Source organism: Eublepharis macularius, chromosome 9 (genome assembly GCF_028583425.1).
Source record: "Eublepharis macularius isolate TG4126 chromosome 9, MPM_Emac_v1.0, whole genome shotgun sequence".
NCBI classification, from domain to species: domain Eukaryota; kingdom Metazoa; phylum Chordata; class Lepidosauria; order Squamata; family Eublepharidae; genus Eublepharis; species Eublepharis macularius.
Window position 1 is genome coordinate 108146618 of NC_072798.1, and position 144179 is coordinate 108290796.

Sequence of the window (144179 nt, forward strand, 5' to 3'; positions counted from 1 at the left end):
ACTACACCGTTTGACACAATAAAGAACAGACTCAAAGAACACTTCTCACCACAGCCATCAGAAATAGCCAGCAGACACGCGTTCTACAACCGCAACCAAGCCCAAGGGGAATCCATAGCGGCATTTGTCACAGCCCTCCGGCAGGCAGCCCGGCAATGCAATTTCCCTGACCTAGAGATGGCACTTCGGGACAGGTTGGTGTGTGGGCTGTGAAATGAAAAACTACAAAGACGACTCTTTGCGAAGAAAGAGCTGACTTTCAAAACAGCGCATGAGGAGGCACTCACTGCTGAAGCAGCAGAACAGTCTGCAAAAGAGGTCCGACAGTCGCACACTTCCCCATCATCCCGCAGGGCCGAACAGGTACATCAGGGGTGTGTAGAGGACCTGTCATCATCAGAGGATGACGAAGAAGAGGTCCTGAGAACTAAGTTCCACGGCAAGCAACCGGGGGGGCCCACAACATTTCAGGGCACCCCTTGCGCAAGCTGTGGAGGACCTCACTGGAGGAAGTCCTGCCGGTTCCGGGAAGCACAATGCCGGAACTGCGGGAAGAGGGGACACATCGCTCGAGCCTGTCGCTCTGCAAAGAACCAAGTCGGATCGCCCAAGTCCAGCCACAAGTCAGCACTGGGCTACAACAAGGCACCCAACCGCAAGAGCGACTGCCATACAGTCACTATACGCCACGCTAATGTAGCCCAGACTAGTGAGTCATCACTGCAAGCATTACGACCTCCAAGCAGCAACAAAATAAAAGTAACCGTGAAAATCCAAAACATGCCATGTGAAATGGAAGTCGACTCAGGGTCCGCGTTATCCATCATCTCGTCACACACCCTCAAGCTGATACGCAGAAGGTCATCCACACCTCATCTTGAATCAGCAAACATGGTGCTGAAAGACTTCCAAGGCCGCCGCGTGCCGATCATGGGCATCGGCACATTCCAAGTAAAGTACAAGGACTTTATTGGGCCACTACGATTAGTGGTAGTTCAAGGCCGCCAACCTAGCTTACTTGGCCTCGACTGGTTCCGCCCTCTCGGCATCCAAATCGCAGGCGTGCAGCGGCTGCATCGTGATGAGGTAGCATCAGTATGCAGAGAGTTCTCAGCAGTCTTCGACGGGGCCCTTGGTAATTACACAGGACCGCCTGTCTCGTTTGACTTAGACCCAGCCGTGGCCCCCATCTGCCTGAAGCCTCGCAGGGTTCCATTTGCGCTCAAGCCAAAGATAGATGAGGAACTGGATCGTCTGATCGAACAGGGGATCCTGGAGCCAGTTTCTCACGCTAAATGGGAAACTCCCATAGTAACCCCACTGAAACCCAATGGAGCGGTCCGAATTTGCGCAGATTATAAATGCACAATCAACAAAGCACTACAGCAACATGCCTACCCAGTACCAGTCGTGAGCCATCTCCTGGCATCGCTTCAAGGGGGAAAGATTTTTGCCAAGCTTGATCTGGCACAGGCTTACCAACAACTACCTGTGGACGAGGTGACAGCAGAAGCCCAAACGATCGTGACACACCGAGGGGCGTTCAAGGTTAAGAGACTACAATTCGGCGTCAACGTCGCCCCAGGAATTTTCCAAGGCATCATGGAAGGACTTCTACGCGGAATTCCAGGCGTCATTCCGTACTTTGATGACGTCCTAATCGCGGGGGAGTCAGAAAGCGCACTTGCAGAGAGGCTTCGCTGTGTCCTTCGCAAACTACAAGACGCCGGCTTAAAGGTAAAGAGAGAGAAATGCCAATTCGCTGCTGAGAGTGTGGAATTCTTGGGATTCCTCATTGACGCAGCCGGTATTCATCCCACATCAGCAAAGGTACGGGCCATTAAAAGTGCACCTCCTCCAGGATCAAAGAAGGAACTACAATCCTTCCTGGGCCTATTAAACTTCTACCACGCATTCTTGCCACATAAGGCCTCAATTGCAGAACCCCTGCACCGCCTTCTAGATTCCTCCACCCCCTGGGGGTGGGGCAGAAGAGAAGCCGCGGCGTTTGAAGCAGTAAAAAAACTACTGTCGTCAGAGAACGTGCTGACACACTTTGATGAGAAAAAACCACTCGTACTCGCCTGCGACGCCTCCCCATATGGTATCAGAGCCGTCTTAAGCCACAGAATGCATACCGGGCATGAAGCACCCATCGCCTACTTTTCAAGAACCTTGTCGGCCGCGGAACGAAACTATGCCCAAATAGACAAGGAAGCTCTGGCAATCATAGCTGGGGTGAAAAAATTCCATGATTACCTCTACGGCCGGAAGTTCCTCATCGCAACCGACCACAAACCACTCCTGGGACTACTCTCTCCAGACAAGCAAACGCCTCAAATCCTTTCGCCCAGAATGCTGCGGTGGACGGTGTTCATGTCTGCCTACTCCTACGACTTACAGCACCGCCCCGGCAAAGCAATGGGACATGCCGACGCCCTGAGCCGCCTGCCACTTGCTGACCAGGGGACCGACCCATCTCCAGCTCATCACATCATGCTGCTGGAAGACTTGCTGAGTCCACCACTTAGAGCCTCCGACGTGGCGTCACACACTGCTAAAGATCGCACCCTCAGCCGCGTTCTCAACTGGGTGTGGAGGGGGTGGCCATCAGGCCAGCTGGCCAAAGAGTTTCGGCCGTTCCTCATTAGGCAGCACGAACTCTCAGTGCACAAGGGCTGTCTGCTATGGGGAAATAGAGTTGTAATTCCCAGCAAACTGAGACAACAAGTGCTGGAGGCATTACACAGCGGACACCCAGGCATAGTCCGCATGAAGGCAATGGCGCGCAGCTATGTTTGGTGGCCAGGCATGGATAGGGCTATCAAGGAATGGGTCCGTACCTGTCAGCCGTGCCAAGAAACACGCCCAGCTCCAGCGCAAGCCCCAGTACATCCTTGGGAGTCAGCGAGAGCACCCTGGTCGAGACTCCACATTGATTTTGCAGGGCCATTTCAGGGACAAACCTTCCTAATAGTTGTGGACTCTTATTCAAAATGGCTAGAAGTTGTTCCCGTCTCCACAATGACTACTGCTGTGGTCATTAGGGCCCTACGTCAGCTGTTTGCAACACACGGTTTGGCTGACATGGTAGTGTCAGATAACGGAACACAATTCACGTCAGCGGAGTTCCGGCAGTTCCTGGCCAACAACGGCATCAGGCAAGTCACGTCTGCTCCGTTTCACCCTTCCACCAATGGGCAGGCAGAACGGATGGTGCGGACAACAAAGGACAGCCTTCGGCGAATCAGCCAAGGAGACTGGCAATCGCGATTGGCTGCGTTCCTGTTACAGCAACACGTCACGCCACATTCTACGACAGGGCGTAGCCCCGCTGAACTACTAATGAACAGGAAGCTCACCGTGACTCTCGACAGGCTGCACCCCGACCTAGCGGATGAGGAAAGGCCCATGCCGGAAGGAGAGGTAAGGACCTTCCAGCCGGGGGATCTCGTATATGCCCGCGACTACAGCGGACGTCTGCCATGGGTGCCTGCGACCGTGGACACCACAACGGGACCAGTGTCATACGCCGTTGTCGCTGCGGATGGCAGGAAACTACGAAGACACGTGGACCAGCTACGACGCAGATGGCCGACCAGGACAATGGGAGCCGAGAGCTTACCAACGCCCAGTGAACAGGATACCATCCCTCCAGAAACGGACAGTGAAGCTGTACCACAGCAGGCACCAACGGTCAGCTCACCGGCTGCAGAGGCAAGTACTACCCCCGAGAACCAAGCGGAACTAAGTAACAGGCTACCAACTGCCCAAACACCGGCTCAATTGCCGGACGAACTTTGTCCCTCACCTCAAGTGACCTTACGAAGGTCCCAGCGGACTCGGATTACTCCCAGCCACCTGAAAGATTATATTTGTTAGGAGGTCAGTTCTGACTTAGGGGGGAGGAGTGTAATGTATTGGTCGAACTGTAGCTGATAGAGAACTCAAGGCTTTGCTATCAGTGGCCACTAAGTACGGGTGGCAGCAAATCAGGAGAGCCAGATAAAGACCAATCACTGAGCTGTAAATAAGTTACAATGTATGTGAGTTATGCAAACGAGGGTATTCTAAAGTACGTGTTCTCATTGGCTATAACTCTTTGGGAGGAAAACTGGTATGTATATATATTGAGGGTTTCTGTCAGTTGTTGTTGTTGTGTGTGGTTATACTGAATAAAGAGCTGTTGGTTTACTTCAAGTCTGAACCCACTATTTAATAAATATGTTGTTTTTATTGTATTTTGTATTTTAATGTTATTATCTGCCCTGAGCCCACTCGTGGGGAGGGCAGAATAGAAATTTGAAACAAACAAACAAACAAACAAACAAACAAACAAACAAACAAACAAACAAACAAACAAACAAACAAACAAACAAGTTTGTTCCATGTTGGTTGGTGCTGGCTCAGAACTGATTCTTTTTTTGTTTTGGTCCTTTGAACACATGTTGGCCACACATGCTCAAACGCACGCTGTTCTTTTCAAGGGGTAGGGTGGGGAAATGAGGCTCTGAGGCAGCTGTTTTTGTGCTTAACCAAAAACAGCATCAACCATTAGTCCCCCTCCTGGACTAAACTATTGATCCACTGAGTTTTTCCTCAAGTACAATAACACACAAATACACAACAATGGACCTGTATAAGGCTAGTGGGTCAGCGGGGCATTCCCAAGCAGAAGAGTGCTCCAACGAGCGCAGTCTGTTAACATTAGAAACAAGCCTGCTTCATGTTGACTTTTTTCTTTTTACCTTTGCATTATGCTGTTGCCTGTTGGTTTCACATTTCCTCGTGCTTTGTTCGGATGAATCCTTCCTTTTGATGCTCAGCATTCTGCTGCAAAATGGGGCATTCTAGCTGCCCATCTTCTCTATGGCCCAAGTGCAGGCAGGCAGGCAGAATGATTGGTTGAATTCCAGCCCCCACCCCCAAACAGGCTTATGCTTTCCCAATAAGTTTTCTTTTTGCTACGGGGGCAGGCAGGATCCCCTTGGGATCTGATCGGTGCTGTTCAGGAAAACGAGCTGCTGCACTGCCAGGTGAGCTCAGTGCCTCCCTGCTGCTATAAGGGATGAACCAAAACACACCAACTTTTGGGTGGGAGGGACTCGTTACAATTTAGTTCCCCATATTTGGTTCAACCTCCCATAAAATACTTCAACAAACTGAACCTTTACTTTAATGATACTGCTCATGCAGCCTATTCCGCTCTCAGCAGTGCCACACTAGAATTAGAATTAAAAGGCAAAATTTTTAATATGTAATCTGTACAGTATTAAACATTTAAAAATTTAATAAGTTTTTTCCTTAACTAATTGGGAGAGAAACTTGGCTACTGCTAAAGTAGTACTAAAATCCACCCCTGCTAAAAGAAGCCTTAAATTATCCTCTATACTTCCTGGGTCCTGGATAAAGGGCTTGATCTAGCTGTCTCTTGCCATGTTTAGAATATTGCATACAATGTTGAAGAGTGTCTATTTGGCCAGAGCCGCATTGGCAGAGTCGCTCAGAGTAGGGAACCTTATTTAAGCATCCCAGCAACTCTCCTGATGGAATGGCATTCACAACAAACTGAACCAGCAAGTTCTGTGTGTATGCTCTGTGTAATTTGGCTCATTTTTTCCATTATACGCACCCCTATGTACAACTCCATTTCCAGAAAGAACTTCTGTTGCTGTAGAAAAAAAAATCACCATGCACAGCACCATAGTGTTGCTCTTAGGTTAACAGAAAACTAGACAAATATTTAAAAAATTACAATTCAGTTTATTTAAAAATTATTTTTTTTACAAAAAGATTCTCGTTTTTTACGCCTGACAAAATTTACTAGCATGGATTATGGCAGGCTGACTGTTGTGGCCTCATGTCACCCTCAGGTGTCTATCTTCTCCTTGATTTAGAATTCCTTGCCCGGCTCCAACTGTCTTTAGCATGCAAATTGAGAGCAGTGTTAGCCTGGAGCAGGGCCTTGACTGGATTTGCGACAAGGCACGGGGTCACCCTCCCTGAAGAGATAAAACAATTGTGCCTCATTCCTTATCTTCAGGGAGGATGTAAGACTGGTTTTGAAAGGCCTTTGGACTGTAGCTCTAAGCTTTTGTTTTAATAATAATAATAATATTTGATTTATATTGCTCTTCAGGACAACTTAATACTTACTCAGAGTGGTTTACAAAGTGTGTTATTATTATGCTAATGACAATCATCCTGTGAGGTGGGTGGGGCTAAGACAGCTCCAAGAACCTGTGATTGACCCAACTATGCAGCTGTTTTCAACTGATTTTTCAGGGGTATTATTGTTATGTGATACTATCATGCTGTGAGTTGTTTCAGTCTTGGAGATACCGGATAAAATCTTTTAAATAAATAACTTTTTTATGAAACAGAAAAAAGGTGATCTTCTTAGGTTATAAAGGGACTGGTTTCATTTGAGAACTACTGTGGTATAGTGGTTAGATCATAGGACTAGGATCAGGGAGGCCCATCTACAAATCCCAAAATAGGTCCCAAAATACACACAGAGCATATGGTTGGGGAAGTCTAATTATAGAGCAAAATGAATTCTGGAGCAAAATTGACATGCTGCTTCCAAAAACAATACCTTAATGGCTTGCCTGGAAGTGGAACCATAAATTGGGAAATGTGTGATATGACTATCTGGGCTGGACTATAGGTAAACACAGTGCTTGATGACCTGGTAAGTGTTGGATAGGAAGGCTATCAGGTTCGCTGAATGGCCTGATTAGGGTAGCTGGGTGAGGGGAAGCAGAGTAGGGCATTGATGAAATTAAGACGGGAGTCTCCTCAGGAGGCCTCCTTATCTCTGCTTCTCTCCGGGGTGTGGGGGCCGTTCAGCCAGTCATACCCCTATGACTCATGTCTTGGTAACTTTCCAGTCTCCAGGCCAGCTGGCTTCCATTCTGCCTGTGGCCAGGCAGTGTCTGGGCCAAGATCGGTGATATCATCCATCCTGCCACAGGACATTTGAACCGTCATCCTATTTTGTCCACTCGTAGAACAGCTAACGTCGTATACGTTATTCAATGTAAATGTGCTTTGATCTATATTGGGAGTACAACTAGATCCCTTAAGATTAGAGTGCAGGAACATCTCTCACGAATTAGATCTGAAGTCCTGGAAGCCCCGTTAGTGGCCCACTTCATGGAAAAACGGCGCCAGGCTAGGGATATGAGAGTGTCCGTGTTGCATGTTGTGGAACCGACACCCCGTGTGGATTGTTCACGCAAGCTGCTGCAGCTTGAAATGGAATATATTTACAGACTTAGAAGCACAATACCTGATGGTTTGAACCATGAGATGGATCTCTCCTGCTTTCTATAGGAATGTGTTATGGAGTCTTGTTTATAATTTTGCATTTTATAACTTTGCATTTTGTTCTCATCTTTGTGTTTGTATGCTGTACCTTTAAGAGCTTGGATTTATAAGCTTACGTTGATTAGGAGGTGGCGCGGCATTGTCCCGTCGAACCACTACAACTGGTATTATAATCTGTGTGGTGAGACCAGTGAGTATGAGGCTTTTTGTCCCATAGAATGTACACATTACGCACTTTGCACCTTAAATTAGTAATAATCATACAGAGATAGTTGTTTATTTTTGAATAGTATTTCTTTTGTGCTATCCTCCCTTTTGTTGTTGTTGCTCTTCGAGCGGGAGGAGACGCCCCTGGTTAGCTAGTTTCCCAGTGTCTGGGACTCGGCAAGGGGTTTATGATATTTCATATCCATAAACTGCCCTTTTAGTATGAGGGAGGGGTCTGACTGTGCTACAGTATTGCAAATTAGAGTGTCAGGAAGCTAGCTATAATACATGTTGTAATTAGCTTGACAGAGCAGAGGTGCAAAGTACAGAAAATTATCATCTGTAATGTGAGAAAAATCTTCTGACCTGATTCAACCATTGTTCCAGATTTGCAAATAAACTCAATTTCAGCAATGTTGTGTTGTCATTTTCCTTTGAAGTATCTTTGCTTGAGAACTGCGACTCTTAAGACACTGATGGAATGTCCTGAGAGATTAAGTTTTTGAATGTTACATTTTTTTATAGTAGATTCATGTTCATTCATGCTTTTGCTCTATAGAAAATTGAAGGGCATTGCTGATTCTTGATGGAATATGTAATGTTGGAAGATGAACTAGTGAATGAGCCTGAGATGGTATAACGGGTATTGTAAGGTCCAGCAATTGGAGTGAGTATGGGTTCAGAGCTAGTATCTTGGTTTATTGCAGGCCTTGGTCCCTGAGATTGTGTCCATGCTGGGAAGAGCATTGTTGCGAGCGAGGAGTTTTTAAAGGTGTGTGTGTGGGGGGGGGGGGCTCTGTGGGTAAGAAAAAGTTTGCCTCCCAATGCCGGTGAGAGAGCAGTACTATTGTCCCGTTCGTTAATGATATGTTGAACTGGTTTGAGCTGGGAACTATATGTGACTACCGGTTGTGTTTTGTTGTTGTTTTGTTTGGGCGTATCTTGCAGCAGGTCATCCCTTAGTATCATTCTGGCTTTCTTGATCTGTTTTCTTACTATATTCAGTAGGTATTGTAATTCTAGAAATCTCTGTTGTAAATCACTTCATTCAGCTTCACAGGTCCCTACAGAGAGGCTAACAGAAGGCATGAACTGGTCTCTAAAGCAAACTAATAGAGGCGAGAATGTGTAGGGAGAGGAGGGGGCTGCTTAATGGCAGGCTGGATGCCAGATCCCCGATGGGAAAACACAAGCACCTCCTTGTGGTTCTTGTAAATTGTGGGCTTCCAACCAGCAGAGCTTCTTTACATCTTAATCAAGGGCCACGTGCCCTCAGTCGACACTTGGTGATTTTAGGGGGCTTGATTTTCCGTTGTTCAGAAAAGGCTAAACACACCAGCCTCCCAAGAGCTACAAAACCCTATTGTATCCATTTTCATTTAATGTTCTGACTCCTGATCATATTGTATGCTTGCTCCGTGAATGTTCCAACTGTTGATTATATTGTATTCACTTGCAGTATGCAATCCGCCTCAGCGAGAAAGGTGGACTGTAAATAAATAACAACAGTTGGCACTCTGCCATATGAGGGAACTTGGGCTTTTGAACCTTCCAACCAGATGGTGCCGTGGGGACCTGAATCCAGAACTTCTCAAGCATGGCTTCACATGCCATCTGAGCGACCTCCCTTCCAGGCTGCTGAAAAGTTGCAGGCCTGGTCTGCAGTGGAAATACACTCTGCTGGGGGAGATGGGGGAGCAGAACGGTCTCTTTACAGAGTGGGGAAATTCCGAGTGAGCTGCTGCTCTGGAGAGCCACTGGCAGCCCCAGCCAGGTGGCCACATTGCAGGGCTGCTCAGCTTGGACGAGGGTTGCTGCTCTCCCCCTTCACTATCTTCACACACAGTTGCTGGCTCTTAGTTGTCTAGCTACTTTGGGTCCCCACTGGGGATAAAAGTTATGGTAGAAATAATTCTTTAAAAAAGTGTGCTGCTTCCATTCGCTTTGCCATGCCATATTACGCCCTGACTTGAGAAGCAGAAGTATGAGCAAACGGACTATAATAGTTTTGGGATGTTTGTAGGATCCTCAGCCCCACAATGGGTCTGGTTGTATGTCTTAGAGAATACCTGTCACGTCCAGCATCAGCTGGTATTTGGAGAGGTGGCCATTGGTGGAAGGAAAGGAAGCAACAGACTGGTACTTCGTACTTAGGCAAGCAAGAAAAAACCGGGTTCAATATTGCCTGGCTCTGGCCACTTTAAAGCAAAAAGTACTTGGACCTGTACTTGGAATTATAATAACCCAGCTTTGACCCAGGCAAATATTGGAAATGGAGGCTGGGAAAATTATTTTTGACATTCACTGGTGGGTGGAAGTATTCTGATTGGATGGGCATTGCCCTGCCTGGTTGTTTCATTTTCCGGAGTAGCAGGAGGCTCAGGAAAGGGAGGAGAGGGAATAATTCAGGATCCCTGTTATCTGTGGATGGTCGGAATGTCTCCGGCTGGAAGGGTTTCTGCCAAACAAGGTTTTCCCAGCTGGCATTCTGCAATCGGCATTCCCACTTTCTGTCAATCTTTGTGCCATCTCATTGCCTTGGGATGGTTTCTCATCCTATGGAACCACTGAGGTGGATCCAACCATCCTCCAAGGAGACTTACTCCAGCCCAAAGAGTCTTCAACTTCAGCGGCTCTTCCTCCAATTGGAGGAAGGCTTCAAACTTTGCCCAGTGGAGTGGTAGGAATGGGTAAGATTAGGGTGGCCAGCCCTCCTATCTTAAACGTGGAGACGGGGGGGGGTTTGCTTTGCAGGCTTGGGGCCCTGGTTCGTCTATGTCTGGGGCTGATTTGGCCCCTCCGAGACTCCACAGCTTCTGTTTTTCAAACGGAAGTGCATCATTGGGGCCGTGGGGAAGCAGGCACCGTTTCGTCACTAGCTACGGTGGCTCCTGGCATGCCTCCTGCTCTCCCACCCCTGGCCAGGTGAGTGGGGGGCAGGGGCAAAAGATGGAGGGGCTGGCAAGGCTGTGCCATTTAGGAGGGACCACCCAGAAGCCCTTCTCATTGGTCCAGGAGCCTGTGATAGGGGAGGTTTCCTCCGCAATGGGGGCCCTCTAGCTGACTGTCGATCGTGGGCAGGAGCATAAGGGTGGAGGCGGCCACTCTTGCACGTTAGGCCTGAGCTGCTATGGGCTTTTAAGGGTTTGAAAAAAGCACTTTGATTAAAATCTAGAAACTGACTGGAAACAGCTTACCAACTTTGGGTTGGGAAATTCCTGAAGATTTGGGGATGGAGCCTGGGGAGGGCAGAGTTTGAGCAGAGGAGGGTATAATGCCACAGAGTATACCCTCCAAGATGCTGTCATTTCCTCCTGGGTAAATGGTCTCTGCTGTCTGGAGATCAGTTGTAATTCTGGGAGGTCTCCAGGTCGCACCTGGAGGTTGGTCTCCATACACTGGAAGCCTGTGACATGGGTATAAAATTAGTTTAATATGCCTTTTGAGACAAGACCCACTCAACATATTGGCTACTACATTTTGAACGAACTGAAATTTCCTGATGGTCGTCAGTGGCCGAAGTCTGATGCAGAGAACGTCATCGTAGTTGCACCGGGAGGGGACCAGCGCACGTCCACTTCCTCCTGGTGGACCAGCCAAAGCTGCTGAAAAGAGTTTTGTGCCCCCTCTGTAAGGTGCTTATCCAGAGGCAGGGAAGGCTCCACGATGATGTGTGGACTGCAAGCCTGCCACTGATATCCAGCCAACAGGATTTGGGGTTCATCAAGCGGCTGTCAAACAAGCTGGTGTCCCAGTGACGCCTCTCCTTAGAAAGCAACAGCTCTGCAGAAGGGCGGGGGGAAGAAGGGCATCTGGACACAGGGAGAGTGTCAGGATGTCAGGTTAGCTAGCCAGAGTAACGCCATCTTGGAGTTGTTGTTTCTCAGTGTTTAACCTTTCTAAAGATTTCCAGTGTTTCTCTCCTGCAGGTTCAGCTTCTTTCCCAGACGGTTGTTATCTACCCGGACTAGACAGTGACCTTGGGACTCCTGCTCCTTCCCAGGCCTCCGCAGACGAGCTGCAAGTGGGGAGGCAGGGAAGGGATGTTTGATGTATTGCTACTTCTAACTAACACGTCATTCTCAACAAAGCTTTTGTTCAGCCAGAAGCTATCCTGCTTCTGGAATACTCATGGACACCTGTACTCTGAATATAATCTTTCGATAAAACCTTTGAGCCAAGAAACCTTGAAGTTCTTGTAATCAAGGGGTGGGAGATGAAATCAAAGTAACTGGACTTTCATGATCTGACAGAGAGGAGCTGCTCCAGCCATCAGCTGGGGCCCAATCCTCCCTTCCCTTCGTATCAGCACTCCTTTCTGAATGCTGGCTGTGCCACTTTCAACAAATGCTTTTGCAAGCAAGAACTGCCCAAAGCCTGACAGAATGCACAGCCAACACCCCCTGTCAACAGCAGTGGGACGCAGTGGGAGCAGCAAGCAGGAAATCTTTGAAGAATTGACTTCAAAGGGAAACAGGAGGGAAGAAACAATGTCTAATCTTCATACAAATGCGCTCTGAGGTCCCCGAAGCTCAGAGCCTTCCCAGATTTTAAAATTAATTATCATTTGCCAGTAGCAAGCTTTTATTCACAGGTAACTGGCACAGCACAGCCCTTTAGGTGTAAAATTCACGAAACTGTATTAAACTGATTAAAGCAGAGTTAATCAGCAGATTTCCCTTTGGTAGTCCCCCCCACCCCACTTCAAACGTTTGATGTCGAATCCTTTGAATCATTTATATGCAGGGGAACAGGCCCAGTTCCCCCAAATTCAAATGCTTAAAGGGATACGTTGGCAAAACTGCAAAATGTAACAGAAACTGCTCTTGCCGTGCGACTTCACTTTTTTGAGTATGTAAGCCAAGGCAGGAGCAGGCATCCCTCTATAAATACAGAGCTAACACTTTCTGATGTAAATCAGGGTCTCAGCAGTAATCGATGTCTCTAGAGGATCGAGCCTCAAATTATTACTCAGTTCCATCACTCTATAATGTCTGTTTCAGGCATCCTGATTGACAATACAAGCAGAGTCACAGAGATTAATAAATAAGTCATTTACAAAGTGCTTTCAGTCACCGCTGTGGGTGTCCATAAAACATTCTGTACAACATCCCAGACGAACCTGTTTATAAAATCAGCAGAAGCAAGAAATGGACTCTTTCTACATTCGGATTGCAGGGAAAGAGCTGCACTTTTAAAAAATGAAACAGTACAAATAGAGAAATAGCATGTCAGGCAGAAGTGTTCTAGCATGCTAGTTTTCCATAGCCAAGGAGGAGTTTTTTGGCAGGGCAGGGAACTTGCATTTCGACATACAGCGACCACAGCCTCCCTAACACCCTGGAAGGGTAAAATCTAGGAAAATCTGGATTCTGTTAATCACATCAGTCCCATTACTTTCCCATTCCTCTAGATTTACTCATGAGCAGGGATTTTTTTCTAGGAAAAGAGGTGGTGGATCTCAGTGGGTTGCCCTCGGAGAAAATGGTCACATGGCTGGTGGCCCCGCCCCCCTGATCTCCAGACAGAGGGGAGTTGAGATTGCCCTCCGTGCCGCTCGGCAGCACAGAGGGCGATCTAAACTCCCCTCTGTCTGGAGATCAGGGGGCGGGGCCACCAGCCATGTGACCATTTTCAAGAGGAGCCGGAACTCCGTTCCACCGCGTTCCCTCTGAAAAAAAAGCCCTGCTCATGAGACTAGTGCAAGTAAAGTCAAGAGGACTGCGATCAGCCTGCCCTGAACAACATGCAGCACTGGAAAATCAGGTCATGCCCGTGTAGTGCGATAAGACAAGTCATTTCTGATCTTGTGCTGATTTTGTGTTTCTCCAGTCGCTCCGGGCTTATGTCTACAGGGAGATGTTTTTCCAAGGCTCTGCAGATAGTTAAGTTCCTCACTTGTTTTGTAGGTCAATGGGACTCAGTAAAATTGCCATGACATTAAGAATTACTCTTGGAGATGTCATTGTTAAAGGCATTTTGTAATCTTACTCAAACCTACAGATCTGGTTTAATTCTGCTAAACTGTAGAAACGGACTCATTCAGGAAGCATCCTGGGAACAGACTCCATAATCTTGTTACACTGGCATAGACCTATGGAGCTCATACTCCATATTTGCCCTACTTATTTTATTTATGAGAATATTCTTCTTAGCTTTTCGTTTAAAAGTCCTCTAAAATGACTTACTGCAAAACTCAAACACACAATAGGAACAAAATGAGCAAACCAGTAGTCATAAAACAAATGCAAAATCCTCAGCCCTACCAACCAAAACTAAACCCCACGTGTCAGGACTTGCCAAGTAAATCCCCAAGCACTTCACTGCATTACCTCTGTCAGGATCAGAATGCTCTTTTGTATACCTGTGCTTAACCGACTCCATATTTAATCCTTTCAGTGTTCAGTGCTTTCTTCCCCAGGTGCAGAGGTTCCCAGGCAGCTATCTCACAGACCAGCATTGTTTTGGCTACCGACGTTCCACCAAGAACCGGCCTTGGGGAAGCTTTCGCTTTTGCCGCTTCAAAGGGAATATTATGAGAACTGTGGGGGGAGGATGGGTCAGCTATGATATTTAATATGTATCTCTTGCTTTGCCTGGCATTGGTAACAAAGCCTATGTACCAACCTGGATATTGCATTCAGGCCAGTGGACTATAATAATCTTTTTCTTCATTAAATGCTTTTTGGAAACAATGGACTTTTGTCTAATTGCAGAAGGCAGACTGGAGTAAGGATTTTATCTAGCCACAGTTCTGACATTTTGTTACCAATCCTCTTTCCAATGCCTCAACCGGATCAAACGGACTCCAAAGCTGTCCCACCCCGGGACCCTTTGTTCGACCCGTATGTCTCTCCCGGTCCTCGAGGCTCGGAATCTTCTCAAGTTGTGCCAAGGAGACAAGGATCCACGGTTACAACCATTTTTACCCTCGCTCCCAGTACGGAGAGAACGAGGCCCAGCGCATCAGCCGTTCCATTGTTCAGCGTGCCGACCCCGACGCAGTGGGGCGCCTGGCCCAGAGAGATGAGGGAGCGGAGGATCAGCGCGATGTTTACCCAAATACAGTTGGATAGCCGGCGTAGCCTGGGATCTATACCGGAGCAAGCTGAGGGCCGTCCATGGCTGTTCTGGAACCGGACGGCCGAGTGAACGGAAGGGGATACTTCCCAACGAAGTGCTCTGAGCTGGGACTATGCCGAAGTCACCCCGAGAGCGGGGGAACCAGATGTTGGAGAGCATCAATGGGTACAGCTCCAAAGTAGAACCATTGCCATTGATTCGGGGATTTCAGCAATCACTGGATTAACCAAAGGTGTGCTTGCTGCGCGGTCGCAGGAGGAACAAGGGGTAGAAGCACCCCTGCCGTGGCAACAGACGCTGAGCACGGACCACCCGACAACCCCTCCAACTACTGGGGATACGGGGGATCCGCAGCAGTCCACAGACAGAGTACAGAGGTTGGAGAACAGACTACAGAATATGGAAGAGAGTCTAGCCAACGCTGTACATCTGCTTTCAGTTTTAGTGGCGGGAGACAGAGATAGGGCCCCGCCAACGGGCCTGTCTGGCATTAGCCAGAGTCTGGCTAACTTGCAAGACCAGATATGGCCGCAGCAACCATCGGAAACGGGTGAAGTGATTGGAGCCACTGGAGGGGGATCCCTCCTGACGGGAGAAGTTGGTGAACCGTGTCCGGGGGACCGGTACCCAGACCAGCCTGCAACCACGGATACCAGCAGCAGCGAGGAAATGGAGGAGGAGGAGGAAGAACCGCCAATCAGACCGGCTTCCTCTATAATTCCTCCACCAACCACCCAAGCGAGTCAGCCCACTACACCGACGGTGGTTCCCGGAACTTTGCCGGCCCAACCACGCGGGCCGATTTCCCCTATAATTTACCCACCGACAACCCAAGCAAGTCAACCAATTACTCCGCGGGTGGTTCAAGGAACGCAGACGTCGCCGAGGGGACCTCGCCCCACCCGACCAGCGCCAACCCGACCGACGCCGCGCCAGCCTACACCGAGGGGACCCCTACCGTCTCCGGGGTCGATACCGCTAACGGGGCCAGTGGCCCCTCCGCCCCTACAACCTCTGCACCCGCAGCCAACGCCAAGGCAACCGGTCCCCCAACCTCAACCGTATTCCCACCCGCGCCAGCCACCGCTGCAACTGGGGCCAATGGACGTTTATCCCATGCCAGACCAAACCCCCAGACAGGATTTACCCATGGGATGGGTCAAACTGGACGCTACTTTCGATGGAGACCCTTCCAAATTGGGATTTTTCCTGGTACAAGTGGTGCAATTTTTTAATTGTTGGGGACACCTGTTTGGAAGCGAAGCCAGCCAGATAGAGCATCTGGGATCGCGTCTCCAAGGTAAAGCTGTGGACTGGTACGTGGGACTATATAATGTGGGGGGCCCCGAGTTAGAAACTCTCCAAGGGTTGGTGGATGCTATTCGGGCGCAATATGAAGATCCCTTGGAGGAAACTCGGGCTAGAACAGAGTTGCAAGCAATTAGACAAGGCAGCATGTCGGCTAGAGACTATGCCACACAATTCCGACAGCTCGCTGCCAAATGTCCGAGGTGTGAGGAGTCCACTAAGATCATCTTGTATAAACAAGGATTAAATCCAAAATTACTTGACCGAGCGCTCATGCAAGACAATCCACCTACACTGTTAGGATGGATACAGTTGACTTGCGAAGTCGAAAATCGGCTCCTGGAAGTTCGTCTAGCGGAACAACATCAGCAACCCCCGAGCCAAAGACGCTCCTCCACACCTTTGTCTCTGAGAGGGAGCAGGGGAACTGGGTATGCCACCCGGGGAGCGCGAGATGCTAGATGGCAACAGGGATTGTGCTTACAGTGCGGCCAGGGTGGCCATTTCGCAGCGCAATGCCCATATCGGCCTGTGCAAAGACCTCCGCTCCAACTACGATGTCCAGCTCCCCTAACCAGCCCAGCGCTGCCGTGCCCTTCTCCGGTACCCAGAGCTGCCCCGAGGAGTAGGGGAGCTCCCAGAAAAAGTTTCCCAGAGAGAGGACTGGAGTTGGAGGAGATCACCGAAGATGATCAAACAGCCCTGGTTGGGGAAGGAAATCCCGAGAGCCCGGAGTCGGGAAACGAAATGGATCTGTCGTAAAAGGACCCAAACGGCAGATCACACGTAAGTCTGGTCCGGTGTTAAACCGACCCCCGGGGTCCATACTGTTCATTCCTGTAACGTTAGTAAATGCTGACAAGAAGATGCACATCTGTGTGCAAGCCCTTATTGATTCGGGCTGCTCTAGAGACATTATTGCACCTACCTTAGTTAATGGACTGGTACTCCCAGTGAAAGATTTGGATATACCGGTCATTTTTGAACAAATGGATGGCACTAACATGAATCCGGTTACCACAGAGACTGCTCCGATCATAACCGGCATGGGATCACATTGGGAAATCAGATCCTTTGTCATTAGTGCCACAGCTAAATATCCCCTGATACTGGGAAGCCGATGGTTGTGTGATCACAACCCCCACATCGATTGGGCAGAAGGGAGTATTACTTTCACCCATGAATCTTGCAAAAATCATCGTTGGGATCAAAACTGGGGAAGAAATCCCACTATGTCTGATTCAGCTCTACTCACCCAAGAAGAGATTAACCAAATACCTGAACAATATAGGGCATTCACTCAAGCCTTCACAGAAGAAGAGGCCAATACGCTCCCTCCGCATAGGAGGACAGACTGTGCCGTGGAAATTTTACCAGGGGCTTCACTGCCAAAGGGTCGGTTATACCCTATGAGCCCCAACGAAAGAGACGAACTTCGGAAGTTCATTGATCTCAATTTGCAAAGGGGGTTCATCCGCCCAGCTAATAGTCCCCATGCAGCCCCAGTTCTGTTCGTGAAAAAGAAGGATGGGGGCTTGAGACTGTGTACTGATTTTCGGGGACTGAATGCTGTGTCCGCTAGCAACGCCTACCCCATTCCACTCATCAAAGATCTACTCAACGTCGTGGCCCAAGGTAAGATCTTTACTAAATTGGATTTAAAAGATGCTTACTTCCATGTCCGTATCCGAGAAGGGGATGAATGGAAAACCGCGTTTAATACCCCACTCGGACAATATGAATATTTAGTAATGCCTTTCGGCTTGACTGGCGCCCCGTCGGTTTTCATGTCCATGATCAATGAAGTCCTACATGAATTTCTGTATCAGGGGGTAGTGGTGTATCTTGATGATGTGTTGATTTACTCACAAACGGAGGAGGAACATGTGGAACTTGTGCAAAAGGTCCTAACTACACTCATGAATAACAAACTGCCTATTAAACTTTCAAAATGTGAGTTCCACAAAACAAAACTCACTTATCTGGGCTATTGTATATCGTCAGAGGGCTTGAAAATGGACCCAGAAAAAATACAAGCTGTATTAAATTGGCAAGTCCCCTCCACCAGAAAAGAATTGCAGTCGTTTTTAGGGTTTGCCAATTTCTATAGAGAATTCATTGCTAATTTCGCCCAGACCACGCTCCCCTTAACTGAACTGTTAAAAACGAAAGACAAGGGGGAGCAAGCAAAAAAACCTGGTGCAAAGCTCTCATGGACACCCGAATGCGAGGCAGCATTCAATCAATTAAAAGAGCAATTTGTCTCAGAACCCGTACTACAACACCCCGATGAAAACCGCCCCTTTATAGTACAGGTCGATGCCAGCGATATGGCAATTGGGGGTGTGTTATTGCAGCGAGGAGAGGACGGAAATCTCAAACCTTGCGCCTTCCTTTCTAGAAAGTTTTCTGAGGCAGAGAGAAATTGGAATGTGTGGGAAAAGGAAGACTTCGCTGTTAAAGCGGCGCTCACAAATTGGAGACATTGGCTAGAAGGAGCCCGACATCCGTTCGAAGTCTGGACGGATCACAAAAAGGCCCTGCGTAGTCCTCGCAGACTAAACGCCAAGCAATTGCGGTGGGCGGAATTCTTCTCGAAGTTCAATTTTACCTTAAACTTCCTACCAGGCAAAACTAACTTCCTCGCTGACGCTCTATCACGCATGCCCCAACATAAAAGCAAAAGGGAGGAGACAGTCGACACGGTGTTTTCGCCTACGCAATTAGGGGGTGTGATGACTACGCGCAGCCGCGCTAAGCCCTCCCCATCACCCGATCAGGGGTGGAGAGAAAAGCTGAAAGCCGAGGTGGAGAAGGAGGGGGGGGAGGCGCCCAAAGACAAACTGCAACAATCCGCCACGGGGGAATGGCTTTGGGGAGACCGTTTTTATGTGCCTAAATGTCTAAGAAAGGATGTTTTACAACGATGTCACGATGCCCCCACAGCGGGACACTACGGTTACTTAAAAACGCTCCACTTGGTGCAACGCCAATTTTGGTGGCCAGGCATGCGCAAGGACATTTCCCAATACGTAGCCTCTTGCCCCATCTGTCTCAGCGCCAAATCCCGAAAGGGCAAACCTCCGAGGCTTTTGCAACCCTTAGAAACGCCAAGTCGACCATGGGAGATTATTTCTATGGACTTTATTATGGACCTCCCTCCCTCTAAGGGACATAATTGTATTTTGGTCGTGGTCGATTTGTTTTCCAAGCAAGCACACTTTATACCGTGCACCACCATTCCCTCCGCTAGAAAACTAGCTGATATTTTTATGAAAAACATTGTGAAAATACATTCTTTTCCATCCAAGGTGATTTCGGATCGCGGCGGGCAATTCGTTGCCAACTTCTGGCGGGAGCTTTTGCAACTACTGGGAATTGAACAAGGGCTCAGTTCAAGCCATCACCCAGAAACAGACGGACAATCCGAAAAAAACTAACCAGATATTAGAACAATTTCTAAGATGCTACATCAACTTCCAACAAGACAATTGGGTTGATTTGCTCCCGTTAGCAGAGTTCTCCTATAATAACAGTGTACACGCGTCTACAGGAGAAACTCCTTTCAAAGTAGTTTATGGCTTCCACTTCAAGCCGTTCCCGTTTGAAGCGCTCCCCCCTCCAACTACAGCTTCTCAGGACGTCACCGAGTGGTGGGGGGAAGCAGCTCAACAATGGACTCAAATCAAAAAACACCTCGACAAAGCCAAGCAGGACTACAAGAAATACGCAGACCGCCACCGTGCGGCGGAATGGGATTTACAACCTGGCGATCTTGTCTATCTGTCTACAAAAAACCTAAAATTATCTCAAACCAGCAGGAAACTAGCTTTAAAGTTTTTAGGACCTTTCCCAGTGCGTAAAGTAATCAACAAAGTGACTGTTGCTTTAGATTTGCCAAAGAACCTACGCTACGTACATGATACTTTCCATGTCAGCCTCCTAAAAAAGGCTCCAACAGATAACCAGTGGCACATCAAAGGCCCCCCTATTCCAACGTTAATTGATGACCAGACCCACTACGAAGTACAACAAATACTGGACTCTAAAATTAAACGAAACCAGCTGTTTTACCTAATTAGGTGGAAGGACTTTGATTCTGGGTTTGATGAGTGGGTCAGTGCTGTACATGTCCATGCCCCTAGACTGGTGAAAGCGTTCCACTCTCGCTATCCACATAAACCGGGGAGGGATTTCTTAGGGGGGGCAGAATGTCAGGATCAGAATGCTCTTTTCTATACTTATGCTTAACCGACTCCATATTGAATCCTTTCAGTGTGCAGTGCTTTCTTCCCCAGGTGCAGAGGTTCCCAGGCAGCTATCTCACAGACCAGCATTGTTTTGGCTACCGACGTTCCACCAGGAACCGGCCTTGGGGAAGCTTTCGCTTTTGCCGCTTCAAAGGGAATATTTTGAGAACTGTGGGGGGAGGATGGGTCAGCTATGATATTTAATATGTATCTCTTGCTTTGCCTGGCATTGGTAACAAAGCCTATGTACCAACCTGGATATTGCATTCAGGCCAGTGGACTATAATAATCTTTTTCTTCATTAAATGCTTTTTGGAAACAATGGACTTTTGTCTAATTGCAGAAGGCAGACTGGAGTAAGGATTTTATCTAGCCACAGTTCTGACAACCTCAAGGTATGAGTTCAAGGTACTTTATTGATGAGATATACCAGTATCAAGATATTTAGACAGGAGCACTGGCAGAAATGACACAGGGTGGCAAAGCAAGTTTAATTATAGGAGAACGTTCCTTCCCTGGGAAGGAAAATCCATTAGGGTTTGGGCACAAAGGGTCTAGGATCTCAGAGAGGTGGGGGAAGGGGGAAGGATGAGCTCATCCCAGTCCTTTTGGGAGGGTGACAAAGCTCCGAGTGGAACTTCAAGGCCACGTTCTCAAGGCGGCTGGGAAATAGTAACTAGACACCTGCAAGATAAGCAGCTAGCAGCCAAGCAAGCAAACACGTTCCCTTTGCATATTCTCAGAAGTTCAGAACAACACACAGTAAGACAGACATGATAGGTCTATATCAAGACAAACATGGCAGATATGCTAAGGTGTACCTGACAGCGTGTCAACTCCTCCCCTGCATTTCAGGCTAGTTCCTTTCAACCATGGGTACGTGCTCAGTGACTCAGCGTTTGGTGGTCAGGCCCTTCATTCAGCAAATTCCAGCTGATCTAGAGATTTGGTGGCAGAGACCAGAACCAGGAACCCTGGTGGCCCGAGACCATGGAGGAAAAAGGCATGATTTGCAGGAACCACTGGCAGGCAGGCAGGAAGCTAGCTCACCAGTAAACACGATTGTCTCCTAGCTCGTCAGTGCAAAAAAATGACTAAGTCCCCCTGCGTTTTTAAAGTCATAAAATAACTGGGTTCTATACAGAGATCCTAACGGAAGACACGTACTGTCTGGAAAATCAGCACTTCCGTTCATAAGTATATGCATGGTTTTTTTTTTCTTTAGGGAATACTTCCTTGTACTGCAAGTCATGAGATCAAAACACATCTCTTTGGGCTCACTTGTGAAGTTAACAAGGCAGCAAGGCCACAGGTGGCTGGTTTTGCATTTCCTCTGGAAACAGAAATGTTGATCTTCAAGAACGTTTGTTTGATTAAAGAAAGTTGATGCAGCTTGTGGGAAATTGTTTTGTGGGGGAATGGAATCTCTTGCGTTTCTCCATGTTCCTTGCTTTCATCTTCCCTCCTGCAGAGTATGATGAACACCCCACCAAAAATAACCAGCAGGAATAAAGGGCCAGGCGAGGCAGATCTTGCCATAAACAGTAGCTCAGAGGATTCTGAGCTGGGAAACAGGAAGACCGCTGGCCGGGGAGAACCTGGGTTCTGCAGTGTTCTCAATGTCACAATTTTAAAGCCTAACTGGGGATTTCGAGGCACTTGTGCTGTTGAGACTGACCACAGCAAGGTTTTGTATTAGTTTAGTTCTAGGCCTTTGGGGGCATAGGGAACTATTCCTCAAGAACAGCCATATTTCTTTCCCATTCCCAGACTCCTGCTATAAGTCACTCAGTGGACCTACACTGTGGGCATGTTGGCCAAAAAATGGAAATCACCTCTTTTTGTGAAGAGTGGCATTTCAGTGAAACAAGCCGTTGCAATAAGAACGTTTTTTAAAATGTGGTTTTTGGGTTTTTTTGCAATGTAATGTTGATTAAATCAAAGAAGCGTTACAGGTTGCTATTACCTCTTTCCCTCCCATACTGAAACCCAGCTGCACGCCACCTTGCCTCCACACAAATCTGTCCTTGAAGAGAAATAAAAATGTCACGGGAGACACATTGGAAGACACAGCAACTTACGTTGCTGCCACAAGGACCCCTTCCAGCCTTTTGGTTGCGCTTTCTGTCTTGCTGCTTAGTACCAGATAGACCCAGATAGGGCACAAACCAGTCACAGCCTTCCCTCTTCTCCTCGCAAGGAAACATAGCCCAGGATTACTGTCATGCTGGGCATAGGGGAGGTTGGGATTGCTTGCTTGGGAGCAATCGTGCCTCTCACCCCAAGTCTAGGCAACCGACACATGAAGACGTCTAACAGCCTATTTAAGATCTGTGAGGGACTGAGCGGCGGGGGGCGGTGGGGGGGGGGGCTTCTACAGTCTTCTGCTAGTTTTCTCTTGGAGCTGCTCAAGCTGTGGTTGCTTTTTTTTTTTTGAAGAACTTAGTAATTGCCATTGTCCCACCACACCCCAGTTCCAACCCAGCCCCCAATGCCCTCCTGAACAGAATAAGAATGCACAATGGGGTTGGGGAAGTGGCTTCAGTAATAGAGGTGGGCACAAATTGCAATATGAATTAAAAAACCCACATGAACCGGGCTGGTTCATGGTTCATGAAAACGTGGTTCGTGGGGCAGCGTTTTCCACGAACTCCACAACTTTTTGGCCAGGTTTCTCAGAGACGTGAGCGGTTTGTCAAGCCAGACAGGCTGGTGCCGCTCAGTTGATTGCCTGGGCAATGTAGGTCCAGAATGTCTGCAAACCTTTCGTTGCTGTGGAAACCCCAATCTTAGCCCACCTAACCTTTATAGGCAGGTCTCCCTTCCAACTGTGCAGCTCCCATTCTGTTACATGGGAGCCAAGAGCAGGGGGGAGATGGGCCTTCTGTAGCCATGGGAACACCAATCTCTTCCCTCCAAACCCTGTTAGACAGGTCTGACTGCCAACCAGAGAGCACCTGTTCTGCTCTATGTGACCCTTTGTTATATAAGGCACAGCTCTCTGCCTCGTGCTTTCAGTTTCAGTAGACAGTGGGAGAGCAAGGACTGTTGCTGGGATTGGAGGGAGAGAGAGGGAGAGTGGAGGTGAGCTTGGCTGCTGCTGCTGGCTGGAGAGACTGACAAGCCTTTGCAGCTTCAGTCTTGGCATTGCTGGAAAGGGTGCCTTCTTTCCTCCATCCCACCCCACCCCATCCCAGTCCCAGGGCCACTGCCTGGCTCGGGGCTGGAGCCTAGCTTGACTGAGGCCTACCTTTTTTTTCTGGGATTTTCTTTCTTTCTCCTTATTCTTTCTGGGTTTAACTATTATCTATTTTGTGCACCTGTCCTGCCTGCTCAGGTCAGGTCACTCTGTGTAGTGGGGTAGGGCTCTTACCCCCCATCTCAGGGCCACCGTCTGGCTCTGTGGCAAAGCTAAGGGGGCACCTCGGCTGAGGGCTCACATTGTTCTTTCTTTTTGATTTACTTACCATCTCTTTATTTCGTGCACCTGTCCTGCCTGCTCGGGTCAGGTCTCTCTCTGTGGCAGGGTAGGGTTCTACCCGCCCGCCCCCCCCCGTCTCAGGGCCACCATCTGGCTCTGGGACCAAGCTAAGTGGGCACCTCGGCTGAGGGCTCACGTTGTTCTTTCTTGTTGATTTGCTTACCATCTTTTTATTTTGTACACCTGTCCTGCCTGCTCAGGTCAGGTCACTCTGTGTGGCTGGGTAGGGCTCTACCCGCCCCCTGTCTCAGGGCCACCGTCTGGCTCTGGGGCAAAGCTAAGGGGGCACCTCGGCTAAGGGCTCATGTTTTTCTTTCTTTTTGATTTGTTTAACATCTCTATTTTGTGCACTTGTCCTGCCTGCTCAGGTCAGATCTCTCTGCGTGGCAGGGTAGGGCTTTACCCCCCACCCCTGTCTCAGGGCCACCATCTGGCTCTGGGGTCAAGCTAAGTGGGCACCTCAGCTGAGGGCTCACATTTTTCTTTCTTTTTGATTTGCTTAACATCTCTATTTTGTGCACCTGTCCTGTCTGCTCAGGTCAGGTCACTGTGTGTGTGGCAGGGTAGGGCTCTACCTCCCTCCCCGTCTCAGGGCCACTGCTAGGCTCTGGGGCCAAACTAAGCAGGCACATCTTGAGGAGGGCTCACACTCAGTCTTCTTTTGTTTCCCAGTTATTCTTGTTTTGCAGCACTATGAGGCTTAGCATGGGGGCCAAGGGTGGTTGTGGGGGGAAATGCAAAAGTTGTCCTGCTTGCCCATTGACCAGCAATTCAAGGGGGGGGGAGACTCGGTGGCACCAGATACTCCTAGTCAAGAAGATCCAGCTGTGGGGGCTGTGGAGGAGGCAAAAGAGGTCTTACCACTGGGAAAAGAGGATCCCCTAAAACTGTTTGAGGATGAGGATGAGGAAGGATCTCAGGAGGAATGGCGGAGATTTAGAGAAACCTCCAGCCCTCCCCCCTGCATCAAAAACACTTGGGGGTGTTCCTGCCTGCAGTCCACCCCTTACTCCGTCTTCCTGGCCCAGCTCCACACCGCAGCTGGTAATCGTAAATTCTCCTCAAGACCCAGCTCCCAATCCCCATTTCAATCTCTCAATCTGGCGGCACTTTCAGACAGTTCCCAATGATCCCTGTGTGGCACAGTGCCGCTCCTGTGATGGCCTGGTGTTGGGGCTGTGACCCTAAGCACCTGTCATCCACGGCCATGCACAAGTATCTGCAGAGGCACCACCCAAGCCTGTTGCCTGTTGCCTCTGGCCTCGCCCCACAAAACGTCAGGTGGGGGGACAAAGAGTACTTCAAGTTCTGTGTGCAAGTTGCCCCTATCCATGGGACTTGGTCTCTCACCCCACCCCCCAATGGGGGAAAGGTGTTCCATCGGTGCCACCATGGCCAGCAGGCACGTGATGTCAGCAGCCACCTCTTCTGGAGTGGGCGGGGGGGGGGGAAAGAAACATTACTGTGTGTGTGTTCTGTGTTGTCCACCCCCTGGCAGCCCTGAAAGAGGAATCCTTTGAGGGCTGTGTTTGCCTGCTGTCAATAAGCTGCACCTGCTCATGATGGGATGCACACCATGAAGGGTGGTGGGACTTAGAACAGCCTCCCCCCCAAGGAGGGGGAGGCATCCTTCTCATCTGCCATGGCTGCCTGTTGAGTGATGGTTGTGTCCACCACTGCTCAGCACGAGGGACAGTGTTACACATGTAGCTGTGCAGGACTATGGGAGGGTCCGCTATCATGGTGCTTGGTGTAGCCCTCACCCCCCAACCTGGGGGGAATGGGTTCCATTATTGTTGCCATGGCTAGCAGGGGAATGATGTCCACAGGGACAAGCAACAATTCAGCTGTACTGCCAGCGGTCTCAGTGCAGGGGAGCAGACATAGTCTGTTCCTCTCCGACGGGGGGAAAGGGTTCCATCCTTGCCACCACGACCAGCAGATGGGTGATGTCTGTGGCTGCATCCTTCTACAGTCCTGAATGGGACCTGCTGACTCCTCTGCTCTGGGGGGAAGGGGTTCCATCCTTGCTGCCATGGCTGGCAGGTGGGTGATATCTGTGGCTGCATCTTGCTACGGTCCTGAAAGGGACCCACGGTCTCCTCTGCACCAGGAGGAAGAGGTTCTGTCCTTGCCGCCATGGCCGGCAGATGGGTGATGTCTGTGGCCACCACATCCTATCCCCCTTGGACTTAGAATGGCCTCCCCCCGACGTGGGGAAGGCATCTGTGACTGCCACCTCAACTCAGCGGTGTCTTTTGCCTGTAGAATCAAAACTACGTTCTCAAATAAGTAGTTCAATGTAGTTCAACAGAAACCTTTCAAAAACAAAATCCAACAGGAAGCTGCTGAAATGGAATTCATATGTAAGTTTGACTCAGTCAGGCTGGGATTGAATAGAGACTATGAATGGTTATCTCATTATCAGAAGTAACTGACTTCCTTAACAGAAGCAAACTGATCTCCATATCAGAAGCTACTGTTTGCATCTACTCCTCCCTCCCCTCTCCACCTATATATCTGACCAGTTTCTTCTTGCCCTCCATGCATCTGACGAAGAGAACTGTGATTCTCAAAAGCTTATGCTACAATAAAGTTGGTTAGTCTTAAAGGTGCTACTGGACTCATTTTGATTTTGCTACTGCAGACTAACACAGCTAACTCCTCTGCATATACTCAGATAATGTAATAATATGTCATAATGTGAGAATATGCAACAATGTGCATATTCTCCCTGTGAGTTTGGGCTCTCTGAGTCTGAAGGGGGCTGTTCTGGGTCCCCACAAACCACAAACCACAAACCACGAACCGGTTCATGAACCAGGTCAAGTTTCTCAAAGTTCATGGTTCGTGAAACTGTACGAACCTTGAACCTCGCAGTTCATTTTTTTCAGTTCGTGCCCATGTCTATTCAGTAGAGAGAAAGGACACACAAAGACAGCACAGGAGGACATATCACTCTCCTCTGAATGCTCACAGGTACTCCAAAGGTACAAACATCTCTACTCCACATTGCAAATGCAATGTGCCTCACACAGCTAACCAAAGGAAGGAGGTTTCATGCCTCCAACACAGACTGCTGCAAACTTTTCTCTCCCCCCAGCAACATATCCTCAGCGAGTGTTCTAGCTCAGCAGGATCTTCTGCACAGGAAGCAGAGGGAAAGAGTCCACAATTCAGAAGCAAAGGTGGTGGAGGTTGGAGATACACTGGCTAAACATCACTATTATATCATGACATGGAACCCCATAGGTAAGTGAGGCAAACCAGTGTCAGAGTCTGTGGTTCTAGAGAAATGCAACCTGAGTAACGCCATACTTATTTCTGTAGTCTTCCCCTCTCTCTAGGCCTGTGGGATGCCAGGAGCCGTTTCCATGGGAGAGGATACTGCATCTTATCTGTTCTCTTCTCTGCCGACCTTGGCTGGCCAGCGGAGAGGCAAGAAGGGAAAAACCCACGGGAAACTGAAAAGACTGCCTGCACATCCTTACCTATCCCGTCCAAACTGCCTGCACATCCTTACCTATCCCGTTGGAGGAATTTATACATTGAAGGAGTCCGATGAATTGAAAGAACGCAGAGAATATACTTAAAGGACCTTTTTACCTTCAGAGTCTTTTATTGTACCCGGCAGATATTACAAATGTTGCACCAATTATATCTGTAGAGTTTATTCTGTTGGATTCTCTGATATTTATGCAGTTGTATAAGAATGTATTTGTATAATAATTGAATGGTTATAGTAGCACTTGCACTTTAAAAATTTTCACTTTGTTATACAAAATACGTGGTGGACCGTGAGTCTTTTCAGTTTCCCGTGGGTTTTTCCCTTCTTGCCTCTCCGCTGGTCAGTTACGGGAACGGCCATTGTTGTTTTCGCTTGGACCTTGGCTGGCCAGCATTCCCACCGAGAAGTTTCCTGCTATGTGAACTCTGCAGGGAGGCTGGGCTCTGAGGGTTTGATGTGTAACAACTTTCGTTCTGTATCTCATTCCTAACAAAGCTTTGCTCAGCCAGGATCTGCTTGGTCCTGGAATGTGGACACCTGGGCCTGAATGCTGTCTTTCTAATAAAGCCTTTTGAAATCAAAAAGACCTTGTCTTCTTGCAGAAGAGAGGAAGGCAGACTCAAGCCAACTGGAATGCCATAGTCTGACATTTTGTTAGGAATCCTTTCTTATTTCCCTGACGCCTCACCCAGGGAGGATGGATACCAAGGACGACTTGATTGATCTGTCTGAACTTGGCCTGGAGGATGGGGGACATCCCGATCAGTCTCTAACGTTACCCGACAGTGGATCCGAGACTGTGCCTGATCCTAGTGCTAACGTCGTTCCTACCCCCGGAGTGGAGAGTGTTCCTGAGAGTGGGACGGAGCCCGTGCCTGACAGAAGGGGGGAACCGACCTGGCTACAGAAGGCGCCCGGCCGAAAGTGCGCGGAGTTGCCGGGGAGAACCATTTGATTTAGCTGCTGACACAGCGGCAGTGGGGCTCCCGGCCTTGAGAGGCTAGGGAAAGGCGAGCGGGACCATGTTTTCCCGGTCGATGATAGACGTCAGACGAACCATCAGGTCGACGGAGCCAGAGGGCCCGAGAGTCGTATGGGATTTGACCAGGTCCGCCCGCATGCCGGATGAAACGTGAGTCAGCACCCAACCTTGGTATAGGTGGGACAGAGAGTCTGATCGTCTGTAAGAGTGGGACCCCCGGGGGGAAACCCAAGATACCCAGGACTGGGAGACTACTCGACACGAGCTCATGAGTTGGGACTACACGGATGTGTCCACATTCCAGGACCTGGAAGCACAGCCATTATTCTGGATGAACCCCCACCAGCCCACCTGTCTGGTTCTGGCAGTGACGTCCCCACAGCACTCCACTGCACACACTCCAGGGTATGAGTTAAAGTAAGTTTATTAGAGATCTATCAGTATCAGCAAACACAGACAAGGTCATTGGCAGAAGTGATGTATGGGAGTCTGGAGGGGTCAGTTATAGGGAAAGTTCCCGCCGTTGATATAAGGATGGTTGAGATTCTAGTGCGAAGGGATCAGGAGGGGGAGGAAGGGCTGGCAAGGCAGGAGGGAGAGGGACTGGAGGAGAGAAGCAAGAATGAAATCATTTTCAGTTCCCAGGCTCGCCCAGCCTTCAAGGATGCTCTCTCAGGCGGCTGAGAAAACGAAAGCAGACGCCACCATGGGCACCTGCAAGATAAGGAACGTCCAGCCAAGCAGACTATCAATAGGCAACTTCATGTACTCTCAGAGGATCATTACCCAGCACCGAACACAGAAAATAGTCATGGCAGATATGTAGACAGGCATATATGACACCACCCCAGCCATTGCCACTGCCAGCCAGACTTGTGCAACATCTTTTTCCTGGCAGGATCAGAACTCTACAGAGAAGCCCAAACAGAAACTGCAGACCGTATTTCAAGGCAGTTGCTTAGATAGGATGAGTGAATATTGGCTTAATTATGACACCACCTCCACAACAGGTAAATCCCCAAAGTGAAGGAAACACCAAGGGAGAGGGGGGGGGAGTTTTAGGAACTGGTATAGCCTCTTGAATGGGGCCCACTAACCGCGTACTGGCCCCACATGTACTCCGTTATAATCACTGGACATGATTCTTTGCTTTCCTTGGGTTTCTTTGACTCTTCCTATGCACAAAGGGGAGGGGAATAGAGAACAAGGGTTGCTGGGATAATTGGTGGCAGTAAAGGAACCTGACAGGAAGAAAATTGATTGCTGTTGCTAGAGGAGAGTTCTGCGGATACCACGGACAGCCAAAAAGACAAATACGTGGGCGCTAGATCAAATCCAGCCTGAATTCTCCCTAGAAGCTAAAATGACAAAACTGAGGCTATTGTGCTTTGGTCACATCATGGGAAGACAAGATTCTCTAGAAAAGTCAATAATGCTAGGAAAAGTAGAAGGCTGTAGGAAAAGAGGAAGACCCAAAATAAGATGGCTGGACTCAATAAAAGAAGCCACGTCCTCCAGTTTGCAGGATCTGAGCAAGTCTGTTAATGCTAGGACGTTTTGGAGGCCTTTCATTCATAGGGTTGCCATGTCTCTCTCTGTCTCTGTCTCTGTCTCTCTCTCTCACACACACACAGAGGGCATCATGCCAATATTATCAGCATACCAGCCTGGCTGGCCTTAGGATTGGGCTTGTTGGGTTTCCTGCTTTAGATTTAGATGAGTATGTGTAAGGACACCCGGGAGCCACTTTGGTGTAGTGGTTAAGAGTGGCAGGACTCTGATCTGTAGAACCAAGTTTGATTCCCGACTCCTCCGCTTGAAGCCATCTGGGTGACTTTGGGTCAGTCACAGCTCTCTGGAGCTCTCTCAGCTTCACCCACCTCACAAGGTGATTGTTATGAGGATAATAATAACATACTTTGTAAACCGTTCTGAGTGGGTGTTAAACTTTTGTCGGGTATCATATACCCATTATAATAAACAAGGAGTGACATAATTAAGGTCAGAGAGCAGAGAGCATCTCAGAGAGAGATAATGAAATTTACTGCTGTCATTCTACCTCCTCCTTCCCCTCAGCAGTTTATTGGACTGGCAGGACCAAGAACAAGATGTCTAATTGTTACTGGAAGGAAGCAGATAGGCCAACCGAATTATTCAAAGAGGCTTTGTGCTCCGATAGGAGGGAAGTATTGTAGGGAGGGGGGTCTCAAATGCTTCGCTAACGAGTTAGGGACCATAGACTTCACCACTATGTTGCAACTTTGTATTGGATCCTTGCTAATGCTATGTCTTTGTAAAACCCTATGACATTGTTTATGAAAATGTTCTTGGCACTGTATGGAAATGTCCTAATTTCACACTATGTAATCCGCCTTGAGTCTCTGTGAGAAAGGCAGACTATAAATGAACAAACAAACAAACCTGTAACACATTGGGAGAAGCTGCAGTGATCTAAATGGTGCTTTTCACTGCAGGGCAGTTGAAAAAATCAGAAGCAAACTACTTTAAAAAATACTGTGCCTGAAATTAGGAAAACTCGAACTCCTTCATATGCTCTGAGCTACTGAAATTCTACCCCAGAGCAATGCAAACGTTGTGTTTACAAAAATCCAGTTATAGGTCCTATAGAGTTCAATTTGCATACGCACGCTTAGCACTACTTATTCTGCTTCTGTTATTCCTGGCAAGTCACTAGAGCCTTGCTCCCTGCAAACACTTTCTCTCCTCTGCCTGTTGTTGCATCCTTAAGCACAAGAAACATGCTTTGTAAAATGAAGTTAAGATTCTCAGGAGTCTGAATTCTATACCACTCCAGAGCAATTTTGTCTCTTGCTCAGTGTAATTATGCAAGAATATACAGAGACCTTCTTAAGAGCCGGATAGAAAAAGAACGGAGGTAGATCCTAACAAGTCAGAAATCAGCTGATTTACGTTGAGGAGATGATCTGTGAACCAGAGCACAATGGGGGTTAACTGACCTGCAGTGTAATCCTAAACACTCTTCTAAATTCATTGATTGTTTAGGATTGTCCTGTAAATTACATGCAGTTGCATAGTCTACAAATGCAAAGATCTTGCACTTGGAAGATCCCCACATAGACTTTTGGTTCTCCTCTCTGGCTTAGAGATAAAGAAGGAAGAGGGTCCTAAATTTCAGCAAGGACTCGCCACCAGTATAAAGTCCTGGAACCTGTCTTCAATAAGCATAGCCTTTGAACATGCAAAGATATTATAAAGAAACAGATCATCTAGGCATGCTCAGATTGTTTCCTCTTACCACCAATCAGCCAAATGCTAACCACAAACATTTGGGAGTAGTGGTAAGGAACTCCCATGCAGAAAGCTAACTGCCAAGCAGCTTGAGGTCCAGGCTCTCCTGTCTTTGAAGCGGAGGGACAAACTAGATGTGACAGCCTCCTCATGTCTGCCCCAGGGACATCCAGTTGCACCTGCAGAGCAGAAGGATGAGGAGTTCTCCCCGACCTGCCCCTTCCCAAGGGCAGAAGTGCCCCTCTCCACGTGGCTGTTTCAGCACTTGAGAAGCCAAAACAAAAGCACCTCAGCTCGCTCGGTGATATTTGTCAATCACTTCAAATGGCAGTGGTGTCTCCATGGAGTGCAAGAGGGACACCGTCATGTTTACTTTGGCCCAGAGCCTTAGAAGGGCAGAAGCAGGGGACAGAGCCATAGGAGTGTGCGTGGTTCGAAGCTTGCGGGTGGGCAGAATACTGGTGCTGTAGAAGGCAGGATAAGTGGAAATGTAGGACAGGTGACCAAACAGATCAATTTTAAATAGCCATTTCATTGTTGAAATATTGGTTCTCACAAACTGTTGCAACAACAGAGTTCCCCCAAGCACATATATTTATTTTTAGAAAACCTTCCAGGAACAAACTCTGATCTTTGACATATTTTTGGCTCCCATCTCAGGTTGTTGGCCCCGTTGCTGCCAAAAAGCATCCACAAAGATTCAGGATGCAATGGCAGGAGCAGGATGCTTTGTTGAGTTTCTAGGTAAGATCCTCCAACCTTACTCCTGCCTGGGGGTGAGGGAAAGGCATTCGAGCCCACCTTGGATGCTGCCCCACCTCCCTGTGCCTCACAGTGGGGCTTGGATGTGGCTGAGCGGGCGCCCCTCTGCAGCCCTCCCAAGTGAGTGAAGTGGGGGCTGTCCTGATGCCATGGCTGCAAAGCAGGTGAGTGCCCGGCCCACCTGAGCTGCGGCTTGGCCAGCATCTCAGCTGAGCTGGGGCTGGGTGCTCCCCTGCTCTGCAGCCCTCCCGGGCGAGCGAAGCAGATGGCCCGACGCCGCACGGCTCAGCTGGGCCAGGCAATCTCCTGCTCTGCAGCCCTCCCAGGTGAGCGGAGTGGGGGTTGGCCTGACGCTGCGTGGCTCAGCTGGGCTGGGCACTCTCCTGCTCTGCAGCCCGCCCGGGTGAGTGGAGCAGGGGTTGGCTCAATGCTGTGCTGCTCAGCTGGGCCAGGCACTCTCCTGCTCTGCAGCCCTCCCGGGTGAGTGGAGCAGGGGTTGGCTCAATGCTGTGCTGCTCAGCTGGGCCGAGCACTCTCCTGCTTTGCAGTCCTCCCGGGTGAGTGGAGCAGGGGTTGTCCTGGCACCATAACTGTGAAACAGGTGAGTGCCCAGGCCAGCTGATCCACTGCTTAGTCTGTGGCTCAGCTGAGCCAGGGCTGGGCACGTGTTTGCTCCATGTCCCCCCCCCCCCCCGTATTGTGCAGAGCATGGGGCCCATTAGGCATGGTGCGCCTTCCTCCACAGCCCTCCAGGGCTGGGTCGGGAAGTGGAAGTGCACCCACCTGCTCCCCCCTGGCTGGGCAGGGTGTGGGGGCTGACACTGTGGAGGGGAGCCATGGCCTTGCTGAGGCAAGCGGGTGCCTGCCCCGCAGCCCCCCATGGGTGAGATGACAGGCTGGCATATTGTTGCGGGGGGAGACGCAGGCTGCGGCCCGACAAGACCGGTAGATGCCCACCTCCCACGTCGGGGTTGCTGGCCTGCCAAGCCCCGTTACTGCGCATGCTCAAATTTTTTTGGAAAATCTGGTGACATGCACTGTGAAGCCCCAAAAGCCTAAAACTGAATGGAGGCTTCCAAGCGGGTCTGAAAGGAATCACAAGATGCCAAATCAAAACTGCCATGGACAGCGTGAAAAGAGCAGGTGCAAAGCCAAAACCACTGTGATTGCCACGACTGCTCAGAAATAGTGCTTTAAACCGTAAGTGCGAAAGGGGCCTAGGACTGACAAGGTGTGGTCTGGAAATCTGGAATTACAACTGATCTCTTGACTGCTGCAATCGGTTCTTTCGGAGAAAATGGCTGCTCTGGAGGGCGGGCTTCAGTGCATTATGCCCATTGAGGCCCCTCTTCTCCCTAAACCCCCCTGGGTTTCAACCCTGAATCTCCAGGAATTTCCCAACCCAGAGCTGGCAACCCTAAGCAGGGCTTCTGCCTGGGAAGTAAAGATCCCATGTTGCTTTATGTGCCTGCAAGAAAAAGCTTCATCTGTTTGCTAGTGACACACAGCAGCCCTGCAAAAGAAAGCAAGTCGGCAACTGCAGTACAGGAGTGAGGCTGGATGGTATCGACCCTTGCTTAAAATTGTATGCCCAGGAGCGGCAGTGCCACACTTCTCTGGCCCTATATCAGACCAAGCAGAGATAAGCAAAGGGTCCCTCCTCTGTCCCTTGTAATAGTCGTTTATATTTTTATCAACGGGATCAGATCTCTACTTTTCACTTTGATTTGCAAGTTCTTTTGTACCATGCACACATGCAGTTAGGTTTCTCTGTGCATTTTATACAATAATAAAGAATAAAATCTGAAACCCCTCCCTACAAGGGTTGTCCACCACCTTATCTTGTCGAGATGCATCTGCTGCTATTGATTGCTGCCATCTGAGTGTATATTTTTATATGAGAAGTTTTTTTAAAAATCTATTATGGTTTTAATTGTATAAATTAATTTTAATGTGTTTTTAAAATGTTGTAATCCTCCCTGAGCCCTTCATGGGGAGGGCAGAATAGAAAACCAAAGAAAACAAACAAACAAATAATGTATAATGCTGATTTATAAATGCATTAATAAAGCAGAGAATTGGGGGCAAGGAAACAGAAAGTGACAGAAAAATAAAGAAATCTACGAATGGGGGAGGCAAACTTGAAACAGGAATTTGGAAGATGGACGAGTAGGGGCCCGAATGTCATCCTCCCTCTCCAAGAACCCCACATGGTGTGGCTACCAGAACAAGAGAGGAGCTTCCCTCTTTCTGAAGCTATTTCTTTTGGCTTTCATTAGGCTACTTTGGCATCTCCATAAATTACATGGATTCCTAGACCCCTAAGATGGGCAATCAGTATTTCAGCTAGAATTGTCAACTCTGGGTTGGAAAATTCTGGGAGATTTGTGGGTGGAGCCTGGGAAGGGTGGGGTTTGGAGAGGGGAGGGAGTTAAGCATTATTACCATAGAAGCTCCCCCCACCCCCGTTTCAAAACAGCCATTTTCACCAGGGGATCTGATTTCAAGTCTGGAGATCAGTTGTAATTCCAGAAAGGCTCCAGGCCACAAAAGTGATGTCAAATCTTTGCTAGGAAGGAAAGGGAGAGAAAGACATGGAAAGGGAGGGAGGGAAAGACATAGAAAGAAAGAAGGAAGGAAGGAAGGGGGGAGGGAAAGACATGGAAAGAAAGAAGGGATGAAGGAAGGGATAAAAGAAAGAAATCTGAAAAGGAGGGATATTAAAATGTGTGTGTGGTGAGAGAAGAAAAGAGAATAGAAAAGGCTTGGAAGGGAAGCCAGGGAGGGAAGCATTGGGATCGCTTGTCTTTCTACTCTTAAATGAAATACACAGTGAGGGTTGGGGTGGGGGGAGAAAAGGAAGGGCTGAACATGAAAAGCAATCTGAAAAGGGGAAGATGTTAAAATGCATGTGTGGTGGGAGAAGAAAAGAGAATAGAAAAGGCTTGGAAATGGGAGAAGAAGATCAAAAGGTATAGTTAGTGGGGATATAAAAATTGAGGAGAGCAACACAAGAATCACAGTTCCCCCCCTGAGCAGGGTGACACTGATCCAAACGCTGCCGTCTCTTGCCTGAGAACTGGCTACAAGTCTGAGGAGGTTTTGCATGAGAAATATTTCTCCTTGTACTCCTCTCCTCTAAGCCAAGGGTTTAACTTTCCCCTTTTAAGCCATAGTTATAATTTTTTTTAAAAAAAGAAGTTTTAAGCCGTGGTTTTAAAGATTTGATTTATGCTTTTAAAACCGAGTTTCCACCTTCACGGTCAGTTAAAAAGCTGATTAACGACCTGCTGGGATGTTATCTCAAGCAGGCTGGAAAATTTTAAAAGCTCTATGAGTTAATACTATTACCTTACTCACACGGACTGCTGCTGTCATAGCTATCTTAGAACAATTTTCTATTTTTTATATTTTTACTGATATATATAAGTAAAATATTTTTTTAATTACAAATTTTTACTCAACATATAAGACTAATTTAGTCAAATTTTTGTCCTTTCCTGGCACTGCCATTGCCTTACTACTTCATATTATATTATTTTATTATTTTATATAAATCTGTACTTGGTACTGAACTCTAGCTTATATTTATATTTAACTCTAGCTAAATATTATACTCCTCCTTAACGCTAGGAGCAGGATTAAATGCAGATACCCCCTGAAGAAGGAATGCAACATGTAGCAAAACAGAGCAGGCTAGAGGATTTTTTGGGGGATAGAAACAAGAAACTGTTTCGATGTTTTGGATATTTCTGAAAAGGAGTTACAGCAAGATAGTGATCAATGTTAGCAGAGTGTAAATAGAGCAGAGAAGTTATGCTGTGCTGGTTAAAGAGGCAAAAAGTTTATTTAAGAAATACATACTTGAGAGTGAAGGAGGAGAGATAGAGATAGAGTCCTTGCTATCTGACTACATCTTGTAGAAGAAGTGGAAAAAGGCAGGAGAGAGAAGAAGCAGGATATTGCCCTGTTTAGCCCAACAGGAGACAAGAGAAGGAAATAACCCCCAGGAAACAAGAGAGATGCTGCTCTCACTGTCCTAACTAAGTGATCCTTGCTGCCCCCTGCATGGAAGGCTCATCTTCCCTTCTTGCTGCTGCAGTACACTAGACATTGCAATTTCCAACACCCCTTCTCAATGTCTAGTGCACGAAGTCCACAAAGTTCAGTCTTTCACATAGACTTTGAAACTTCTCTTTGGCGAGTGGCTTGGTGAGAACGTCTGCTATTATTTCTTCTGTGGGACAGTACTGTAGCTCAACAAGCCCTTCTTCTTGCATGTTTCTCACAATGTGACTATGTCAATATGCTTGGTTCTTGAACCAATTCTTTCTGTATTTGCAAGTTTTATGCATGATTGATTATCTTCAAAGAGTTGTATAGGTTTGGGTTCATTTATCCCAAAGTCTTCTAACAGGTGTAGAATCCACTTGAGTTTTTGGCATCCTTCTACTGCTGATATGTATTCAGCCTCTGTAGTTGATGCCGCTACAAGGTCTTGTTTTCTGCTTGTCCAACTGATTGCTCCTCCACTGTAGAAGAACACTTGTCCACTGGTAGACTTTCTGTCTGTAGTGTCTTCTGCCCAGTCTGTATCCATGTATCCCACTAGTCTGGGATTGTCGCTTGCTGGTAACTTGAGTTTCAGTTGTGCAATTCCTCTTAGGTATCTTGCCAGTCTTTTGACTGCATTCCAGTCATTCACACTTGGTGATGCACTTTTTCTGCGCAGTATTCCAACTGCTGCTGATATGTAAGGTCTGGTTACTGTACTCAGGGCTCATTTTGAGGGGGAATGTGCAGGAACGCAGTTCTGGTAGTTCTCCAAAGAGGTCACATGTCAGGTGGCCCCACCCACCTGATTTTCCGCGATTTGGGACCTCTTTCAGCCTGGATTGGGCCCAGAATAGATAGGATCGGGTCCAAAACAGCCAGGATTGGTCCCAAAATGGCCAGGATCGGGCCTCTGACAGATAGTGGATCACTCTCCTGCTCAGCAGCGGCCCAATTCTGACCATTTTGGGCCCCTTTATGGCCATTTTCAGCCCCTTTTTGCCATTTTGGGCCCAATTTCGGCCCTGAATGGCCAAGATTGGGTCCAAAACAGCCAGGATAGGTGATGTCAGGGGGTGTGGCATATGCAAATCAGTTATGCTAATGACACACTTCCAGTGGTGGAAAGGGGCGTGACATATGCTAATGAGTTATGCTAATGAATTCCTGCAGCTCTTTTTCTACGAAATGACCCCTGACTGTACTTATGTAGAGCAGTTTTCCAATCGCTTCTCCGTACACTTTGATGTTTCTCAGAGGTTCATTGCTTCCATCTTGCTTCAGGAAATCTGTTTCCATTGGAGTACATGTTGGTCTTCCATCTTTCATATCCATGTAGTCTAAGAAGTCCACGATCTTTTGCTTTTGATTGAGAAGATAGCTTCCATCTTCCTCTCGCTCTATTTGGATGCTGAGGTAAAAGCTGACATTTCCAAGACGCTTTACCTCAACCTCTTGGTTCAGATGCTGAATTATTTCATCACAATCTTGTTGATTTTCATAACAAAGGAGAAGATCATCAACATAAATTAGAATAAAAGTCCATTTGTTGTCTTTCTTTCTTGAGTACAGGCAGTGTTCTGCCCCGCCTTGCTTGAATCCTTCTTTGATGAGCATTTGGTTCAGTTTCTGGTTCCAGGCCCTTGCAGCCTGTTTCAGTCCATAAATGCTCTTCTGCAGTTTGCATAATAGTCCTCTGTCTTTGGACTGTTCAAATCCAGGAGGCTGTGTCATATACCCATCTTCTTTCAGCTCTCCATGTAGAAAAACAGTCTTCTCATCAAGATGTTCCACATGCATCTGTGGCTGCTATGCTCAGTAGTGTTCTTACTGAACTGTGTTTCACTACTGGTGCAAAGGTTTCATCATAGTCTTCTCCATACTTCTGGGAATATCCCTTTGCAACTAGTCTTGCTTTGTACTTCTGTACTTCTCCATCTGCATCAAGTTTGGTTTTGAAGATCCATTTGCATCCTACCGTCCTCTTTCCAGGTGGTAGTTCTGTGAGAATCCATATATTGTTCTGGATCAGGGAGTCAATTTCTTCTTTTGCAGCTTTTGTCCATTTCTCTGCTTCTCTTGCTGGCATTCCTTCTATGTCTTCCTAGCTAGAAGGTTCTGGTACAGCTTCTGTTTTTGCTAGGTAGGAAAATTTCCTTGGTGGAACTCCTTTGTTTGTTCTGGCTGAGCGTCTGACACTTGGCTCTGCTTCCCCTTCTCTTTCTGTGGGCTCTGCAGGTGTCTCCTGTGCATCAGTCAGGTCCCAGAGTTCCACAATCTCTGGCTGCTGTGCTGCATCAGCTTCTCTTGGTGTAGATTCTGAGGTGTCTGGCTTGCTTGCCTTCTCTCTTTCATCAATATATATCATGTTGTGAATCTTCACCGTGTCTGTCTCTGGTTTAAGGATTCGGTATCCTTTGCATCCCAGTGCATATCCAACAAATATGCCTTCTTCTGTTCTGAGATCCATCTTAGACCTCCTTTCCTTTGGAACATTTGATCCAAACACTCTCAGATGCCTTCCATTGGGCTTGCGGTTGTACCACAGTTCAAATGGTGTGCTGCTTGCACCCTTTGTAGGCAGCATGTTCTGCAGATAGGCAGCAGTATTTTTTTTGAAATTTTTTTATTTTTTTGTTACTTACATTAACTAACAATACAAAGGGAAAGAAGGGGGCAGGGGAAGGAAAGAAAAAAAACAGCAACATATAACAACACTACACTACAAATAATGTTTTCCCTTCATACTGCCATTATTAAAAAATTAAAACTTTGTAATAATGTAAAACATTATTAAAATTAAAACTTTGTAAGATATTGATGGAGTGGTTGGCCTTGCAAAATACAGATTACAATCCAAATTAAGTCTTCCTCCCCCCCCCCCCGGGCCTCGGACACAGTTCTCTCTGAGCAGCTGCAACCGCAGTGCTCGTTCCCTCCCCCCCCTTTCAGGCTTCAAATCCTTTTCTTCTTGCTTGGTGTCTTGCTGAAATTCTTGGTTTTTGTCATCAAAATCCCTTAGTTGATCTTCTGATGTTATTTTATAAGCTTGATCTTTGTAACTAAACCAGATACCTTCCGGAAATAGCCATTTATACTTTATTCCACGTTCCCTCAGAAGAGCTGCAAACCTTTTATACTTAAATCTTCTTTTCCGAACTAGGAATGGAAAGTCCTTCAGTATCTTAACCTTATTACCCAGAAAGTCCAGATCCGCATTGTATGAGTTATATAGGATAGTGTCTCGGATCCTCTTAAATGAAAAATCGATGATGATCTCGCGAGGCAGCTGACGCTTCGTTGCATATTTTGAAGAAGCCCGACGGACTTCCAAAATGGCGCTTTTTACCTCTTCTTTAGTTGCCCTCGCGGGTGTCGCCAGTAGTTCCGAGGCCAAATCCCTTAAATCCTCATTTTCCTCCTCTTTCACGTTCTGGAGGCGCAAAATTGTCTGTGTTCGTTCCATTTGTAGCCCGATCAGCTGGTTCTCCACCAGCTTTAACTCTTTGTTCATTGCCCTCATGAGTGACGCATTTTCCCAAGCAGACTTCTCTGCCCCCCCGCTACTTCCTTAATGGTTTTCACTTCGCTCTCAATTAAGCCCACCCTTTGATCTGTTTCATTCAGCTTGTCAACAAAGGGCTTTATGACTTCGATAACCGACCTCTTCACCAAGTCCTCGAGCGACTCTCCTTTCTCCTGCAGGGCAGCCGAGATTGACTTGCCCAAAGCGGGACTCTGCTTTTTCGCCGCCATTTTAGGGGGGGGGACCGCCAACCAAGTTCTGAAACTCAGCGTGGGGGAAGAAACCTGAGCCTTCTTAGCTTCAGATCCCACCACTCCTTCGCGTGTGCTTGTAATAACAGAAGGGATTCGCTTACTTACAGGCTTCTGCCTAGTTCTGCTCTTTGCCGTTTTCCATGGCCCAGCAGCAGTCGAGGTGCCGTGCATGTCTGCTGGCCTCCATAGGAACAAACAGGCAATTTACCCCCTGCATCGATTTCAGGGGGCTCTTCCCGCCGCGTTCCAGACCCTGCCTCCCTCACTGGGAGTCCTGGGGGCTAATCTTCGCAGATCAGCCGCCCGGTCAGGCTGCTCGGGCGCTTCCTCCTGGACCTGTGGAGAGGAGCGTCCGACATGGCCAAGAAAACGAAACCAAATCCAGATAGGCAGCAGTGTTGACAGCTTCTCCCCAATATTTTTGAGGTAGCTCTGCTTCTTGGAGCATACTTCTGCACATTTCTGTGAGAGAACGATTTTTCCTCTCTGATATCCCATTGAGTTTGGGCATGTAGGGCACGGTCAGATGATGCTCTATTCCTTCAGCTGCCAGGAAGCTTGTCATCTCCTTCCCCACAAACTCGCCTCCATTGTCTGTGTGGATAGCCATTGGTTTTCTCTGGAATCTGTTCTCACCATTGCTAGGTACAGCTTGAATTTTTCCAGTAGTTGGCTCTTCTCTCTGAGCAGATAAGTTACAGTAAATCTTGAAAAATCATCAGTAAAAGTCAGAATGTACTTACTTCCACTAGGTGTTACTGTTCCCATTGGTCCACAGACATCGCTGTGAATTAACTCTAGTGGTCTTGTGGTTTGCTTCTCACTCTGCTTGGTGAAAGAAGGTCTGGTGCCTTTGGCTTGAATACAGCAAACAATTTCTCTGTATCAGGACATTTTCTCATTTGCAAATCATTAGTCAGATTCTGCCTTTCAAGCTGATATATATAATTCATGTTAGCATGTCCAAGCCTTCTATGTAAAAGCTGAGAAAAGTTCTTATGATTGCATCCTTTAACTAGATTCGCTCCCCTTTCAGAGCAATCAAGCATATACAGTCCTTCCTTTAATGTGCCTTGTGCAATCAATTTACCGTCATTGCTAATAAAACATTTCTCTCCTCTGAACACAGTATCTATCCCCTTCTGAGCCATTGCTAGAATTGATAGGAGATTGCTCTTCATTTCGGGTACATAAAGACAATCAACAATCTGCACTTCTCTAACTTGGCTACTAGGTAGTACAATGCACTGTTAAATGGCCTTGACCCTTAGCGATCATGGCTTGCCCGTTCGCTACTTAGAGCGTTTCATGATGTAGATTCAATTCATCAAATGACTCTTTATCTTTACATAAATGATTTCATGCACCACTGTCCAAGGCCCATTGAAGTACACTTTCATCTTTTGGGATAACAATTAGACAGTTCTTGTTTGATCTGCCATCATTAGGTCGGCTATTAGCATTAGGTGAGGAGGCTTTATCTGCATTCCTAAATCCCTTTGTCTCTTTCTCTGCTGCTAGTTCTTTGTGATTCAAATAGTCGGCAGTTTCTTTTAGCATGGCCCCTCTTCCCACAGAAGCTGCAGGAGAAATCACTTCTTGAGCTAACTTTCAGGGTATGTTCATTGGACTGATTCTTATCAAACTGTTTACTAAGTCTTTCCTCTTCTAATTTTGCAAGCACATAATTCAGGCTTAAATTTTCCTGCATTTCCAAAGCATGGATGACATTAGCATAGGATTGAGGAAGGCTACTTAACAAGATTATTGATAAATCTTCATCCTGTATCTCCTTCACAAGACTTCTTAATTTCTGTGATAATTCCATAAAATTAGGAATGTGCTCTCTTAGGCCTTGATGAGGCTGCATCTGAATTCTGTATAACTGTTTAATAAGCAGCACTTTTGTTTTAACTGATTCTTGCTTATTCATATCACAAGAGCTTCCCACATTTCCAGAAGTTTGCATATGAATGGCTCTTAACAGCTGTTTATCACTTAAAGCATTAATGATAATGGATCTTGCCTTATTGTCATTCCGGGTCCATGCTGCTTGCTTTTGAGCATCATCTGCAGACTTGGGGTTTTCCTCTGCGTCCCACACTTCTAGTTCCACAAGTCAAGCTTTGATCCTTTCTGACCATATCTGGTCATTCTCATCACTTAAGCGGTCAACATAGAACCCCTGCTGTGCTCCCCAGGAGTTGGCCATCTTTCTTCTATTTTCTGCCATGCTACACTTTTGCCTGTGGCTATTTGAGCTCCGGCAGAGTTAATTGCTTCTCTAATTATAGCACACGTGAGCCTGGGCCCTTGACCCTGTTAGTAGAGTGTAAATACAGCAGAGAAGTTACACTGTGCTGATTAAAGAGGCAAAAAGTTTATTTAAGAAATACATACTTGAGAGTGAAGGACGAGAGATAGAGTCCTTGCTATCTGAATACATCTTGTAGAAGAAGTGAAAAAAGGCAGGTGAGAGAAGAAGCAGGATATTGCCCTGTTTAGCCCAACAGGAGACAAGAGAAGGAAATGACTCCTATTCCAGGACACTAAAATACTTGACAACACTTTCAACCACTTTGTCAAACTGCACAGGGAAGCCATTGAAATTCATAAGCATAAGAACAATTTCAACAGGAAAGAAGAGACTTTAAGAATGAACAGAGCATGGTTTCCAGTCCTGAAAAACACCAGGCTAACAAAACACAACCCGACAATAGCCCTGCAGAGAAGATTAGCACATCAAGCACCAATCCATATACAAAAGAACCTCCTCAGGATACAGTGAAGCCTCCCTCCATTAGCATTCCACACCCTGGGAAACTCTTACAGGATGACTCAGCTCAACCCCACCCCTCCTGAGCAGATATAAATGACCTGCCAACATCTTTTCCACACTGTGACACTGAGAGATCTCTGTCTTTTGGTGCTACACCTCTGAAGATGCCAGCCACAGCTGCTGGCGAAACGTCAGGAACTACAATGCCAAGACCACGGCTATACAGCCTGGAAAATCCACAACAACCATTGTTCTCCGGCCGTGAAAGCCTTCAACAATAAACTGAGGACTACTTAGCGTTATCGGAGCTAAAGGTTTAGCCGTCCATGGCCAACACCCACCGGAACTGGAACCGTGCCTGCATAGATGGGAACCTAGCTAAAAGGGGAGGGGGTTTAGAGTAGAGTGGGTTGTGCTTGAAGGGTTTATTATGCCTAGTGCGGGGGGAGAATTATTCCTGAAAAAAATGCCTGCGGTGCTGTACTGTTACAATCTCAATAAAGCTTTTAACTCCTGTACCTATGGATCCATGCAGTGAAGTTACTGAGAGCTAAGCTGGCAGTCTTTGACATCAGGTAAATGAGCAGCGGAGTGGCAAGTTTAAACTTGCCGTGCTGCCACTGCCTCCTCTTCAACCGATGCAGGGGAGACGGGGGAGTTCCTCCATCTCCCCAGCATCGAGTGAATGAGCGGTGGCACAACAAGTTTAAACTTGCCCTGTCGCCGCTGCTGCTTCTTCACCCAATGCAAGGGAGACAGGAGAGTTCCTCCGTATCCCCAGCATCGAGTGAATGAGCAGCGGGGTGGTAGGGAAACCTACATTTTTCTAGCAGCTTGCAAGTGGCGAGAAAAGTGTAGGAGGTTTAACTTCCTTCCCCGCTGCTGATTTCACCCGATGGGATGGGGAGGAGGGAACCCCCTCTGACCCCCTCCCATTGGGTGAAAACAGTGGTGGGGAGGGAAGTTTGATACTTTTCTTGCTGTTTGCAAATGCTAGAAAAGTGTTACGCCTGAAGCTTCCCAAAGTGATACAAATCACTTCAGAATGCCTTGCTTCTGGATTTCCGAATCTGCTGGGGCCGATTCAGAATTCCTGAATCTTTACAAATAGGGCCCAATTCGGGTAAAATACCCAGTTCGGAAACCCGAACCACACACCCCTATAAAGGATATTAGGGAATCCTAGGTTGACATAGATGCTGTAGAATCAGTTGCACTTATTAAGGAGGACCTATACTCTAATAGAGGACCAGATTTTAAAAGTTGCGGAGTTGCTGGGAAAGGGTCGAATTCCCTAGAGAGGAAGGAACACAGATATTTACAACCATCAAGGAGGACTAATCAAAAACAAGCTTAATAGCCTGCTCCATAGGGCTGTTCGTCTGCAGGGTAATAGATTCCAAAATTAGTTTTGTATTGCTGTTCTGACGGGCTATATGGGTTTAGAGAAGTCAAATCCTGATGGATATTCGGATTCGGTAGGCAAGAAGCTATAACAGCAGCAACTTAACGGACAAATATTTGTCCCTTAAGGTCTGTTCTGGCGCATCGTGGCTCGTGAGATTTCCCCTGCTATTACGCAGGTTAAGCAACAATATGGTATTCTCCTCAATTTTGGTGAGTATGAATTGAAGGCTCCTACATATAAAGTCCATTGACTCCGCAACTAAAACGAGTAATTCCACTGTGGTATCAGTTGTCATATCAGTATTCTTGCCAGGTTGTGCAGGTACTGTAGCCTCCGTTTGGTTATTTAAGTCTGTTGCTGTATCATCAGAGGGGGTGCTGGCAGCCAGATCTACTGAAGTATCAGCAATATCTGCCCAAGGTTGGTACTGATTTGAGGTTGGGATTTGAAGGATATGTTGTGGCTCTTGATCAGTTAGTGATAATTTTTAGTTGTTTTGACACGGGGGGGCCCCTTCCTCTGCATCTTTCCTGCATTTGTATGACCTCATACAAGCTCAAACCCATCCAACGTATCATCAGTGACCTACAACCCATCCTGGAAAATGATACCTCTCTCTCAGAATCCCTGGGTGGAAGACCTCTCCTTGCCTACAGACAGCCCCCCAACCTTGAACGACTTCTCACTTACAATCATGAATCGGCTAGCAGAGTCACCAGCACAGGTACTAGGACCTGCAACAGACCCAGATGCCAGCTCTGCCCTTATATCTACCCAGGGAATACAATTACAGGACCCAATGGCATCAACTACACTGTCTCTGGCTCTTACAGCTGCTCATCCTCCAATGTGATATATGTCCTCATGTGCCAACAATGTCTATCTGCTCTGTACATTGGACAAACCAGCCAACCTCTACGCAAAAGAATAAATGGACACAAATCTGACATTAGAAATGGCAACATCCAGAAACCAGTGGGAGAACACTTCAATCTACCAGGACATTCCATCAAAGACTTAAAGGTCACTGTAGTTCAACAGAAACCTTTCAAAAACAAAATCCAACAGGAAGCTGCTGAATTGGAATTCATATGTAAATTTGACTCTGTCAAGCTGGGACTGAATAGGGACTATGAATGGTTATCTCATTATCAAAAGTAACTGATTTCCTTTACAGACGCAAACTGATCTCCATATCAGAAGGAGCTGTTTGCATCTACTCCGCCCTCCCCTCTCCTCCTCTATATCTGACCAGTTTCTTCTTGCCCTCCATGCATCTGACGAAGAGAACTGTGATTCTCGAAAGCTTATGCTACAATAAAGTTGGTTAGTCTTAAAGGTGCTACTGGAACCTTTTTGATTTTGCTACTACAGACTAACACGGCTAACTCCTCTGGATCTAGCAATAAGAACAGCTAAAAGAACTTATCGTAACAGAACTGAGAAGCTGTGCATCTCCTCCTCCATTTCCAACGCTCCCAGGTCCTTACATTCCAGTAAATAACATTACACATTAAGCCCTTATTTCTAACAAGTCTGGTAGCCGTGTTAGTCTGTCTGTAGCAGTAGAAAACTGCAAGAGTCAAGTAGCACCTATAAGACTAGCAAAATGTATGGTTAGTTATGAGCCAGGTAAGGATGGCAGGCACCTCTTAAGAGACTTCGCTTCAGGAATAAAAGTTCTTTATTGATAAGATGCCTGAAACATACACTTACGCCATCCTTGCTAGGACTGGTGGCTACAGCAAGCAGAAATAGCTTCCTTGTGGCTACTCCTAATCCCCCCTTTCTCCTAACAGTTCTCTAACTCTGCAAGTAGGAAAACAGGCTGTGTGATTCATGGACTTCTCAAGGTCAGGCAGGCTCCCAGACTCAGGAGAGATTATAACAGGAACAAACACTTCCTGTCCTCAATTTCCAACTCCGGGTTCAAATAACAGAATCACCCCAACAGCATCAGCTTCGGCTGCCTGGCTCCAGCTGAATATGACAGGTGATCCTGAGCACCTGACATTCTGACCCCTGAAGATCAATCCCTCCCCCCCCCCCCGGTCTCTCTGGGTATTTTTTATGGAAAGCTTGAACCAATGTTTTGGCTCTCACATCTGTAGACTTAACCCATTCAGCCTGGCTTTTTGAAAAATGCTTCCATTGAATTAGGTAGTACAGCACCCCCCTCTTCCATTTGGAGTCCAAACTGAGCTCAACCTCCTTATTGGGCTGTCTATAAAAATAGGAGGCGGGGCCATGGGGTCAGGGTGCCACTTGTCAGGTCCAGGGTCATTCTTGAGGAGGCTGAAATGGAAAACTGGGTCACCTGCCTCATATTTTTTGGCAAGTTTAGTTCAACAGTAACATCATTAATCATATGGTTTACTCTGAAAGAACCCAGACACCTCCACCCTAGTTTTTTGCTGGGTTGTGCTCCTTTCAGATTCTTTGTAGATATGTAAATACTGTCCTCCACCTTCAGATCCCAAGGGGGTGAACTTTGAGAAGGACTCCGCCCACCGGAGCTGCTTTGCCTCCCTCTTGCGGGGTGATCTGAGTGCTTCTAGATTTTTATGATTGGTCCAAATTTCAAACAGTATTTTTGCTCCTTCCAGCCAATGTTGCCAAGTGGATAGGGCTAATTTAATGGCTGCTCCTTCATTGTCCCAAACTGACCAGTGTCTTTTGGTCTCTGAAAACTTTTTGGATACATAAGCGCAGGAGTGTAGCTCTCCACTAGAGCCCTCCTGCAAAATCACCCCCACACACATACACACTGCTACATCACTTGTGTCTACTTGCACTATGAACTTGTTTTCATCTGGGGGACATAACACAGGTTCAGAGGTGAACAGAGTTTTTAACCTTTCAAATGCCTGCTGGAATTCATTGGTCCACTCCAGCTTAGCACCTAGTTTTATTCCGTCTGGTCCTTTCCCTCTCGTCCGTTAAAGGCAGTGCAGTTGGTGCAAAGTTTTTAATGAAAGGTCTGTAAAAATTTGCAAAGCCCAGTAACTGTTGTAATTGCCATCTTGTTTTAGGAGCCTCCCATCCTAACACATCTCTGACTTTAGCGGGGTCCATCCCAAGCCCTTCCTTGGATACTCTGTAGCCCAGAAAGTCCAGCTCAGTTTTATGAAATTCACACTTTGACAATTTTGCATACAGTTTCAGGCATGGGAGGGGGGTGGCACCGCATTGGGAGTTCCACACATGTTTCTGGCAACCTTCAGCAGGGAAACATAATTGCCCCGTCTTCCATTGTATGTATAGGTCATGATCATACAGCCATCTGACTCCTAAAACTGCTGGAATTTTTGAAGTTGGGCTTACTACAAAAGTTCTTTCCTCTCAATGACTCCCCGTTCCAACTTGGGTCAGTTCAGTCTCATAGGTGCAGGGAGCCCCTTTCATAGGAGAGTCATCCATTTGCTCAAATCTAATAGGCTCAGTTAATTTCACAAGATCCAGTCCCAGACCTATGACTAGGGCTGGGGCAATTAAGTCCCTGCTGCACCCTGAATTGATCAAATCTTTCACCCTAATATGCATCCCCTTCTAGGGTATACTATTGAGATGGGGAGGGAAAAAAGGTTCCCTTTTCTCTCACCATGCTTGGCACCAACTCCTCTTTGACATGCTGACAGGTGCCTGTCATAGCAGGTCTGTTCTGTTTCCTGCCCGCTCTCCTTCCTCGCTACTGGAGGGAGATCCCTCTTCCCGTCTCTTGGGTGCTTCTCCCATCCCGGCCACCACTGCTTTCCCATGCACTTGGGATGCTGCTCCACCCGGTCTGAAACCAGTTTGGGGTGCTGCTCCTCCCCACCTCAGCCTCCCAGCCAGGCAGCTCCGGGGTCCCAACTTTCTCTCAGATGGATTTTTCCTCTCCCCCTGGCATTCTGTGGCGAAGTGGCCTGCCTTGCCACACTTTAGGCACAAACCTTCATTTCTCCTCCTCCTCTCCATCTCACCCAACGGGATCGGTCCTCTTGTGCGAGACTTGTCTTCTCTTCTGCTCTCGTCAGCTCCCTGTTGTTGGCTGGCTTGGTGTTGTAGGTGAAATAGCTTTACGACCGCTCTGTTTTCAATCTCACATGCCAATTGTATCCACCCCAGCAGGGTATGTGGATCATCTTGCACCATGTCTTTGGCCACTAAGTCTGGATTTAAGCCAGCATGGAAGAATTCCCCCTTCACTGACTCAGTCCAATCTTGAACTTTGACAGCGCACGCTCTGAACTCGGCTGCAGACTTGTGCACAGTGCGCTTCCCCTGCCGCATGCACTTCAGTTTTGTTCTTTCTCTTCCCATCGAGGGGATTTTCGTACTGCGTCCACATTGCATGCGTGAAGCCTCTCACACTCTGCAGCTCAGGGGCTTGAGTTGTGTAGAGGGTTACATACCATTTGGCTGCATCTTCCCCCAAGTGGGAGCCAAGGTAGCTCACCTGACTGGCTTCATCAGGGAAGGTGTGGCGCCATTCTCTCAAAAAATCTGCTACTTGCACTAGGAAGTACCCCGACTCCTCTGGGTCCCCTTCAAAGCAAGCTTCTAGTTTCCATAGCCCCCATGGCGGCTGCAGCGGAGGTCCAGGGATCAGCCCAGCCAGGACTCCTGCTGGGCACACGGGTTGAGCCGGTGGGCCTGCCAGCACTAGGGCTCCTTGCGCGTCTGGGGAAGAAATGAGCGTCTGGCCTTGTGGCACTTGGGCAGCTTGACCCAGCTGGCTGCCTTGGCCTCCCAGGGGACCGAGTTGGAAGGCCATCTGCATCATCTGTTGGATATTCTCCATGAAAGCATACAGGTGGGTGATATTTCCCATGAACATACACACGTTGTTCCTCAGCTTTCCCATCATAACCCAACGCTCAGCCACTCCATCAAGGGAGGTTGCTCCCTTTCCCCCTGGTCCCTCTCCTCCATCGGAGGAATCTTCCGAGGACTCTTCCTCCTCAGACTCTGGCTTGTCCGCGGGGTCTTCAAAGCTTTCCTCAATCGATGCCATGTCTCCAGCCTATGTTCCCATGTTGGGCCCATGCTCTTTGGTTGAGTTTTAAGTCTTCCCTCGGTCAGCTCTGCCACACCAGTCCCCTTGCCTCCTTTAGCTGCCATGGCTCACAGCTAGGAGTCTATGGTGAGTTAGGTCTTAGGGTTAAAGAATGCAGTCCTAGCAATCTGTAAGGATTCCAGGCACTTTTCAATAGACTTCCCTTCAGGAGTAAAAGTTCCTTATTGATAAGATGCCAGTATCACACACTTATGCCATACTTGCTAGGACTGGCAGCTACAGACAAGTATCAAGCAGAAATAGGGTCCCCAAGGCTACTCCTAATTCCCCCCTTTCTCCTAACAGTCCTCTAACTCTGCAAGTAGGAGAACAGGCTGTGTGATTCATGGACTTCTCAAGGTCAGGCAGGCTCCCAGATTCGGGAGAGATTACAATAGGAACAAAACCTCCTGTTCTCAGTTTCCCACCCCAGGTTCAAATAACATAAGCACCCCAACAGCATAAGCTTTGGCTGCCTGGCTCCAGCTGCAGGGGGTATTGAATATGACAGGTGATCCTGAGCACCTGACAGGTCACAGCGCATAGACTCACATTCTAGCTGTATCTGTGAGTTGCGTGCCATGAAAGCTCATACCCTACCACAAATTTTGTTAGTCTTATAGATTCTACTGGACTCTTGCTCTTTTCTATTGTTTCTAACACGTAAGTGTTCACAGTAATTTGGGATGTCATTTGCTCCATATATGTTTTACAAACAATTAGCAAACAGTATTAGGAATTGGTAGGTGGTGGAATGCAAATGAAACACCCTACATTTCTGAATCTTGTGGTGTTATTTAGCAAAGTGCCCACTTGAGGTGAAGAGTCCAACCCCCCCTCCCCCACCCCCACAAGCTATTGTTGCAATCTGGAAGGCCTATGAAATCAAGGGACTCTTCTGACATTTTTGGGTTTACAGGCTTATTTTTTTTAATAGCAGTGCTGCCTAGGGGCTGCCTCCTTCTCTGACTGTCCTGCAGTTATTTCACAGCAGTGCCGCATGTACAAATAAAGCAGCTGCTGCGACATGCAGAAAAAATAAATGGGAAATGCTTCACTAGGTTAAATTCTGCATGTCGTCATGATACAGTTGAGGGCACAGGATTAGAGACAGGAAACAAATGGTAACAACCACAATTCCTTTGTTGTTTCTTCACTCTGTTGTGCATCTCACTGCTCCTAAATTCCGTTTGTGCTGCTAGAATTACTAATATTAGTTCCAAAATCGAAGCAGGTGGGGTTGCAGCAGCTGTCATTTCCCTCACTTCATCTGCATCTCCTCTGTCCTTTATAATACTGATAATCCAAGTGCGTCGATGAATTAGAATAAAAAACCAACCGAATGTATTGTAAATACAATGGCACTCCAGTTTTTTGATGGTTCCTGATGCACATGTGCAGACCTGTGCGTACACAGAAACACAGAGAGGGAGAATTTTTCCCGATACAACCTAGTGTTTGTACAGAAACACATGCTCGTCTATAAAATACTGCCCCCAAAGGATCTTGATACAGTCATTCTATAGCTGTATCAAGATTGCCTTTTTTACAGTGTGTAGTGCTGGGCTCCAATCTGGGACGTGCAGTTTCAAATCCACACTCTGCAATGGCCCCTTGCTGGGTGACATTGGGCCAGTTACAGCCTTTCAGCCTAACCTGCTTCGCAGGGTTGTTGTGAGGATCAAATAGAAGTGAGGAAAGTAATGTAAATGCTTTGGTTCCCTACTGGGGAGACAGATGAGTTACAATTAAGTAAATAAACATGTTACCAAATCATATGTGCACACTGGTAATGTAGAGAGGGGGAAGGATATGGAGGGGATCAAAACTATGGCAGACTGCCCATGCCCAATGATCTACACAAAATGCAAAAATAAAATGTGGAACTCTGGAGTATCCACTTTGGAAACAGTATCACATTTCTCCAAAAATCTGTACCTAATTCTTGATAATACATGATTGAAGAAACTCTTTCAATCCATTCCACTTTTACCACATGTGCTTACTACGAACAGTTCTTTAAACGAGGCAAAATCAAAGGCTGATGCATGTCTGTTCTCTGACTACATGCCACGTGAATGACATCATAGAATGAACACCGCAGAAAGGACTTTCCTCCAGGAAAATAATTTCATGATGCTGAGAAGAAAGAAATTAGAAGAGGGATGCTACATGTGCAGCGAGGGTGCAGAACGTGCAGCGAGGATGCAAGGATTCCATAAGAAGCAGGGATTTATTTCTGCCATACACCAGTGATGCAATGTTTAATGGAGGCTATGAATCATGAGTTTCCTGTGGTTTTTAAGTGTGGGTGTGAAAGAAAAATCACGTGATCTGTCCTGGACAGGATGCTTTCCACTTCAAGCCTCAAGAAAGGACCTGTGGGGTAGATGAGTATCTATCGCATCCATGTAGGGTAGTATTTGCTAGGGGTGTGCAACCCCAAAAGATTCAGCGACAAGCCGCTTCAGGTTCAGGTATTTAAGCTGATTTGGGATTATTAGGGAAGATTCGGTCATTGTTTCCAATAGGAAATGCTGCTCCCGGCTATCTGGGGGCCTGAGGGGTCATTTTCTTCTCCAATAACCCCAAATTTGCAGGAGACCCTCTCCCAACCCTCCTCTCATGGTCACCCAAGTTTCGGGGAGATTGGACTTCAGAGGGACCATGTTATGGCCCCCACAAAGAAGGTCTCCCCAGCCGCTGCCTGTCTCCGTTGTTTCCTATGGCAAAAACTGGGCGGAAGGTTCTCAGGAGGCTGGGGGTGGCACTTTGCATGCAAAATGCAGCAAACCTGCAGGGGACCCTCTCAGAACTCTCCTCCCGTGGCCACCCAAGTTTCAGGGAGATTGGACTTTGGGGTCCATGTTATGCCCCCCAAATAACGTCTGCCCAGCTGCATTATTCCCTATGAGGACTAACTTCACACCAGAGAATCACAATAAGAAAAAAACTGATTAAAATACACAAGAAAATATGAAGCAGGTGAGTGAGCAACTAGAAGTGAACTAATGAACAACCTGGAGCCTATGAAGGGTGAGAACACAAGGGCTGTGGGCTCCTGGCCTGTGGCTCACAGCAGGATGTTTGATGAATGGGCTATTTCAGTGGACATGGGGGAGACGGGGGTGAGATTTTTCAAAGATGCCCAGTATCTGGCAGGAATTCTCTCTGCCTATCTAATTTCTGTATCATCTGGAGAGGTGACAATGCCGGGCCCCTCTTTCCATCACCTTTTTTCTATACTAGATCAGTGAGGCACAAAACTGCATGACTCTCCAGGATGTTACAGAAAGAGGAAATTGATCTGGCTTGCACAACAGAGACATGGTTAGAAATATATGATGTAGTGTGTCTGTCCCAATTAACATTTGTTCACTGCCCAGAGCCCCTGAGGATGGGCGGTTTACAAATCAAAATAACAACAACAACAACAACAACAACAAGAACTCTGCCTGGTTATGCAGTCCTCCACCAACCTCACACAGGTGGCTGGGCAGGAAGGGCTGTCATTATCCTCCTTGCGTCCTTCAACCTCTGCAGGTTCCTGGTACAAACTGCAGGCAGCATTGACTGTATGCTTCTTTTGTTGGGGGCTAAGGATAGATTATGCCTTCTCCTTGTTTATCGGCCATCTAGTTCCTCATTGGGCACCCTCTTGTGACAGAGGTGCTCTCGGATTCAGTGCTGGAGACACGTGGACTGAGATCCTGCAGGGGCAACACTCATGCCCAGGATTTTATAGTCTCTGGGCCTCTCTCAAACAATGATGGGCCCAGCACATTAAAGAGGCTACACCTTAGAATTAAGTTTTTCCACCAAGTCTTTGAAGGGGGAGCCTGTTGCAGGGTTGGAGATTCAACCTGAACCATTATCTACTGAAGGCAAGGGTGAATTTGGCACTGACACCCCACAAAGGAGTGGGGCAGTTAAAATGATCTGCCCAGTGAAAAGCATAGATCTTTGTGGATTCCAATACTAGAGAATCACAATAAGAAAAAATTGATTAAAAATACACAACAAAACCATATGAAGCAAGTGAGTGAGCAACTAGAAGTGAACTAATGAACAACCTCCCTCAGTGCAGCCAAACTGATGAAAGGGGGTCAACTTCACTCCAGAGAATCATCCATTGAATTCAACCCAAACCAAACTGAACCATGTGTTGAAAACTAGTGGGCTGTTCTAGGAGGCTGGGGGTACCATTTTGCAAGGAAAATGCTCCATACTTGCAGGGAACCTATGCCTACCTGCCCTCTGGAGATTGCCCAAGCATCAGGAAAATTGGACTTTGAGGGGCCATGTAATGGTTCCCCAAAGAAGGCTGACCATCACCCATGCCACCCCACTTTCTATTGTGGGAAAATCCAGACTCCTACAATAGAAACACATGGAATGTGGCATCTATGGCCACAGGCAGAAACCCCTCAATAAACCCCCCAACAGCCCAACAAAACCAAACTCCTCAAAATCCCCCAGCACCCACAGAACTGGCTAGCCAGCCACCCTCCATGCTTCCCTATGGGGCCAACCATCACAACAGAGATTCACATACACACACACACAAATCAATTTTTAAAAATATATTTCTTGGTAACAGCAATAAATTAAAAACATCACATCACTGTTAAATCACAATGTACAGTCCTAGATTAAATCAACCCCCACCATCACACCAGAGAATCAAAAACACTCCAAAAACAGAACCAAAAACACACCAAAAAAGAATTTTTTAAAAATTTCATTTCTGGGAACAGCATTAATAGCACATTCAAATCACAACATACAGACCCCAACTTTGAAACAAATTCTAACATCATACCAGAGAATCACACACCATTTTTTTTTAAAAAATCATTTCTTGGATTTCTGGGAACAGCATTAATACCACATTCAAATCACAGTCCCACCTTGAAACATTTTTTAAAATAAAAAAATACTGTCCTCCCAGAGAATCCCCCAATCGGGAAGGGAAGATCTGCTTGCTGCTGCAGTGACTGGCTTTCTCAGCCAATCTCCCTTATCACCCCATCTCCCCCTTCCTCTCCTGCCTCTCTCATTTCCCTATTCCCTCTCCCAACAATTGAAAGCCGTGGGAAGAGATCTCTTTGAAGCTTTTTTCCTCTTGCCGGGGCAAGAGGAAAAGGCTTCACAGAGCAACCCGAATCAACCCAAATCGCTTCGGGTTGCTCTGCTTCAGGTTTCCCAAATGGGGCCAGCTCTGCTGGGGCCGATTCGGGAAACACAGGTCAACTCAAATCAGGGTACATTCGGGTTTGCTTTGGGTTTCTGAAACCCAAAGCGCACATCCCTAGTATTTGCCTTTCAAGTAAGGCAAAAACTATACCTTTTGTGGTTACTTTTATACTGGGACAATATATGCACCATGTAAATGAGGTTAATTAATATGGGCACTTGGTATGTTTTTTATGTGGCAGGAAAATGAGGAGCACATAATGGATAGACCATAAGAATTGTAGGGAGACTGAAGTCTGCATATCTGGGTTCCAGAGTCTGAAACTCCCCTTATCGTAACAAGTAATAGGACAAGTAATAGGGCTCTGCGGGGATGCAATATCCAGAGCAAGTTCTTAGAAGAAAGTTTACAACTTTGAAGTGCATGAAAAATCAGAGCAGCATGGGGCACATTGATTCACATTGCTAGGAACTGCAATGCTATCATGTTTATGTTGACACCTGTCCATTTGGTGTGCCTGTGAGGGTGGATGCTGAAAATGCAAATTCCTTTCTTTCCCTGTGACCTTGGGAAAGTTAATTACCTTCTAATATCAGTATAGTGGCAAAACCAAGTGTGACTTGTCTGAATCAAGGCAAAACCACTGGTTTATTTTAGGAATTTGGCATGGAGACCATTATGTTACCGGGAATGGGCCTCATTGCAAGTAAGTGAGGGAATTAGTGGCACTGGCAAGGATGAAGGCTATGCAAGAGGAGTAACAATGGGATAGCTCCACCAGTATTTATGGGGTCCTTTCTCAAGGTAGCAGACGAGGGTGCTCTTAAGGTCAAAAAGTATTTTTATTTAAAGAGGAAAAACCAACATACACACAATATGCAATTAAAATGGTTGATACACACACACGCAGATAGTCCTAGGAAGCTAGCCAGAAATTGGAATAGAGGGAGGGAGGGTGGAAGTATATTTACCAATCTCAGAGAGTAGAGTAGTCCATGGAGGAACAGAGCTTCAAACGTCCAGCATTCTTGGCCAGAGAGAGGCTTAGGGAAGTGTCCCCAAGGGAGTAGCGCTTGGATCCAGTAAACGTGCCCTATTTGAATGAGGCAAGAGCCCTGGTTCTTATACGGCAAAACGTATCCTGAGGGGTGACCAGAAAAAAGCCCACAGGAAAAAAGCCCAACCCCCCCCCCACCATGGTCATAAATGCTCACAAGAAAAATGCCCACATGGAAATAAGCCAAAATGGAAAAAAGCCCACCTGGAAAGAAACCCACATGGAACTATACCATTTTTTATTAATGACACCTTTTTAAATTGAATTGCAGAGCTTTGGGAGTCACAACAAACTGTTTAATTTGCACACATGGAAAAATGCCCACATATTGCAATTTTCATGTTGTAATTTTCATACAAAGCACCATAGATATTTTTAATTGTGGCTAACCATTCATTTCCATTTATGAGAATGAACAGGTATTACCTATATTTTACATTGTTATTTTAGGATTAAAATATGTCATGTATTGTCGAAGTTGAAATATGTCATATTCACATGAAACAAAATATAAGTGACCATTTTGTTATCAATGAATTTTATTAAGAAGGAAAAACAATAATAACAGAAATTAAACTCTATGTAGAAATATTTTTAAATAAAAATAAATGCTTTAAATTTATTAATTTACAATTTGTCAGCCTTTTTAATGTTGATATGAAATAATTTCGAAAGTAAAGACAGAAAGATGTTAAATTAAATTATGTATAGACTGGCTAGTATACACACCTTTTTAATGCAGAGGAGTTAGCCGTGTTAGTCTGTGGTAGCAAAATCAAAAAGAGTCCAGTAGCACCTTTAAGACTAACCAATTTTATTGTAGCATAAGCCTTCGAGAATGAAGTTCTCTTCGTCGGATGCATGGTACAGAAACTGGTCTCTGTACCATGCATCTGACGAAGAGAACTTGATTCTCGAAAGCTTATGCTACAATAAAATTGGTTAGTCTTAAAGGTGCTACTGGACACCTTTTTAAGAACTATACGGCTTTAAAATCTTCGAATAATTAATATTATTTACTTATTTTGTTAGTAAAAATTAAAACCATAAGATAACAAAACCATAAGGTAACATTAAAATAAGTCAATTTCCTATCTCGATTTCCCTTTATTTGCATTTTAACAAATACATTGTGGCACATCCAGTGACCATGACAAAAGACTACCTAACCCTAATAATAAAAGCAACAACTATTTAACAACAACAACAGCAATAATAATAACTCAGATGTTGGCAGGTCATTTGTATCTACTCAGGAGGGGTGGGGTTTTGGTGCTGCACCTCTGAAGATGCCAGCCACAGCTGCTGGCGAAACGTCAGGAACTACAATGCCAAGACCACGGCAATACAGCCCGGAAAACCCACAACAACCATCGTTCTCCAGCCGTGAAAGCCTTCGACAATACATCTCCATAGGATTGCACTGTAAGTTTTTCTTCCACCTGCTCATATTGTTGCACAGAAGTGGCAACCATATCATGTAGTGCCTCATATTTCCTCTTTTTCACCTCTAAGAGCCAAGCTACAAGTGACTTTTTTCACGTGGAGAACACTTTATTGTTTTTGCAAGTTTTCCTGGGAAGTTTTCCTGCCCTCATTCCAGTTTTTCTCCAGCTCAGGAGCAGGGGAAGGGCATGTTAAAGCAGCAGCAGATTCTTCCGCTGTCGCTGGGCCTGGAGCTTCACCGACACGGCGGCTTTCTCCAGAGCAGCTCCCCGAGAGCAAGACACCCAAGGAAAAAGTAGCAGCGGCCTGCCCCCAGAGATCGTTGAGAGCCCTCTTGTCCAGCAGGCTTGTGACTGGAGGAACGATTTGCAAAAGCTGCTTCTGCTGCCGGCTTTCTCTGGCTCTTCAGGCAGCGATTCTAACAGAGAGGGGAAGGACACTCAGACTTCAGTTCCCAGGCAAACTTGCGAAAACAATCAAGTGTTCTCCACATGAAAAAAGTCACTTGTAGCTTGGCTCTAAGTGACTTGCCTGTGCATTAGCCAGTGTTCGTTTGTGGCAAGCCAGGCCCCTCTGCAGTCCATCAAACAGAGACCACACACTGGGATGACTACAGTGGAATCGGGAATTAAGAGCATTGTGAAATCCCTCACAACAGTTTGTAATTTTTGGAGACCGTTCCAGGGCTGCATCATGATGATTCCCCATTCTTATAGGAAACTGAGGATCTTCTCTACCTGCTGCACCCTCAATATATGTCGAAAAGAAGCATGTGAGCACCTCATGGTAGCTGTCTCCATCTGGAAATGTGGCAGCCAGCACATCAAAAGCAGTTCTCACATCACTGATTGGGACAAAGGCTAATGCAGCAAGAGAGTTCAGTGTGTTATGTTCATATTAGCTTCATATTCAGTCTTCAAGCCAAGACTGTTGATTTCCCTAATGAGACTCTGACACAGGTGAAAATAACACCCTTTGACCTCAGCGTGGGGAAAGGCAACCCTCACTGCATTCTCAAAATCGACTAAAACCTTTTGAGGTGCCAGATCTGGAATCAACAGCTTCATTATTTCAAACATTCTATTATAGGTGTCCATGTTCTCTTTTTTGGAAGTAAAATGTAAATGCATGGTGGATACGAATTACCCACCTTAGCATGCCATGTGTACAGTTGGTAAAAGATATTTGGCACTTTATCAAAGGTGCCATCTCCATAGATGGTGTCTTTGTTTAATTCAAGCATAAGATCTCTATCACCTAAAACCAGAATTCTGTCTGGATTTTCCACACCAGAATCATGAAGTACCAGTCGCCCATACTTTTCAGGAATGTTAAAATTTATGTAATTAATTAAAAATGTCATTTGTAATTGTCATTAAAGAAAAATGGTATCGTTCCATGTGGGCTTCTATCCATGTGAGCTTTTTTCTGCGTGGGCTTTTTTCCATGTGGGCTTTTTTCCATGTGGACATTTTTCCATGTGGACGGCCGGCCTGGATCAGCCCCAGATGTCCTGGAGCATGCTTTTGAAGCCGTGGCTGGATGGTTGAGGCAAAGTCGGCTGAAATTAAACTCTGTGAAGACGGAGATCCTGTACTTGAGTCATGGAAATGTGGATTTGGGTCCTTGGCTCCCTGCACTCGATGGGGCAGGACTTACACTGGACCCGAGAGTTAAGAGCCTGGGGGCGATCCTGGATGCCTCCTTGACCATGGAGGCCCAGGTCACTGCAGTTGCCAGGTCTCCTTTTTTCCACCTTCGACAGACCAGGCAGCTTGCTCCTTATCTTTCGTCCCATGACTTGGCTACAGTGATCCAGGCAATGGTCATCTCTAGGTTAGACTACTGTAACGCACTCTATGCTGGGCTTCCCCTGAACCTGATCCGGCGGTTACAGCTGGTGCAGAACGCAGTGGAACGTCAAGGTGTGAGCACATAACGCCGGTATTGTGTAAGCTGCACTGCTTACTAGTCAATTACCGAATCAGGTTCAAGGTTTTGGTATTAACCTATAAAGCCCTATGTGGACTTGGACCGGAGTATCTGCAAGACTGCATATAAACCCATATAAACCTCAGAGGACTCTTCACTCTAATGGCAAATATCTGCTAAAGGTCCCGGGCCCCAGGGAGGCCTGCCTGGCGTCAACCAGGGCCAGGGCTTTCTCGGTCCTGGCCCCGGCCTGGTGGAACACTCTGTCTAATGAGACCAGGGCCCAGCAGGATTTATTGTCTTTTCGCTGGGCCTGTAAGACGGAGCTGTTCCGCCAGGCGTATGGTTGATGCTAGGTGGAGCCCCCCCACCCGTCCAGTCGAGAATGGTCTGTGCCCTCCCCACTAGCGACATTCTCCACCTGTTGAATGTTCCCTGAAAATGCTCTGGTGAAGGCAAAAGGGTGGTGCCTATGTGTATGTGTATAGTGCATTTTAATATATATATGTATATATGTATATATGTATATATGTATATATATATGTATATATATATTTTAAATCTTTGGATGTTTACAATTTGTAATTTTAAATTGTATAAATTGTTAGATGTATTTTAAATTTGTATGCAAATTGTAATCCGCCCTGAGCCTGCTGGTGTGGGGAGGGCAGAATATAAATCTAATAAACTAAATTAAATTAAATTAAATTAAATTATGACCATGAGCTTTTTTCCTGTGGGCTTTTTTCCCTGGAACTGTCCTGAGGCTGGGGAGTCCCCTCAGCCGTTGCAACAAAGATTGTAAAGATCAGTCTCTGGGAATTACAAAAGGTTGATTATTTTGATTACTTGCTGCCAGGGCGTGTGAAAGGAAATGCAAAGCCTCTCCTGCTGCCTCACAAAAGGGGCAGTTTGTTAATGAATCTCCCTGGAGCTGAGTTGATGAATTTAGATATGAAGATGCAGGTTCCCAGAGCCAAATCAAGCTTATCAGTGCCGGTTGATTGATCCTTGATCTTAGGGTGGGGGGTTTCATCATGGAAAGAGTCTATCGGTATGTGCTAAGTGGGGTGACACAACGAGACCCTGTCTTATCGCAGCTCACGTCTGATTAGCTGGAGAGGCATAAATACAATCACCACCAGTCACTCTGCATTAGCATGAACATTCCTACGCCTGATCTCCCGGGCGGGTCTCAGCAATGCTCTTGCCCAGCCGGCTGGAATTCCCCCTGCTGCAGATAAAGCTGCATTTAATCCAGGGGCCCTATGACTTTATATCATAGGCCTGTATATTAAATATGGCAGAGGCCGGGGCCAGTTACTTACAATTAAGTCTTACCAAAATAACCATGTTAGCTATCTATTAATCTTTGTGCCCTGGTCAGGAAGAACGGCTGATGATGATGGGATGGGATGGGAGGCGCTAGTGATTGACTCTGTCTCTGTTTTAAGACCTGTGAAGTCTTCTTTCCTCTGAGCAGGCAAGGTGGGGGAGGAGGTGTAAGAGTTTGCTTAGCTTGATAACCTTTTAAAACCTTTTTACATCTACCTGGAAATAAGCAATCACAGTACCCCCCGCTCCCGCCCAGCCCAGATGTGAAATTATTTTTTTTCTCAGCACACACCCTTAATCCCAAATCCCCACAAATTTGAGCGATGAGTACGGTAAATGCATTTCCCCTCCAGTGAGGGCCAGTTGTTGGGAGAAGGGGAGGACAGAAAACGTAGAAGCACTGGATGCCTCTATAAATAGGAAAAGAATAAATAAGGCACAAAGTCCATAAGGTGCTGCAACGAACACAAACAAATGCTCACCAGTAGCATTGCTGGGGAGTTGGGGTCGGTGGGTGGGACGGCTAACTGCTGAGCCAGTGAGTGCCTGGTTGGTTTGTTGTCCTTTCAGGGGCAAAGCCAGGAAAAACCCCAGCCCACCCTGCAGGTGCTCAGCCCTGAGCTCTCCTTGTACATTATGTCTGTCTTCATCCTAATACCTGGAGCCCACAGCTTTTACTCAGATTCTCTCATGAGGAACCACATTGATCAGTAACATGAGATTGGAATCAGTGGTGATCCGGCACGCCTTTCTGTGGCACGTGAGATTGTAGCACCACGACCAAGGGTGTGTGTTCCGTCAGAATTAGTCACCAGCATGGCATGTTATAGGACTGGAGTGTAGAATAAACTAGTCTAACAGCAGCTGAAGTTAAGGAAATGGTTATAGGTGCCTATTGATCTGTAGTCAAACCAATAATGTCTGTCAATTTCATCGAGAACAAATATGAACTCAAACTGGAGATGAGAGAGAGGTTCTCCCTAGTAATGCAAAGAACGACTCTGGGTGGCCTCTATGATTTTGCAAGCTCTGAGGGATTTTTAACTTTGAGCAGCAGACCCCCAGCTCCTATTGAAACTGAGTACAGGTGCCACTTCTCTCACTCGTTGGAGCCCCCTCCCAAGTTCCCTCTAGATTCTCGGTGTTCATCAAGAAATGACACACCGGTGTTCAGAGGGAGAACCTTGCTTACGTAAAAACCCATGAATTTGCTTACATGGACAGAAAAAAGAGCCCTCGGGCATTTCATAACAGTTATCAGATTTTTTGTTTGTGTGCACATTCCGTACTGTGATTATGACCATGAACGATTGTCCCTCATCTCCAAAGCATTTTAACATTGTCCATTGTACATGGACTGTTTCAAGACTGCTGTTTCCCCAAATGTAAAATTATGCTACAATTTATAGGCCAGATCTCCAGCTTCATAATTCTACTTTTGCTTTATTCTCTGCAGCTAATAGTTTCAGTTATGACGTCACTTTAGATCTGATCAGATCAGTAGCTCCAGTCCACTAAAATGTTTGTGACTAGGATCCATTGAAACTAATGGCATAATACTTTCAATACAATGGATTAGGTCCATAGACACTGAGAATGGTGTGGATAGGGATTGCACGCCATTGAGTGAAACAAAGCCCCATGGCTTCACCTCCTCTGGGCATCTCATTTCCACTCTAGCTACATGTGTAACTTATAGTGAGGGTACCCCTAGTTTGGCAACACATATCTGAAAACCAAAAGATGTGGGCTTTGGAGTTTCATTTCGGTAATGCTGGGGTGGTGCATGAAAGGGATTGTGTCCCATTTCATAGGAAGCTTTTTCAGTACACTATGACAGACATCCATCAGGTATAAACTTTCACTGTCACTCCATCCTGGTGCCAGAAAAGATTGCTCTTTGGGAGTTTCTGCCAGTCACAGAGCCTCTTTTGGGGACAACAACTTCATGCTTGGCAATAGGTCTTTATTACAAAGCAGAATATTCAAGAACTAGGAATGCTCAACACCCTCCAGTTTATGTTGTGTTTGCCAGTTGTAAACTGGGACTTGATTTTTCAACAATCAATTTGTTTGTTAATCTGTTCATTGGTGTTTGACAGGCTACTTCACTGTATTCCTCCCTAACCACGCAGTACAACGCATGTGAATTCTCATATAGCCTGATTGAGATCTACTATATGCCTCTCCCTCGCTCTTATCTTCTCTACTCAGCAAGCAATTGTTTAAATGGACAATTCGATCACTCACCATTCAGATGAATCCATCATCAATAAATGCTGTGTTCCAATAAAATCCTACCTTTTGACGTTCACCTAAATAGCTCTTAGAGATGTTAATGGCCACTGTTCAGTTTCTATTGGTATCACCTTTGTGTATGTGTAGTTTTGCAAAAATCCAATGCACTCCAGTATTCAGTGTAAACTGAGCAGATTGGGTGAATGACTCACATTTGATCAATACTTTCAAACATGGTAAGTTTGACTATTAGATGCATTTGTGGTGAAATTCACAGTATCTCTACCAAGTATATATTGTATCACTTTTCTCTGCAACCTTTTCTCACTTCATTGCCCCATGTGACCCTCACCTTATAGGTTTAGCAAAGGGTGTCCTCACATTATGTACCTGGTTCACTTTGCAAACCATGAGGATTAGCTGCTCTTGCAACGAACAGCAGCATGTCCTGGGTGAAGGTTTTCACTCCGTGGTGGTATTTGGTAACATCAGACTGCTCTTAAAAATCCACCTATGGGGGGCAATTGAAAAAGTCCTACCATCAAGTTCTCTATCACAAGCCTATGTATGCTTATCTGGAAGGAAGTTCCACTCAATTCGGTGGGTCTTACATCTAAGTACACATTCTTAAGACTGGGCAGAATCTATCCAAGCCAATTCAGCAAAGAATTATCTCTCCACACTACTCCACAGGCCAGAGCAACATTCAGAGATTTCTTCCTTGAGGGAAATGGGTCACCACAGATCTAACACATCCAGAACAGAACTTTCATCTCATCAGAGGAGCAAATTCACACATTCAGTGCGATGAAGCCGTACAGGTATGTGTGAAACAACTCTCTGTCTTAAAGAAGCAACCGTCTCAGAGATCTTCACAAAAAATTGCCAAGCTTCGTTTCAAACACTTTGAGCTCATGCTTGTAACTAGCCCTCCCCTCAAATAAAATAACATCACATGCCCCAATTATTATTCAATACACTCAGAATTCTGATGGTGCTTATTTTAGTAGCGTGTTTCTACACCACAAGATTTGACCAAAATTTACTTTCAATACCCCTGCAACAGTTGATCATATAAGCACTGGTAGTTTCTGGGTCATCAGTTCAATAGATGATACAGGGCTAAAAGATGTTTTGAAAAATGAATGGGTGCTGTTTTCTTTGTGACTACTTACTGGCCAATTAGAAGGATTTTCACATATTTCCTGAGAACTGCCCAAGACAATAAAGAACACTGTTTTCAAATATCTTTAAAATCCATGGCTTTTTTAAAAAAAGAATTGATCTGCAATATTGTCTATAGTAAATAGTATCATTTTACTCACATTATCTGGAACAAAACATGCAGATAGCATAGAAAAGACAGAAAAATACACATGAAATGATGATCAGCCATTGTTCTGAAGCAATGGATTTGATCGGATGACTTATACACCTTGCAGATTGCTTTCATGAATATTTAACCAGCCAGAGGAATATATTTACATGAGTGGAAATTCAGGGTAAGGCAGTACCCTCAGGCTATTTGATTCTGCATTCTGCCAAGATATTTTAAAAGTAAAATTGATGCTCTTCCCCCAAACTTACTGGTTAACGACCCACCCTAAAAACAAAGATACAGAAACTGAAATTCTTTAGAGCTGAAACCTGGATTTTGTTTCTCCCCCTCAAGATTTGTGCCAAAAATTAAGATTATTAAACAAAAATTGATGAAAAATAATACAGTAATAATCAAAACATATGTTGGAAATAATACATAAAATGATGTAACTAGAGATTTATGTACGCATAGGTGAATGCAGACATGCACTTTTATAGAATATGCATATATACACAAACCATATATAGACACATGAAATCAGAAATGCCTCATACAGAATGACAACAAAGGTATCCGTTGGGGGGCTGGGTTAGTTTCATACCTAAAAATGGATATGGGATCCCAATTTGACGGAGGGATCTAATGGGACCTTCTCCTCCATCTCCTGCCAGCGAGAGTCACATTTTGCACAAGACAATGAAGGGACTCAGAGGGCAAAAGCCCTCCGGAACCGAATAGGAGCAACGCCACAGCGTTTCAGCCGGGCTGGCCCAGGAGAACTTCCCCAAATCGTGTGTCGATGTGGTTGACATAACAGGACCCTCCGGATCAGGTAGCAAGAGAGCGCCGGAGCTGCTGGCGTCAAATCAGGGCAGCATTGCGAGCAGATCTGCCGGGCGACCTTCTGGTCGGTCTGTCTGTCTGGGCCAGATCCGAAGCCAAAAGGACCGCAAGGGCGGAGGACCTTGGCGTGCCAGCTGCCGCCCCGCTCCCTGCCCTGCCGCGGCGCCCCGGGCGCTCTGGGACCCTCTGCGGTCGCGCAGCGGGATCCCGCGCACTCGAGAGACGCCTGAGCTCCGGCCCGGCCGTCGCTGCCCTTCGCCGCCTGCCCGCAGCGCCCGCCCGCCTCCCTCCCGTGCCCTGCGCTCCGACACTGCCACGCACAGGCGGCCCCGCGAGCGGGTCCGAAGCGCCCCGCGGGGCCCAGCCCCGAAGCCGCCGCCGCCCCGACCGCCCCACCAGCGGCTCCACGAAGTGGCGCGACGCGGAGCGCCTCGGCGGCGGGGTGCCGAGCCAGGCGCGTCCGCAGCCCCGACCGGGCCCTCGGCCACGCCAGCCCAGCCCCCGCCCGGGAGCCCTCCCGGCGGGAAACTTTCCCTCCACCTTCCCGCCCTGCAGCGGGCTGCGCGGCTGCCCTCCTTACCGTGCGTCGGCCGGCGGGCGCCGGGAGGGACATCGCCGCTTCCTTCCCCGGACAGGCGCGGCGGCGCTTGGAAGGCGCGGCGGGGGGCGGGCGGCCCGGCGGGGCATGTCCGGCGGCGCTTCCCCGGGCGGGGGTAGGGGGGCTTCTCCGCCTCCCGCTCCTGCCCCGCCGCCCCTCCGGCCGCGCGTCAAGGAGGCGGCAGGGGGCACGAGGCGCTCCCCGGGGATGCGCTGCTCTCCCGTCCCTGCCGCCGCGCCCTTTGCCAACCTGGAAGGCTCCCGGCTGCCGCCGCCTCCTCCTCCTCCACGGCCCGCGGGGTGGGCGAGCCGCCGGCTCAGGCTGCGCGCCACTCGGGCCGGCTGGGCGCCCTGCGCGGAGGAGAGTTTTCGGTCCGGGCGCTGCAGGACGCGCCGACCGGCCGGCGCAAAGCCCGCGGGTCCCTCCGGGAGGGAGACGCTGCCGTCGCCTAGCAACTCCTCGTCAATCTCCTCCGGCTGCCCGCTGATTGGGCGGGGAGGAAACGAAGCCCCGCCCCTCCCCGCCTGTTGCCTGGGCGGCTGGCGCGCGCGCTGCATCCTCGCCGCAGGAGGCGGGCAGGGGCGGGCGGGGGGCGGGCTCCGGGGCCCTTTCGCGCCCCAAGAGCCCCCGGGGCCCAGGGCTGGCAGCGGGCAGGGGCCGGCAAGCCGCGGGCGCAGGGAGCCCGAGGAGAAAAGGGCGCCTGCAAGCCCCACGGTGGGACCCCAGATCCACCGCGAGGAGGCTCCCCAGCAAACAGGATGGGACAGCAGGCGGGGAGGGGGCGCGGCTGCAAGGCCGTGAAGGAAAACGAGCGGACGTGCACTAGCGCCGGAGCATCCCTTGAAAGATGGAGGCAGGCAGGCTGTTCGCTTGAGTGGTGGAACTTCATGGCACAAGGGAAGAAAGAGTCAGGGAGGGAGGGAGGGAGGGAGATTCTCCTGCAGCTGCTGCTTAGCAGAAGGACCCCCATGAGGAGCAGCAAAGGTCCCTGTCTGAGCGAGACCCTCCGGGTGCTGGCATCTGGGCATGTGCAAAGCTTTTCCTTGGCCCTGGGTGCGGGTGCGGGTCAAGTCCAAGCCTTGCAGTGACCCCAGCCTGTCAGGGGACGCCCGCCTGCTCCCATTCCCCTGGGGGTGAGGAACAGCAGCCTCTTCCTGGTTGCCTTGTGGGCAGCTGGGATGCAGAATTGGCCCTGGGTGGCACCCCTTGCAAGGCAGAGGGAAAAGGCCAGAGGAGGGAGAAGAATAAAACAGGTTCGTCGCTTTATGGAGAATCCCTTATAACTTTGTTTATTACCACAATGTTACAATTTTCCATTAGTGGCGCACAAGGGAGAAAAAAAATTAAAACTTATCATATTTATAGAAGTGTGTGTGTGTGTGTATCCCTGTGTGTGAGAGAAGCCCTTTTCTTTGTGTAGGAAAACAAGTTTGACAGCAGTTGTTGTGTAGTTCATTCATGGGCTCCACTGCCTTTTCACGGTGAAAAAAACTCACTCCTGGTTTACAAAGATCTCTGCATAGAGAAGGTGGGAGGAGAAATCCAAACGGATCGGACTTGCTCTCATTTCAGTGCTCTGGGCAAAGCACGCCAGACTTCTTTCTCAGCGTTTCTCTTCAGTCAATCAATGCATCTCAGTAAGAACTGCACTTGTTACGGCACCGGACACAACTGCTGTTTTCTCTAGAGCCTCATGTGAGCGTATGGAGCACATAGATGTCCTGCCTGAGCTTGGTGCAGAAGATCCTGTCAACACCCTGGCATTTCCAGTCAAAGGAATCTCAAGTGGCAAGACTGTGAATTCCTGTTGCTGAGACGCTACCCTTGCCAGCTGCAAACAGGTGTAGTAGACAAAAATGGTGTGACTAGTAATGAGGCAAAGCTTGGCCAGGATATCCGCCAGTATGGAAAGAGAAAAGTCAGTGTGGAGATCTGAGAGCCTGTGGCACATCAGTTTGAGTGTTGGGATCTGGGCGGCCTGGGTTCAGAGATCTGCTCTGTCGTGAAGTTTTCTGGGTGAGTCAATCTGTGCCTAACTTCCCTCGCAGGGTCATTGTGAGAATAACATGGAGGAGCACAGAACGTTGCATGCCAACCTGAGCTCATTGGAGCAAAGGTGGGATAAAAGCAACAGATGTCGGAGATGTAAACCTACTGCTGATCATTAGCAGTAACTAATTTTGTGAGAAGCCATGAATTAGGAAACATGGACAAATATAGAGGTCTGCCTCTTGCTCTAATATTTAATGTTACGTTACTGTCTGCTTTCGTTCTTGTTATTCAGCCAGTTATTCAGCCATTGAATTTAGTTAGTTGGGTAATTTTTACAGAATATATTCTTTCCTTGGAGATTTAAATGGTATCTGATGTAATTTTAACTTTGCATTCAAATTGTGATCCGCCCTGAGCCTGCTGGCATGGGGAGGGCGGAATACAAATCTAATAAATTAAATTTTAAAAATCCAAAGGAGAATCAGTTGTATTAGTTAGCAGAAGAGAAAAATATCAAGCCTCTTATAGTTTAGATTTGTGGGGGGGGGGGAGGTGTTTCTTTGTTTCTGCATGGCCTAAAAGAGAAGCAAGCCCTTAGAGCCTTCTTCATGCCTGTCAGGGATAATTCTCGCATGCCCATTATGTCCAATGCATAGAGTTTAACCCTTCTAGTCCCACATGGTTTCACTAAGTGAAATTGGCTCCCCCTCAGAATATTATATCCCTTCAAGCAAAAGGATGGGTAAGAGACACACTTTTTTCTGTTTTAAAGACTATTAACGGTGCACAGAGGAAGGGGGCCTCCTGTGATTTCTTTGATGTAATTTGAAATCCTTTGATTGCTGTTAAGATTGTTCTAATTCTGTATGCATTGGGCTTTGCAGAGATCTATCACAAGCAACTTTTTTTTTTGTACTGAATTTCTTTGTTGGTTAGGGCTGGGCTAAAAGAAGAAAATGAATAAGCTAAAAGGTTAGATTCCAATCTGGTGCGTTTGCTGTTTTAAACTGATTAAGAGCAACAAAAGCTTTATTAATATAACTAACTAACCAGATATAAAAGAGAAGAAATAAACCTAGCTGCTTTTACACCCAAGAGATTTTTCTGGAGTTCTGAGAAGAAAGAAAACATTGTCCTGGGCATAGCATTTTACAGACGTACAAGGAGAAAGCCCTTATTAGAAACAAGGTTGTCGTCACGCTACTGTCTTGTCCGTCTGGAGCTTGCTGCCCCCTGCAGGATCTTCCTTGCTTCATCCTTGTACACAGGCCGTACCCCAACACACGGTTCCCCCAGCCACGGCACGAGATGTTTAGAGCTTGTCCCTCTTGCCCAGAGGATTCTTCTCTCCAAACGTGAGAGAAGAAAATGACACCCTTGCACGGACAGTGAAAGTCTTCACTCGCAGAGTGAGCACAGTGGAGTGTGGTGCTTTCCCCTCCTCTCTGGAATTCTCAAGTTGGGGGGAACTGAGCCCTGCCCTCTCCTCCCTGCCTTCCTGTGGTCTGGTGCATATTTCTCCTATCCTGGGTCCTTTTCACACTGGGACTTTAAAGTGTTTCACCACATTTTCTGCTTCTTGTGTTTGTGGGACTTCCCTTCTGCTTCTCTTCTCCCACCTCTCCTTTTCCCCAGGAGCTGATTGGTCTGTGCAGAAATAACCACGCCCACCCTCCTGAGCTCTCTGAACTCCTTGTCCACCATTTTTTAAGTACAGCGAAGTAAGGGCCATAAGGGTGCTTCTCCATTGGCTTCCTCCCTCCCGGGTATGCAGGCTTTCCCCCCAAAGCCAGGAAGGATTCCTAAGCTTGCTGCTAATTCCCTGCTGGCTTTAAAAGCCAGGAAAGCATTAAATGGCCGCTTTCCCCTTCCTCCGAGTATACACACATACACATTCTCTCTTTTTTTAAAGCCAGGAACGATTTGTAACATTGAAATGTTAATGCTTATTCTCCTCTGGCTTTAAAAGCCAGGAAAAGGGTTAAATGGCTGCTTTCCCCTTCCTTCTTCCCTCAGTGGTATGAGCACACTCTTACATTTTTTTTTCAAAGCTAGTGTAACGTTACTCCTAAGTTCACCTGGCTTTAAAAGCCAAGCAAGGGTTAAATAGCTGCTTTCCTCTCAGTCCTGGTGTCTTCTGCCAATGTAAAAAAAAAGCATTTTGCACAGCCTTTTGCAAATCAAAGCAGCACCAGAGGGAAAGAAGCAGCCACATTTTAACCCTTTCCTGGCTTGGCTTTTAAAAAAATAAATGAGAGTAGTTCATGTTTCCCCCCAGAACTCTGTCACCAATTGCCTCTGCAGTGGGCAGGGGACAGCCCAATCAGCAAAGGGGGGGGGATGGATTCCAACATTGCAATGTTACTACGCATGCTCATAGTTTAAAAAAAAAAAGTGTGACGTGAACTGCAAAGCCCCGAAAGCCCAAAACTGCAGCGAGGCTTCAAAGCAGGTCTGAAGTGAAGCACAGGCGCCAAATCGAAACTGCAGCAGACAGCATTTTATTTATTTATTTATTTATTTATTTATTTTAATATTTCAATTTATATACCGCCCATCCCCAGGGGCTCTGGGTAGTGAACAGTTAAAATCAATAAAAACAAGAACTAAAATCAATATACAAACAATAAAACAAATTAACAAAGTGCAGTGGTGAGGAGAACCCTCCCCCACCCCAAAGGTGGGAGGCCAACATGGCACCACCCCCTTCAATCACCGAACACCTGGCGGAACAGCTCTGTCTTACAGGCCCGGCGGAACGATAATATGTCCCGCTGGGCCCGGGTTTCCATTGACAGAGCGTTCCACCAGGCTGGGGCCAGGACTGAAAAGGCCCTGGCCCTGGTTGAAGCGAGGCGGGCTTCCTTAGGGCCGGGGACCACAAGTAAATATTTATTCGCTGATCGAAGCGATCTCCGGGGAACGTACAGGGAGTTGCGGTCTTGAAGATATGCCGGTCCCAACCCGCTCAGGGCTTTAAAGGTAAGAACCAACACTTTGAACCTGATTCGGAATTCAACCGGAAGCCAGTGCAGCTGGCGCAGGACAGGTGTGATGTGTGACTGGTAAGGTATACCAGTCAGTACCCGTGCCGCCGCATTCTGGACCAGTTGTAGTTTCCGGATCAGGCCCAGGGGTAGCCCAGCGTAGAGTGAGTTACAGTAATAAACTGTAATGAAATAAACAGGTGCAGAGGTCGAAGCCACTGTGATGGGGGTGAATGCTCATAAATGGCGGTTTAAACTGTAAGTGCAAAGAGAGCCGTGGTCTAACCCTGGAAGTCAGCCAAGGAGCTGGGGGTGGGGGAGCTGAAAGCATCACAGTGAAACTTGGGATAGAGCGTGAGCGTTTTGTATTGGTCAACTCGAGGCTTTTTTAAAAAACATATCCCCCTTCCTTCATTTTTTCCCATGTGGAGAGGATGGCTTACTGTCTCCTTACCCCTCTAGGGGCAGTGCCAGACGGCCATCCCTCCAGTTCATGTGTAAACTAGCAGGGGAGAGGGCAGCAGGGCTAATAACTGCTGGAGAGGGGATATCCGTGTTAGGGGCTTGCCTGCAGACTGCATTTACATTATGTGGACAGAGCTCAGATCCTGAACCACCAATTGTTTCCTCACACAGAGGGATGATCTCTTTCTCATCTCGTATTTCAGCTCTGGTTTGGCGCATGACAAAATGTGCTCGGACTCCCTAGGCAGCCTAGTTACTATGTGGATGTGGTCAAACAAACATTTGAATTAGGGTTGTTAAGTGGAATTCCCTTACTTCTTCTTTGCCAAATGTCTCCCTGAAATCCAGCAATATGTTTCTAGTCCTCATTTTAGGAATTTGCGTCAGTTTCATATCAATTTGTCTTCCATGAAATTCCATCCCCCCATAACGACCCTATGCGCCTCCATGTTCTCAGAACTTGACAGGGCCAATATATACCACTAAGCTATAACACCAACATACCACCACTTAGGGCCAAGCTACAAGTGACGAATGACACTTGAACAGCAAGTGGATCGAGTGGAGAGCAAGTGGAGGGCAAGTGAACAGGGAGAAATACACTTGCCGTTCAAGTGTCATTCGTCACTTGTAGCTTGGCCCTTACTCTTGTGGGTAAGCAGTCCAAGAGGGCCATCTTGAGAAGGAAACAGCTAGAGGGGAAGAGGTGAAACAGCCCTTCCTCTGCCCCATAGTGCATCTATCTATAGCTGCGTTTCAACCGCCTCCCACCAAGCCTTCTGGGAGCCAGCTGTGCGCCCTGCAGTTTCTAGTTCAGCCCTCGTTTTTTGACTGCAGAATGCATTTACGTTATATCCATAGTTTGGCTTTCTGAGCTGTACAGTGCCTATAACATTGCTCTTTCTGATCAACATACTGCCATATGTCTGTGGGTTGGGTGACAGAATTTCCCGTGCTGCCAGAGAAAGATCAATGACTGTAGCTTCACAATGACTGGCTCATCCTTAGGGAGGTTAGATCAACATTTTGAAAACAGTTCATATTCAAGATCACAGCATGCAAATTGCTTTCCCTTTAATTTCCTTAGTTATCTTTCTGTATATGCAACAGAGGGTGTGTGTATGGAATTTTTCTTTTTTAACAAAAAACCCTTTTTAATCTACAGTAAGGCATACATTCAAGGAAATACATTGACGTAAATGATTTCCTTTCATAAACCCCTATAAGTAAGCTAATTAAAGCCATATTGCATGGTATCCCCACATCATTGGATACCGTACCACCATGTCATGAAAACAGTAATTTGCAGCTGGATTTTCTCATCCTTACAGTCCACTCACAAATGATTGCTATGATATATGGATGCAGCCTAAATTCGTAATCTGTCACCCTAACTAAATTACAACATTTTTCACAGTAACAACAGTGAACAGGGAAAATATAAAACAAAATTCATTGAAGTTATTCAAATCTTCTCTCCAGTGTGAGGACAGTGATGGTGTAACGTCATTTTAGATGGACGTCTTGTAGATTCTTAGTACCATTCCCTGGTTCCATTTGAAAATGTGCTGATTTCCCCTTGATCAAATAAATAAGTTAGGTTCTCTCTGTGTTATTCTGTACCCCATTTGCTTTGTTCATCCTTTAGAGACAGGCTTTATGCATACCCATTCTAGCATGCTTGCTGCTACCTTACTGCTTCAAGAATCCATTCCCAGGGAGCAACTTTCAGTTAACTGTAGATAGAAACCCCAAGACCACCTTCTCAACTCGAATGTTTGTTTTGGAAACTACAAAGAAAGAAACTGAAACTTTTAAGGGGCTTTCAAGTGGGTAATTGTGTTGGTCTGCAGTGGAACAGCAAGCTTCAAGTCCAGCAGCATCTTAAAGACCAACAAGATTTCCAGGATATAAACTTTTGAGAGTCAAAACTCTTGACAAAAGAGCTGACTTTTGAAAGCTTATATCCTAAAAATCTCATAGGTCTTTAAGGTGCTACTAGGACTCAAATTTTGTAACTCTTAAGGGGGTTATAGTCAGCATTCCCTCTAGTGTGCACTCTTGAGCAGTCGCGCAGGGACTCTCTTCTCTTGGCGCACAGGATTGCTTCTGGAGTGCAGAGGTGATTCCTCTCTGGTGGCCTCGCCTTCCTCCTCGGCTGGCACCCTCTGAAGGGTAAGAATGGGGTAGGATTGCACCCAGGCAGGCTTGGCCTGTGCCGCTGAGGGCCTGTGGGTGAAGGATGGGACAGGATTGCGCCCGGGCAGGCTTGGCACAGGCCTGTGTGGGACATTCTGCATGCAAAGCTGTTGCTTTCCAAAATACATCCCTCCCAATGATCGATAGCTCCAGGTTGTGAAATTCCTGGAGATTTAGGATGCGGAGCCTGGAGAAGGCCGGATTTGGGGAGGGCGTTTCTCTCAGGCCATTTCTCTGAGCAATCTCAGGTGAGCAAGGCAAGGGACCAAGGATGGCTTGGCTTCGAAACCCATCAGATCCATCATCCTTGGGCCCTTTGCTGTGGATCTTGGCTCCCCCCCCTTCTTGCTCCAGTAAAGTTTGGATCCCTTCAGAGGCAGCATCTCTATTCCCTTTGATTCGCCCATATCCCCTCTTCCTTAACTCTGCTGCCAGGGAAGACACTTGTCCTGTATTTTATAATCTGGCCCTTTTACCCCCTCCCCCTACATGTCTTTCTTTTTCAGTCCTGTTTGGCTGGGTTCATTTTTCACATGAGTAGCTTTCCTCCCAGACTCCCCCCTGCTCCAGACTCCTTTGTCTCAATATCAATAAAATACCACATAGGTAGAACAGGGTGCCAGGACTCGGTGTGACCCACGGCTCACGTACCACTCCATAACCATGGCTGAGAATCTCCCCCTGCTCAAATTCCTGAAGGATGGAAGTTGGTGGTCACGGCAGTGCCGGAGCGGGAGGAGGGCATTGCTCCTGTTTTCCAGGGGCTGGTAGAAGTGCAGAGTTGGGTGAGGGGGGTGGGGAATGCACTTGGGCTAGAAATCAGATCCAACACTGCTGTTGCAACAACAAGCCGAAGGCATCAATTAATTTCCACTGCCATGAATAAATGCTACGCAATGGTATTTTCTTAGCATCCATGTAGAGAGGGGAGAGTGACTGCCATGGTACACTTTGATCTCACCAAATTTCACAAGCTAAACAGGATGGGAGACCAAAGCCAACCATGCAGAGGAAGGCCGTGGCAAACCGTCTCTGTTTCTCACTTGCCTTGAAAGCCCCTTGCTGGGGTCGCCATGTGTATGTACTTACACAGTGTAGGAAGGGCTGCGACTTTGAAAAAGCATATTGTGCAGTTGTGCTATTAGAAAGCAACAGTGAAGCAATACAAAGACGAGAGTGACTATGAGCTTGTGTTCTGAGGCAGCCGTTCCTTCGCCACTCAACACTGCCAAACAATGGCACTCCCAACCAATTTCCCCTTCCCATTGCAAACCACGTCTGCACAAGGTGCACAAGGAAGTGTTTCAAGGCTGGCAAATTTTCCCCGATGAGTTTTCTGTTCCTGTTCTCATAGACTGTGGCAGATGGATGGGAAGACCGCCTGCTGCTGTGAGTGTCCTGTGCGTAGCCACTTGGGAAGGGGTGTGATAGATTACATGAATGGGACTCCTCCTCACACAACAAAACTAGGGAGCAAGCATGGATTCCTGTGTATGAACAGCACAGGTTGTTCTAACGCATTGTATTCTTAGAGCTCCAAGTTTTCACTGGTTTAAGAGGCTACAGTTTTGTTGGTAAGTCAATGAAGGCTAATTTTAAAAGAAGCTACTTTGAGGCACTGAATCTATGGTTCTGAAGCACTGAGGGGAATTTGGTGGAGGGGAATGATGTATGAGCATTAGAAGAAATAGTAAAAGATATTAATAATAGCTTGTAATGCTGGGTGGTAGATCCGGTTTATTCCGCCCCCCCCCCGCCCCCCCCCCATTATTTGGCGTGTCGTTCTCACGGCCGGGTCGTCTCAGAAGCGGAAACTCTGTGCCTGATTCTGCCTTAGGGTTACTCCTCTCACTGAACTCAATGGGGAGGAGCTTTTCATTCCACAGAGCAAAATTTGCTTGGTTGCTAAACCTCCCCCCTTCAGCTCAAATCTGGAGACTAACAGCAACCAGGCGTGTCGTTATGCCGGTCTAGTGCCCTTCAATGCAAGTGCACACACAGCTGGTCAACCTGAAACTGTGGAGACATTTCCCTTTCCTTGTTAGCCCCCCAGGGACCACGAGCCTTTGAAAATGCCTTTGAAAATGTGGAAGCGGAAAGCCGACATCACACAGGTCGTTTGATTCACGAAGAAAAAGTGTGACAGCTTCAAAATGGAATAGTTGATGGAGTTTTCCATTGAAACAGTGATGCCACACGTGAGAGGACATAAGAAGGTGCGACTAAAAGAAATCTTTGAACATTACGTAACTGATGATGTGGTGGTCTGCAAAGTTTGTCTCGAAGCAGAAGTTGCTGGGGATTGGAGCACAGGAAAGAAATGGGGTGGGTGGAAAGTGGTTCACCTGAAGCGCCACACAAGTCACAAACTTTGATGCAGTAGCAAAGCTTCAGAGCCAGAGCCATGGAACTCTACTAAATTTCTTACGAGAAACCCCCGAAGATAGGAACACCAGAATTGAATATGCGAACCGAGAGAGGTCAAGTCCAGAAGAGGTTAAGATTTTAATTGAAAACGTGCTGCTTGCAGTTAAGAGGAACGCCCACATGCTGTCAGTGCAGGAAATTCATGACCATGTGGCAAAATTTGTTTATGTTCCTGATAGCTGGAGAAGTGAAAACTATGCCTTCGAATTCATTGAATGCATTAGTTGTGTTGTGAAAAGTGAAATTTTAGATGAGATCCAGGAAGCAACGGCTCCCAGACTCACCTGGGGGGGGGGACGGATTGCTGGCAATGTGGGGGAGGCAGGTGGGGAGACGACATGGCAGCCGCCATGTTGCAGATGGGCGGGGGAGTGACCAGGGGCCTGGGAAGGCATGCCCAGGCACATCTGGTGCAGCCCCCTGGTCTGAGAGGCTTCCCCCCACCCCTCAGCACTTGGCCCATGGCAGCATCCCGCCCAACCCTCCCTTCTGTTACAACTTTGGGGATAGTAGGCTACATATTGGCATTGGGTACCTATCTGTTTGGGGGGGGGAACAGGGCCCTCAGGCTCAGTTTCCCTATTATGGGGATCCCCATAAGGGGTCTGGGGAATGAGGAATGGCCGGTGCATGCCCAGTTGGGGGCTGTTAGTCCACCTCACTCCCAGGTGGTAGAGGATGTTTCACACAGGGGTGTATACCTACGTGGCATCCCACTGACTGTCATCCCATGGTTCCCCCCCTCAGCAGGGGTCTGAGGGGGTGTGTGGGTCATTGGCTTGGATGATGCTCGGATCCGTGCCCTATGTGCACTTTTGCTCCCTGAGCTGCAATCGCAATAAAGTTGTGGCCTTCTTTACCTCCCGCACTGCGTTCGTGTGTTTTTGTCACCGTGCCCCCTCCCCACCCTCCTCCCCCACTTAGCACTCACCTGCAATCGCCTTTCTGTACCCTCATAACTGATGAAAGTACCGACATCACTGTATCAAAGAGGCTTCTCATGTACATCAAATTCAGAAGAAGTGGAGGTGGTCATCATAAATCTGTTTTTGCCTGCATTGTAAAATGGACTGCTTGCAATATTGCTGCAATAGTTGATTCTATAAGGAAGTTTTATAATGAAAATCATTTGGACATGAATTGCGTGGTTATGTTTACTTTGGATGGTGCCTCCGTCATGCTTGGAAAGCAGAATGCTGGAAGAGCCTAGGTTAAGAATTATGATACCTTATTTGAATACTGCAAATTACAAGTTGCAGAAAATAATAACCCAGTACACAAATACAGCCTTGAAAGATTAAGTAATCCACAATGCGAGGTGGCATTATTTATCCTTTGTGATGTTCTTGGTGATTTAGCATTACTGTGCAAAAGTCTTCAGAAAAGTTCTTTGACCTCCACGGAAGCATTTCAGTTCACCAAAGCCCAAATTAGGATAATTAGATCTCAATATCTGGGAGAAAAAGTCCATTTCAGAGAGACTGTACAAGATCTAATTTCATCTTACAACTCTACAGTGAATATTGATGCCATTCTCCATTTCATTAGGCAAACTTGTGACCACATGGATAAAAGATTTCCAGAGTATGAATTACAGGATTGGTGTGTATTTGACAAAGACTGTTTATCGAACCCCTCCAATCTGGATGATTTCTCCTTTGGGGATCAGGAGTTTTCAAGACTGACTAAGCGTTACTGCATTTTGTTCCAGAAAGATGAAAAATCTTATGCTAAGGAGCTTCTAAAAGAGTATTCAGACTTCAAAGTAATCATAGCAGAGAAGATAAAAGCTGGAACAATGAAAACTTCCCAGGACATACTAACATTTACATGACAACAGGAACAATTCAGTGAACTAAATCTTCTCCTAGATGTTTGTGGAACTTTTCAAGCCTCAAGTGCTGATTGCGAGAGAGGCTTTAGCTTGATGAATGCCATTAAACTAAGAGTAGAAATCGGCTAGATACAGATCACCTGGAGAACTTAATGAGAATTAAACAGCACATTGTCTAATGGGAATAATATCAATATTGACAGTGTTTTCAAGTTCTGGAAAACAAAGAAAGGAAGAAGATAGAAGTTAAATTAAAACAGTCTCTGTAATGAAAAGGGACTTGATTCTGTTTCCAGGTATAATGTATAAAACATTCTTAAAAATACAGTTTAAAAATTAATTCACAGATTTCTATAAGGTTGTAGTTATAAGCCTCTAAAAATTGATTTATGTGATAGATGTTTGTATGTTTGTATTTTTTGTTTGTGGACTGCATTTTTTTTTTAAAAAGGCACTCTCAAAACTTTTATGCAAGTCAGCTCACAAAATAAACTTTTATGCAAGTTCCAGCTCACAAAATAAATTTTTGGCTCACAACACTGCACATCTTAGAGGGAACATTGGTTATAGTGCCATTGAATGTTTAAAAAACAAAACATGATTGTGGCAACAGCTGTTGTATTGCTCAGCTGTCAAGAGAGGAAATTGCAAGGAGCAGGAGGGAGCAACCAAAGTATGAGTGCAAAGACCATGTAAGAACAAAGCTTGCTGGATCAAACCAGACCAACATCATGCTTCGCACTGGGGCCAACCAGTTGCCCTGAATGGCCAAACTAAAAGGGCATAGAGGCCAGGACTGGTATTCAGAGGTTGACTGCCTCTGTAGATGGAGGCTCCCTTCAGTCACTAAGGCTAGTAACTATTGCTGGACCTCTCCTCAGTGAATGACCCACACCACAGAAACTGTGCAGGTCTATTCCATAACACAGAAAGAAAAATCACAGCTAACTAGTTGATGGATAAACTGGGAGTGTGAAATGGTGAAAGAACAGGAGAACTGCAGATAGTCACCAATGTCATCTGAAACCACTGTTATAGTTTTGTTCACAACTTGTGGTAATTAATGAGCATGGAACCACTCGTATGTATCACGATGGCTGCTGGGAGCAATTTTCTTCTGGAAGAACGTTGCCAATATTGGGGTGGGAGGAAGAGTAGATGAGGTTTAACCAGAGAAAAAATAATAAAGAAAATGAGTTTTTGGTTGTTGTGGATTTTCCAGACTGTACAGCCGTGGTCTTGGCGTTGTAGTTCCTGATGTTTTGCCAGCAGCTGCGGCTGGCATCTTCAGAGGTGTAGCACCAAAAGACAGAGATCTCTCAGTGTCACAGTGTGGAAAAGATGTTGGCAGGTCATTTGTATCTACTCAGGAAGGTAGGGTTGGGCTGAGTCATTCTGTAAGAGTTTCCCAGGGTGTGGAATGCTAATGGCGGTAGGCTTCACTGTATCCTGAGGAGGTTCTTTTGCATATGGATTGGTGCTTGATATGCTAATCTTCTCTGCAGGGCTATTGTCAGGTATAGAGTATTTTGTTAGCCTGGTGTTTTTCAGGACTGGAAACCATGCTCTATTCATTCTTAAAGTCTCTTCTTTCCTGTTGAAATTGTGCTTATGCTTATGAATTTCAATGGCTTCCCTGTGCAATCTGACGAAGTAGTTGGAAGTGTTGTCCAGTATTTTAGTGTCCTGGAATAGGATACTGTGTCCTGTTTGAGTTAGGCTATGTTCAGCCACTGCTGATTTTTCCGGATGGCCAAGTCTTCAGTGTCTTTCATGTTCTTTTATTCTTGTCTGGATGCTACACTGTGTGGTCCCGATGTAAGCTTGTCCACAGCTGCAGGGTATGCGGTATACTCCTGCAGAGGTGAGGGGGTCTCTACTGTCTTTTGCTGATCGTAGCATCTGTTGTATTTTTCTGGTGGGTCTGAATACTGCTTGAAGGTTGTGCTTTTTCATAAGCTTTCCCATCTGATCAGTGATGCCTTTGATATATGGCAAAAACACTATTCCTGTGGGAGACTGTTTTTCCTTGGTTGTTTGATTTATCCTTGGTTTAATTTCTCTTCTGATTTCATTTCTGGAGTAGCCATTTGCTTGCAGTGCGTGGTTTAAATGATTAGTTTCCTCGTTAAGAAAGTGCGGTTCACATATCCGTTTTGCACGGTCTACTAATGTTTTTATTATGCCTCTTCTCTGTCGAGGGTGGTGATTGCAGTTTTTGTGTAAGTACCGATCTGTGTGAGTTGGTTTCCTGTAGACCTTGTGACCTAGCTGAAAGTTTGCTTTGCGAATGACCAAGGTATCTAGAAATGGAAGTTTCCCACCGATTTCTTTCTCCATGGTAAATTGTATGTTCAGGTGGATATTGTTGAGGTGGTTTAAAAACTCCATCAATTCTTCCTCACCGTGGTTCCAAATGATAAATGTATCATCTACAAACCGGAACCAGACTGTAGGTTTGTGGGGTGCTGATTCTAGAGCTGTTTTTTCAAAATGTTCCATGTAGAAGTTTGCTATAACTGGGCTGAGAGGGCTTCCCATGGCCACCCCATCCGTCTGTTCAGAGAATTCATTATCCCATTGGAAGTAACTGGTGGTCAGACAATGGTGGAATAAGGCTGTTACATCCTCTGGAAAAATGTGATTAATAAGTGCGATTGTGTCTTTTACCGGAACCTTAGTAAACAGGGATACAACATCAAAACTGACGAGTATGTCCTATGGATTGAGTTTCAGAGAACTGATTTTGTTGATGAAATGTGCTGAATCTTTGATGTAAGACATGGTTTTTCCAATGTGGTCCTGTAGAAGATTGGCCAGGTGTTTAGCCAATTCATATGTTGGCGAACCAATGGCACTCACGATGGGTTTTTGTCCCTGAGGTTTTGTCCATGATAGGAAAGAAGCGTTCTGGAGTGCTGCTATTGCTTCTGGAAATAACGTTTGATTAACACGATTGATGGAACTGATATTAAGAAGAGCAGATTTTCTGGTAGAGGGAACTGTTTTCGGGACAACAGCTTCCAGTGTCATTTGTGAAACAGTTCAATAATTTTTCTGTTGTAGCAGGACTATTTTCCGATGAATCTCTCCCTCTTTCTCTATAACTTAAAGAATGCTCTTTTATGACTCATCTGCATGGTACCTGCATGCCTGCCTGCTCCCCATCTGCTCAACCTGTACATTTGTAAGTAGACGATTTATTACAAAAGCCCCCATAAAGCCTCCTGCACTCTTGCTTGGCAACGAAGGAAGCTGACTCTGTAAAAGTCTTGTCCAGAGTGCCCCTCCCACCCCACTTAGGGAAGTGGAAAGAGTGAAACGAGATGTTCTGAAGCTCCAGCAGACCACCCAGGTACCTTTTTTCTTCAGTGCTGGCAATGGCCAGGTTGGTGCAAACAGTCATGAAAATATATTGTCGAAGGCTTTCACGGCCAGAGAACGTTGGTTGTTGTAGTTTTTCCGAGCTGTACGGCCGTGGTCTTGGCATTGTAGTTCCTGACGTTTCACCAGCAGCTGTGACTGGCATCTTCAGAGGTGTAGAACTGAAAGGCAGAGATCTCTCAGTGTCAATGTGCGGAGAACATTGACACTGAGAGATCTCTGTCTTTTGGGGCTACACCTCTGAAGATGCCAGCCACAGCTGCTGGCGAAACATCAGGAACTACAATGCCAAGACCACGGCTACACAGCCCGGAAAATCCACAACAACCAACAGTCATGAAAATCTTGGAAAATGCTGGTTGGGATGGTAAAGACATTCATTGTTGTCTTATAGAAACAGGAAGCCAAGACTCCCCAGCCCTTCAGTTCAAGTGGCAACTGATGATAGTCCTGTAAACACATTACAATCATTTCTGTGCTCAGATCTTTTGTCCAGCAAAGTGGTGCTGCCACAGTAGAAAAGTTTGTAACTCTAGGGTAAGGTCTCTGCTGTGCCTAGATGTCTCCTGCTTCCTCTCTGATGCCTGTGTCTCTTCAAGTGTATTTTCATGTCAGGCCACTTCTGGCTTTGGGAGAGACTGCCTCTCCACAAGTGAATACAGTGCTTGTCCCTGGACATTGTAAGACAAAGGTGCGCAGTTCAGATTTCTGTTACAATATGAATGGGATTTATCAATGCAAACCTTGGCAACAATTGTGTTCACCCTGTCATGGGAATTACTACTTTCTTGGGAAATGCTTAAATTACCAAGATCACCCAGTCCCATTGGCTTTTGAAGCACCCTCTCTTGTAGCAATGGCCTGCTATTTTAGAAGCAATAATGTCTGACCTATGGCAACTTTATGAATGAAAGGCCTCCAAAACGTCCTATCATTAACAGACTTACTCAGACCCTGCAAACTGGAGGACGTGGCTTCTTTTACTGAGTCAAGCCATTTCATTTTGGGTCTTCCTCTTTTCCTACTGCCTCCCACTTTTCCTAGAATTATTGATTTTTCAGAGAATCTTTTATCATGATATGACCAAAGTATGATAGCCTCAGTTTTGTAATTGTAGCTTCTAGGGAGAATTCAGGCTGGATTTGATCTAGTATCCACTTGTGTGTCTTTCTGGCAGTCCATGGTATCCGCAGAACTCTCCTCCAGCACAACATTTCAAATGAATCAATTTTCTTCCTGTCAGCTTTCTTTACCGTCCAACTTTCACATCCATACATGGCAATGGGGAATAACATAGTTTGGATTATCTTGATCTTGGTTCCCAGAAAGACATCTTTATCTTTAAGGATCTTCTCTAGCTCCCTCACAGCTGCTCTTTCAAGTCTCAATCTCCTTCTAATTTCCTCGTTGCAGGCTCCCTGTTGGTTGATGATTGAGCCAAGGAATAGAAAATCTTGAACAATTTCAAATTTCCTCATTGTCAACTTTAAAACTCTGTAATTTTACTTTTGTCTTCTTGATGTTCAGCTGTAATCCTGATTTGGCACTTCGTCCTTTAACCTTCATTAGTAGTTGTCTTAAGTCTTCACTATTTTCCACAGTAACATGGTGTCGTCTCAGATTGTTAATGTTCCTTTCACCACTTTTTACTTCACCTTCTTCTAGATCTAATTCTGCTTTCCTTATGATGTACTCTGCATAGAGGTTGAACAGGTAGGGAGATAATATGCATCCTTGTCTGACACCCTTGCCAGTTGGAAACCATTCTGTTTCCCCATATTCTGTCCTGACAGTAGCCTCTTGCCCAGAGTCCAGATTGCGCATCAAAACAATCAGATGTTGTGGAACCCCCATTTCTTTTAAGACTCTACATAGCTTTTCATGATCCACACAGTCAATGGTATGTTCCATTAGCCATCATAAATTTGCAATGTGTTCTTTAGCGCCTCTTCCTTTTCTGACTCCAGCTTGAACATCTGGCATTTCTTGTTCCATATATGGTGAGAGTCTTTGCTGTAAAATTTTGAGCATCACTTTGCTTGCATGGGAAATTAATGTGATAGTCAGATAATTGCTGCACTCTTTGGCATCCCCCTTTTTGGAGATTGGAATGTAGACCGAGCATTTCCAGTCTGTGGGCCATTGTTTTGTTTTCCATATTTGTTGACAGGTTCTTGTTAAGATTTTGATGGACTCCATTTCTGTAGCTTTTCAGTCAGGAAAAACGTCTCATGATTTGAGCTGCATCAGTCCTAGGAGGCTGCCTCTGTAGCCAAGATGGTGATAGAAGGGGGAGTATTAAACCAGCACACCAGGCGAGCCCAGATGCAGGGGAAGTCAAAGAATGCTCTTTACTTCTTTCCCTCTGCCTCCTCTTCCTTCTGTACACAAAATGTCATGTCTGTGCCCTTTCCATGCCATTATTTGATGCTCACCTGTTGTTCTGAACCTGTTGATGCTGACCTGTTGTTCTGAACCAGTGTTTCATGCTACACATTGATGTCATATTGCCAGTGCCGTAACTGCTTTGCTCTCACAGGCTTACTGAAGCTGCAGGTGTCTTATCTAATGGCTTTGGAAGCTCTCAGTGCTTCTGACCTTGTACACTGCTCGCTCCCATGAATTACTGTGTTTCAACTTTGATCTCCTGCTTTCTCAGTGTCTAGACTTGATAGTAAAAATATGTGAGACGTTCTCAGGACGGGTTCGTGCCAAAAGTTCTGTTTTACTGATGGGAGGGGGGAGGAGTAAATGTGTTCTTTAAGAGGAATGGTTTTCCTACATGTTGCCATTCCTGTCAACCTATTCTTATTGATTAGTTGCTTACCCTGCTTCTGAGTAATTATATGGACGTATCTGTGGAAATGATCTGATTCCGGAATAAAACCTTTTAACCAAGAGCCTGGATTCTTGCTGTGATGGTACAGGGGTGTATCTGCCATAGCCTGTCATCCATAGCCTGACACAACCATGCATGCAATCTGGCATGGAACCCAATGTGCACTAGGACAGGGATGAAACATAGGATCATTCATGCTTATCGACTCCTAAAGGTGCCTCTTGAGGAGGAACAGAGGGATGTGACTGGCTTTGGGGGTGGCTGCTTCAGGAGAGAGGGAAGAGTCCCTGGGAGAAAGAGCACATGCTTGTACCTGAGGTGCTCAATTGCAGAAGCTTCTGGGGGAGAGTTCCACAAACAAGTCCACAGAGGCCCATCTGTAATGTCTAGGCTGCTGCTCAAATGCAGAATGGTAGGAAGGTAGAGCGCTTGCTTACTGTGAGCAAAAGGCCTGTTGCTTAGATTGTGCACAAAGGAACTGTCATGAGGGACATCAGTGAGAAAGCTTGTGCTGATAACCTTGGTTAGTCTTAAAGGTGCTACAGGACTCTACTATTCAACTTGGTGAATTTCTCTTGCAGCTAAAGGACCTCAGTTGGCTTCAGTTAGTGGAATGAGCTGGGCAGCTGGGAGGGCTGCGGTGGCATTTGATGTGCCATATACGGGGTTTTTAACACGGGGAAGATCTGGAGGAGCGCCAAGGGAAAGGGCATCTTTCCATGATGAGGCTATTGTCATGGGGAATGACATGGGAGGGTGGGGGCTGCAGGAGACAGCTGCAGGAAGTGGGTAGTGTGCCTGGCATTAAGAAGCCGCCTCCACCTCCTCTTTCGCCACATCCTTTGTCATTCTCACAGTACTCCCAATCATAGCCCTGAACACAGAAGACAGAGGAACACAGAGGAAGATGCCTTATGCTGAATAAGACCGTTTGGTAAATTCTCAGATGGGCAGCAGTGCTCCAGGGTCTCGGGTGGAGGTCTTGCTCGTCTCCTACCACCTGATCCTTTGAGCTAGAGATGCTGGGTGGTGGACCTGGGACCTTCTGCATGCCAAGCAGGGGCTCTTCCATGGAACCACGGCCCCTCCCTCCCTTGCAATGAAACTGGTGTATCGTGCAGAATGCTGAGGGCGTCCTGATGTTTGTTGGCCTTGCAGCCTTAGCAAGAAGGATTCTGGGTCTAGAAATGCTCTTCGGAATGGGCTCCTGGTAACGCAGAGTGAAAACTGCTTGCAACCTTGCTTCTCCATGGGGTGACATTCTGCCAACGTGGCTTGCCCAAGAAAAAATACCGGCCACCTCCCCAGCTAGAAGTAGCTGACTCAAAATAGCTCTTCAGCACCCAACTTGGGCAATGTTTTGCTTTTCCCTTCACCCCATTGCCATCTGGAAAAAGATGTGACTCACTCACATCTTCCCCTTCCTTCCAGCCCCAAACAGAGAAGCACTCATCTCTCCCACTCAGGCAGTTAAAAACAAATTTTTCAATATTGAGAAGTGCTTTCTCAGGCGAAGTTTCTTGTGACAGAGATCACTCTCTGGATATAAAGTCTAGCCTGGTTGTTTCTAAGAAGTATGTTTCCTCTTGGGAAATGTTTTCCATGCAGGGCTGCAACTAAAAAAGTCCTTCTCAAGTTTCAGATTTGGCAGGTTATGTTTGAGGTTTTTGGAGCTGCCTTGGGAGGAGAGAATAGCAAAAATAAAGTAAAATGATACACAAAAGCAACCTTGATGGGATTGTACGTATAATTAAATCAAGATTCTTTTTCTGTAGTGTTTTAGTGATATGCTCATGCATCTTTGTGCATCTGTAAAGCACCAGACAAAAATAATCTTGAAAACAATTTACGTACAATCACATCAAAAATGCTTGTTTGCAATGTTTTATTCATCACATGTATGCAAAGAGAAATGAAGGCACTGAAAGCTTCAGCAAAGTATGGTGCTCAGCACAAAAGTGGAAATAAAAATAATAATGATGATGCAGGATTCCTGAAATGTGAATATTCTAAACAAAGGACTTGTCAAAAAATCAACCTGAAAGTAGAAAGTTTCTGTCACATTGTCTGTCAGAAACTGTACTGGTAAAATGTTGTTTAAATGGAATAGATCTGCAAGTAATTTATACATATACTAGCAGCAAAGCCCACTGTCGAAAAAATACAATGGGTTCTAGAAAGCGGAGGGTGGGCAGGTGGGCACTGCCTCCTCCACTGTGCCTGATCCCGGCTGGGTGAAGGGGGGGTGGGTATTGCTGCCTGCTCCGTGCCAGATCCCAACCAGGTGAAAGCAGGGGGGAGCGGTGAGCATTCTCACCTGTTCCGCGTTTGATCCCAGCTGGGTGAAGGCATGGGTGGGTGGGCATCGCCTTCTGCTCAATGCCTGATCATGGCCAAGTGAAGGGGGGTTAGTGCCACCTGCTCATCACCGGATCCCAGCTGGTTGAAGGGTGGTGGGCATTGCCTCCTGCTCCACGCCTGATCCTAGCCGGGTGAAGGGAAGCCGGCATTGCCCTCTGCTCTGCTCCTGATCTGGGCCAAGTGAAGGGGGGCAGGCATTGCCTCCAGCTCCATGCCTGATCCAGGCATTGCTTCCTGTTCTGTGCCTGATCCTGGCCAGGTAAAGGGGGTGGGCATTGCCTCCTGCTCCATGCCTGATCCTGGTGGGTGAAGGGGGTGGGCATTGCCACCAGTTCCGTTCCTGATCCCAGCTGGGTGGAGTGGGAGGTATTGTTGCCTTCTCCATGCCTGATCCTGGGCTGGGTGAAGGGGGTTGGACATTGCCTCCTGCTCCGCACCTGATCCCAGCCAGGTGAAGGGGTGGGCATTGCCTTCTGCTCCGTGCCTGTTTCCAGCTGGGTGAAGGTGAGGGGTGGGCATTGCCAACTGCTGTGTTCTTGATCCCAACTGGTGAAGGTGGTGGGCATTGCCTCCTGTTTCGTGGCTGATCCCGGCCAGGTGAAGGGGGCGAGCGTTGCTACCTGCTCTGCGCCCCAGTTGTCAGGCAGACCTGCAACCTGCCTGCTGTACTCAGTGATGTCTTTTATGGTGGGGTATGGGGGGTGGATGGTTTGTAGTTACTCTTGCTATTTTCTCTGCTGCTGCTGTTCTGCACTCAACTGTCTTATCTGTAGGTGTGTGTGTGGGGGGGGGTATGGAGCTTGAGATGCCTGGGAACCAGCCGAATGACCTTGGAGCCTCGGTGCTTGCATCTCTTCCCCCTTCCAACTTTCCTGCTAGGAAATGCGCACCAAGCCTAACGGGCTTCTGCTTAAAAAAAAGGGGGGGGGAGAGAGGAGACTATAACTGGCCCACTGCCCTTTGCCCTGGTATTCCTGGCAATTGCTTTGTACTGTGCTCTAATGGTGGCAATCTCATAATAAAGACCTTTTACTCATTCAGCCTGGTCTGATGATGTGAAGCAGTCTAAGAGTATTCCCGGGCAGAGCCTGACACCAATCACTGCCAGGTGAAGGGTATTGCCGCCGCCTCCCTGCCCTGATTGCTGTCAGTTGCAGGTGGGGGGGGGGCAGTTGGGCGTTGCCTCCTCCTCCCTGCCCCCTTTGCCACTGAGTGAAGGGGGGGCAGGAGGGCATTGCCACCTCTCCCCCATGCTGATCACCCCAGGGTGAAGGCGGGGTGTGTGTGGGAGGGACGGGCTGCCTCACCTGGGCTTCCAGCCACAGGAGCACCCTCTGGAGCTGCGCCAGGATAAGAGGTGATTCGTCAGCAATACAGCTTGCCTTTTATATAATAGGATTCTCTTGTATTTCTGTAGGTAAAATTAAAATGCATTGATGTGGCTAGGGAAGAGATACAACTGTACAGCTTAAGAAACAAAGAGACCTTTAAATAGCACTGCTGGCTGCATTTGTGAACAGGCTTTGCATTGGCTCCTGATCCTATAGAACGAAGACAATAGCTGGATGTCAGAGGAATATCAATGAACAGCACCAATAAGAAGCGCAGCATAAAAATGTACCCAGGTCTACATTGTGGGTTTAAGAGAAAAAAATAGCTTTCCTACAGGACTTATAATTTCCATCAACCAATCCCTCGCGAATGAAGCCCCTGTGATTTATAATACATTTTAGGTCTATGGTAAATGCTGGGTTATTATGTGAAGACATTTAGGTGTGTCGTGGGGGTACATCCACCCAATTATGATGTGGGTTTTTTGATTTGTGGTTACAGAAATACAAATGGCTATCAACTTTATTTCCCTTTTTAATTTCTGACTTTTGATGTGTTGTTGCTCACCGGGCCCTGGATCATTTAACAGTACTCCAGTTCAGCTGGTGGAGAGCAGCACCCCCATGTAAAATCACATATGAGACAAGTACTCCACAAACAGTCTCATATGTGCAATGGTCTGGTTCACATCATCTCCTCTTTTGGGAATGGGATAGCCCAACATAAAGAACAACAACTGTGTCGAGTTCCTCCTACACTATAAACATGATGTTACATGAATGGAGAAGACAGCACTCTCTACCACACAAATTGTAGTACTGCCCAGTAAATGTATAGAGCTATGCTTGCAATTCACAATTTAAATTCTCCCCAAGCAGATTGTGACAAACTCTGTTCATGATACCATCCCAATGCTGCTGAGGCATTAATTGGTTTCTGGATGAATCCATTTCACTGATCCAATAATTTCCTGGGGGTTCCCCAGTGTGCACCAGTGATCCCATGAATTTCTCAGCAAACCTGTTTGGTAGTTGAACTTACTTTTCTTGACCCACATGATCAGACTGTGAGCAAATCAGGAATATGTTTGGATTTAACTTACAACTCAAACAGCTGCCTAAAAGTTTGTAGCTGCCTGCTGATCTACCCACCTCCCAGCAAAATAGCTTACACAGTGAAGTTGCAAAAAGGGAGCGGAGAAAGAGCTCATTTCTCTTCCCTCTCTCCAAGATGGGCAGGGACAGAAGCAATGATTTTAATATGTGCATTGCAAAAGTGAGAGGAGAAATAACCCCTTTCTCTTATTTTCTCTGCAGCTTGGGATATGGCAAACCTTGGGATATGGTTGACTTAGACATTTCACAATGTTTTCATGTGTGTTCACAGGAAAAGGCTACATGCTGCCAGCTCCCTGCTGATTCGTCGGCTTCTGATCTCCTGCCTGGTAAAGATTTTTAGAGAGGTGGAGATCAGGAACCAGCTGCCAGCTGTTTGGCTGGAAGATGGGTTCTTCTCATCACTCATTCTGGAAATGTTGCTGCCTCCCAGGCTTGCAGCGAATTTAGTGGGAGGGGAATGATCAGAAGCCCAGCTGATTTCCTTTCTCTTTGCCATATCTCAAGTGAAAATTCGGCACCCTCTCTGAGCGCCCAGCCCTGCCCCCATGGCCCAAAGGAGCATAGGATGGGAACTATTATGGGGGCCAATCCACATGCACTTCTGGTGTGGACGAGCCCTCCTCCTCGCACCCAATCACCTGCAAACGCACCCTACAAAACATCCGGCCGGCACTGCCCACGACCTCAGGTAAGTGAGCACATGGCTGAAAGCTCTGCCTGTTTGCCTTGTGCCGTGGGCACTTTGAACACGAGGCAGAAGAGAGGGTCCCCATGGTGGCAGGCACTGAGTGCACTTTGGGGACTTTGCAAGAAAAGTGGGAGAACTTTGCACTCGCGCAAGGGAAGAAGGCCAAAGTCCAGAATGTCTGGCTAACTAACAATAGCCACTCAAGTTTCCTTACAGGATATCTGACTCTGAAGTTCCAGCTCAGTAAGAAGCGAGGGAGCACTGACAGGTAAGAAGGAGATGGGGCAACGGCTAACCCGTCTCACTGATTTGTGCTAACTGCCCCATCACCTGAACTCACCTGACCACTAGCCTTTTCAGGTGAGGCTTGGCAGGGGAGGGGGCAATGGTGGCAGCCCCTGCCTGCCCCAGAGGCAGTTGCCCAGAAAACTACTCTTGACCAGAAAACCTGCACGTTTTCTTAAAGGTAAAAGCACCCCTGGGCAGAGTGCATCCTTGCCAGATGGTCTTGCATCAGCTGGTCACTGCCACTGCTGCTCGCTACTATGTGCATCTTCTCAGATGTTGGAGTGTGGGCTTCGCCTCAGCCATGGACCGAGGCAAAGCCCACGTGTGTCTTTCTCTTGCAGGCATGTCCTGAGCATGTCTGCTCCCCGCCCCCATAATCCTCTGCAAGTGACAGCCCAGGAAGCAATATCTCACAGCAGTCCACATCTCAGCCTCGCCCCTGGGAGCAAGAGGGCTGCGCAAAATGCCTTAGCTCCCTTTCCAACCTAGAAACAATGGCATTTTTTCCAGTTTAATAAAACAAGTTGAAAAACAACAAACTTCTGTGTTTGCATGCCTGACTGACATTGTCATTAGCCCCTCCCTCAACACTCTGTAACACATTTCCACTCACACATCCCCACAAATGTATCAAGCAGACCCCATTCAGCCTCCCTGCCCCCTTCCTCCCCTCAATGTAACAGGTCAAGCAGAGGGGTGGGAATTGAACTGTGGCCCATGAATGTCTGCAGGGAGGGGGGAGGCACTGAGGACTTTCATTCTCTGATAGGCTGAGCTGCTGGCATCTGATAAGCCAGGAAGAGGGTCGGTGCAGGTGGAAAGCTGCTGCCAGGGGGTGGGAGTTGTGTTTGCGGAAGCATGGATGGGCTTGGCATGGGGAGGGTCTGTCAGTTCACTCTGGGGGGGCATCTCACCAGTACTGGGACATGGCTGTCAAGGTCAGGCCCCCGCTCTCACTTTATAGAGATGCAGTGATGTGTTCAAGTTGCGCAGCAGCAACTGAGCACACTTTTCATTCTCCTTGGTTCCAAACGGCCTCCCATGTGGTTCCCAATGGGAGTTCCTGTCAATCATTGCCGCCCCCCCCCCACTTGCTTCTCCAGAACCTGGGGACTAATTAGGGTTGCCAGTCTCCAGGTGGTAGCTGGAGATCTCCCAGAATTACAAATGATCTCCAGGCAACAGATATCAGCTCCCTACTGTCTGGCCCTACTTTTCAGGGAGGTGGTTGCAGTGGCAGTGGGTATTTGCAGGCACACCAAGCTGCAGCCACCAGCCTGGCCCTCCCCATTTGCTGCGCTGCTGGTTGCCCCTCACCTGAATGCCAGGGAGGCGTGTGGCCATTGGCTAGTGTGAGCGGGGTTGTCAGGGGAACAGTGGGCGGAACCTTGCAAGGGGCTGCTGCATCTCACCTTGCCATGCTCGGGCACCGGCAGGACTATCCTGCAAAAGTCCATAGGGTGCCATCCAGTGCTGCCCCATTTACACCAGCGCACGAGCGACGGTACTGCCTGGGGGGTTAGGATTGTACTGTAAATGTATTAAGTACAAAACTGTTCTGATACCTAGTATTTATTTATTTATTTCAAATTTGTATTCCACCCTCCCCATGAGCAGGTTCAGGATGGATAACAACATATTTAAAATACAATTAAAATACAATTAAAAATTCATGTTAATTAAAAACAACACATTTAAAACAGGATGGTGGACAGCCTTCACAGGGAGGGTTTTATACACCCCCTTTTTCCAGGCCGGCGGAGGCCCAGCCTCAGCCATATGCCTGGCAGAACAACTCTGTCTTGCAGGCCTGGCGAAAAGATAGTAGGTCCTGCTGGGCCCCAATTTCAGCAGACAGAGCATTCCACCAGGTGGGAGCCAGGACCGAAAAGGCCCTGGTTCTAGTCAAGGCTAGGCGGGCCTCCTTGGGGCCAGGGATCACCAACAGCTGTTTTGTCCCCTGATTGGAGTGTCCACTGGGGAATATATCAGGAGACATGGCCCCATAGATACGCTGCTCCCAGTCCGCACAGGGCCTTATAGGTCAATACCAGAACCTTGAATCTGATCTGGTACTCCACTGGCAACCAATGCAGCTTGCGTAAGAATGGTGTTATATGCGCCTTATTAGGCACTCTTGTAATAACACACGCTGCTGCATTTTGTACCAGCTGTAATCTCCAGGTCAGGCTCAAGGGCAGCCCCACATAGAGAGAGTTAGAGTAATCTAGCCTAGAGATGACTGTTGCTTGGTTTACTGTAGTTAAGTCACGGGTTGACAGGTAAGGGACACGTTGCCTGGTCTGCCACAGATGGAAAAAAGAGGACCTGACAACCACTGTGACCTGTGCCTCCATTTTCAGGGAGGCATCCAAGATCACCCCCAGGCTCTTAACCCTTGGAACTGTCACTAACGGTGCCCCATCAATGGCCGGGAGCCAGAGTCCCAAACCTAACCCCCGTGGCTCAAGTACAAGACCTCCGTCTTTGTTGGGTTCAGTTTCAGCTGACTCTGCTTCAACCAACCAGTCACAGCTTTAAAAGCATGTTCCAGGACATCTGGGGCTGAGCCGGGCAGTCCGTCCATCATCAGATACAACTAGGTGTCATCTGCATATTGATGACACCCAAGTCTGAAACTTCGCACCAACTGGGCAAGGGGGCGCATATAGATGTTAAACAATAATGGGGAGAGTATTACTCCCTGTGGGACCCTGCACACCAAAGGGTGTTGGGATGACAATTTCACCCCAAGGGCAACCTTCTGTCCCCGACCATGGAGAAAAGAGACAAGCCACTGTAAAGCAGTCCCTCGTATCCCCACATCAGCGAGGCAGTGAGTCAGAAGATCGTAATCAACTGTATCAAATGCTGCCACCAGATCCAATAATATCAGCAGCACCGAGCTGCCTCAATTCAGATGTCTACGAAGATCATCTGTGAGGGCGACCAGCAACGTCTCCGTCCCTTGTCCTGGATGGAACCCAGACTGGAAGGGGTCTAGGGCTGAGACATCCTTCAGGAAGCCCTGCAGCTAAACATTCCCTGTTTAACCACAATATATCTATATGTTTTAAAATCATCCACTCCAGTGTTCTATGTTGTAAATATGGTTTATTCTTGTTTCTCCCAGCCTCTGCCCCCACCCCCACTCACCTGGCTGGCACTGGGGAAAGGCAAGTGAACAGGCCTCCTGGAGCATACTCCTGCTCCAGCATGACAATGTCACTCCTGGGAATGATGTTATCATGCACACCGTGCGAGTATTCCTGTGTTTCATCCCAGCTTATTTGGGTCCAAATGGGCCAATTTTTAAACAATCAGCCTGATGTGAAGCTCCCATAGCCTGCATGGTGATGTTACTCCCAGAAGTGACATCATCACACTGCACTGAGAGTGCATGTGCAAAGACTTCTGGAAGATGAGTGCCAGATCCCCCCCTTGCCAGAAGGGTAAGAAAACCTGGCAACCCGAGTTTTAACCCTAACTGGCTTGAAGTTGTTGACTGAGGGGAACACACACACCTCAAGCGCTGCAGTCATGAAAAATGGGCCCAAATTATTAAATGGTGGCAGTGTATATACAGGAAGTAAAGTCTAATTTCCCTTCCCCCATAGCCCTAGGCAGTAGCTGGATGAGGGGCAGTAAATATAGGGAATGAGCTGCCTGTATGGTAGAGCCTCTGGAAAGAGGAGAGAGAGGACTCTGTGTGGATTTGAGTCAGGGCTCTCTGCCTGAAAATTGGACATTGGACAGGTGGTATGTTATTGTGGCTGTCCTTAACTGCCTGTGAAGCCCCAAACCTGTGTATGGAGATTTATGGTAGGTGGCAATGTGTAAGGGGACTCACATAAAGGGTTGGATCAACAGTGGGATATAACCCCCCAAAGCAAAACTGTTCATGAGGTAAAAGCCTGGGTAAGGTGATGAACACCTGTAGCTCCATGTGTGTGGAAAGAAATTCAGTTAGTGAACAAAACTCTTCTGAGGTAAAAATTAAAGTTAATTGTAAGGAGGTGCTGTAGAGAGGTTCATAAGAGGAATTAAGAGGAAAAAGTTAATAAAAGTTAATAAATTAACTGAGTTAATAAACAAGGTGTTGCTGTCCTGAGGTAAAAGTTTACAGTAAAAAGTAAATACCCCAAAGCATTTTAAAGAAACAGAAAAGGAGTGGCAAAAAACTTGACTCTCCTGAGGTAAAATCAAAATGTGTAAAGTGTAGAGAGTTGTCACTAAAATTCCACCAAAGAAAATAAAGGAAGCTGCAGAGAAAGAGGGAGCTGCTGATGCTGGTAGAAGTGACAGTGAAGTTGAGAGAATTTTTAGAAATGCAAAGAGGCAGGAAACAACTTGAGTTAGCCAAACTACCAGAGCAAAATAAGAAAGAGAATTTGCGTTAGCCAAACTGGCAGCTGAACAAAAAGAGGAAGAACAAGAAGAAAAAGGGGTGATGAGGTAAATGATTACATTACACTAATGCAGAGTATGGGAAACAAGCAGGAGGAACTTAAAGTCCTAATACAGGAAGGGGACTATGACATAATAGATATTACTGAAACTTGGTGGAATGACACTCACAATTGGAATACTAGGATTGAGGGATACAACTTGTTCAAAAGAGATAGACAAATAAGGAAGGGGGAGGAGTAGCATTATATGTAAAGGATGTATAGACTTGTGAGGAAATACATGTAACTGAGCATGGAAATTCAGTTAAGAGTCTCTGGGTAAAAATAAAAGGAATAAGAAATAATAGTGATACTATGGTGGGGGTATGCTATAGACTGCCAAGCAGAAGACTTGGATGAAAAACTCTTAGAACAAATAACAAAGTTCATAAAGAGATGGGACACAGTGGTCATGGGAGATTTCAATTACCCGGATATCTGTTGGAAGTCTAACTCTGCTAAAAATGAAAGGTCAAATAAATTCCTGACTTGTCTAGCTGACAACTTCATTTTTCAGAAAGTAGAGAGGGAAACAAGGGGCTCTGCTCTCTTGGACTTGATATTCACCATCAGGGAAGAACTGGTTGACAAGGTGAAAGTAGTGGGGCACCCTGGGTAGTAGTGACCATGTAATTTGGGAATTACAGTCTTGGGGAAGGGAAAAGCTGTATGTAGTCAGACATATAGTTTGGACTTCGGGAAAGCAAATTTTAACAAACTGAAAGCTATGCTGGGTAGAATCACGTGGCCAGAAATACTTCAGGAGAAGGGAGTTCAAGAGAGGTGGGAGTTTCTAAAAAGCGAAATATTGAAAGCACAATCACAAACGATTCCTATGAGATGGAAAAATGAGAGGAGCTTAAAGAAGCCACGGTGGCTTCATAACAGCTTTCTAATAATTGAGAAATAAAAAAGACTCATTTATGAAATGGAAGCAGGGCATTATAACCAAGGATGAATATAAACAAATAACCAATGCTGCTAGGGAGAATGTTAGAAAAGTTAAAGCTCACTATGAGCTTAGGCTAGCAAGAGATGCTAAAAACAAACAACAAAAAAGTGTTTACTTATGTTCACAGAAAGAAAAAGAGCAAGGACATGGTAGGCCCATTGCAGGAACAAGGAAGTGAAATTGTAACAGGCGATGAAGAGAGGGCAGAATAGCTCAATTCCTACTTTTCTTCAGCCTTCTCCTGCAAGGGAAACGGTGTTCAACATGGCAATAACAGAACACATGTTAGGGGGAGGGAGTTACAGCTTAGGATCGGCATAGAGGTAATATGTAAGCACCAAGTTTCTTTAAATGGAACTCTCAGGGCCAGATGAATGGCACCCAAGGGTATTAAAAGGGTATTAAATTACTCACAGATGTAATTTCTGAGCCTCTGTCCATTATTTTTGAGAATTCTTGGAGATCAGGCGAGGTGCCAGAAAATTGGAGGTGAGCAAATGTTGTCCCCATCTTCATGAACAGGAAAAAAGAATATCCAGTAACTACCGACCCGTCAGCTTGACATCTATACCTGGAAAAGTCTTAAAACTAATCATCAGTCAGTCCTTGAATATTTAGAATGGATGGCTGTGATTACTAACTGCCAGCATGGGTTTCTCAAGAACGAGTCACGTCAGACTAACCTTATCTCTTTTTTGAAAAAGTTACTACCTTGCTGGATCAGGGGAATGCTGTAGACATAGTTTATCTTGATTTCAGTAAGGCTTTTGATAAGGTTCCACATAATATCATTGTTAACAAGTTGGTAAAATGTGGTTTGGATCCTATTACTATTATGTGGATCTGTAACTGGTTGACAGATCGTACCCAAAGAGTGCTAGTTAATGGTTCCTCACCTTCTTGGAGAAGAGTGACAACTGGAATTCCTCAGGGATCAGTCCTGGGACTTGTTCTGTTCAACCTTTTTGTAAATGATTTGGATGAAGGAATAAAGGAAATTCTGATTAAATTTGCAGATGATACTAAATTGGGAGAGTAGCAAATACGGTTGAAGACAGAGTAAGGTTACAGGATGCTCTTGACAGGCTGGAAAACTGAGCTAAAACAAATAAAATGAATTTCAACAGAGATAAATGCCAAGTTCTGTATTTAGGAAGGAAAAATCAAATGCATAATTATAGGAAGGGGGAGACTTGTCTTGGCAGTAGTATGTGCAAAAAGGATCTAGGGGTCTTAGTAGACCATATACTGAACACGAGTCAGCAGTGTGATATGGTAGCTAAAAAGGCAAATGCGGTTTTGGGCTGTATCAACAGAAGCATAGTGTCCAGATCATGAGAAGTGATAGTATTGCTCTAGTCTTTTCTGGTTAGACCTCACCTAGAGAGGTGATATGATAACCATCTTCAAGTACTTGAAGGGCTGTCATATAGAGGATGGTGCAAAGTTGTTTTCTGCTGCCCCAGAAGGACAGACCAGAACCAACGGCTTGAAATTAAATCAAAAGAGTTTTTGGCAAAACATTAGGAAGAACTTTCTGACAGTTAGAGTGGTCCCTCAGTGGAACAGGCTTCCTTGGGAGGTGGTGGGCTCTCCTTTGGAAGATTTTAAGCAGAGACTAGATGGCCATCTGACAGCAATGTTGCTTCTGTGAACTGGGGCAGATCATAATGGGGAGGGAAGAATGGGTTACATCAGTGCTTAATTCTCGTGGACTTCTTACACGCCCAGGGAAATGCTGATCGGCACCTTGGGGTCAGGTAGCAATTTTCCACAGGCCAGTTTATCTAGGGATCCTGGAGGTGTTTTGCCATCTTCTGGGCATGGAACAGTGGTCACTGAGGCAGTCGAGGTGGGGGGAGTTGTGAATTTCCTGCATTGTGCTGGGGGTTGGACTAGATGACCCTAGAGGTCTCTTCCAACCCTATGATTCTATGATTATGATATGTTGAAAGAGCAAGACAAAGATTTGAAAAAAACCCAGCAGATAGCAGGAAGAAGTTTCAGAGTCTAAGAAAGAAACCTGAGGAAGTAGTCTGTTAATTCGAATGGTTACTAAAACAATGGCTAGAAAAAGTTGAGAGTTAGCAAGATGTCTAACTCACAGGATTGAAATAGTTTTACAAAATCGTATCCACTTAATACTGCTGGCTGGTACAAGATAAAGAGCCTGGAATGCTAGCTAAAGCAGCTTAGATCAAGGACAAGTTGCTGTTGATGAGGGGAGAACCAGGAAGGAAAAATTTATCCTCAAAAGAGTTATTTACATGGAGGAAAACACATAAGGAACCTCATCTGCCAGACAAAACCTACAAAAGTGGTGGTAGCAAATGCCTAAAGAAACACCTCAGGACAGAGATGAGTGGTCCTGGAAGAAATGTTACCAGTGTGGTGAAATAGCACACATGTGGTATAATTGTCCCCCAAATAGGTGAAAAAACAGCCCCTTTAACATCAAAACAAATAAATGTTATAATCCAGGTATCATCGGTGCTTGTGCGCTTAACATAAACTGACACAGGGGGCTTAGAATGTTCAGAGGCTTCTGGGGAGAACCAGGCACTAGAGGGACCAAATGCTATTTCAAGTACAGGACATGCTAGAGTGTGTGTGATACTACCCCCTGACAAAGGCATGGATCCTAATTACAGTGAACCTGTGGTAGTGGATAGATCCCAAGTATTGGCATGGAGGGATTCAGGATCCGAAGTGTGTGTTATTAAATCCCAGTTGGTGAGGTCAGAAAGCCTGGTGGAGGAGAAAAACATGGTAATTAAAGGGCTCGGGGAGAGTCCTGCTTTCCCAATGCCTTCTGCCAAAGTAAATTTTCAATTCAAAGACTGGGGAGGAAGTTGGGAAGCAGGAATTTGGGAAGTATACAAAAACAGTAGCACTATCCAGTAGGGGTGTGCAGGGCCAGAGTGATTCGGGTTTCCCGATTCAGTTTATCCAAATCAGGGGAAAGATTCGGAATAAAGGGAAGCCATATCGGAATACCCGATTTGGAAAGATTCGGGTTTGCTTCATAAAGATTTGGACGTTATTTTCAATGGGGAACATGATCCCAGTTTTCCAGGAGCCTGAGGGGGGGGGGTATTTTCTTTATGAAGCAAATTACACTTGGTGGGGACCTTCTCCTAATTCTCCTCTAACGATCCCCCAAGTTTCAGGGAGATAGCACTTTGGAGGGCTATGTTATGGCATCAAGGAACCACCTTTTTATATATGTATATATATAATTTGAACTCTAATTCTTTTCCTGCAGAAGCCTATTTACTGGGGGAACTACCCTTGGTTCCCTGTCAATTTAGTTCAGAGGGCAAATATTCAGTGAAGGCCTACAACTAGCCTACCTTCTAAAAACACTATTTACAACTATTCTGGGAAACCCGAAGCTGAACCAAACACAGCTAAAACTAATAGCACTAACTTTAACACTTAAAAACTTTAACTCCCCCTGCAACAATTGAAATTAATCCCCAACAGTAATTTTACATTCCCTTCCCCCACCCAGACAAGGAGAAACCCACCACCTCCCCACCCAATTGAAAACCCAGTGAGTCAGTGACTGAATCTCTCACCAGTCCTGCAGTCCAGCGATGGTCAGGCAGGCAGGCAGGCAGGAATCCTCCAGATGAAGTCCTCTCCTCCTCAGTGGCAGGCTGCAGCCAAACTGGAGACAGAGAGCCTCTACCAGCCGCAGCAGGAGTCTCTCTAGTCTCTCTAGGCCAGGAACAGAATGGAAGCTGGTTAATTTGGAGAATTAGTAACTATTAACCTTTCATCCAAATACTATTAACCTTTAACCCCTCCCCCATCAACTGGGAAAAAAATCAACCCCCCCCTAACCCTTTAAACCTTTAAGGCCCACCCAACAGCAACTGGAAAATAAAAGCCACGACTAAACTATAAACCCTTAAAACCAAACCACCCTCCTTCCTCCAAACAAATGCCCCAGCCAGCAGCTACTCAAAGCGAAAAAAAGGCCACCATAGGCTTATGGAAGTCATTGTGGAGGAACAAGCAGGCTTTTTGCCAGACAGACAAATAAGAGACAATTTAAGGACAGTGATTAATGCTATTGAATATTATGACAAGCGTTGTGACAAAGAGGTTGGTTTCTTCTTTGTTGATGCTGAAAAGGCGTTTGATAATTTAAACTGGGACTTTATGTTTGCCACTATGGAAAAGCTACAATTGGGAGAAAGATTCATTAGAGCAATTAAGGAAATTTACAGAGACCAGACTGCAGCAATTGTGGTGAATGATGAAGCGACTAAGAAATTGATTATAAGTAAAGGAACAAGACAAGGTTGCCCATTGTCTCCACTGCTGTTCATTTTGGTATTGGAGATCCTGATGATACAAATACGACAAGATGAAAAAATTCGAGGAATTAAAATAAAGGACTATTCATATAAGGTCAGAGCATTTGCGGATGACATAATGTTAATTGTAGAAGACCCATTGGAGAACATGCCAAAAGTGATAGATAAGATTAAGGAGTTCGGAGATTTGGCAGGTTTCTATATTAATAAAAAGAAGTCAAAGATACTATGCAAAAATATGACTAAGCAGAAACAACAATTGTTAACGGAAATAACGGACTGTGAAGTAACAAGTAAGGTGAAATATTTGGGAATCGAACTGACTGCTAAGAATATAGACTTATTTAAAAACAACTATGAAAAACTATGGACTCAGATAGAGAGAGATTTGATTAAATGGAACAGACTAAATTTGTCATGGTTGGGAAGGATTGCAGCAGTTAAGATGAATGTGCTACCAAGAGTAATGTTTTTGCTACAGACAATACCAATCATCAGTGACTCTAAGCAATTTGAGAAATGGCAGAGGAAAATATCAGACTTTGTATGGGCAGGCAAGAAGCCTCGAGTGAAAATGAAAGTTTTACAAGATGCAAAGGAAAGAGGCGGAATGCAACTGCCCAATCTAAGACTTTACCATGACGCAATTTGCTTGGTGTGGTTGAAGGAGTGGATGACGCTAAAGAATAAGAAATTACTAGCCCTAGAGGGATATAAAAAAATATTTGGATGGCACGCATACTTATGGCATGATAAAGTAAAGGCGAACTCGATGTTCCTGCATCATTATATACGGAGAAGTTTATATATAATCTGGAAGAAGTATAGAATCTATCTGGAAGAAGGAACCCCTTTGTGGGTAGTTCCATATGAGGTGATAGATCCGAGAGCTGTTGATAATGAGCAACAATGTCTAACTTATAAAGAAATAACTAGAACTGAAGAATCTAAACTCAGAATAAAGACTCAGGAGGAACTATCACCTTATTATGATTGGTTCCAGTATAGACAGATTAGAGATTTATATAACTCGGACTCTGTAAAGGGAGGTATACGAACAGAAAACTCGGAACTAGAGCAGACCCTTCTTAAAGAGGACAAGAAAAGAATATCTAAGGTATACCAAGCACTGCTGAAATGGTATACTGAGGATGAAATAGTTAAAGGACAAATGGTGAAATGGGCCATAAATTTCAACAAAGAAATAACAATGGAGGCATGGGAATACTTGTGGAAGACTACAATGAAGACAACGACATGCACTAGTATTAAAGAGAACATTTACAAAATGATTTACCGTTGGTACATGACACCAAAGAAGATTGCGCTAGGGAATTTGAACACTTCTAATAAATGCTGGAAATGCAGGAAGCATGAGGGCTCCCTCTACCACATGTGGTGGACGTGTGAGGTAGCTAGGCAGTACTGGGGGGAAATAATAAGAGAAATGAGTGAGATATTACAATTTCAAATTAATAAGAACCCAGAACTCCTGCTACTAAACTTGGGAATGGAGGGAATTCCAGCCCATCATAGGACGTTGATTTTTTATATGACTGCAGCAGCTAGACTTTTGTATGCGCAGAAATGGAAAGTACAAGAAGTGCCAACTATTGAAGATTGGATCCACAAATTGCTGTATATGGCAGAAATGGACAAAATGACAAGAAAATTGAGAAACCTGGACTCAGGACAGTTTAACACAGACTGGGAGAAGCTGAAACAATATTTGGAGAAGAAATGGGAGGTGGGAGGAGAACTGTGGCAGTTTGAGAACTACTGAAGTACAATAAAATGTAGAGGGGGGTGACTTTACCGGGGAGGAGAAGAGGTAAAAGAGAACTTCTAAGCAGTTATGATATTAGATTGATATATATAGAATAATAAATAGAATATTGATAGAAAATAATTAATCATAAGGGTTAACTATAAGGATTGATTAACTAATAATATTTTCTTTTTGATTCCGTACAGTGTACCAAACTGAATATGTTTATTTGAAGTTGTATATGAGTCAAATTGATTGATATCATATATAGACTTATGACTGAAGGGGAATAGAAATACTAATGTAAACAAATATAACTAAAATAGAAAGAAGAAGATAGAATGAATAACATATAGAGTATAAGTTAAACTGGTTGATTTATATGAATGTATGGTTTACATAGTTTATGATATATAGAAATATTTGAAAGTGAAATAATGAAAAATGGGATAAATTGTTTATCCATTATGGAAAATGGGACTCATAGTCAGGGTACAGAGTATTAAAAATAGTTAAAGAAGTATTGCTTAGAATAAAGGGAGAATATATATTTGTTAGATAGAGGAGATTAAAAGGAGTAAGGGAAAAAGGACAAAGGGTTGGAAAACTGTTGGAAGTCAACAAAAAGGGGGAGGAAAGGGAGGGAGTTAGAAATTGGGAAATGGGAATATTGACTGTAATGTGTAAACATTTGATCCTAACCCAATAAAAATTTTTTCAAAAAAAAAAAAGGCCACCATAAACACACACACACACACACACACACACACACACACATACAAGAATCCACACCCACAAAAAATAAAGTAATTAAAAGTAAAAAGCTTCAAATTAAATTCCCTTCCCTTCCTCCCCACCCAGACAAGCAGAAACCCGCCACCTCCCTGCTAAATAGAAAAGCCAGTGAGTCACTGACTGACTCTCCTACTAGTCTCCTGAAGTCCAGCGCTGAGTCAGTCAGATCCTCGCAGTCACAGAAGTCCAGAAGGTCAGGCCACACCACAGGGACAGAGAGCATCCACAGGCACTCTCTCCATGTCTCTCTCTAGGCCAGGAACACAATGGAAGCTGGAGAAAATGGAGCATTTAAGCATTTTAATGGAGAAAATGCTTAAAGCACAGGCAACAGACTACTCCAATAACTGAGATATGAAATTGCAACACCTCTTATTTGCATAATGGGAAATCCCTTAAGAGACAACTGGCTTTAGTCCCTTTGAATTGCTGTATGGGAGAACAGTAAGAGGTCCCTTGGACATGGTCAGAGAGAGATAGGAAGGAGAGGCTTCATAGGTTCTTGAGACTGTGATACAGTGTAATGAAACTTTGCAAAAAAATCTGTAAAATACAATGCACATAGCTGGAGAGAATATGCAGAAAGCCCAACAGAAACAAAAGCTAAGGTATAACAAGAATGTGCCATATTGAGTGTTCCAGGAAGGACACAAGATCCTTGTACTGAGGTCGGTGAAAAGGGAAACGCTCCAATTAACTTGGGATGGACCAATTAAGATAAGGAAAAAAATAACGATGCGAACTACACCAATATGGATCAAGAAAAATGCAGAGCGATATATGCACATATGTTAAGCCCCCATTATAATAGAGAGTAGTTGATGCATGTATAGAAAAGGGGGAGGAGGAATAGTTAATCCCCATGTGGAATATACCAAAGTCACCTACAAGCAGAGTCATGGGAGTGAAATTACTGGCCAACATAACCAGGGTTCAAGTGGAACAGATGAAAAGGATGCTGGAGAAACACAAAGTATTCTCAAATACACCAGAGTGAACACAGTTCACTAGCCATTGGATAAATACTGGACAGGACAAATCAGTTTCTACTCCTCCGTACTGAATAACAAGAAGGTGTCACAATGATATGGCCAAGGAGGTAGATGACATGTTGAGTATGGAGATGGTTATTCCATCTGACAGTCCCTGGGCATCTCCAGTGGTATGGGTTAAGAAGCTGGTTAAGAAATTTCTGCATGCATTATCATAAATTAAACCAGATGACCCATGGAGAATGTTGGGCCCACATAGGTTCTCAGGGTCTTCAAATTTTTTCCTTGGGCTTCATAGTAGCATTGGTCCCCTAGTTCCCATCTGCAGCCATGGCACCAGGTCAGGGTTCTACAGTTGCTCAGGTCTGAGGAGAGAGCGATTCCTGTCAATCTGTAAGGATCTGCCAGGTAACTCTCAAACGACTCCACTGCACAAGTTAAAGAACGTTATTGATAAGCTACCAGTTTCAGAATCTTACCCCATGTTTGACAGGAATGACATTTTCCTACAAGCAGAAGACATATATAGGATGCTAAGCATGCATGAATTCTCAAATTCCCACCCCTTTAAGGTAACAATCAGCTATGTTCAAAAGGAAGCATCTAGGCAGGAAGAGCAAAGTTGATATATGAGAAGCCTCAAGGCCATGAGTGTCTGTGCGAGTATCTCTTCCCAGGCTAAGGAGAGAGGAAGTTAAGAGAACACACAGATAACAGTAGAGACAGCAGAGACAGCCCCTCCTTTACCCACTTTCACATCACAGTCAAGAAATACTCAACCTGTAGAAATAACCAGCCTGTAGCTATACCCATAACATTAGAGCACAAACAATACACAGGATCTTGTTGGGTATGACCACATTTTACCAACTTGTCAATAAGGATATTATGTGGGACCTTATCAAAAGCCTTACTGAAATCGAGATAACCTATATCTACAGCATTCCTCTAATCCAGCAAGGTACTAACTTTCTCAAAAAAAAAGAGAGAGAGAGAGAGAGAGAAGGATGTAACAGCCTTATTCCATCATTGTCTGACAACCAGTTACTTCCAATGGGATAACGAATTCTATGAACAGATGGATGGGGTGGCCATGGGGAGCCCTCTCAGCCCAGTTATAGCAAACTTCTACATGGAACATTTTGAAAAAACAGCTCTAGAATCAGCACCCCACAAACCTAGTGTATGGTTCCAGTTTGTGGATGATACATTTATCATTTGGAGCCATGGGGAGGAAGAATTGATGGGGTTTTTGAATCATCTCAACAACATCCACCTGAACATACAATTCACAATGGAGAAAGAAATCGAGGGAAAACTCCCATTCCTGGATACCTTGGTCATCCGCAAAGCAAACTTTCAGTTAGGTCACAAGGTCTACAGGAAACCAACTCAAACTGATTGGTACTTACACAAAAACTCCAATCACCACGCCCGACAGAAAAGAGGCATAATGAAAACATTAGTGGATCGCGCAAGACGGATATGTGAGCTGCACTTTCTCAATGAGGAAATTAATCATCTAAACCACGCACTTCAGGCAAATGGCTACTCCAGAAATGTAATCCGAAGAGCAATCAAACCCAGGATGAATCAAACAACCAAGGAAAAACAGTCTCCTACAGGAAAAGTGTTTTTGCCATATATCAAAGGAATTACTGATCAGATGGGAAAGCTTATGAAAAAGCATAACCTTCAAGCAGTATTCAGACCCACCCGAAAAATACAACAGATGCTACGATCAGCAAAAGACAGTAGAGACCCCCTCACCTCTGCAGGAGTATACCGTATACCCTGCAGCTGTGGACAAGTTTACATCGGGACCACAAAGCGTAGCATCCAGACAAGAATAAAAGAACATGAAAGACACTGCAGACTTGGACAACCTGAAAAATCAGCAGTGGCTGAACATAGCTTAACTCAAACAGGGCACAGTATCTTATTCCAGGACACCAAAATACTGGACAACACTTCCAACTACTTTGTCAGACTGCACAGGGAAGCCATTGAAATTCACAAGCATAAGCAAAACTTCAACAGGAAAGAAGAAACCTTAAGAATGAACAGAGCATGGTTTCCAGTTCTGAAAAACACTAGGCTAACAAAACACTCTATACCCGACAATAGCCCTGCAGAGAAGATTAGCATATCAAGCACCAATCCATATGCAAAAGAACCTCCTCAGGATACAGTGAAGCCTCCCCCATTAGCATTCCACACCCTGGGAAACTCTTACAGGATGACTCAGCTCAACCCCACCCCTCCTGAGTAGATTCAAATGACCTACATCTTTTCCACACTGTGACACTGAGAGATCTCTGTCTTTTGGTGCTACACCTCTGAAGATGCCAGCCACAGCTGCTGGCGAAACGTCAGGAACTACAATGCCAAGACCACGGCAATACAGCCCGGAAAACCCATAACAACCATCGTTCTCTGGCCGTGAAAGCCTTCGACAATACAGAGAGAAGGTTAGTCTGACATGACTTGTTCTTTTTTTTAAAACTTTAAATAAACTATTAAAACCGAGAAAAATTGAACAATAACAGCTTAAAAACAACATGCATCAGTATGTATATTAGAAATCAAAATATTGAAAGATGCTAAATATTAAAGTATACACACGAATTACTAAGTAATTAAAGAACAACGGGTCAATTAAATTTACAATTGACAAAATCGCTCCCCGTCACCCTCTTCGCTCCCGCACCGGACTGGCTCCCTGATATACGGAGGAGCTACGACGGATGAAGTGGGAGCTGAGATGGCTTGAGTGAGTGTGGTGGCCATCTTGCGACGAAGATGCAAGATAATCTTATAGAACGTTTATGAAAGCCTATGAGATGGTGATGAAAGCTGCAAAGAAGGATTTCTACACAGCTTCCATTGCATCAGCTAGCTCACGCCCAGCAAAATTGTTCAATGTGGTTCAGTCTTTGGTCACCCTACCTGGGGGACACAGTCAAATTTTGAATTCAGGTATTAGCTGCGAGGCTTTAGGGAGCTTTTTTGCTGACAAAATCTTGTCCCTCCACTGTTACGTGCTGGCCACAATTGATACAGTATGTGAAAGTGGAGGCCCCTTGGCCATCTATTGAGTTGGTATTAGAGCTTCAAAACTGTTGTAAAACTACTTGAAGTTAGCAGTACAGGCATGCAGTATTCTGCACATCAATAGAAAAGGCAGAAAGACACAGAAGAGGGCTCCTCTGATCTTCTGTTTGTTAAGCTCATGAAATAGAAGGGGAGTGAACATGCTCACCCTCCAGAAGCACTCATTTCAGGTGTGAAATGGTATGAAAAAGGGCACCTGACCCACTCCTGCCATCTACAGCTGGTTGTTGTCAGCTCTGGAAAGAAGAAGCAAACACTTGCCCTGCAGCTTCTTAAATAAAAGTGTTGAAAGCAGGACGTTCCAGCAGCTCCCCATTTCCTCTCAGAATGGTGAGGTCCCAGGTGAGCTGCTATTTGCACAGTATATTGGAATTAAACAGCAGCTCTTTCCACCAGCAAAACACTTCCAATGTCGTCAAGTGTGAAAACAAATCTGTTTTGCAACATGTGACACAATCTCCCCGCAAGCTTTAATGCCTATTTAAGTGATAATCTGTGCTGCCTCATAATATACCAAATAATGAACAGCTGCTCTGTCTGATCAAATGCAGAACCGAACTGGGGGTGCTAATCTGCGGCAGAAGCTGTTTATTGCTCCCAGTGCATAAAGCAATAGGGGTTATTGCCATCCCATAACCAGTTATAATAATGAGAAAGGAAAGGGAACATAACCTCTCCGTCCTCTGCAAAATTTTCAAGATGCTGTATTCTTCACTCTTTCTAGTGACCTTGCTGTCTTCATTGGGTATCATTGGCAGCACTAGAGATCTGGTACGTTTAATAGGATCAAAAGGATGTATTTTGGCACCTGGCATTTAATTAAGCCACTGAGAATGTCACCAGTGACAGAATGTAGTGATAGCCACTGTAATAAATGTCTTTTAAAAATGACCAAAGCAACAGAAGGAATTGGCAATACAGCAAGTCTGGTTTTTGGTCTGTCTGCTCCAGCCTTGACACTTTGAGTCAGTTCGGACAATATTCTCGGGGCTGTCTTGCTCAGAACAATGCTTTGAATGATAGCTCTACTATGGAAACTCTGACCTCACATGTGTTTGTGGCTCCCTTGTAAGTTTATAAGCTCCCATGTGAACCATCTTGTTAGCCCAAGTCAGTCCTCCTCATGCTGATGGACGTAAGTCTCTGCCTTCAGTATGGAATGGCCCAGTGGTACCTAAGTGGGCATGGTCCATATGCAGCTTTTACTTCTGGGGTACCAGCTCTGTCACAGTACCCAAACACCCATCCAGCTTGTCTTTTGCTCCCAGATCAGTCGTTAGTATGACCCCTGAGAGTACAGAAGGTGGCTATCCAAAACCAAAAAAAAAAAGAGCCAGAATCTCCTCTACAACATCACCAACCAACCATTCCCCCTGTTATTACTGCACTTTTTATCATCAACCAAGTAATTAGCTTCAGCTGTCTTAGATTTCCCACCATGTTAAAATGAAAGAGAACTGGCCAAATTAGGGCATTGTATGCCAGTGGTTAGATAAAGAGGAAACAAATGCATTGTCATGCTCAGGGCTTGGGGCACCCATCTCGGGCACTGGGGCACTGGGGGTAGTTCATCTGTTGGTCTCACAGTCACACAGAAAGCAGGTAGCATAGACCAAAGTCAAGCCGAGGTTCAGAGCCAAGAGGTCAGTCCAACAAGGGAGCATGCAAGCGGGAGTCCAAAGAGCTATAGCCAGAGTCAGGAACCATTTCGATCAGGCAGGTGAGAGTTCAAGACAAGGCCATGATCGGGTAGCCAGGATTCAGTTCAGAGACAGGCAAGGAGCAGGGCAGGACTGGAGAGCTTCCAGGCGCAGACTTGCCCTCGGATCCCATCTCTGTTCGACGCTGAGCCTGCAGGTGCATGCTCCTACGCCTTTCCCAGACAGCCTCCCTCGCTCGAGCCTTCTGCTTTGCTGCCGGTTTGAGAGGCGTGGATCTCCGAGGCACCGCTTCCTCCTCTTCTCTATGCGACCCCTTGCCCTCGCCCGCTTCCACAGAGGGACCTGGTTGTCTGTCGCTGGATGGCTCCTCTGGCGCCACGGGCGGATCTCCTGCCAGCTCTGCTGGCTCTTCCAGCCCCTCATCCTCTGAGGAGGACTTGTCAGCAGGCAGGGAGCCCAGCCAAGGCTGGCCCATGACATGCATTGGGCAAGATTTTAAAAGGAATATTCTGGAAGAAACAATGAAGTGAAACTCAACTATTCTGCTAGGTAGCCAAGTGTAAGGTTCTGCCAAGTAACTCTCAAAGACTTCACTGCGTGAGTCCAGGAACTGCATGAGTTAAAGCATTTTATTGATAAGCTGCTAGTATCATTCCCTATTACATTCTTTGCCAGGAACGGTGGTTCATTGCAAGCACATAACATATACAGGATTCTAAGCACAGCCTAATCCCCAGAGTCCCCACCCCCTTCAGAAAAAAGTTAGCTAACTGACATGTCTGCATACCATTCATCCATGCCATTCATATATTCTCTGTTCCCTGTATTGATTTGATCACACTGTGTACCTGTATGCTCTCATATTATGCTCATATACCATAACCATTATATTCATGCCATCTTTGACCTGGCTGAAAACCAAAGTACTAATGCTGAGCCTGTTATCTCTGGAGTCTGCTTGTTGACCTTGTACTATACTGTAACTCTTCGCAAGAGACAGAGGGAGCTGAATTCCTTGTAATCTTCTGCCTTTCTCTGCCCCGACAAAGCTATTGTGTTTCTCATGAAAATTTGGGATTTTCGTGCCTAGTTGCTAACTGCTCAAGGGGGAGGGGGGAATCATGCTCCTTATATCCAAGTGCATCTGTTTGTAACCCCATTCCTGCCAACTTACCCATCTTTAAATGTACCTGTGAACTTAATGGATCTCTATAATAAAACCTTTTCATCCAAGACACTGGAGTGCTTGCTGTGAGGTGTTTGGGGATCTGTCTGTCATGGACTGCCATCCCTAGAACTGGCACTAACTTCAGTAGATGAGCATCAGGACAAGGCAGAGATGATGTGTTAGAAATTCCAAAGCCATGAGGCCCAGCTTCCCAGGTGAAAAAGAAACCACAGATAACAGCCGGCTTTCACATTCCAGGCAGAGAATAGCTTCAGCTTCTTAGATCACAGTCAAACAAACAGCATATAGGCCTCGCAGAGTACAAGCAGCACACAGGACCTTGCAGAGTATGACAGGAGACATTCTGATACCAAGACATGTTATCATAGCAGAGGAGAGACTGGTGAGAAAATACTGGGTGGTCACAGGGTTGCATTCCTGTTGGTGGACTGCTCTGTTTGTATTTATGAAATTTAGACACTTTTGTTGGGATAACCTTGGCGCAGGCATCAGAGTGCAACAGCGATTTTTATTAGACACTTGTCTCACAGGCTTATCCAACTCAATAACTGTCGGAAATATTTAGCTATTTCAAAAATAAATATTTCAGAGAGATTCTTGTGAAGGACCGTTGTCTTAACCACTGCAAAACAGCAAACATCTTGAAGGGGTGTTTTCAATACATGTCATGTCTGTACCCCATCCATGCCATTATTCCTAGCTGAGCTGTCACTAAGAACCATTGTTAATGCTGTACCTTTGTGTCACATTGCCAATGCCATAACTACTTTGCTTTCACAGGCCTAATGAAGCTGCAGGTGCTTTATCTCATTCCTTTGAAGCTCCCAGGGCTTCTGACCTTGTAACTGTAAATACAGTAAATACAATTTACAAAAACCTAATTCATACAATAATGTCTCTCAAAACTGTGCCAGAGGACTAACAGCCCCGTTCCGACAACTGTAGGAACAGGGAAAATAGCTCCAAGTTCAATTGAGGCAAGTCTATAATGTCAGTGTTCCAAATATATTTCTCTTCCTTGTTGTTGTAGGAATCTTCCTATTTTTCAAACTGGAGATCCTTCAAGGTCGTAGCTCTAGCTGAGGCCGGCTGAACAGCAGATTTCGTCACTTGGACTTCATCAGGGGCTGTAAAGGACCACTCCGTCTGTCACCACTGGCCCTTAGTGGCTGACATAAAGGGATGTGAGTTACCACCCAATATAGGCCACAGGAGGACCAGAAACCTTAGAGATATTTTGATCCATTCTGATATGATAGAGCCTACAAATAGACAGGACAGCCCTAAGGGTAATTATAAATGCGGACACTGTTCTATATGCCCTTTAATTTTAGAGGGTAACAGTATTGAAGTACCTCCACAGAGAAGAAAAATTTATCTGAAACACTTCTCAACATGTCAGACACGTGAAGTAGTATACCTTCTCATCTGTCCGTGTCCAAAAATATGTGTAGGCAGCACTATAAGACCACTGCGGGTTACAGTCCTGGAGCATATGTCAAGAATCAGGAACAATGTGGTAGATGCTCCCTTGACTCAGCATTTTTCTGAATTAAAACATGATGTCTCTGCACTTAAGGTTACAACCTTGTTTGTAGCACAGAAGGGCTCCTCTCAACATATTACTAGAGAATTGTTGAGAAGGGAAGCAAAATGGATTTATACATTGAATGCTCTGCAACCTCATGGATTGAACAGTGAGCTTACTTTACAGTGCTTTTTGGGTTAAAGGAAGATTATGTTGTGGCATCATAGTCATTTCTGTGGTTGTGATATATTGTGATGAATTTGGATTTTGCCTAATGCACTATTAAAGTATCTTCTGGGAGGAAAAGCCCTACGTCTTATGACCCATATCCCTAAGGTTTGCAGTATAAATTTTACATACATTAGTTTGGGGGTTACTGCACCTTTATTTGGAACAGGATGAGCTTTAGTATATAAGCTTAAGGAAGTTGGAGCAGGTACGCAAGGTTTATTCGATCTGTGTTAACCTCCAGGTTCATTGAAATAATGAGACTAGACATGGGTAAGCTTTTTGTAAAAATGCCTTCTGTATTCATGCAGCTTAGCATTTTTGTATGCTTTGCAATGTCTTAATGTCCTTTGTATATGTTATGTAGTGGTCCTTTACAGCCCCTGATGAAGTCCAAGTGACGAAATTTGCCGTTCAGCCGGCCTCAGCTAGGGCTACAACCTTGAAGGATCTCCAATTTGAAAAATAGGAAGATTCCTACAACAACAAGGAAGAGAAATATATTTGGAACACTGACATTATAGACTTATCTCATTTGAACTTGGAGCTATTTTCCCTGTTCCTACAGTTGTCAGAACAGGGCTGTTAGTCCTCTGGCACAGTTTTGAGAGACATTATTGTATGAATTACGTTTTTGTAAATTGTATTTACTGTATTTATTGTGAGCATTACTGAATATGTTTACATAGAGCACTGTCACTTTAAACACCATTTAGTATCTTCAGTGAATACACTTTCTTATTGTTCTGTTAACCCCGGGTGGTCTTTCCATTCTGTCTTCCAACCAATCCAGCAGCCAGCAGGGCGTCAGGGAGTCGGAGCTCCTGGTGCGGGACTGCTGCAGGGATGGTTTAAATTAGAAGCCAGATTTGATGGAAAACCCAAAGACTTGTGATTTTTTATAGTACAAGCCAAGGAATTTTTCCAAGATTGGGGACATTTGTTTCCAACTGAACTTAGCCGAGTGAGCCATGTAGGATCTTGATTAGGGGGTGCCTTATGTGACCTTATATGAAATGGGAGCACCCAAATTATATGATTTAAATGCTTTTGTGTATTCTTTAAGAGCCCAATTCGAAGACCCGCTGGAAGGGGAAAGGGCCCGAACAAAGTGCAAGACCATAAGGCAGGGGTCCCAATCCATACAAGAGTATGCTGCCAAATTTAAGCAATTAGCCACGAAAGTTCATGACTATCATGAAGGAGTTAAAATTGAACTTTTCCGAAACAGACTAAATGCTGACCTGCTAGACAGAGCACTAATGCAGGATGACCCACAGACTCTGTCAGGATGGATTCAATTAGCATGTGAGGTCGAAAATAGAAACCAAGTTGTGAAACTCGTACGAATGCAGCAACATGCGGGGCTGAGGAGGCCAACCCCCAAAGGAAGGGGACGCACCCTGCTAGGGCCAAGGCCCCCCATCCCAGGAACTGGGAGAGAATTATGATGGAGACAAGGACTATGTTTGAAATGTGGGGGTGTTGGATATTTCGCAGCCCAATGCCCTGTATGGACAGTGCCAGGGGGAAGAGGGCAAGGCACACCGAAACCCATGGGCCCCTCTAAACTGCCTGGCCAAAGATTGCCTCCAAAACATGGGAGGCCTGAGACAGGCTTGGATGCCAATGAGAGTCCCGGAGATGCCGAGGAACCCACAGAAAGAAACAGAGGAGAGCCTCACCCCACCATCGGGAAACAAGGCAGACCTGCCATAAAAAGGTCCTGACGGCAGGTCCCAAAAGAATCGAAGCCACCAGAGGGGAGAGAAAAAGGGGCCCTACTGTTTATGCCAGTGACTTTATTTAACCCGAAAAAGGGAACACATGTGCAGGTGCAAGCTCTAATGGATTCCGGATGCACTCAGGACTTAATGTCACCAGCCCTGGTCATGGGATTAGGGTTAGAGGTGATAGAACTCAAAGACCCTATAGTGTTTGAGCAAATGGATGGGTCCAGTATGACTCCGGCTCCTTACAGAACTGAACCTACCCCGACAGGCATGGGGAATCATTGGGAAAATAGAATGTATGTAGTCAGTGATGTGGCCAAATACCCATTGGTACTTGGGAGTTGTTTGCTTTGGGACCATGACCCTCACATCAAATGGTCCACTGGAGAAGTGATTTTCAAAGGGGATCGTTGTGCAAGACATGTATGGACTCAGCGATGGGGTCAGGAAGCGCCCTTTCCTATAGAAACTGTATTATTAACTGCCGAAGAAGAAAAAGCCATTCCCCTCAGATATCGAGATTTAAAACAAGTATTTGATAAAAAAGAAGCTGATGAACTTCCCCCTCATAGAGACACAGATTGTGCTATTGAATTAATTCCAGGGGAGAAGTTGCCTAAAGGAAAATTGTACTCTATGAGCTCAACAGAGAGAAAGGAACTAAGAGAGTTCATTGATAAAAACCTGGAGTAAGGATTCATCCACGCTGCCAGCTCCCCCCATGCTGCACCTGTATTATTTCGCAAAAAGAAAGACGGGGGCCTGAGGCTTTGTACAGATTATCATGGAATAAATGCTGTGTCTATGTCAAATGTGTACCCCCTCCCTTTGATCAGAGACTTGCTCAGTGCAGTGGTGCAAGGGAAAATCTTTTCAAAATTGGACTTGAAAGATGCTTATTTCCGAGTGAGAATAAGGGAGGGAGATGAATGGAAAACTGCCTTCAATACCCCCCTGGGGCAGTACGAATATCTTGTGATGCCTTGCGGCCTGCAGGGGGTGCCGGGTATGATTAATGAAGTCTTACATGAATACCTGTACAAAGGTGTGGTTGTTTATCTAGATGACAGGTTGATTTATTCTCCTGATAAAGAATCCCATGTGGAATTAGTCAGAAAGGTGCTGACCACTTTAACGAATCACAAGCTGCCAGTAAAATTGTCTAAATGTGAGTTCCATAAAGAGGAACTGGATTTTTTGAGGTACCAGTTCTCTCATCAAGGACTAAAAATGGACCCAGCAAAAGTCCAAGCTGTAGTAGGGTGGGAACCCCCCAAAACAAGAAGGCAGTTGCAGTCGTTTCTGGGGTTTGCCAACTTTTACTGGGTTTGCCAACTTTTACTTTTTATAAAACTTTGTTCAAATCGCACTCCCCTTAACAGATTTACTAAAAACCAACAAGAGGGGAACGCATGAGAAAAAGCCTAGTGCTAAATTGAATTGGACTGTGGAATGCCAGGAAGCTTTTGAAAACCTGAAAAAGTTGTTTATTTCAGAACTGGTTCTACAGCACCCAGACGAGAACTGGAAATTTGCGGTCCAGGACCATGCAAGTGACACTACTGTAGGGGGGGAGTTCTCCTACAACTGAATAAAGAGGAAAAATTGTATTCTTGTGCATTCATTTCTAAAATATTCTCTGAAACTGAACGCAATTGGAGCATATGGGAGAAAGGAGCTTTTGCGGTGAAATTTGCACTTACCACCTGGCGACATTGGTCAGAAGGGGCTAAATTTCCTTTTGAAGTATGGACTAATCACAAAAACTTAGAAGCATTATGCACCCCCTGTAGACTGAATGCCAGACAGTTAAGGTGGGTGGAATTCTTTTCCAAGTTCAACTTCACGTTGAAGTACCTCCCTGGCCGATCAAATTTCCTAGCAGACGCACTTTCACACATGCCCCAACATGACAGCCAGAAGGAGGAGGTAATTGATACGGTTTTCTCACCGGCTCAACTGGGAGGAGTGGTGACGACACAAAGCCAAGCTGCAAAAACACAGAGCAGCGTGAAACCTGATCTCTCAGAATGGGGAGAGAGGGTAAAAGCTGAAATGGAAAAGGAGGGGGGAAATGTGCCCAAAGCTGATCTGAAACAGGAGGGAGATGTCCACTGGTACAGAATAGGCAACTTATACATCCCAGCCAGCCTAAGAAAAGAAATTTTGCAGCAATGCCATGATGCCAAAACTGCTGGACGTTTTGGTTATCTTAGAACCCTGCACTTAGTACAAAGACAGTTTTGGTGGCCAGCTATGAGAAAAGATGTTTCTCAATATGTAGCTTCATGCCCAGTGTGTATAATGGGAAGATCTAGGAGGGGGAAAAACCCTGGACTGTTGCAACCGTTAGAAATCCCTCCTATACCATGGGCTGTAATCTCAATGGACTTTATCACGGACCTTCCCCCCTCAAAGGGATACACAGTAATCTTAGTAGTGGTGGATTTGTTCTCCAAGCAGGCTCATTTTATTCCATGCACTACTATTCCTACAGCTAAGAAACTGGCCAGCCTTTTCATGAAGCACATAGTCAAACTGCATTCGTTTCCTACCAAAGTAATCTCGGATCGAGGTGTACAATTGGTTGCCAACTTCTGGCAGGAGCTTCTTAAAGTTGCTGGTGTTGAACAAGATCTTAGCTCTGTCCATCATCCTCAAACCGACGGACAAACTGAATGCACAAACCAGGTGCTAGAACAGTTCTTAAGATGTTACATCAATTATCAACAAGACGACTGGATTGATTTTCTTGATTTTGCAGAATATGCATATAACAACTCAGCGCACTCTTCTACAGGGGCTTCCCCTTTTAAAATAGTACATGGATATGAAGGAAATGCTGTGCCTTTTGCTGCAAATCCTGACTCCCAACAGCCAGGAGATTTGGGAGAATGGTGGACTAATTTAACCTCCCAGTGGAGAATCATACAAAAAACTTTGGACAAAGCAAAAAAAGACTATAAAAATTGCTGACAGTAAACGCTCTGAACAGTGGAAATTACAACCAGGAGACTTTGTATATATTTCCACCAAGAACATTAAAGGGGAGCAACCTAGCAGAAAATTGGGGCGGAGATATTTAGGACCTTTTCCTGTAAAGAAATTAATCAAAAGTAACTGTGGAAGTATTGCTCCCCAAAAACTTAAGACAAATCCACCCAATATTTCACTTCAGCCTTCTGAAAAAGGCTCCCCCACCTGACCAGTGGCATCCAGAAAGGGGGCCCCCACATCCAATGCTAGTAGATGGACAAATTCATTATGAAGTAGAAGAAATCTTGGATTCTAAAATAAAGCACAGTAAGCTTTTCTATTTAGTAAGATGGAAGGACTTTGATTAATCTTATAGGGAATGGGCAGAAAACTCTCATGCGAATGCTCCTAGACTTATATCAAAATTTCACAAACACTATCCTGACAAACCTGGCCCTTGAAGTGAGAGGCCATCTTTGGGGAGGCAGAAATGTCATGGCTGTACCCATCCATGCCCTTATTCCTAGCTGAGCTGTCACTAAGAACCATTGTTAATGCTGTACCTTGATGTCACATTGTCAGTGCCATAACTGCTTTGCTTTCACAGGCCTAATGAATCTGCAGGTGCCTTACCTCATTCCTTGGAAGCTCCCAGGGCTTCTGACCTTGTAACCATTCATTCTCATGACTTACTGTGTTTCAACTTTAATCTTGTACTTTCCTAGTGTCTAAACTTGATATGTAAAATATGCGAGGAGCTCCCAGGGCAGTCTCGCACCAAAAGTTGTATTTATGGTTGGGAGGGGGGAAGTGTAATTGTGCTCTATAATAGAATGATTTTCACACGTCTTGAGTATTCCTGTCAACCTGCTGTTACTGCTTAGTTGCTTACCTTGCTTCTAAGTAATCCTATGGACATATCTGTGGAAATGATCTAATTCCTGAATAAAACCTTTTAACCAAGAACCTGGATTCTTGCTGTAATGGTACAGAGGTCTATCTGCCATTGCCTGTCATCCATAGCCTGACATAGTCTGCTCTATCAGTCTTGAGTTCATTGACAGTTCATCAGACATGTTTCCTCCCAGTGCTTCACAGCAGTGTGAGAAAGACCACTGCCTTGGGCCAATCTGCCACTCTGGGGCAATTGTGGCTGCTTCTATAACGTTTCTACAATCAAGTCACTTGGAGATACTGAAGCCTACCTGGATGTGAGGTGGGGTCTCATCTTTATTGCTGTTACCAGAAGAGCCTACACCATTTGTGACCCCACCAAGCCAATCATAGCCCACCAGATATATACTGTGGCCATCAAGTACTTGATAGTTTTTGAATAATAACAATTTTTTAAAAAACTGGCTTCCTGGAGAGAACCAAGCGGGAGCATTATGGCTGATGAAGAGGAGAGAGTATCAACTGGATTGGGGCAAAGCCAGAGGGGTTCTGGTGAATCAGCAATAGAACTAAAGTAGGTCCTGGTAGATTTGGAAAAAGCATGGCTTGTTCATTTGTGATGCTTGTAAAATCAGCATTCTGTTGGCGTCTCAGAATTCAGGATTGGTTAATGTTTGTTGGATTGGTGAAAAACTTGCTAGTTGGCAATCCTACCAACATCCCTCCCCTCTAGTGTTTTGTGGCCTCAAGCAACACCCCCCCACACACACACGGCTTATTGAGTTGGTGGGAAACCATTAGGCACGGTTGTGTTTGACTTTGTGGGGAATAAGTTGTATAAGTAGGATACAATTTTTGTTCTGTTATCTCTGGAACTCTCAGAAAGGAAAGCTTCATCTGCTAAAGAAGATAAAATTGCACATGATAAAATGGAACAAAATGGAATAAGGACTCTGCTTCCATAGGCTGAATGTAAGACCTTAGTGGCACTGCCTTTTGCTGGCAACGCATGGGGCAGCCCAAGAACTTGTGCTGTCTCATCCACTGAATCAAGAGACAGACTATATGAAGGACAGTAAGCATTCCACCAACTCCCATTAATCCAGCTAGGTTTTAAGAGGAGCTCGTATGGTGACTTGCACTACAAGCCTAAACCGTGCAACACAAGTCAGTTACCCTAACAACAGTGAGTGGGACTAGCACACATAATACACAAGGTTGCCAGCCTCCAGGTGGGGCCTGGAGATCTTCAGACTACACAGGTCAGATCCCTGGAGCAAATGGCTGCACCGGAGGATGGAATTAATGGCATTGTACCCCGCTGAAGTCTTCAAACCCTGTCTTCTTCAGGCTCCACCTCTAGATCTCCAGGAATTTCATGACTTGGAATCAGCAACCGTAAAAGACAGGTTGCAATCCCAAGAACACTTTTCTGAGATTAGGTCCCATTAGTGCACAGTGAAGCAATTGAAAGAAAGAAATAGAATCATCAACATTTTATCTGAGTATTTGCAGCAGATACGCTTTCTTTGATTGCCAAGAGACTCCGTTCTATTTTGTACTAGTTGGATTATCATAAACCATTTATCTGGCCCTGTTGATTCAGGCAATACATTTCAGGCAACTTTCCAAGGGTGGTTGGACTCTGACTGGTCTCTTTTGCCAAGTGAATATTTTATCTTCATCTAACATCCTCCAAATAGGCCCTTTATTGAGATACTCTAATATTCATTGTATAGATTAGTTAACAGCTTTAGCTGGTGGAGGGCATTGATAAGAATGGGCACAGTCCTTGCTCTGGAATTATGGGACCAGGGTGCAATCCCAAGGAGATATATACACTTATAAGCTCATTGATTTCAGTGGACTTAGAAGGGAATAACTCTGCCTAGGATTGCATTTTAAAAGGCTGATCCACACACAACTTTTTTCAGTGTACACCTAAGAGATATCTCATATTATCTGATTGCATTGACTTAGAATGTATAATCCACCTTGAACCTCAGTGAGAAAGGTGGACTATAAATAAAGTAAGTAAATAAGTAGTGTCAGACTAACCTTATCTCTTTTTTGAGAAAGTTACTATGTTGCTGTAGACATAGTTTATCTTGAATTCAGTAAGGCTTTTGATAAGGTTCCACATAATATCCTTATTGACAAGTTGGTAAAATGTTGTTTGGATCCTATTACTGTTAGATGGATCTATAAGTGGTTGACAGATCGCCCCCAAAGAGTGCTAGTTAATGGTTCCTCGTCCTCTTGGAGAAGAGTGACAAGTGGAGTGCCTCAGGGATCAGTTCTGGGACTTGTTCTGTTCAACACTTTTATAAATGATTTGAATGAAGGAATGTATATTATAACCATCTTTAAGTACTTGAAGGGCTGTCATATAGAGGATGGTGCAGAGTTGTTTTCTGTTGTCCTAGACGGTCAGACCAGAACCAAAGGGTTAAAACTAAAGCAAAAGAGTTTTTGGCGAAACATTAGGAAGGACTTCCTGACAATTAGAGCAGTCTCTCGGTGGAACAGACTTCCTCAGGAGGTAATGGGCTCTCTTTATTTGGAGATTTTTAAGCAGAGGCTGGATGGCCATTTGACAGAAATGCTGATTCTGCAAACCTAGGCAGATCATGAGAGGGAGGGCAGGAAGGGTTACATCAGTGCTTAGTTCTCGTGGCCCCTTCTTACATGACCAGGATGATGCCAATTAGAGGTGGGCATGGACTGGGAAAACACCACGGACCGTGAGCCCACGGTCCATCAATTTTCACAGACCATGAACTTTTCACAGACCAGCCCATTCACGGACCATTTCATCGGTCCATGGTCCGTTATTCTGGAGGTGCTAGGACTGTCCCCTTACACTCAGAGATGCCAAACTCACAGCAAGGCTTCTGCAGCAAGCCACCCTCCAAGTTTGAACACAATTACATTTCAGAGGTCTGAGTTACAGACCCCCAAAGTGGCCACCACCAGAAAACTTCCAGTAGATACTAGGAGTAACAACTGCCAGTTGACTTGCATTGGCTTGCAGCACCAAAAAGTTGCAATGAAGCAAAATCAGAAAATGGTGAGGGAAGAGCCCCCTTACTCACCACACAGACACCTTTCCAGCCATTGCCTAGGTAATTAATTCTTGTTCCTTGTTCACATAGAGCAGAATGGGAGTACTCTGGTTGGCAGGCAGAGCTGCCTATCAAGGTTTTGAGGGCTAAGATTGGTGTTCCCATGGCTGCAAAACGTCCATCCCTCCATTGCCTAGGGAATTAATTCTTGCTCCTTGCTCACAAAGAGAAGAATGGGAGCTCTGTGGTTGGCAGACAGAGCTGCCTATCAAGTTTTGGAAGGCTAAGATTGGTGTTCCTATGGCTGCAGAACGTCCACCCCTCTGTTGCATAGGGAATTAATTCTTCTTCCTTGCTCACACAGAACAGAATGGGAGCTCTCTGGCAGAGCTGCCTATCAAGTTTTTAAGGGCTACAGAAGGTCTGTGGATGTCCCCTCCATTGCCTAGGGAATTGATAGATAGGAAACAGGATGTCTGGACTCACAGACCATGGACTGATGGACTGTCCCAAATGGACTAAAGTTCATGAAGAAGGCGAGTCCCACAATCCGTTAGTTCATGAACCATGAAACGGGCCAGACTGTGTCAAATTTCCGTCCCTTTTCCATTGGCACCAGAAAACTTGCAAACAATTCCTCTTGTCATGGGCTGGGCCAGCCCAAGCAGAGTGGTCAAAGTCCAAGCACCAACACAAAGCCAAAGGGGAGTGGGCCCAAGCACGATACAAGAGACACAGAGTGGCTGCAGGTGGGTAACACTTTGCTTCCATGCCTGGCATTCCTCCAGACTGGCTTTTATAGCCAGGCGTGGTTTGCAGCCAGCTGCTGGGGCTCACTCCTGATGCTACTCATCCTTGCTGTCCAGCAGCTGGTGTCAGCTCAGAAGGCAAGCACTGCACCATCTCTCCTGCAGCTCTAGCCTCTGCTTCTGTCTGTGGCGCTCTTTGGGTGTGGGTGAATCTCAGGGGGGTGGAAGCCGCTGGCTGGGCTTCACCTGTGGCATTGGATGTCCCTGGCTGAGCTTCCCCTGTGGTATTGGGGCTGGAGGGTGCTGGTGCCTCTGCCCCAGCTGCTGGCTGTAAACTCTGATCAGCCAGCAGCTGTTGATCCTGATCACCGGCTTCTGCTGAGTCAGGGTCAGGGCTGGCTACACCAAGTTCCTCTCCTTCAGAGGAGCCCTCAGACTCATCAGTTCCAGGCTGAGCCACCACGACACTCCTCCTTTTGAGTTGCTTTCCTCTTTCCTACAAACTGGGAAACTGCAGTATGTGCAACCTACTGTTATCTTCAAAATCCCACCCCATATTCTTTGGTATTGGCTCACCTCACACATATGTGTATTCTTAGTGGCTACAGCCTGCAATCAATCAAGAAAACCTAGAGGTACTGTCTTCTCGCTCCCTTAAGGAACACAGTTCTATGCCTTGTTAGGAAAACACAGCAGAGACAAAGAGAAACAGAAATTTTGTCCTGCTGTAACAAAAGCTGCTAAACAAATCTAAATACAATCATGGGAATCTTTTGAGATGGACTGTTTAGGTAAGGGATTTGTTTTGTTTTCATATTCATTACTATATTCATTCATTTATATATTTTTTTAAAAATAAACAATGAATAAAACATTTAAAAAACAAACAACATACACATAAAGTACAAGCAAAAAAAAAAAGATATCAGAATAATGAAATTACATATTATTTCCCCTCTCTGTCCCCATACATACTTACAAACAGTCTTTTATATTTTACACTTCATATTCAATGTTATATTCAATCTTATTATGCATATTAGCACGCTAGCAACTATTTAGTTTAACTATATTCATTATGTAACACCCCATTTTTGTAATTATAATTAATAACAAAGGTAATAAACAAATCTGCATATGATAGCCGCCTAAGGGGTTGGCCGCCAGAGGTAGCGTTTCAGGGATCCACACGTTATTTCTAATTTCTACCAACCCCGTCCTCCTCTTGGCATGAGCAGAGAGCTTTGAGGGTGGCTGAAGTTTGGAGCTGGAAGCAGCAGCGTGGAAGGCTTGCTGTGTCATCCCGAGCAAAGTTACCGCTGTCTAAAGAAATTGACCCCGATTGTAATTCTGTTTAGGATGGCACTGACCGTCTACTTCTGCCTGCTCCAAATATTTGGTTGGGATCAACTTAATCTAATTGGATCAATGCTAATTGAAACTGGACTGACACGAGGAACTGCAAAATTTGGACCGCCGAGTTTCAGTCAGTGATGGGCTGGAGGGAAAAAAATTAACAAAGAGGGTTTTTTGGAAGATTTTCAGCCATAGGCGGCAGCAGCAACACGTGAACCCTGCCCGTGCCTCCTCATCCATCAATTCTTCTACTCCCCACTCAGTCTCAAATCCATCAGTTTTTTTCACCTCTCACCATTCATTTTATGCAATTTCCAAGAAAATGTATTATGATGCACTGAAACCTCTGTCCCTTTCTGCCTGTAACCCAGTAAGACTGTTCTAAATCTATGTATTTTTAAAAAATCTCTACCCTAGCTGTTGTTGAAACTCTGCAAACTAGTAACAAAAGCTGCTTCCTAAAATAACAGCTACTAGGGTTTCCAAAATTTTGAAATTGCAACATTACATAATGTCATAAAATTTAAAAGGTCCAGATTTATTTTTGCACTTATTTTATTTATTTATTTATTTTTTCAATTTATATACCGCCCATCCCCAGGGGCTCTGAGCAGTGAACAGTTAAAATCGATAAAAACAAGAACTAAAATCAATATACAAATAATAAAACAAATTAACAAAGTGCAGTGGTGGGGAGAACCCTCCCCCACCCCAAAGGTGGGAGGCCGACATGGCACCGCCCCCTTCAATCACCAAACGCCTGGCGGAACAGGGCTCCCCAACGTACTGCCCGTGAGCACCACAGTCCCTGCCGACACCTTTCCTGGAGCCCACCAAGGTTTTTTTTAGAAAGTAGGCAGGGCAAGGGGGGACTTTTGCCCAGCGGGGCTTCTGATTGGCCACTGGAGATCTGATTGGCTGTGCAGATTGTTTTTGCTTCAGCAGAAGTTGCCACTTCAGCAATAGGAGCTTCACAATATGACTGAGGAGAAGCTGTGTGTTTGTAGGAAAATATTTTAAAAATACATATTCATTTTAAAAGGCATCCTGTTAAACAGAGCTTCTGCCTGAAATGCTGGAGAGTTACTATTGGATTAATGCTTGATTTCACTCCCCGATTCCAACCAGGGTTGCCAGGGGTCCCGGGGGCCCAAGCGGGGGGCGGGGGACCGCAGGGCACTTCCCATGTGCATGCTATGCAAGCACTCTCCTGGGCAGTGGAATCCTGGCGCATGCGGACTGACAATCGCCCCCTGGGAGGCAGTTTTCACTTTCAAGATACAGAGGGAAAACTCCCAGGAACCCCTCAACTGTATACTATATATATCAAAATTTAATTACACTATCATGATCCAAATACAAAGATATACACAATTTCATACAATGTTACAATATTACAAAGACTCATTCCATAAATACAATCACATATTATACATTTCCAAGGTGCTGTAATAGACAGGAGCCAATTCTGTTACACAGTTAAATCCTTTCCTATGCCAATGGCTTGAAAGGAAACAAATCTCTATAGTCAAAAGAGGTGTGAATTCCAAATAGCTGCAGAGCACATTAATTAAATAGCTGTGAGCACATTAATTTGGAGACTGTGACTTCGGAAGTTATGTATATGTAAGTTGAAGAAGTTAACTGTACTGTTTAAATGTTTGTATTAAGTGTAGCTGGTAATTTGTGACATTTTTATGGCAGAAAGGAGGCTGAGAAGAAGGGAATCCGAAACGAGCAGTTTTAGCTGGCGGGCTCGTTGCCAACTACCAGGAGAACCGGGGAGGGACCCGGATGGTGTACTCCGGAATTTGCCATCTAGATTTTCTACTATGAAATCTGCAGCTATTTGGAATTCACACCTCTTTTGACTATAGAGATTTGTTTCCTTTCAAGCCATTGGCATAGGAAAGGATTTAACTGTATCTGCAGCTATTTGGAATTCACACCTCTTTTGACTATAGAGATTTGTTTCCTTTCAAGCCATTGGCATAGGAAAGGATTTAACTGTGTAACAGAATTGGCTCCTGTCTATTACAGCACCTTGGAAATGTATAATATGTGATTGTATTTATGGAATGAGTCTTTGTAATATTGTAACATTGTATGAAATTGTGTATATCTTTGTATTTGGATCATGATAGTGTAATTAAATTTTGATATATATAGTATACAGTTGAGGGGTTCCTGGGAGTTTTCCCTCTGTATCTTGGTATTTTGGAATCCATCCCATTTAGTATTGTAGTTTTCACTTTCAGCCTGCATGCACCATGGCTCCTTCCTTTGTTCCTCACAAAATGAGTGTGATGTCACTCATTTTCCAACACCCAGCAATTCTTGGGCTCTGCTTTTTCAAGCTGAAACCAGCTTTGTCCCACTGGGTCTATCGACCAATTTCCTTAGCATCTTTCCCTTTTATCATACTGTGTGGCCCACCTAATCTTAAGCACTGCGAGGTTTCTTCAGCACTTCCTCTCTTTCCCTTTATGCTTTAATGACTTCTCCTCTGCCCTTTTTATCAAGCCAACTTCTGTTCCTTTTAGACTCCTCCTGGGTTTCATTACCTTCTATGGGTCATGCTACAAGTGACGAATGACACTTGCCTGGCAAGTGAACAGACTCACGTGTATTCCTCCCTGTTCACTTGCCATTCACTTGTGCTCCATTTGATCAAGTGGAGAGCAAGTGAATGGCAAGTGAACAGGGAGGAACACACATGAGTCTGTTCATTTGCCAAGCAAGTGTCATTCGTCACTTGTAGCTTGCCTCTATGTCTGCATCTTTGTCTTCAGTCACACTGTCTCTGGGCTCCCTCCCCCTTAGTTTCTCTGTGTCCTGTCCCCATCTCTCTGTCTACAACACTATTCAAGTTCTTAAGCTTCTGTGAGGTTTTAATGTCAGCCAGACTGAAACTTACCCTTCTGTAGTTCAAGCTGGACACCAAACTTCCTTTACTTCCCATTGGAATGTTTATAACATAGCATTCCATTATGCCAGCCATTTGGTGGCAGAGGATTCCCTGCCACAAGCACAAGATAGATTGGAGGAAAGACGCTCACTGTAACCACGAGCTGCACAACTGAGAGCTGTTTCCGCCTGGCTCCACACCTTGGAAGCCACACTTGCAGAGGAATGAGGCATCATTACTTGTTGAGACCACATGATGATGCATGAAGCTGCTTCTACTGAATCAAACCATTTGATCCGTCCAGGTCAGTCTTGTCTACTCAGACAGGCAGCAGCTCTCCAGGGCCTCAGGCAGAAATCCTTCACATCACCTGCTACCTGGGCCTTTTAAACTGGAGGTGCAGGAGACTGAACCTGGGGCCTCCAGCATGTCAGGCAGATGCTCGACCGTTGGCTACTCCTTCCCCAAAGATTTAAACTATTAGACAGGTAATCTACACCAGAGTTTGGCTTTTTCCAGTGCCAAACAAGGCATGAATCTGCCCTTCTTTCTTCCATCTAACTGCCCGCTTTGCCATGCCTGGCTGCCAATCATTCAGCTTTCTAGAAAAAGGCATTGTGTTGTCTTTGAAAGAGCTCTAATATTATTTCATTTACCTTACTTTCTCTTCCCATAATTATCCATTCAGAATAATATTTAGCCTAATGTAAATTATACACCAAAATGACAGAACTCAATAAGAGTGGTTCAGTATTATGCTAATGGTTTTCTACATCAGTTGTGCAGGGTCCAGAGTTATGACAGCTTCACAGAAGGCCTTTTGTTGTGGTGCTATTGGTAACTTACCCTCTTACAGAAAAATAAAGCTGCGTTATTTCTCCATCCTCTCAAAGAAATATGAATATTTAACTGAAACCGTTGTGGGGATATTGCTTATCAGAGTGAGAAATGCATATAAATAGTATTAGCATTGCAATAAAGAGTTCAAGACAGGTGAATCTTATCACACAAAATGACTTTGAAATAGGACATCCACATGAAGCAGGATTACTTGAGGCAGACGATGAAGCTAAAAACTGCTTTGAAGACTGGAAAACTGTAAATATAGACACGGCGTCTGGGTATCCCCAGTATATGTTGTTGCCTGTTTCAAAGGGATGCAAGTCATCCAAGCCGACATGGCTGCTCAGGATGAAAAAAAAATAGATGCTCAGTTCTGAGACTCAGAAATGCAGCTTTGTGTTATACTGATAAAGAATATATTTGGTTAAATTTCCTCTGACCTTTTGATGTTACGTTGCAGGCATTGTCCTTTGAAGGGGAACTTAACCTTTGCAATATTTTAACTTTTCCAATAATCTGGCTCATGTCAAAGTGCCACATCTCTTCCCTTTAAATGTCAAATGTCGTACGTCCTTGGCAGTGCATGTCATTGAGACAACTTGAAGGCAGAGTGTTGTTCACGACAACTGTGGTAAACTGTGGATAATGATTACTAAGAATAAGTGTTTGGAACAGGCATATTAACTATCATAAAAGAAGGCGTGGCTGAATGATGCAAGATATTGTGCAGTCACAGTACAGTCCTAAACAGTTACACCCTTCTAAGACCACTGATTTATATCAGTTTGGAAGGAAGTAACTCTGTTTAGGACAGGACTATCCCTCTCTTAGGTAGATCACAGACAGGGATGGATTGTCTATTAAAAGCCCAGGACACTTCCCAGTGGGCCAATGACCTCACCCCCTGCTTGGGCCAAACCAGCCCTATGACAGAAGGTCTGAGGGCAACCCACCCAAGAATCATGCAAGGGGGGAAATAGTGCCCAGCCCACCAGAGGTAAGATGGTGGTGATGGTGGTAGCTGGCCCACCCTGGCCTGCATGAGGTAAGGCAGAGCAGGCAACAATGATGGAACCAAGATAACCCGTCTGAGTTGAGGTGGAGGAGTGGTAACACATCACCCGCGCAAGGCAAGTCTCAGGAGGTGGTGGCTCCTGGTCCACATGAAGTGAGGTGAAGGAGGTGGTGGTGCCCATCCAGTTGCATCTAAGATCAGCTCAAGGTGAGACATGGAAAGTGGTGCCCAGATTGATGTGCCCAGGGTGGGAAGCAGCTCCTAGAGTGCCTGAGCCCTGTTTGACACCAGGGAAGCAGCACCCGGCCCACTGGAAGAGAGCCCCCTGGCCCCTGGCCAATGGCTAGGAGAAGGGGTGAGCTACTGGGTGGGTGGAGAGGCTCCCAGAGACAGTGGTGAACAGTGGCCAGGTGCGGATGGTGGAGCTGGCACATGAGGTGGAGGGTGGAGTGGCTGAAATCCAGGAAACAGGTTGATCCATTCAGCTCATGTGCAAACAAAAAGGAAGGAAGGGCTGCTGCTGTGACCCCACAAATGATGGCATCGGTGACAACAACAAGCACTCGTGATCCCAATTCACTTTGGCACGGTGCGGACCAAAAACCACACAGCACCACACCGACCAAACTCGAGAGGTGTGAATGGCCACAGGCAAGCAGATTCTGTGCCTTTTGACGTGACTTCAGGGAAAGTGAGGCGTAAATGTCACCAGTGCAGAGGGGAGACCAACGTACAGGGCAATACAGGATCAGTTTGTTTTTTCTTTTTCTAATAGCAACACTGAAATTATTCAGTCACCAAATGGCCTCCAAAATATACAGAAAATGAGATGCTAAAAGGAAGCATGTTACCAAGCCATTCTTATTTACTTTCTTACTTCTTAAAAACTGATGTCAGGCAGTGAGAACAGGATCCAGATATTTTTAGCTGTTTTTGATTTTTCAAAACAGTCCTTTAATATGAAATGCATTTATCATATTGTCACAGCTGATGAATTAAAATACAATTCTAATATGAGTGGGAAATGCTAAACTTCAAGAAATTTATCTTCATTGTAAAGTGTGTGTGTCTAGATGCTATTTTCACTTTCCAGGCAAAACCTGATGCATAAGCAAACACCTTTCACTTTTCTGCCTTTCTTTGCATTCCAGTGCGAAAAAGCGTTACGTGGTAAATATTCATGAAAGTCTCATTTTAAAGCAATGGCACTATTTTGTGCAAGAAGAGCAGCAGAGAGAAAGAGAGAATCTTGTTACAATAGAGATTAGTTAATGTTTGGAATACTGACAGTTTGGGGCTTTCTTTTATGCTCTCAACAGAGAGCAAAACCTGTGATGCATATGTACTTCTAATTTCGATTATGCTGTGGTTTTCTAGTATTTTACTGGAGACTGAGAGGATATAAGACTACTTTGCTGTGAAAAGGCTGAATATTTTGTTTTAGATTGCCATTTTGCCTGAACTTCTGGGCAATGGTTTGTGGGAGCTCTGCAGCAAACCCTGCCCATAATCCTGCTTATCAGGGCGAGGATGCGGCACCCTGCCAATGCGGTGTCCATTAGGGGTTGAAAGTTCATTGTGGCCCCGTGCAATCTGAAAGGCATCCACTTAAAGTGAAAGAGGTCTCGCAGAGTAGCAAAGGCTGCCTTCTCCTGGTCCTCTGGGTATAGGGGGATCTGCCAATACCCCTTGGCCAGGTCTAGGGAACTGAGCCTTCCCCAGCTGGTTGATTTGGATGTCTGTCCAGGGCATGCGGTGACCTCCCAGTGTTTCTGGGAGCTGGGCCTCCAGGTTGCCCAGGCCACCAGCCCTGCCTCTGTAGGGATGTGGTGCTGGATGATGGCAGTCATTCCTAAGGTCCATGAGAAAACTCCTGGAAATTGGTCCAGAAGGTTCTTCACTTCTTGCATCTGCTCGGGGATGAGGCGGGGGGAGCGATGGTCAGCCCTTCCTCTGTAGGAGCATCTGGGGCCCAGGACAAGTTCCCTCCCAGGAAGTCCAGCTAATATGCCGGCCGCCTGCTGGCATTCATGTCATCAGTTCAGGTGGCTCTCATGCAACTGGTGATGGTCTGTTACTTGGGGCCCAGACTGAACATCATATATGAGGGGTCTGAGGGTTTGGACTTTGTCTCCCTCCAAGAAGATGTGAACATGGATCCTGTGGTCATACCAGGTCTCCTGTTATGTCTGGGCAGCTGCCAGGTGCTTCTGGGCCTCTGTCCAGGACCAGGCTAGCCTCTCCTGCAGCTGGTGGATGTGTTCATTGGGTGGCAGGAGCTCTTGGACTTCTGGATCTGGTCCAAGGACAAGATGCTGCAGGGCTGGCAACCATACAGAAGTTCAAAGGGGCTGAACCTTGTGCAGGCTGGAGGCATAGTCTCTCACATAGCGAAGAGGAGAGGATCCAGGAACAAGTCCCGTTGTGTTGGCTTGTCCTGTTCCAGCTTCCTCAGAGAGGTTTTCAAGGTCTGGTTGTACCGCTCTACCAGCCCAACAGTTTGGAGTTGATAGAGCGAAGGGAATATCTGCTTGATCCACAAGGTCTGACATAACTGTCATATAAGAGATGCCTTGAAGGAGGTCCTCTATTCTGTTAGGTTCTCTTCTGGCAATCCGACCATGATGAAGTAGTGCAACAAGGTCCAGGTACACATAATGCAGAGCAGGATCACCTCGGAGAACCAGGTGGCATACTTCAGGATTACCAAGATGTACCAGGCTCCCCTTGGAGTTCTGAGGAGGGTCCACACAAAGTTCATGTCTATCCTCTGGAAAGGGGTGGTAATGTCTGGCAGGGGAGAGAGAGGTGCCCTTGGAGTTGTCCACAAGTATGTCTTCTGACACAAGTGGAAACTCTGGCACTGTCTCTTCACCTCAGGGAAGACGGTTGGCAAGAAGTATTTGAGGACCTGTGCAAGGGTCTTGGTGGGTCCCTGGTGCTCATCCCAGATGTGTTCATGGACAAAGTGCAGGACTTCCAGCCAGTAAGCCCCGGGCACCAGGAGCTAGTGCACCTCCCCTCAGACCCAGCGGTCCCTTGTCCATTAGACCCACACCCATATTTCTTCTCCACCCGAGGTAAGCGTTAGACCCAATGGGTGTCTCTTACCTGGCTTTTGTAAATGGCAGCATTCTCTCACAAGCAACAGAGGGTCTTGTCTATCTCCTGGGGGTCTTCCTTACACATTGCTCCCCTGTAATCTCCTGTGGGCTTCGTTGACCAGGAACTTGTCTTATTCCTCACCCAAGTTGGCCCGGGTGGTACTCATAGCCTGGTGGAGTAGAGCCACAAAGGTTGGGGCATCCCTTCCCAACAAAATGGGGATAGTGCAGGTCAGGAATGTAGGCAATGTCTAGCTCACCCATCTGACCCTGAATCCTCATGGTGAAGCATACCACCAGTCACTGGTATTTGAGTCAGGAGACACATATTGCCAGGGTCCATCATTGTACTGAGAGGTTGTCGGGGACATAGAGATGGTGCTGACTGTATCTAACAGCGTTTGCAGGTGATGGCTGAACACATCTGTAGACAATGTAGCCAAGTGCAAAGTAATGCACATTGGAACCAAAAATCCAAAATATAAATACAAGTTGATGGGGTCTGAACTGGCGGAGACTGACCAAGAGAGAGATCTTGGAGTCATGATAGATAACTCACTAAAAACGTCAGCACAGTGTGCGACTGCCATAAAAAAAGCTAAGGCTATGCTAGGGGTTATTAGGAAAGGGATTGAAAACAAATCAGCCGGTATCATAATGCCTCTGTATAAATCGATGGTGAGGCCTCATTTGGAGTACTGTGTACAGTTCTGGTCGCCACACCTTAAAAAAGATATCATAGCACTGGAAAAAGTACAGAGAAGGGCAACTAAAATGATTAAAGGGTTGGAACACTTTCCCTATGAGGAAAGATTGAGGCGCTTGGGGCTCTTTAGCCTGGAGAAAAGACGACTGAGGGGAGACATGATAGAGGTTTACAAGATAATGCACGGGTTAGAGAAGGTAGAGAAAGATGTGTTTTTCTCCCTTTCTCACAATACAAGAACTCGTGGGCAGTCTATGAAATTATTGAGCAGTCGGGTTAGAACAGATAGAAGAAAATACTACTTTACACAAAGGGTGATAAACACATGGAATTCGTTGCCACAGGAGGTGGTGGCAGCTACAAGCATTGCCAGCTTCAAGAGGGGACTGGACAAATATATGGAGCAGAGGTCCATCAGTGGCTATTAGCCACAGGAGATAGATGGTATTCTCTTTGTGGGGAGGTGGTGCTCTGTTGTCTTGGTGCTGGAAGGAAGGCAGTGGGAGGGCTTCTGGTGTCCTGGCCTCACTGACAGTCCTTTAGATGGCACTGGATTTCTAGCCACTGTGTGTGACAGAACGTTGGACTGGATGGGCCACTGGCCTGATCCAACATGGCTTTGCTTATGTTCTTATGTTCTTATCTACCAGAATGAGGAAGGCTTGTAGTCTGGGCTGGACTGGCAGGACTACTTCCCAGCCCACATCACATTTCATGAAGGGGCATCCCCACTGGAAACATGCCATCTTCCTGCTGGATAACAGGGGCCTCACCAGGTTTTAGTGGTCCAGCTCTGCAGTGGCTCACCGGTAGAAGAGATGGCCCCACTTCTGCTAGGTGGACCTTGGGGTGCACTAGGTGGAAACAGGAAGGCACCTTGCAAGGGTTGTTTGAGCAAGAGGCTCAACCTGAGGTCCATGCTTGCCCCGCTCAAGTCCCTCCTGGGCCAGCCTGATTATCTTCCCTGGCCCTAGTGGGAAGTTGGGCTGTCTTTCCCTCCCTCCCTTTCCTTTAAAAGGTGGAATGCTAGTCAGAGTGAGATATATAAAAGGGAACACAGGCTGTGGCAAATAAAATGCAAGTCTGTGATCAGGCCGGCAAAAGGGGACTATGAGGAACACATTGCAAAAAACATAAAGACCAACAATAAACATTTCTTCAAATATATTAGAAGCAGGAAACCAGCCAGGGAGGCAGTGGGGCCCCTGGATGATCAAGGGGTGAAAGGATTACTGAAGGATGATAGGGAAATGGCCGAGAAGCTAAATGCATTTTTTGCCACCATCTTCACCGTAGAAGATGAGAGGTGCTTGCCCACTCCAGAACCGCTGATTTCGGGAGGAGTGTTGAAAGACCTGAGTCAAATTGAGGTGACGAGAGAGGAGGTCCTACGACTGATAGACAATTAAAAAACTAACAAATCACCCGTTCCAGATGGCAGACATCCAAGAGTTCTGAAAAAACTAAATGTGAACTTGTGGATCTCCTGACAAAGATATGTAACCTTTCATTAACATCTGCCTCCAGCTAATGTCACCCCCATCTTTAAAAAGGGTTCCAGAGGAGATCTGGGAAATTACAGGCCAGTCAGTCTAATGTCAATACCGGGTAAGTTGGTGGAAACCGTTATTAAAGAGAGAATTAGTAGGCACATTGATGAACAAAAGCTATTGAGGAAGACTCAGCATGGGTTCTGTAAGGGAAGATCTTGTCTCACGAACCTGTTAGAGTTCTTTGAGGGAGAGAACAAAGATGTGGACAAGGGGGAACCAATAGACGTCGTCTACCTGGACTTCCAGAAAGCTTTTGATAAAGTTCCTCATCAAAGGCTGCTAAGTAAGCTCAATAGTCATGGGGCAAAAGGACAAGTCCTCTCGTGGATCAAAAACTGGTTAATGAATAGGAAGCAGAGAGTGAGTATAAATGGGCAATATTCACAGTGGAGGGTGGTAAGCAGTGGGGTACCGCAGGGCTCAGTATTGGGTTGGGTGCTTTTTAACTTGTTCATTAATGATTTGGAGTTGGGAGTAACCTGTGAAGTGGCTAAGTTTGCAGATGACACTAAATTGTTCGGGGTGGTGAGAACCAGGGAGGGTTGTGAGGCACTCCAAAGGGATCTGTCAAGGCTGGGCAAGTGGGCGTCATCGTGGCAAATGAGGTTCGACGTGGCCAAGTGCAAAGTAATGCACATTGGGGCCAAGAATCCCAAATATAAATTGTCCGAGGGGCAGTGGCGCCACACCCTCGGACTCCGCGGCCCCCACCCCCTCCCACGCCCCTGCCCACGGCGACACCCACCTGCGGCCCCCGGAGTCGGCCAGGAGATACGCCGGGAGGGACGCCGGCAGGGCCGCGGAACCGCCGTCCGGCCAGGAGGGACTCTCCACCCCCCCGGCGGAGCTGACGGGCGCGGCCGCCGACCCGCCGAGGCCGGGGACCTGGCGCCGAGCGGCAAACGGCCGCGAATGGAGGAGGCCGTCAACCCGGGCGCGGCCGCAGCCCCGGCAGCCAGGGCCCGCGCCGGCGGGACGCCACGGCCATGGGCAAGGCAAGGAGAGGCCGCCCAGGAAGCCGGGCCGCGGCGAGATGCCCGCGCCGGCGCAGAGCTCCAACGGGGCCTACAACCCCCAGAAGGCCAAGGGAGAGGGTGGGCGCAGCCGGCAGAAGGACGGCCTGTGCGGCCAACCGCCGAGGCCAGCTAGAGGGGGAGGAAGAGGCCGGGAACAGGGCGAGGAGGAAGAGGGGCGGGAGCAGGGACAAGGCAGCCAACGGGGCCAGGGCAGATGGGGCAGCAGGATGTGGCCGCGCCTAGCCCAGGTGGTGGGAATGACACTGGGAGCGGTCACTGGAAGGGAGGGGTGGGGTTGGCCATAAGGAGAGGGGGTATTTAGAGGAGGTGAAACCCCAGGCCGAGGAGGAGGAAGTCGCATGTGACTGGGCCAGTTCACCCTGACGTTAGAAGGGTGACTGGCCGGGTGGAGCTAATTGCTGGCTGGCAGCGCCAGACCAGACGGTGGCCGGCCATCTGAGGCCTTGAGGGGGACGCGCTCCAGTGGTCAAGCCGGCCCTCACCCGGGGAACCCTCCCCAATTTCCCGACGAAGACCCAGCACGGACCCGCCGGGGGTGTCCCGTGCTGACCCGCCGTCACCCCCGCCACAAGGGGGCGCCCACACTCGTGACAAAGTGGTGGAGAATGTGGGCACTGATCCCGCCGTGAAACGACCGGTGCCACGCCTACCCGCCCCGCCAGGGTGGTCCCGCGCCCGGAGCTACCTGCTCCGTCTGCCTTCAGGCCGTCCCTGCCGGGAACCTCCCTCCGGACCGACCTCCGAGAACCCATGAATCAAGCGGCTGCCGGCGCCGCTGCGGCCCCCGGGCCCAACGGTCCGCCCGCCCCAGATTTGAGCCAGCTGGGCCAATGGATGGCGGAGCAGCAGGTGCGGCTCCTACGGGACCTGACGGCTCAACAGCAGGATTCCCAGGCCACCCTCCTACACGGGTTGGCCCAAGCACTGGGCGGAGGAGCGGCCGGCGCGCCACTTGGCCCGAGTCGAGGGGCCCCCTTTCAGTTAACAAAGCTGGGCAAGGTGGACGAGATTGACACCTACCTGGAGGCGTTCGAACGAACCGCGGAGGCCGCCCAGTGGCCCCAAGCCCAGTGGGCCTTCTTCCTCGGACCATACTTGACGGGAGAAGCTCAAGCGGCCCTGCGAGCTCTGCCTAAAGAAGAGGGCGCCGATTGCCGTACACTCAAGGCTGCCATCCTCGACCGCTACAAAGTGACCCTGGACTCTTACCGCCTTAAGTTCCGCGCTATCACCTACCGGAAGGTCGACCGGCCGTGGACCCTGGTCAACGCCCTCCGTGATGCTGCCCATCGCTGGCTACGGCCCGCGACGGAGGGTGAGAAGGGGATTGTGGATCAGGTAGTTCTGGAACAACTACTGAACATCCTCCCGCCGAAGGCCCGACAGTGGGTGGCCTGCAGCCGGCCAGCGTCCCTGAAGGAGGCCACCGCGCTGCTCGAGAACTTCACGGCAGCAGCCGACCCCCGGGAGCCCCCCCGCGAAGTTGGCAGCGGAGGTCGCTCCAATGGCCCGGGATTCTGGGGCCCTGAAGTCCCCCGTACAGGGAGGGCCCAACCGGGCAACAGGGAAGGCCCAAGCAGCCCCAGCAGACTAACGCCGTCGGCACCCCCACGAGAGGTCGCGTGGGGTCGCCCTCCACCAGGCCCAGCCGGGACGGGGCGCCGAAGGCAACCCGGGAAAACGATGACCGGGGGCCCTGCTTCAGGTGCGGCCAACGCGGCCACTACATACGCGACTGCCTGCAGATGGAATGTGACGCGGGCTGGGAAGAGGCATTCCCGGCAACAACTCCGCCTCCCCGCCCTCCGCCGCTGCTGATTCTGGTGGAGGTGTCGGGGCGGCGACTCTCGGCGTTCCTGGACAGCGGGAGCTCGGTGTCCATGATCCGCACCCGGTTGCTCCCTACCGGGCTACCGGTCGTCCGGACTGCCATGGTGGCCTGCTTCCACGGCCACTCCGAGACATACCCGGTGGTTCGCGTCCCCCTAACGTGCCAGGGGCAGACCTGGGAAGTGGAATTGGCCAGGGTCACCAACCTCCCCTACCCCGTGCTTCTGGGCCGAGATGTTCCTGAATTCCACCGACACCTACAAGTCGCCCGGGGCCCCGAGGAGGCCCTCCCGGTGGAGAGACAGGACGACCACCCGGGACCTGCGCCACGCCCGGGGGCCAACTTACCCGACTGGCCTACCGACCCAGCATTCGTCGCCAGCCAGACCGCCAACCCTACCCTCGAGAAGCTCCGAGACACGGTGGCGGTGAGTGAGGGGATCGTACGGGATCCTCGGAGGGCGGGGAGGCTGCCGCGGATAGTCCAAGAAGGGGGCGTGTGGTACCGACTCACAACAGAACGGGGTAGAGAAGTCCGCCAGCTCTTAGTGCCCCTGGAGTACCGCGAGATCGTCCTACGGCACGCCCATGACCATAACTGGGCCGGGCATCAAGGGCCTCATAACACGCTGGCCCGGGTGCTGACGCGGTTCTTCTGGCCGGGGGTGGACCAGGCCGTCAAGAACCACTGCCGGACCTGCAAGACGTGCCAACGGACTTCAGGGAGGCACCCGCCGCGGGCCCCCCTGGCCCCATTGCCCGTGATCCACACCCCCTTCGAGAGGGTAGCTATGGACTTTGTGGGGCCCCTGCCCAGGACGGCTCGGGGCCACCGCTTCATCCTCGTCCTCATGGACTATGCTACCCGATACCCCGAGGCTATTCCCCTGCGGACTATGCAGGCCCCGGGGGTGACACGGGCCCTCATTCGTTTCTTCGCCCAGGTGGGGTTGCCCTGTGAGATTGTCACGGATTGTGGGACGCCCTTCACGGCCTTGGTCACTCGCCAACTATGCCGCACCATGGGGATACGCCAAATTTTCACGTCAATCTACCATCCCCAGACGGACGGCTTGGTGGAGCGGTTTAACCAGACCCTGAAGCAGATGCTCCGGAGGCTCACCCACGACCGGACCGCTCAATGGGACCTGTTCCTCGATCCTCTCCTCTTTGCCGTGCGGGAATCACCCCAGGCGTCGACGGGGTTCGCTCCGTTCGAGCTAGTGTACGGACGCAACCCGCGCGGGATCCTGGAGGTAATGGAAGGGCAGTGGGCCACGGCCCCAGCCCAACCGGGCCAGCCAGCCCCCGAATACGTCCGGGGCCTCAGAGAGCACCTGGAGACCGCCCGCTCCTTGGCCAGACAGAACCTAGAGAAGGCCCAGGCCACGCAGAAGGCCCGCTACGACCGAGGAACCCGGGCAAGGACCTTCCTAGAGGGCGACCGGGTTCTAGTAAGCCGCCGGGTCTTTGGACCGTCCAAGCAGGGGGACCCCTGGCAAGGCCCCTTCCGAATCAACCGAGTGTTGGGATCCCATTCCTACGAGGTACAGTGTGGGCCATCCCACCGGCAGGCCAAACGCCTGCACATCAACGATCTAAAAGAGTGGTGCGAACGATCGGCGGGGGAGTGCCAGCTGGCCGATGACCCTTTGGAGCCAACAGAAGGGGAGCTCCCCTGGACGACACGCCAGCCAGAGGCCACTGCCCCAGGGGTGGACGCTGCCCTAAGCCCACGGCGACAAGAACAACTCCAAGCACTCCTAAACAAAGTGCCAGGCTGCTTCTCGACCCGGCCCGGACGCACCAATTTGGCAGAACATGCCATCCCCACGGCCCCAGGGCAGCTCGCATGGGCGACGTGGAGGCCCTTGCCCCGAAAACAATGGGACGCCGTGGCCCGCGAGGTAGAGGAGATGCTACGCCTGGGGGTGATCCGCCCATCAACCAGCGAGTGGAGGAGCCCCATCGTCCTCGTGCCGAAGCCGGACGGTTCGGTGAGATTCTGCGTCGACTATCGGGAGGTTAACAAAGTAGCGAAGTTCGATGCATACCCGATGCCCCGAGCTGACGTCTTGATTGACCAGTTAGGCACAGCCTGCTACCTCTCGGCTTTGGACCTGACGAAGGGGTACTGGCAGGTCCCAATGGCGCCGGGGGACCAAGAGAAGACCGCGTTCGCCACCCCCCAGGGCCTCTTCGATTTCCAGGTGATGCCCTTCGGGCTGCACGGGGCGGCGGCCACCTTCCAACGCTTGGTAGACCGAGCACTAACCCACTGTCGAGGATTTGCCACCGCTTACATCGACGACATCCTGATATACAGCCCGGATTGGCCGTCCCACCTTCTCCACCTCCGGCTTGTGCTCCAGGCTCTCCGCAACGCGGGCCTCAAACCAATCCCACGAAAAGTCGTCTCGGCTTCCAGGAGCTCAAGTACCTGGGGTTCCTGGTAGGACGCGGGCAGCTGCGTCCCCTCCCAGACAAAGTGGCCTCACTCGAGGCCTGCCCCCGACCAGGGACAAAGAAACAGCTACGCGGGTTCTTGGGGCTCGTCGGCTACTATAGTAAGTTCATCCCCCAGTACGCCAGCCGAGCCAGCCCCCTAACCGACTACTTGAGGAAGGACCAGCCGACCCGGGTCCGATGGACGCCCCAGGGCCAACGTGCCTTCGAGGACCTGAAGGCCGCACTGTCCAAAAGCCCCGTACTCCGCAACCCCGACTTTGACAAGCCCTTCATACTCCAAACAGATGCATCGGATGCAGGGCTCGGGGCTGTCCTGTCACAGGAGCACGAAGGTCAAGAACACCCCATCCTTTTCATCAGCTGGAAGCTGCAGCCCGCCGAATGGAAATACGCCGTTGTCGAGAAGGAGGCACTGGCAGTCAAATGGGCCGTCAGGGCACTCCAATACTATCTTGTCAACAACCCCTTCACCCTCGTGACGGACCACGCCCCCCTTCTCTGGATGTCCCGGCTAAAAGACCATAATGCTAGAGTCTTACGGTGGTATCTATCCCTTCTCCAGCTTTACGATCCGCCACTGCCCGGGGAAGTTACACGCCAATGCCGACTTCCTCTCCTGGATGTTCGCCGAAGACGGAAGGTCCAGCACGACGCTCGGGGGGGGGGTGTCCGAGGGGCAGCGGCGCCGCACCCTCGGACTCCGCGGCCCCACCCCCTCCCACGCCCCCACCCACGGCGACACCCACCTGCGGCCCCCGGAGTCGGCCAGGAGATACGCCAGGAGGGACGCCGGCAGGGCCGTGGAACCGCCGTCCGGCCAGGAGGGACTCTCCACCCCCCCGGTGGAGCTGACAGGCGCGGCCGCCGACCCGCCGAGGCCGGGGACCCGGCGCCGAGCGGCAAACGGCCGCAAATGGAGGAGGCCGTCAACCCGGGCGCGGCCGCTGCCCCGGCAGCCAGGGCCCACGCCGGCGGGACGCCACGGCCATGGGCAAGGCAAGGAGTGGCTGCCCAGGAAGCCGGGTCGCGGCGAGACGCCTGTGCCGGCGCAGAGCTCCAACGGGGCCTACAACCCCCAGAAGGTCAAGGGAGAGGGCGGGCGCAGCCGGCAGAAGGACGGCCTGTGCGGCCAACCGCCGAGGCCAGCTAGAGGGGGAGGAAGAGGCTGGGAACAGGGAGAGGAGGAAGAGGGGCGGGAGCAGGGACAAGGCAGCCAATGGGGCCAGGGCAGATGGGGCAGCAGGATGTGGCCGCGCCTAGCCCAGGTGGTGGGAATGACACTGGGGGTGGGCACTGGAAGGGAGGGGTGGGGTTGGCCATAAGGAGAGGGGGTATTTAGAGGAGGTGAAACCCCAGGTCGAGGAGGAGGAAGTCGCGTGTGAATGGGCCAGTTCACCCTGACGTTAGAAGGGTGACTGGCCGGGTGGAGCTAATTGCTGGCTGGCAGTGCCAGACCAGACGGTGGCCGCCCATCTGAGGCCTTGAGGGGGACGCGCTCCAGTGGTCAAGCCGGCCCTCACCCGGGGAACCCTCCCCAATTTCCCGACGAAGACCCAGCACGGACCCGCTGGGGGCGTCCCGCGCCGACCCGCCGTTACCCCCGCCACAAGGGGGCGCCCACACTCGTGACATAAATACACAGTGATGGGGTCCAAACTGGCAGAGACTGACCAAAAGAGACATCTTGGAATCGTGGTGGATAACTCACTGAAAATGTTGATACAGTGTGCGACAGCAATAAAAAAGGCCAGTGCTATGCTGGGGATTATTAGGAATGGAATTGAAAACAAACCAGCTAGTATCATAATGCCCCTGTATAAATCAATAGTACGGCCTCATTTGGAATACTGTGTACAATTCTGGTCACCACACCTCAAAAAAGATGATATATCCCTGGAGAAAGTGCAGAAAAGGGCAACTAGAATGATTAAAGGGATGGAACGCTTCCACTGTGAAGAAAGGTTAAAGCGCTTGGGGCTCTTTAGCTTGGAGAGATGACGACTGAGGGGTGACATGATAGAGGTTTACAAGATTATGCATGGGATAGAGAAGGTAGAGAAAGAAGTATTTTTCTCCCTTTCTCACAATACAAGCACTCGTAGGCACTCAATGAAAGTGCTGAGCAGTCGGGTTAGAACGGATAAAAGGAAGTACTTCTTCATCCAAAGAGTGATTAACACATGGAATTCACTGCCACAGGAGGTGGTGGCAGCTTCAAGCATAGGCAGCTTCAAGAGGGGATTGGATAAACATACAGAGCAGAGGTCCATCAGTGGCTATTAGCCACAAGGTACCGATGGAACTCTCTGTCTCGGGCAGTGATGCTCTGTATTCTTGGTGTTTGGGGGGGGCAATCAGTTGGAGGGCTTCTAGCGTCCCTTCCCCACTGGCAGACATCCTGAGGACACCTGGTTTTTGGCCACTGTGTGACACAGAGTGTTGGACTGGATGGGTCATTGGCCTGATCCAACATGGCTTCTCTTATGTTCTTATGTTCCTAGCAAGGATGTGACATCACTTCTGTGATGCCATGTTCTGTGATGTCACTTCCAGGTCAAAGGTCAGGAGATGGCACTTCCCAAGCTCCACCCCCTTCCAGTGACGTCACTTGCAGCATACTGCACCCAAACCCCACCCCTCCCTGTGATGTCTCTTTCAGGGCAGTCTCCCAAATCTGCCTCTTCCTCTTCCTCTTCTGCCTCTTCCTCTGAAGTCACTTCAGTGCATCCTGTCTTGCGGGCTCTCAAACATCTGGCATTTATTCTGTGTGGCTTTGACATTAAGCAAGTTTGGCCACCCCTAGTCTATGTGCTTCTCAGAGAAAGAATTCTGGCTATATCTGGGAACTGTGTGGAAGTCTGAGAGCCTAATTCTGTCTAATGCAGACAAATTGTGTGTATGCCTGGGGCAGTCAATGTTTGTCAGTGTTTATCTGAGGGAGTGATTATTCTATTTAGGTCAGGCAAGCTGTACAGAAATGCCTGAATGAATCTATTTCCGTGTGGATATGAAAATAATTCATTCTGTTAGAGAAAATCTGTGTGGAATATTACTTTGAGTGACTGAATCTGTGAAAATACCTTTAAGAAGAAATAATTATATCTGAAACTGCCAAGCTAAAGAACTATTCCGAAACCAATATACTTATCAAAACTCTGCAACTATCATGCTTATGTACCCATAAATAAATTCTACTTTTGTATAAGAAAAGAAAACCATTTTTTATCTCTCAACCACCCATACATGCTAAGTGTTCGGTCACACTATCATCTTTAACCAAGTCTTCTTGTAGTAGCAGTTAAACAGAAGAAGTCTAAGGCAGAAGCCTTTGGTGGCAATGAAAACTTTTGAGGAGGCGGTAAAATATAGGTCACGCTCATAAAAAAAGGGGAAGTATTCTTGGGGTATAAGCCTGAGAATAGTAGCAAACACCTAAGCTCTGTGTGAGTGGAAATATAAGGAGTGTTTATTAGGACCAGGGTCCTCCTGAGGTATAAATTTAAGGTATAGTAAGGAGGAGCTGGATTAAAGGTCTAAAGGCAAAGGCATATAAAGGTTACCTCAGAAAAAGATTACAGTGAAGTTGTGTAGATTTTACTTAATATATTTATATCAAAATGAGATTGCTTACAGCATCATTTAAAAGAAAAAGACCAAGAAAAATGATTAAAATAAAAAAAATTGACAATAAAATCAACAGGAAGTAAATACTAATACCTTTGGATATTTGGCAACAAGATAACAACAACAACATTCAATTTATTTACCGCCCTTCAGGACAACTTAATGCCCACTCAGAGCAGTTTACAAAGTATGTTATTATTATCCCCACAACAAACTCCCTGTGAGGTGGGTGGGGCTGAGAGAGCTCTGAGAGAGCTGTGACTGGCCCAAGGTCACCTAACTGGCTTCAAGTGAAGGAGTGGGGAATCAAACCTGGTTCTCCAGATTAGAGTCCTGCGTGCTTAACTACTACACCAAACTGGTTCTCAAGAAGTCTTTGCAATACGTTTCTGCTTTTTTTAAGGAAAAACATGGCAAACTTATGTAGTTATGGCACTTTACACCTTCAACACTAAGATGCTTGCTGCAGCAGATTATATAAATACATGGTGGACTTGCCTCAACTGCAAAAGTTCAGATCACTATAAGATAGAATTCCTTGTCTCTGTCTATCAAGGACCAGCTTTGGAAACAGAAATGTCTTATGTTATGCAATATTCAAGTTCAAGTTCAAGTTTATTGTTACAATCTGCAACCAGTACATATAAAACCATTTGCAAATCAGTTTAAAAACAGTTGAGACTGGATACAGGGGGAGAACAATGAATAAATATAGAAGTAAAAAATAAAATCATCATAGATTAGTTATTTAAAATGTTAAAATACATTCAGTCTGCCTTATGAGATTTACGTTGCTTGTAGACCTGGGCACAGAATCTTGCTACCTGACGTGTTGTCTGGTGATTCCGATCAGACAAAAGATAATCGAGTTTGATTTTATTTGAACTCCCAGGGAATCTTTCTACTAATGAACTGATGGTTTCCACTCTAATTTTACTATGACTTGGGCAGTTAAAGAAGATGTGCTCCATTGAGTCAATTTCTGGTTTTCAAATTTTTTTATTGGATGGGTTAACAAACATAAACATGATAATCATTATCATTTTCCACCCCATTACATTTTCCCCATCCTTCCCCCCTCCCTTAACTAGTGACTTCCAACAGTTTTCCATACCCAACTTAACCTAAAGAATATATACTATAAATTCTTAAAATCTATAATAATATGTATAATATATATCTATATAATACATACTAATCTAGTCTATTTAATTGTATTAACTATATCAATATAATACTTATCTAACTTAAGAGTATACAAAATATAAGTATATAATGAGTACATGAGTATAATGAGTACTAACTAATATATATATATATATATATATATATATATATATATATATATATATATATATATATATATATATATATATATATATATATATATATATATATATATATATATATATATATATATATATATACTAATCCTTAAATACCTATTATCCATATCCATTGAGTCAGTTTCTCTTAGGGGACAGGAGCAAAGCCTAAGAGAGTAAGGGACGGCTTTAAACTTTCCTTCCAGAACGGCAGAGGGTGGAGTCGAACTTCTAGCTAAAGTAAATGCCCTTCTGGAGTTGCTGGATTCAAGAAAGTAAAAATAGGCTGCAGGAGCGGCAATATATTTAGTAGTATCTGAAGAAATAAAACCTGGTGCTCTAAGTAGATCTGTTTGTCTTTCAATGTCTGTCACTCTCTGCTCGGTCTAACCCCATGACTAGCAAACTTTGAGGGGAGAGACCCAATTTTCCTATGCATAAAATAAAGATGGCAGAAAGCACAGAGGCCCGGATTGTCTTGAAAGTTAATTTCCTTTTATTAGCTTTGTTAAACATAGATATAACATTGATATGACAAGATCCGAATCATTTTTTGTGGTATCTGTCCTTTCTCAAGTTATATTTGTGATTCATAGTTCTGGTAAGATTGTAAACTCATAAATTTCATAATCAAAATAAAAATCAAGAGAGATTACAATGAAATTATTAAAAGCAAAAGTAAAACAGATAAAAAACAATAAATTACAGTAGTGTTCCTTTTTAAAAGAATAAATCAATAAATTATAATAAGAGGCAGAGGTGCTAAGGCAATAAGCCAGCAATAGAAAAATGTAGTATAATTCATATGAAGTGTCAAGAAAAATCAGCAAGAAGCTTGGAAAAATTAAAAAAGGATTTGCTTGCCTGACACACAGAGGAGTCAGTAAAGGTAAAGGTAGTCCCCTGTGCAAGCACTGAGTCATCATTATTGACCCATGGGAGGACATAGCATCTTGACGTTTTCTTGGCAGACTTTTTGTTACAGGGTGGTTTGCCATTGCCTTCCCCAGTCATCTACACTTTTACCCCCAGGAAACTGGGTACTCATTTTACCAACCTCAGAAAGATGGACGGCTGAGTCAACCCTGAGCCAGCTATCTGAACCCTGTGGCTTCCACCAGGATCAAACTCAGGTTGTGAGCAGAGCTTGGGCTGCAGTACTGCAGTTTACCACTCTGCGCCATGGGCTCTTACAGATTTGGCACCAAATGAATCTTTGTGGGGAGGGTATTTTACAGTTAGTGCCCTAATAGAGAAAATTCTATCCTTGGTGCTTACCTACCTCACTTCTGAAAGTGGGAGCACAGAGTCAGGCCTCATACTCCATCTTCTCAGAACACGAAAAGCTGTAGAGATAATAACCAGCATTTTCAATTGTGCCTGGAAGCAAACTGGCAACTAGAGAAAATTTTTTAGAAGTGGCGAGATGCACTATCTATAACTCATGCTTGCAAGCAATCTTGCCATCACATTTTAAACCATCTTACACTTCTGGAAATTCTTCAATAGCAACCCAAATAGAGTCCACTGCAGAAGTCCAGTCAGGAGTGCCTTGTAACAATCTGCTGTGACTGTGTACCCCATTACCAATGCCATAAAGTTCTCTATTCCCTTATATTTATTAAAAACAAAAGGAAGTTTGAGGCTGGGATATGAAACAATGTTTATCAATGATTTGTATCCCAACCTTCCTCCATTATATCATTTGCAGCAATCCTGTGAACTACACTGGCTGAGAGAGAGAGAGAACAAACTTCTTGGATTCAAGCCTAGGTATCCCAAGTCAAGCTCAACACTTAAACCATTATACCATGCAAACCCAATACAAACCATATAAGCTGAGGTATGAACCCTTCGTTCCAAGAATGATTTCATATCTTTTATAGATACCTATGTTGAAGCTAAGCAGGGTCAGCCTTGGGTAGTAATTGTATGGGAAACCTCTACGAAGACCAAGGTTGTAGAGGCAGGGAATTGCAAACCACCTCTGTTAGGCTCTTGCTTAAAACCCTGCTAGGAGTTGCTATAAGTCTGCTATAACTTGAGGGCACTCTCCATCACCATGTATAGATTTGCTAATAGTGTTTTTGTAGCTAGCACTGTTCTCTTTTTATCTTTCTGCTGGGTTTTTTTTCTGTTTTGCACTAAGACAATATTTTTTTAAAAAAAATGATTTTAGAACTCATTCACATATTGCATACTGTAATTGAAATATGTGCAGCAGAAAGCAGATGTAGCAATGATGGCTGGTGAGACAATAACAGAAATCCTTTGAGCATGACTAATATATGAAACTTGCTGATAATGTAAGGGTGGCAGTAGCACAGTTCTAGGGATTTGTGATGATATGATATCACAGATATCACAGATCAAGTATGCATGTGAGCTTTATGAAATGAAATTGGAGGAAGTCTGCAAGCTATATAATAAAGAAATGAAAGACAGGCCATTTGCTTACTCCAAGGCTGTGTAACAGAACTCAAAATCAGGCTTCTTGCCAAACAAAACTGGACTGAAGTCCAGTGGCCTGCATTTGAACATGGAAAACATGAGCTGGTCCTGTGGGTGGTTCTATAGGAGAGGACAGATTCTGGGTTTATATTTTAGTGTATCTGAAGCCTAATCTATACATGCAGCTTGGACATGAGGAGGCTTCAGAAAAAAACTTCCTATAAGACCAAACCAGTATTTTTATTTATTTATTTATTTACTTACGTATTTTATAGGCCACCTTTCTCACTGAGGCAGAAGGAAAATTAAACAGTGTGAGTTAGTACAATAAATTTCCAAAGCCATTTCAATAAACAGTGTAATAGAGTATTTAAATGCAAATTTGCAAAGCTTTAAAACCAAGAGAGATCCGATAC

The 144179-nt window shown here is 46.6% G+C and overlaps 1 protein-coding gene across 1 annotated transcript; it reads left to right on the forward strand.

The window, feature by feature from the left end:
- The first annotated feature begins 129143 nt into the window (after positions 1-129143).
- On the forward strand, positions 129144-132818 carry LOC129335373 (proline-rich protein HaeIII subfamily 1-like). Its single transcript, XM_054987809.1, has 3 exons — positions 129144-129175; positions 131706-132149; positions 132578-132818. Exons 1-3 carry the CDS (start codon positions 129144-129146, stop codon positions 132816-132818), a joined length of 717 nt encoding a protein of 238 aa, XP_054843784.1.
- The last annotated feature ends 11361 nt before the right edge of the window (positions 132819-144179 follow it).

Excerpts from the sequence above, each read along its gene's own strand:
- LOC129335373 (XM_054987809.1), top strand. The coding sequence starts at position 129,144 with ATGGTGCTGACTGTATCTAACAGCGTTTGCAG. Across the intron at positions 129,176-131,705 it reads GTATCTAACAGCGTTTGCAG|TGGCGCCACACCCTCGGACT; the intron begins GTGATGGCTGAA and ends TCCGAGGGGCAG. Across the intron at positions 132,150-132,577 it reads AGCCGGCAGAAGGACGGCCT|ACCCAGCACGGACCCGCCGG; the intron begins GTGCGGCCAACC and ends TTCCCGACGAAG.